Below are 144,179 nucleotides of genomic sequence, written 5' to 3'. Positions count from 1 at the left end.
ATATAAATATGAGACTTATCAATACAAAGATAGTATTTAAAACCAGGGGCCTGGATAAGGTCACCAAAGAAGTAAGTACAGGCAGAAAACACAGAAAAACAGAGGACCAAGGGTATTTTTTCAGTAAGAGACTGACTCCAGTAGGAGGCACAGAAAGTATTTATGTGTATAATCTTCATTGTCCCCTTGGAACTTCTTCTTACAGGATGTATGAGAATGACTTTTTTTTTTCTTTTTGGGTCACACCCAGCGATGCTCAGGGGTTACTCCTGGCTCTGCACTCAGGAATTACTCCTGACGGTGCTTGGCAGACCATATGGGATGCCAGGGATTGAACCCGGGTCAGTCGTATGCAAGGTAAATACCCTACCTGATGTACTATCACTCCGGCCCCAAGAATAACTATTTTTAAATTGATTATTCAAGCTTCTAAATGTATTATTAAGAAACTATTTAAATAATTAAAATATTTTAAAAGATTTTTTTTGTGGGTGGGATCACACCCAGTAATGCTCAGCGATTATTCCTGGCTCTGCACTCAGGAATTACTCCTGGCAGTGCTCAGGGGCCCAAATGGGATACTGGGATCGTACCCAGCAGCCACATGCAAGGCAAATGCCCTACCCATTGTACTATTGCTCCAGCCCCAATATTTTAAGTTTTAAGAAACTAAAAGAAATTTTTACTTTTATTGTCAATCAAACTTGAGAGATCTGGGCTGGAGTATAGTACAATAGTTAGGGTGCTTGCTTGCAAGCAACTGACCCAGGTTGGAACCCTGGCATCCCAGATGGTCCCCAGCACCACCAAAAGCATTCCCAAATGCGTATCCAGGAGTAACACCTGAGCTCCGCTGGGTGTGGTGCCCCCTGCTCTGTTAAAAAAAAATTTAGAGATCATTTTTCAGAATCAAATTAAGAGGGACAAATAATAAAATGAAATACTAATATTTACCTGCAGGGATTAGTAGTAAAAACTGAAAATGGTACTCGTTGTCTGAACTCATTAGTGATGCTTTCAGCAAGTGGAGGCCTATAAAACAAATTATGTAATACAGTGTATACTTTAAATTGCACAAAATTTTGTTTACTGTTTCAGGGAGATCATTGAACGGGCTGAAATATGTATTACCTGAAGAGACATAGGTTTAATCCCCAAAACTACATGGTGCCCCAAGCATACAGTCAGAGGTAAATCCTGACCACACACCAAATAGGGTCTCAAAACCAAAACAACCCCCAAATTTTGTATAGTATTGCAAATATTTGAAAAACTTGCCTTTATGATCATCTAATCTTTGATAAGGGGGCAAGAAAAGTGAAGTGGAGCAAGGAAAGTCTCTTTAACAAATTGTGTTGGCAAAACTGGATGGCTACATGCAAAAAAGTAGGCTCAGATCTCTGCCTAACACCATGTACAAAAGTAAGATCAAAATGGATTAAAGACCTCAACATCAGACCGGAATCCATAAGGTACATTGAAAACAAAGTTGGCAAAACCCTCCATGACATTGAAGCTAATGGTATCTTCAAAGATGTCACACCACTGACCAAGCAAGTAAAAAAAGAGATAGACAAACGGGACTATCTTAAACTAAGAAGCTTCTGCACCTCCAAAGAAACAGTGACCAAAATACAAAGACAGTCTACAGAATGGGAAAGGATATTGGCTGAATACACATCTGACAAGGGGTTGATAAAAGGATATACAAAGTACTGTTTGAACTCCACATGAAGAAAACATCCAACCCCATCAAGAAATGGGGCGACAAAATGAACAGAGACTTTCGTAAAGAAGAAATCCGAATGGCTAAAAGGCACATCTACGTCATTAATCATCAGGGAAATGCAGATCAAAACAACAACGAGATATCATTTCACACCACAGAGACTGGCCCACATCCAAAAGAACAAAAGCAACTGGTGCTGGCGTGGATGTGGTGAGAAAGGGACCCTCCTTCACTGCTGGTGGGAATGCCGACTGGTTCAGCCCTTTTGGAAGTATGGTCGATTCTTAAAAAATTAGAAATTGAGTAGTATAGCTCCCATTTGACCCAGCTATACCACTCCTGGGAATATATCCCAGAGAGGCAAAAAAAGTATAGTCAAAGTGACATCTGCACTTGTTTGTTCATTGCAGCACGGTTTACAGTAGCCAGAATCTGGAAAAAACATGAGAGCCCGAGAACAGATGACTGGTTAAAGAAACTTTGGTACATCTACACAATGGAGTACTATGTAGCTGTTAGAAAAGATGAAGTCATGAAATTTACATACAAGTGGTACTACATGGAAAGTATCATATAAAGCGAAATGACTCAAAAAGAGAGGGATAGACATAAAAAGATTGCATTCATCTGGGGAACATAAAGTAACAAAATAGGAGATTAACACCCAAAAGTGGCAGAGATTAGTACCAGGAGGTTTGCTCCACGGCTTGGAGGCCAGCCATACATAGTAGGGGAAAAGGGAGCTCAGATAGAGAAGGGAGCACCAAACAAAGGGTGTTGAGAGGATCCTCCCAGGATAGGAGAAGCATGCTGAAAGTAGACTATAGACTGAACATGATTGCCACTCAATGCCTCTTTTGCAAAACACAACACCCGAAAGGAGAAAGAGAACAAAAGGGAATGCCCTGCCACAGAGGCAGGGTGGGATGGGGGGATGGGTGGGAGGGATACTGGGACCCGTGGTGGTGGAAAATGGGCACTGGTGGAGGGATGGGTATTTGATCATTGTATAATTGAAACCCAAGCAAAAAAGTTTGTAAGTCTACAACTGTACCTCATGGTGTTTCACTAATAAAAATTGAAATAAATAAATAAATAAAAGAAAAACTTGCCTTGGTAGTATAGAACCAAATCCAGGATCCTCTGGGCCAGGAACAAACACGAAACGACTACTGTAGCAAAATTCAACATAATTCATTAAAAAAAATTAACAACATTCCTAGTAGTATAAAAAAAATCAATTGCTTTAAATTAAAACATGCAATTTAAAATTTTTTTCTCATTATATTTCATTAGATGAACTACTCCCATTCTCCACACACTGTTCAAGAGATCTGTTTGTGATAATGGAAATATTTTCTCTCTGCACTAATTATATTTGAACTGTAGCTAGCATAAGTGATGTACTATATCTTAAACATTATTTAAATTTATATATTTAAGTGTAAAAGGACATATGTGGCCAGAGACTATCATTAAGTGAAGCTTTAGACCCTCTGAAAAATGTCAGTAAGAAATTAAAAAACAGTCCGAGTGTATGCTTTGCAAGTGAAGGCCTGTGTTTGGCACCACTTGGTCTCTGAATACAACCAGGAGCTCCCCCTGCGCTGATACAGACCCTGAACACTGCTAGGTGCCATGCCAAAAGATCTTCACCCAAAGTATATACATATATGTGATTGACATTATTACTTTTCCTTTATGGGGGGCAAGGGGAGTGGGAATAGAGAGAAATGGGGTGGTTTGAGCCACACCTGGCAGTGCTCCGGGCTTCCTCCTGTCTTTTGCACTCAGGGGTCATCCCTGGCAGGCTTGGGGAACCATATGTGTTTTAGGGATCAAACCTGGATAACTCACATGCAAGGCAAACACCCCTACCGCTTATCACTCGGGCCACTCCTTTTACAGTTTGTTATGACTTTAGTACAGTGTAATGAACACCAGCAGAAGGTCAAGCTAATTCTATCTCCTGGGTATATTAGTTTCCTCAACCTTTAAATTTAATAATTACTGACAAAGGATTCACTTTTTAGTTGTTTTTAAAAAAATAAGCCCGTTTAAATAAAAAACAGAGAAGTAAAAATCATTACCTTTGATGAATATTTGGATGTTCACATATTATATCTGCCAAAGCTTTTAGGGAATCTAAAATTTTAAACAAATATTTAATTTGTATATACTGCACATAAAATTGTATTACATTTGATTAGCTCTAACCCTACTTTGACAAAAAAAATATTTAGCATTAAAGCACTGTCCTCCCGTTGTTCGAGCGGGTCCAGTAACATGTCCACTGTGAGACTTGTTACTGTGTTTCGCATATCGAATATCTCATAGGTAGCTTGCCAGGCTTTGCCATATGGACGAGATACTCTCGATAGCTTGCCAGGCTCTCTGGGAGGGGGGAGGAATCGAACTGGGTCCGGCAGGTTGGCCGCGTGCAAGCCAAACCCCCTACCCACAGTGCTATTGCTCCAGCCTCCCCCCCACCAAAAGAAAAAAATTACAGGCAATTTTTTTTAACATTTTACTTTCAGTAAATATAGAACACTTGTTAAACAGTCCCTTAATACCTTTCAAAGCTTGAACTTGGTTTTTCCCATATGGAGCAGATGAAAAATTACCACATAGTATAAAACAGGTTGGAGGTGCTGGTGAATAACCTAAAACATGAAAGAATAAATATAAATTCTCTAGTATAGAGACCAGGTTTAAAACAACATAAACTTGCCTTTCTGCCATTATAATAACATTCATTTATTTTCAGTACTACACACCAGGTAGTACTGAAGGCTCAGGGATTACTCTGGAGGTGCCTGGACAACCATATGTAGGGCAAGGAATCAAACTTGAGTCAGCTGCATGCAAGACAAATGCCTTTACCCACTATACTATCTCTCTGGCCCTAATAAAAATATTTAAATAACTTGCTCAGGGGCTGGAGCGATAGCACAGCAGGTAGGATATTTGCCTTGCACATGGCAGACCCAGGTTCAATTCCCAACATCCCATATAGTCCCCTGAGCACCGCCAGGAGTAATCCCTGTGCATCGCCAGGTGTGACCCAAAAAGCAAAAAAAAAAAAAAAAAAACCTTGCTCGTCAAATAATAGTAATCATAGTTCTCACTATTGAGTACTTACAAAGTGCTTATGTCCTACAGTGAATTAATCCTCACAAAATGCCTATATGCTGAATATACCCTGCCCAGGGTTATTGGCTGTTAAAACGCAGTTCTCTCAGACTTGAAGCTCTTCCTTTTTTCTTTTTTGGAGGGGGGGTTTGTTTTCTGTTTTGGGGTCAAACCTTGCAGTGCTCATGGCTTACTCTTGTCTCTAAACTCAGGAATCACTCCTGGTGGGATTGAGGAATCGAACCTGGTTGGCTTTGAGCAACACAAATGTCCTATGTCCTATTCGATGTACTATTGCTATACAGCCCCAGACTCCAAGCTCTTAATCTCTTATTCTCTCTTAATGTACTTAAGACTAATTACTATTCATTATAAACATATATACACAGTTATTTTTCAAATGTGAAAATTAAGTCTTTTAAGATGAACTTACAAGCTACCTTACTTCTGAGTCATAGTAATATCATTACCAGGTATGGATTCCAGTTCTCACAACCTGGGAAGCATGTGCTATACCACTGAATCACATCCCAGGTCCCTAGATCAACTTAAAACACATAAAATGATTGTGTGTGTGTGTGTGTGTGTACTATTCCTCCAGCCCCAAAATAACTGTTGTAAGACATGATCCCATATACGAGTTTTAAAAGAAAATAAACAATGATACTTACCAGCAAACATGGTGTTAAGTTTTTCCAATACTTCTACTTGGTCCAACCAAACATCAGATACAAAAACAAACATGGCATCTTTATTCTCATCTTCTAATTGTTTGAGTTTTGTAGAACTTTTCACAGATGTATTAGAAGGCCCTCCAAAAAAATTAATATTTCCATAGTATGCCCTAGGTAATTAAGTATTATACATTATTATCTTCTATGTTGTCTTCAAGATTGGAGATAATTTTAAAAATAATTTTACAAATCTAGATAATTTATAATAATACCATTTTCTCATGTAAATAATACCACAAAAGTATAGTCTTTGTAATGCCTACAAAGTAAACACATTTGGGACTAGAAATCCACTGTGCCACTAAGCATAAAGCCTGGGCTTGATTTCTAGCACTGGGGGAAAAAGTTAAATGTTCTAAAATAAGAAAGGAAGCAAAACAAAAGCAGAAAATATTTAAATGGTAGGTTATATCTGTGTCTTTAAAAACTGAGTGAAACATACAAAAAGGTCCTATGTAACTGAAATTAGGAAAAATAGGTATGCAATTCAACAACACCTAGTAAAAGACTCCAAAATAGTCAATGGCCTGACTAAGCAATTCCACAACTAAAAATCTATTCTAGGTTTGGGAAGATAACTCCAAGACTGAAGAACATGCTTTGTGTAGGAGTCACAAGTTCAAGTCATTTTATAAATATACACACACATACCGAATTTTTAAGAAATCATTTTTTAAGGAATTAATAATGTCTGTGAAAACTAACCTATATCCCAGAATGGAAAAGTGGAGAAACTTAAAGTTTCTCAAGAGAGAAGAAATCAAGGTAAAAATCAAGGTAATTATGAGTTGGAGTTAATTCTTTTTTTATTATTTTTTTTTTTTGGTCACACACACCTGGTAATGCTCAGTAGATACTCATGGCTTTGCACTCAGGAATTACTCTTGGCAGTGTTTGGGGGACCATATGGAATGCCAAGGATTGAATCCAGGTTAGCCGCATGCAAGGCAAACGCCATCACTACTGTAAAATTGCTCAGGCCCCTAAAGTTTATTCTTGTTATTCACTGTAGTTCTGTTACTGCAAATACTGCATTAGGAATACTGAACCTTTTATCCTAAATAAAAAAAATATATATATATATAATACATATATGCAAGCATCAGAAAGACATGATCTTAAATCCTTTAAAAAAAATTCCAAGAGTTTATTTTATTTTATAAAAGAGAAAATGAGGGGGCTGGAGCAATAGCACAGTGGGTAGGGCGTTTGCCTTGCACGCGGCCAACCCAGGTTCAATTCCCAGCATCCCATATGGTCCCCTGAGCACCATCAGGAGTAATTCCTCAGTGCAGAGCCAGGAGTAACCCTTGTGCATCGCTGGGGTTTTTTTACAAAAAAAAAAAAAAGAGAGAGAGAGAGAAAATGAGGTTCATAATCAGAAGTGTTTAGTGTATTACCTTTGTCTGCCCCATTAACATGAGTAAGAGTTGGAATTCAAACCCTGTTCAAAACTCCGAGAGTTGGGCCAAAGAAATGATAGAGGGGTTAGGGCATTTGCCTAGTATGCGGCCAACCTTGGTTCAAATCCTTGAAATCACATATTGTTCCAGTGAGCACCACCAGCAGTGATTCCTGAGTGCAGAGCCAGGCGAATGCCCTGAACATGGCTGGGCATGGCGTCACTGCCCCCCCCACCCCCCACCCCTCACAACATCAAAACAGAGTAAAGGCCAGTGAAGCTGGAGTCAATCTGCCAGCTTTCGCATGCATATAAAGCCTAAATTTCTAGATCTCATTTTTCGCTTCTCTTTCCATTCTGACACAAAGCCTGATAATATTTCACAAGTATGATTACCTATATTACAAAGTTCCTAGAGTTCAATTTAAACATGTTTATACCTAGTAGTATTAGAGGGTTCAGTGGGTGGAAATCCAAATGCATTAACATGAAACACTTGATCTTCAAACCAACCTGAAACAAAAAAGGAACAAATCACTTTTATTTATCTTACTCTTCTGAAAAGATAAAACAATGAAACACAAACCTGTTATGACAGGCTATCATCTCATCCTGGTCCACTAACTACAGAGGGAACCAGTCTGACTGAGCTACAATGTAACTTCAGATTTAGAGATGTCTCAGTTCTACTTAAGAAGTTTTCACTAAATAAAAATAGATCCAGAAATGAAACTTTTTTTTCCTTGGCTTTTGGATCATAACTGGCAATGCTCAGGGGTTACTCCTGGCTCTGCACACTCAGGAATTACTCCTGGCAGTGATCAGTGATCCATAATATTTCGTTAGGCTCCTAAAGAAAACCCAGGCCAATGAGCAATCAGGTTTTTTTTTTTTTGTTTTGGGTTTTCAGGTCACACTTGGTAGTGCGTGGACCTATTCCAGACTCAATTCAGTTTGGTTCTTGAGGGTCATTCCCCACAGTGCTCCAGGGGGCCCTGCCAGGTCAGGGATGGAACCTGGAACTCCCATATGCAAAGGCTGTGTTGTGTGTCAGTCTTTTGAGCAATCTCTTCCTTCAGTTATTTTATTATGAAAACTATGCATAATCAGTGTTCTCCCAAATTACATTACGATACTATTCTTAAAATTTAAAAATGATTTTGGTGTAGAATGACTTAGACAAGAAAAAAATGAAAGACTTACCTTCTGCTAAGACAAAACAGGACTCTGTGTATAAACCACTATGAAACTGGTACACAACAGTCAAAAAAAATCTATTTCAATAATTGAGGTAGTGATGAAGTCAACATACATTTTGAGGCCAACAGGACTGTTAAACAATATATTCAGAAACTTCACATGTGAAACTGCATGGGCCGTGACTTTTGTAATAAAAGTTTTAAGTTCAAAATGTCTCCAGGTCTGATTCTAAAAGCCTGCTAATACTGTCAAAACAGATCATTATCAAAATAGAATAAATTTCCTCAGGGATCTAAATGGATTCTCCCAACTAAAGGGAAATGAAAAATGTTTCTTTTATTTTTTTTTTTGTTTGTTTTTCAGCCCACCTGGCAATGGCTCAGGAATCACTCCCAATGTGCTCAGACCACCAAGTGGTACCATGGATAAAACCAGGGTCTACTGCAAGCAAAGCATGCGCTCAGTCCCATCTCTCTGGCCTTGTGGCTTTTACATCATGTCTCTAAATTCAACACTACCACCACAAATATAGAAGTTATACTGGAAAAAACAATAAGCAGACTTGAGAATGATCTGTATTCAGTTACCCCAGTTTATGTAACATAGATCAAAAAAAAAAAGAAGGAAAGAAAGCAAAGGATATAGCTTTACTGAGATCTACTTGCACTGTTCCTGTTGGATCTTCTAGAAAATATTTGCCCTGAAAAAAATATATATGTCCATATCAATCCATGTACTACTACAACAAAATTAAACATTGAACATTTTGGCAACAGAATATAGTACAGACTTCAGTGAATTTAAAAAAATATATGTAGTTTCTAGGCCAACTTTCCCTTTACTAGTTTGGTGAACTCCAATCAATCACTTAATTGAGATTCAGACTCTCTGTCAGTGTTTGGGAATGACCATTAAAGATCAAGTAATGCAAATACTTGCTGGCTTCCAAAGGAGCACCTCTCCACGTAGCTTCACCAAAGAGTCAACAGCACCTCAAAAGAACAAGGGCATGGTCTGCTGCTATGCTTGTTCAGAAACCCAATACTGTCAATTCAACCAGAAACCACAACCTAATTTTATATTATATAAACTAGTCCTACATACACCTTCTTGATATCCCAAGAAACCAAAAACAGATGAAAAAGTAACTTGTGCCTAAGGTACTCAATGAATATATTCAAAGAATAGTCAACAATAGTCTCTGGTAAAGGCCCTCCCGTTGATCGTCGATTTGCTCGAGCGGGCCCAGTAACGTCTCCATTGGAGACTTTGTTGTTACTGTGTCTGGCATATCGAATACTCTCGGTAGCTTGCCGGGCTCTCCGAGAGGGGCGGAGGAATCGAACTCGGGTCGGCCATGTTGGCCGCTTGTAAGGCGAACGCCCTACCCGCTGTGCTATCGCTCCAGACTATAAAATCCAGCTCCCGGACGAGACCAGTGCAGTCTCCTGCCCCTGCGCCTGGCTGTTCCTCCCCGGGGTCCCTTGGAGGGAAGCGGGTTGAGCTTTCCTCCCCGCCCTGACCAGGGCTCCGGCAGCCGAAGACCTCCAGGACCAGCCACCATCATGCTGAGACCACTCTCCGCACACATGAAGGTACTGGCAGAGGGACAAAGCCACGCGGGTTCTGGGGCCAAGATCTCCAAGCCTACTCGGATTGGAGTCGAGCATCCTCCACCCAGATCCTCCAAATTCCAGTAGGCGGGGGTCACACCCACCACCTGGCCCCCTGGCGCCGTGTAATCCCATCAACGGCCAAGACTCAGAGACTATAAAATCCAGCTCCCGGACGAGACCAGTGCAGTCTCCTGCCCCTGTGCCTGGCTGTTCCTCCCCGGGGTCCCTTCCAGGGGAGCGGGTTGAGCTTTCCTCCCCACCCCGACCAGGGCTCCGGCAGCCGAAGACCTCCAGGACCAGCCACCACCATGCTGAGACCACTCTCCGCACACATGAAGGTACTGGCAGAGGGACAAAGCCACGCGGGTTCCAGGGCCGAGATCTCCAAGCCTACTCAGATTGGAGTTGAGCATCCTCCACCCAGATCCTCCAAATTCCAGTAGGCGGGGGTCACACCCACCACCTGGCCCCCTGGCACCGTGTAATCCCATCAACGGCCAAGACTCAGAGACTATAAAATTTAGCTCCCGGAACCACGCAGCCGCATTTGCGGCCGCGCGACATCTTATCAGGACATCTTTTTATGACATCTTATTATCTCATTCCTACTTTGGACAAACTTGCAGGCTATCGAATGTAGCCTGCCCACAGGGCAGAGTCTGGCAAACTCCCCGTGGCATACCAAATATGCCAAATAACAGTAACATTGATGGGTCTCATTCTCCTAAAGAGCCTTGAATATAATCTCTGGGCTAGGATGAAAGAGACATTACTAGGGCCTGCTCGAGGCAATCGACGAATAACAGGATGATGAATGAATGAATGAATGAATGAGTCAACAATACATGAAGTGAAGAATATATTCTGTACTCTCTACAAGTGTTATAAGTAATCAATACTTTAGCATTCCGAAGACTGAAAATAAAAGTTTGATACTATCAAGTTTATTATTTATTTATTTTTGGCTTGGGGTGTCACACCTCGCAGTGCACAGGCTTACTCCTGGCCATACATAGCACCAGGGATTGAACAAGAGTCAACTACATGCAAGGCAAGCCCTTTAACCTCTGTGCTACCTCCCCAACCTTAATGGTATTATATTTTACTTACCTCCCTCAACTGAGTTATCATTCCAAGAACTATCACATCTCCAATTTTGGTTGTACTGCCCAATAAAGTTTCTATTGTTTTAAGCTAAAATAAAGCAAAATAAACTATTAGAGATAGGAAATTTTCTTTTAAGAAACTAATAAGTAAATGTTGCATTTGCACATAGAGTAGAAAATCAAATAAAATTCAGAATTATATATATATATATATATTTTTTTTTTTTTTTTGCTTTTTGGGTCACACCCGGCAATGCACAGGGATTACTCCTGGCTCTGTGCTCAGGAATTACCCCTGGCAGTGCTCAGGGGACCATATGGGATGCTGGGAATTGAACCCGGGTTGGCCGCGTGCAAGGCAAACGCCCTACCTGCTGTGCTATTGCTCCAGCCCCCTCAGAATTATATTCTTATTGTACAAAAAGCTGTATGATGGCTTGGAAGAATTATACCCTAAAGAAACACCACATCAACTCTGGCCTTTGCCAATGACTGAAGTTTCGTATCACATTCTGAATCATGATAAGTACATTTGTTTTCAAATTTGTGGGACCCAAGACACATGGTATGGTCGTGATGTATATTATATGCCTATCACGTATGGGAATATACAGCTCAGTTACTTAGTTAGAAATCAGTGATTCAATTTCAGTTAAAGTTCAATAAATTAGATTTAAGCAATAAATATTAAACCTCCACCCTATAAATAATTAGGGTAATGCTCTAACCTGGAATTTGCTTCCACTTTCATCAGGATGAGACCCGATCACTGGAGGAGTAAATAATTCATGTCTGTGTGTCCTCTATAAAGAAATTAATATTCACATGAAATATTAATGCACATTTAAAACTAAGCATACCAAACAAAAACAAAACAAGAAAACCCAACAATTAAGCAGTACCGTGATCAAGGGCTGTCTTTAAAGTAATGTTACAAAACTGAGGTGAACAATGTCTACTAAAATGCTAACTAAAAAAATGTTTAAATCCCTTACAGTTAGTAGATAATACAAGGGTTGGAGATAATAAAGAGGTTAATGCTCTTGTCACATGCAGCCCTAAAAATAATAATTAATTTTTTAAAAAAGAAAACACCAATTAAGCACAATCCCTGGCTTATCAAAAGTAGATGACAAACGTTAACTACTATTTTTATTATTATCATTATTGTAAACGGATATGTTTCTTTTTTTATTTCTGTATCTCCTTACATGGTTTCAAGCTGAGATCAGTAATAGTCTAACAAATGACAAACTTTGAACTACAAAATTTCAACCTTTAATTATCCTTAAGTCTTATCTAAAGCTAAGACCATGCCCTTCCCCAATTACCTGGTGTAAAATGGTATAACGTTCACGAAACAGCTCTGCTTTATCTCTTGCTGTTCCAAATAAACTTGGTGGAGGTTGGTTGGTCAGTAATAGACTAGAAAAAAAGAAACATTCATTTATGACTATCATAATCAACAAGATAGACCAAAAATGAAACATGAGATGATATACCCTCTAAAAATGACATTCATGTTTAAAATTATTTAAAATTAGCTTAAAATCAATAATTGTACACTTACGGAAGAAATTTTTTTCTTTCTGAATTGTACACAAAGCGTGGAATATCAAATGCTCCTATGATATTGAAAATATGTTCTCTGAAAAACATCCCACAAAAAACACAGACACAATTTACTAAAACATCATTTCAGGTGAACGTGACATTTGCAATATAATAATGTTTTATTATATATACATATATATTTTTCACCAATCATATATAAAATCTCTTATAATGCCAAAATATAGGGATAATAATTTTAGCTTTCCTCAAAAGATAAATGCATTACCAATACTCTCAAGCAAACAACAATAACAACAAAAAAAAATCAAGTTGAAAGACAAGTTGGGTGCTTGCCTTGCAAGTGGCAGACTTGGGTTCAATATCTGGCATTGCCTAAGGTCCTCTGAGCACTGGCAGAAGTGATCTCTGAGCATAGAGCAAGATGTGAGCATCATGAGGTATGGTCCAAAAATCAAACAAAACAAGAAAGTTGTCTAACATCTAGGAACTAGAGAGGCAGTTCAACAGCCAGAGCACATGTTTTGCATGGAGAAAGCCCAGGATTTCCAGCACCACCTTGTCCCCTGAACACTGTGAGGAGTGATCTCTGAGCATCGAGGCAGGAATAGTATCTTAGAACTTCCAGGTATAGTCCACAAAGCAAAAAGAATATCATGTTAAAAAAGAACATTTATGTATAAAATACACATCACATCTTAGGGACCAGAGCAATAATATAGTGGATAGGATCTAGCCTTGAATACAGTCAACCTGGGTTTGATCCATATGATCCATACGATCCTCAGAGCCTACCAGGAGTAATCCCTGAGTGCAGGACCAGGAGTAAGTCCTGAGCACTGAAAATGTGCCCCCCTTACACACACACACATACACACACACACACACACACGCGCGCGCGCACACACACAAGTTTTAAAAAAACTCTTCTTCTATATGTACAAATATATATTATGTACCTTTATTTTATCAGTTACAATATTATTAAAGAATAAGATTCATTTCAAACATTGTTTTTTTGGTTTATTTCTTGGTTGTGGGCAACACTTAGTAGTGCTCAGGGCTTACCCCCTGCTCTGTACTCTGGGATCATTCTAGCAGGACTCAGAGAATTGTAGGTGGTACTGAGGATCAAACATGGGATGGCTGTTTGCAAAGCAGCTGCCTTAGCAGCTATATTATCTCTCCCTTTGAAAGAATTTTTAAAATGTTTACAGCATCACAGTTGTGTAAGGCCATGAATTAAATCCCTGGCACAGCAACAAAATAAAAATTAAAAATTAAACCAGTATTACATAACTGTTTCAACCTTTAAAAAGTAAATAAACCACCTTCCCTTTGATCCCTGGCACCTATTATAATAATATATTATAATGGGGTTGGAGCAATAGCACAGTGGGTAGGGCATTTGCCTTGCACGCAGCCAACATGGCCGACCCAAGTTCGATTCCTCCGCCCCTCTTGGAGAGCCGACAAGCTACCGAGAGTATCTCGCCCTCATGGCAAAGCCTGACAAGCTACCCGTGACGTATTTGATATGCCAAAAACAGTAAAAGTCAATTTGCTGTGAGATGTTACTGGTGCCCACTCAAGCAAATCGATGAACAACGGGAGGACAGTGTTGTTATAATCATTATACATATATGTACATTATAATAAAATAAGTACTCAGGACTAGGGATGTAGCTTAAAGGTAGCTCAGAAGAATACATATCTTACATATGTGAGGCCCTGACTTCCATCCCCAGTATCACATACACAAAAATTAAATATTAAAAAATAAAGCATTAAAACCACAACACCCAATAAGAGAGAACAAAAGGGAATGCCCTGCCACAGAGGCAGGGTGGGATGGGGGTAAGGGGGGTGGGAGGGATACTGGGATCCGTGGTGGTGGGAAATGGGCACTGGTGGAGGGATGGGTATTTGATCATTGTATAATTGAAACCCAAGCACAAAAATGTGTAAGTCTGCAACTGTACCTCATGATGTCTCACTATTAAAAATTTTTTAATAAAAAAAATAAAATAAAAAATAAATTAAAAAAAAAAAGCATTAAATAGCACCTCTAAAGAGTAGCTAAAGGATACCAGGGAAGAGCTTCTCTTATCTACATACATTGTTTCATCTACAGACTGGCTGCATTCCTGGACTGCTGCTTCCACTACAGATCTTTCAATCATGTTTGATGACACTAAAAAGAAAATTTCAAAATCATATTTTTAAAAGATACATAAAAATCAATTTCCACAAATTGTTTTACAAACACTCCTGTGACCTCCTGGATTTAATGAGCTACATCAGTATAACTTCTTATCACAATTGCTGCTTCAGTAGGCACGGTAATAATAATAGCTAGCCCTGGGGCCAGATGTAAAGTTCATGCCTTGCATGCTTGAGACCTGGATTTCATCCCTGGCATCCACAAAGGAAATAAAAAATAGCTACCGCTTATGCTTCTAGTAAGTGTGTACTATACTCTGTGTGTTACTGTAGGTCATGCTGAGGGTGAAAGGTTAAGTATTGATAAGACATTAAGTATTTAACAAAAATATCCCTGAACAAAGTCTGAAAGAGGAAAGGATGGACTAAAGAGACAGTATAGGGAGTAGGATGCTTGCCTTGCATAGCAGCATACTAGACTCAAGCCCTGGCACCCCATCAGTTACCCTTATCCCTGCTAGGAGTGATCTCCGAATGCAGAGCCAGGAGTAAGCCCTGAGGACCACTGGGTATGGTTTTCCACCCCCACCCACTCACCCACCCACCGCACGGCACACCAAAAATGAAAGAGAGAGTCACCTAGCTTAGTTCTATTTTGTTACCCAAAACATCTGGGAACCCTAATTCAAATAAAACATTGTAACAAGCATGCATAAAAATGAGTGATCATAAAGGAATAAGAGGAATTTATCAAGAGAAGTATAAAAGAAGGGCTGGAGCAATAGCATAGCCGGTAGGGTGTTTGCCTTGCATGCATCTGACCCGGGTTTGATTCCCCCAAGCACTGCCAGGAGTAAATCCTGAGTGAATGAGCCAGGAATAACCCCTGTGCAACACCGGGTATGACCCAAAAAGCAAAAAAGAAAAAAGAGAAGTATAAAAGAGTTTCTGGGAATTGGAGATTACCCCTTGGGAAAAGGTACTGCCACAGGTATATATCCTAACACAGGGACATTCTGATACTGAATCCTCAACTTCTGCTTCAGTCCATGCATATAATGGAAGATGTAGAACTTCTAACAACTTAAGAGCAATCAAAACATATTACTTACAGGGCTGCTTTTCAACTGCATCAATGATCTTATCCAGTGCATCCTCAAGCTCCACTTCACTGATAGACTGGAGAGCTTCTATAAGGTACTTAGTAGCTTCACTGACAAGAGAGGGAATAGAAAGAGGATATCATTAGCAATTAAGTATATAAGTTTTATACAAAACACCATCAAATACTCTCATCAATCTTGCCTTGAAATTAAGATAGTCATTCCTTCCTTACAAATAGTACTTATCTTTCTTGTGCTTACTAAACAGTTTCCTCCTTTTATGTCATCAATTTAAGATTTCTTTTCTATTCTTTTTTTTTTTCCTTTGGTCCATCCGGCAGGTCTTGCCTCTCTGACGGTCGCTGCAGCAGGGATTGCAGCCAGGGATGCAGAATTGATGGGGACTTGAGCACCTGAGCTTCCAGCAGCATCCCCTACCATAGCTGCAACCTTCCTGACCCTTCCTCAGCCTGCCGAGTTGGAACCTGGGCCATGCCGAGACGGAAGTCTTAACCTAAATCTCCTTAAAGCCTCAAAGCACATCCTTGTTCTCAGAAGACCAGTCAGTCCTTATGCAGTCACCACTCCATTCTGAAATTGCTAAGATCCCACATATATACTTTGATCTTACATATGAAAAATGCCCAATATTATTACTTGACATTTGAAACAGAGTTCTGTCTGCCTCAATGTCCTGATCAAAATACTCAAATATATATTAACTTAATAATGCTAAGAATGAACAATCTGCTTATGTAGTTAGTTACATGCTAATCTGTATTTGGAGCATGTAACATGCTTAATATCAATATGGTTGTTAATAGTCATCATACTAACTGTTCTATGGTGTGAACTATTTGCTTATTATTTCATATATGGGTATCACATCTCTCCAGTTTATTGTAGATGATGATCCTTGGGAACTGGAACTGTGACAATCTTAAGCATACTGATGATGGTCCATAAACAAATGTTAAGTGAGTCCCTAACATTGCACACTCTTTGGGTAGATCTTGGCACAGTACTTAGGACAGACCAAAGTCTGTGAAGCTATAGAGGATCTAGTCTCTGCAAATCTCATTAGGTCCATCATCATTTCCTTCCACCTTCTACCTGAAGTATGGGCTGGACCATATGACTTTTTTCTACCAATAGAAACTACCAAGAGTGATGAAACATTTTATTTAATCATGTCTTTTTTCTTTTCAGTTTTTCCAGTCATAACTCCCAGTAGTGCTCAGGTATCCAAACGGGGCCTCCCACATGAAAAGTATACTCAGACTATTGAACTACCCCTCCAGCACCACTTTATCATTATTTAAAAAAAATAAAATTTGGGGGCAGAGAGGTGTAGGTGCTTATCCTACAGGCAGCTGACTCCAGTTCAATCCCTGATACTGCATATGGTCCCCTTAGCACCAGGAGGAGTGATCCTTGAGCTCAGAGTCAGGAGCAACCCCAGTACCCTGGGTGTGGCCCAAATACAAAACAATTAAAAAGGCATCAAGCAAAACATCTACTAGAAGTCTTCTATTAGACTCCTGATAGCTTCATCCCACAGAGTAAGAAACTCAGGATCACCAGCAAAGATTAAAGCCTTCAATTTAACAGTTTTCAGACAACTGAATCCTGCCAACCTAGCAATGGCTCTAGAGCAAATCCCATCCAGTGAACATGAGATGACCTCATTTTGACTGTGGCTGAGGAATCAGCTAAGTCTAACGGAATTCTGACCCAAAGAAAATGTGAGATAATAAGAATGTGCTGTTAAACCTCTACCTTTTGGGGGCTGGAGAGATAATACAGCACACGAGGTATCTGTTTTGCATATTACCTATCTGGTTGATTGATTCCCATCACCCCACATGGACCCCGAGCTCTCCAGGAGTGATCTCTGAATCCAGAACCGTGAGTCACCTCTAAGCACCGCAGGTGTAGCTCAAACCCACTCCAACCAAGTATACACACATACACACACACACACACACACACGCATATATATATATATACATATATAAACAAAAGCATACATCTTTTTTAAAAAAGATTTTATGCTAAAAATCTTGGAAATATTCACACTGTAGAACCAAGGAAATTGGATATGGGCCAAAAGTGCTAAAGAAAATCTTAAAACCTGGAAGAAAAAGCCGCAGATCTAGGAACAAGCTTCAAATTTATCCATTTGTTTAACTCCCTAGAAACTCTTCCGTGACCCAAGATTGCAAAGGCTGGCGGTCCAAAATTTCTCCAATGTATTCAATTGACAACTCCTGACAAGCACCCGGCCTGGTGTGAACGCTCAGGAACTGCATCCAGTAGCGCGGTTTCTTAGGTTTCACACTTTGCACAGGCTGAGACTTCTGGGACAGGGCAGTGTCAAGTCGCAGAGATCAGGAACGGTCGCGGATGTCCACTTCTCACCTGCAGGCGCGCCTTGTCCTGCCCAGTGGGAAGCAACGCGCCGGCCCAGCGCATCATAGGCTCGAGACCCAGACAGACTGACTTGGCCTCCGGTAACTTTCTTAAGGTCGGTGAGCTAAGATCTAACCCCCTCGCGGCGCTTCCGGCGGCTTGGCCGGCCGTCTGGTCCTGACTCAAACCTCCTGCCCTGCAAGCTGCCCAAACAGACTCACCCCCGGAGCAGAAAGCCGCGCAACTTGAAGGCGGAGAGGGCCCGGCTCCGCAGCCGGTCTGTCGCCATGTTCACGTTTTGGCGCCACGGCAGCTGCCCCGCCCCTTCCTGGGATGATCACGCCCCTCCAGGCCACGCCCCACCAGGGCCACGCCCCACCAGGGCCACGCCCCACCAGGGCCACGCCCCACCAGGGCCACACCCCGAGCCGCCCAGCCGCCGCTGTCCCGGATTCTCTAGTATACCGTGCTCCCGGTGCCACCATACAGGTTGGTCCTTTTCAGGGGCTGGCGGTGGCCGTGATCTTTGCAGGCTGATGGAGGAGGTGATCCAATACATTTCCAAGGCCTGACCATCGAAGACATTGCTATTTCTCTCTAATTCGTTCTTTGGTACCTAACTCTTGTTGACTCCAACTGCCCTGGAGCAGCTCCATGGAGAGATCTGTGTGTGGAAAAATCAAGGGCCACAGCCAACAATCTGTTTGCCTTCCGTTATGCCAGCCTGTGTGTGAGCAGTTTCGGAAGCTGTTTCTTCCAGCCTTAGTGAAGTCTTCAGAATGTTGCAGCGTGACCAGACTGTTGACTTTGCACACTCAAGAGAGACTGAACCACCCCACGAGGCTATTCCTAAATTTCAGAACTACAGAAATTGAGATAATGAATGTCGTGTATTTGCTCCACAGAAACTGTGTGAGATAATGTCATGTATTTGCTCCTGATGTCATTCAGGCATCCTGAAAGAGTCTGAATTTTTAATTATATCCTCTAGGAGAGCCTGGCAAGCGACCGAGAGTATCCCGCCCGCAAGGCAGAGCCTGGCAAGCTACCCGTGGTGTATACGATATGCCAAACACAGTAACAATGAGTCTCACAATGGAGACGTTACTGGGCCCGCTCGAGCAAATCGATGAGCAACGGGAGGACAGTGACAGTGACAGTGACAATTATATTCAATAATAACTAAATTATTGTTTAGATGCCATAGTGACAATAATGTGATATATATGGATATCTCTCAGTTTTAGGAAATGAATGGTGACATGGATACTAAAGTGTGCTAATTTTTAGGATGCGCAACTTTCAAAATTCAAAGTAAAAAATACACACACAAATATTAAGTTGTGATAGCAGTATTAAGAATTATTAAATTCAAGTAGAGGATACTTAGGTATTACATGAACTGTTTTTTTTTAACTTTGACTTTTATATTAAAAGGTAAAGGCCCTCCCGTTGATCATCGATTTGCTCGAGCGGGCCCAGTAACGTCTCCACTGGAGACTTTGTTGTTACTGTGTCTGGCATATCGAATACGTCATGGGGAGCTTGCCAGGCTCTGCCATGCAGGCGAGATACTCTCGGTAGCTTGCCAGGCTCTCCGAGAGGGGCGGAGGAATCGAACTCGGGTCGGCCATGTTGGCTGCGTGCAAGGCAAACGCCTTGCCGCTGTGCTATCGCTCCAGTCCCGACTTTTATATTAAGAAGTCAATTATAAAAAAAAAAAGAAAGATAAAGAAACCAGTGAGGGGGCTGGAGCCATAGCACAGCGGGTAGGGCGTTTGCCTTGCACGCAGCCAACATGGCCGACATAGGTTCGATTCCCAGCATCCCATATGGTTCACCCAAGCCCCGCCAGGAGCAATTCCTGAGTGCTTGAGCCAAGAGTAAACCCTGAGCATCGCTGGGTGTGACCCCCCCAAAAAAAAAAAAAGAAAGAAAGAAACCAGTTATAGTGGCTAGAGAGCTGGCTCAAGAGATTGCAGCCCATGTTTTGCATGCCTGAGGCCTGATTACACCTAGTGCCCTCACCCAAGCCCCAGCACTAGACCAGGAGTAGTCCCTGACTAAAATGGGATGTGGCCCAAAAGAATAAAATTCTGAGATAAAATGATACCTTGCACTCTCTCACATTTTGGGTGATTCCTATTCCCACAAAGTCTTCCTGTACGTGACTACCTCATGAAGTCTTTTTGTTTTGTCTGGGGGGACTACTCCCAGTCTAGTGCTAGATGGTCCCTACCAGTAGTGCTTTGAGATCAAACCTGGGGTTCCAGTATACAAGCATGTGCTTCTGCCCTTTGTGCTATCTCCCTGGCTCTAACTCCTTCAGTCTTAATTATCCTATGAACAATTATCTGAGCATGACTCCAAAATTCTTCTAGCCCCTATCTCTCTCAGCCCTCAAATCCAAGTGAGAGAGCTCCAAGGCCGGAGCACAAAACTCAGGTTTGATCCCCAGCACTTCAGGGCCTCCTGTCTGCTAGCAGCAACATCCAAAAGTACAAAACAAAAATCATGCCAAAGGTAAGTCCTGAGTTCACTGGGAGTGGCTCAAAAAGAAAAAAGAAAAATTGGCCAGGGATCAAAGGCAAGGCCTCACATATGCAATGCATGTACTCTACCCCATCTCAGCAAAAAAATATATATTTTTATTGGGGCATAATTTACATTGCAAATATCTGAAAAATGCAGTTTAATAAGCTTAATGTATAATTCATGTAACCACTACCCAACTGTACAGAGGACATTTCCATTTCCCAAGAACATTCTCTATACCCCTTTCCATAAATTCCATACCCCCAACCGATCTTGTTTCTGTTTTTAAGCATGATATATTAGTTTTATATATATTTTGAGCTTCATATAAATAACTTTGCTAGAATTCTTTTTCTCAGGGGTGAGCACACACCTGCTATTTGGCTCTGTGCTTAGAGTCTGTAAGGGGTATTAGGTATTGAACTGGGGTTACCTGCATTCAAGGAAAACACCTTTACTAGCACTCAGACCATAGTTTTGTATTTATGCAAATGAAATAAATTTTCAGGGAGTCTTTTTTTGGTGGGGGAGGGGAGAACCTGAATAGTTCTCAGGGGCTATTCTGTGCTTAGGGTTTATATGAGGTAGCAGGGATTGAACAGGGGCTGACTATATGCATGTCAAGTACTTTACCCCCTATATTATCTCCAACCCCCATACTATCTACTAAGCCCCAAGCAGGGGACTTATATGTATGGGTTTGTCGGGTTTCTCTACCATAACCCCCCCACACACACACCTCAGTTTTATGAGGAATAACTGACAAGTGAAATGTTGTGATTGAGGTTTACAGTGTAATTTGGAAATGGATGAGGCCAAACCCAGGGGTGTTTGGGCGCTACTCTTGGTAAAGTGCTTGGAAGACCTTGTGGTGCTTGGGTCAAACCTAGGATTTCCACAAGAAAAGCACAAGCTCCAAACCTTTGAGTTATGTCCTTGGCCCTCTGCTAGCAGTCTTAGGATTTTTCAGGAAGGCACACTGAGGAGGCTGGGAGTCACGTGGGAGTGTGCTATTAAGCTATTAGAAATGACAATGGCTTTGGTTTTTTGTTCAGTGTTAGGGATTAAGCCTGAGGTCTCCTGCATACCAGGCATGATCTGTAACACTTAGACACATTTCCTTAGTTGTATGTGTGAGGTGATGTTGGGGTGGAGGGAAATAAAATCATGTATGCTAAGCATGAATTTGTTGGGTTTGAGGGTTTATTTGGTTTTTTTTTTTAATTGGATGGATTTTTTGTTTGTTGGGTTGGTTGGTTTCTTCTTGGAGTTATAACTGGCAGTGCACAGGTCTTACTCCTGACACTGTGCTTAGGGATCACTGGTGGTACCCAGGGTACCATATGAGGTACCAGGGATCAAATTGGGGTCATTGCATGCGCCTTAACAACTATACTATCTCTCCAGCTCTAAGTCTGCAGGTTTTGCAGTCCAAGTGAGAGGCCTAGTCAAAGCTATGGTTCACGATCTAGTGAAGAGGTAGAGAAGACCTCTCTTCCTTCTTTCATTTTCTCACACTTTTCCTCTCACCCTTTACCCCAAGTTTGCTAGTCTCAATTTTGTAATCCAAGGTGAAGGGGGTATCATCTTTCCATACCTGTCCCCCACTTTTTCTTTAAATCTGCACCACACAGATAAGTGAGAGCATTCAGTATTTGTTCTAGCTCTGATTTACTTCACTTAATATGATGACCTGACCCCCAAGTTCCATCCAAGGATCAGAATTGGCAGGTGTGGGTGTTTGGTGATTCCAAAGTGGCTGGACTTGAAAAACCAAACACTCACTCACAAAGTCCTAGAGGCAGGATTTATTTCACGTCAGGACCCAGGTGGAGTTCATGCTCTTTCGGTCTGGCCCAGGAAAAAGGTGAGAGCTCAGTTTTATAGAATATTTGATCCGGGGAATGAGGAATTTGCAGACAGCAAAGCCAGAGAGTACAGAAACAGAAATTCTTATGCATACTTTCTTTGCAGACCAATAACGCCTTGTGGACACTCTGTGCCCATTCTATGGTCACAATGAAGAGCACCATCCCCTACTAGCAGTTTGTTTCTAGCATCCATTCATTTCTCCTGCTCAACTGTTCATGGAGGCAGGGTGAGCAGGGACCTAGTGCCCCTAACAGGGGGCCATACAAAGTGCCAGGAATTGAACCAGGTTGGTGGCGTGCAAGAAAGTGCCCTACCTGTTGTACTATCCAGTTCTACAAATAACTTAATTTTAAAATTATTATTATCATTATTATTATTATTATTATTATTATTAGGTTTTGGGCCTAGTAATATTCAGGGCTAATTCTTGGATCTGCACTCAGGGCTTACTGACTCCTGGCAGCGCTGGGGGAACCATATGGGATGTCAACGTTAGAATCTGGGTTGGCTGCATGCAAGGGAAGCATCCTTCCTGCTCCATCCCCCTGACAATCTCTTTAAAGGTTAACTCTTTAAAACCCAACTCTAAAGCACTGACAGAATTAGCTTCCTGCTGACCCAAGTTTTACTTCAGTGCAGCATTTTGTTCTAAGACCTAGTCCAAGTCTCTACAGGAGTTCCTTAGAAAATAATCTCAGCGAGGGATAGACATAGAAAGATTGCATTCATCTGGGGGATATAAAATAACAAAATAGGAGATTAATACCCAAGAATAGCCGAGATCAGTACCAGGAGGATTACTCCATAGCTTAGAGGCCAGCAGGGCATTCTAGGGGAAAGGGCAGCTCAGATAGAGAAGGGAGCACCAAATAAAGGGTGTTTGGAGGATCCTCCCAGGATCGGAGATGCATGCTGAAAGTAGACTATGGACCGAACATGATTGCCACTCAATGCCTCTTTTGCAGATCACAACACCCAAAGGGAGAGAGAGAACAAAAGGAAATGCCCTGTCACAGAGGCAGGGTGGGATGGGGGGATGGTGTGGGAGGGATACTGGGATTAGTGGTGGTGGAAAATGGGCACTGGTGGAGGGATGGGTATTTGATCATTGTTTAATCGAAACCCAAGCACAAAAATTTGTAAATCTACAACTGTACCTCATGGTGTTTCACTAATAAAATATAAGCTACCGAGAGTATTCGATATGCCAAACACAATAACAACAAAGTCTCCAATGGAGACATTACTGGGCCCGCTCGAGCAAATCGACGATCAACGGGAGGGCCTTTACCTTTTTTACCTTTATATATATGAAAAAGAAAATAATCTCAGCAGGTGGGCTATATGGTCCTTGTTAAAAATACTCAGAACTTTAGTGTGGTGTAAAAGTACTTGAAGAATGGGATGACTGTATCCAATAGAACTTGATTCAATAGTGAAATGTGATTTAGCACTCTTTACAAATCCTTTGCATGGGGCCGGATAGATAGTACATCAGGAAAGGCGCTTACTTTGAACATGACCCACCAGTATTTCTTTCCCCAGCATGCCATGAGAATCCCAGAACACCATTAGGAGTGATTCCTGAGTGCAGAGCTAGGAATAAAACTTGAGCATTGCCAGGCATAGCCCAAATCAAACAAACAAAAAATTTAAATAACTAAAAAATGCCCTGCAACAGGAGGCAGACTAGGTATTAACGCCTGACTGTGACTTGTTTTAGGGGGGGAATACATATGTCCTATAAATATCTGATATATCTGATACATGCGATATATATCACATATTCATATACATATACATATATATCACATATTCACACCATTCTACGAATAGTTTTCTGTGCCGGGGGTCGATTGGAAAAGGCAAACCCTCTATTAGCATCAATTTATTAACATACTGATGACCGATGTCTATCACAGCAGCAGCAGAAGCAGCAGCGGCGGCGGCACGAGGCGGCCGTCCAATCAGAAACAGCCTAAGATCGCACCGACCAATCAGTGCCACCCTAAGCGGAGCAACGGGCCACCCGGGGGAGCGGGCAGTAGGAGCCATCCAGCAGCGTCCGAGGAACCTCCGTGGCCATCTTTCGAGCACGTCGAACCCGGAGCAGCTCGGGGCTCGCCTCGGCGCTCCTGGGCACCGCGGGTCCGGGCCGCCGCCAGCCGCCCGCCGCCGCGGCCCTGCTTCCGCCTCCCCAACAATCTCGACCCTCGCCGCGTTCCGTTCGTGCGCGGAGGAGCGGGGCGGGAGGAGAGGCTGCGCCCTGGGCCGGGGCTGAGACGCGTCGCGAGCGGCCCGGCCCAGCGGCTGCGCGATGGCGGACGCGCAGCTCTTCTGCGTGGCCGAGGAGCGCAGCGGCCACTGCGCGGTGGTGGACGAAAACTTCCTCTACGTGTGGGGGGGCTACGTGGTAAGGGGAAGAGGCGGGACGGGGCGGCCTGGCGGCGGGAGCCCGCCGGCCCGGGGCCAAGAGCGGACGCCGGGCGCCCGCCTCTCCCCGGCGCCGAGGAGGGGGCCGGTCCGCGGCCGAGGCTCCCGGCGCTCCCGGGCCGGACGCCGCCCCACTCACGCTTCCTCGGTGGTAGCCTTCCAAGGCGGCTTCGCGGGCGCTTCCCGGGGACTCTCCAGCTCCCTGCCCGCCCCCCAAGCCGCTGCCTCCTAAGCCCAGAATCAGTTACTGCGTGATTCATTGGCTTGACCTGTTTGCGCAGACTGAAAGGCACCCCGAGGACGCCGTGTGGTTTTTATATACATATATGTATATGTATATATATATATATATATATTATTTCCCTTATTCTTGTGGCGTAATTCGACATATCGAAATCCCCGAAGCCTTTAAATATGACCTAGCATTTTTTTTTCCGTTAGGCTTCCTTTCTAGTGGGTAATGAGCAAAGCCCCCCTCCCCCGTCTCAAATATAGCGTGTGTGTTGAAAAATTCTTATCACAATGAACGTTTGAATGTACGTACTTGGTTTTTCTGTGATCATGGGATTATCGAATCATGGATTCTCCAGCTGGACAAATCGTTCAGAAATATATGCCTACGCCCTTAGTGTACAGATGATTAAAGACAAAAAAAAAAAAAAAAAAAGACAAAACCCGGTCTGGAAGTTCTAGTGAAAGTAGAACGACGTCTCTGTTTCTATATTATTATATGTGATGTAACCTGATTGAGTCACTCTCTGAAATAAAGTACGTACTGTCTATGCTAAGTGATTGTCACATGCAGGTTGGCTCTCGATGTTTCGATTGTGTCTTTAGTGCAGAATGAGGATGGAAAAAATGAAAACTAACCTTTGAGTGCCTACTATACCTGGCAAGTGCTAGGAAGCGTTTTATCCCTAATCTTATTAAGTCTTAAGGATACGTTGTACGTAATATCCTTATTTTTAAAATGAGATGGATGAGTCATTGAATAGAAACAACTTAAGTCACTATTTGACTTCAGGGCATCAGATTCCAATCTTAAGTATATTGAATTTTTCAAAGTTTTTTTTTTTCCCTAACAGACTAGGTTACTATGATTTCTTGTAATATTTGCACCATTTGTTCTTATAGTCTATTTTGGTGGTTGCGCAGAAGAAATATTTTGACCATTTTTGAACAGCCACTTGGAAGTATAGATGAACTTACAAAGTTCATCTGCTACATTGATTTTTGATATTGTAAAAGTAATTTTTTGTTTAAAACTAGTGTTCTTCAATAGTTAACATCTGGTGACTATAGTTTTTTTGAATCCATAAATTTAATGTCTGAATTTTTGTTTGGTTTTTGGTCAGACTCAGTGGTACTCAGAGCTTATGCCTGACTTGGGCTGGAGTATCACTTCTGGTAGGGGTTAGGGTATTAGATAATGTGCTGGGGATCAATCGCCAGCCTCTGCTTGCAAGAGAAGCACCTTAACCCCTATACTATTTCTCCAGCCCCCAATTCTGAATTTTTTCATCTAAGTTTAATTGTGAAAAGGTGTGATTGGTAAGATGGGAAGTCTTCAGGTGGTTGTCATTAAGTAGAAATATTTTTCCCCTACTACTTTTACCTCCACGAATGGAGTGTTTCTAAGAACCATTTTAGAAGGGACCACACAGATTTCCATCACGTCTACTACTTTTTGATTTCCAAGGATTATTGTTGCTGGAAGTCAGGCCACAGAAATAAGGGAGGACTCAGTGAATTTCATCTCTCCTTTCCGAACTTCTCGGAACACAGAAATTAGGGAGGACTTGGATGGGAGACATAGTTCAATGAGTATAAGGCACTTGGCTTCCACATGGCCAACTCAAGTCCTGGCACTGCGTATGGTCCCATGAGCACTGCCAGGAGTGATTCATGAATACAAAGGCAGAAGTAAGCCCTGAGCACCACTGTGTGTGGCCAAAAAAAAAAAAAAAAAGAAAAGAAATAAGGGAGAACCCAAGTAAATTCTTGCTTGGCATTTACTTTACCAATACCTCCAAGTGGCCAGTAAGGTCACACCTCACACCAGTCTGATTCATCTGCTTGGTCTGGGAATTAAACTCTGCCAACTAAGTCTCAGGAATAGCAGCACCTAGGCTGGAATGAAATTGAGCTCTTTGGTTCTCAAGAGACATGAGTCACCTTGAATGCACGGTTCTTATTTACTCATAGGAAAAAATTTAAGAACAAGATAGCATGTGGATAAGAGCAAAAAAGTTATCTTAAAGATAATACATATCTGAAGCATGGGTGTGGGTATTCTGGGAGTTATTTCTACTTGATCTTTGAGCTAGTTTTTTTTTTTTTTTGAGTTTTTTGTTTGTTTGTTTGTTTTGGGTTACACCTGGTAATGCTCAAGGGTTACTCCAGACTCTGCACTTAGGAATCACTCCTGGTGGTGCTTGGGTAATCATGGGCTGCTGGGGATCAAACAAGGATTGACCATATGCAAGGGAAGTGCTCTACCCACTCTACTAGCACTCTGACCTTTGTGGCAAGGGTTTTTAAGGAGTGAACTAAAGGGGAGACTCCATAAGGGTTTAGGTATAGCTTGTATGATTTTAGGTGATGCTAAAGTTGTACCATATATAAGGACTAAATGTTCATACATCTTGTGTATCATCGGCATCTGTGCAGCTAGTGAGTGTGTGAATTAATATGTATTATGTGCTTGATGAGGGGAAAACTGAAAATAGGGTCAGAGTTTTGTTCTCCAAGCATACTTCAGTAATTGGTTGAAACTGGCTTTTTTCTCTCTTCAGTTACTTGAGATGATCCTTTTATCCACCTGATAACAGTTCTCCATTCTGCTTTTCTTACCTCATTATCAGTAGTTAAAATATGTGTTAGGTATCTAGGTGGAAGAGAGACGAAGACTTAAAAGAAGAAATGCCATAGAGAGAAAAATAATTATTTTAGTAAATTTTTTGTTCAGATTTTTCTGAATAGAAGATAGCTAAATGATCATGGGATCTGGGAGTGATGCAATAGTAAGTCATTAAGAATATGGTCACTTAATTCTAAATTATATCTTTTAAATGCAATTTTCCTTCTCATTAACACAGAGTCTACAATGAACATTTTAAGTTGATAAACATATTTAATCCTAGAACTTTAATGGCTCATAATATTTGTTTAAATTGTTCATTGCTCTATTGTCACACATATTCTAAAGGACATTATCAGAGTATAGCTTTGCCTCTGAAGGTAAGAGTAGCCATGCTGATTAAAGTAAAAGGTAAGTTTTATGTGATGCCAAATATTTTTTTGTTTTTAGTTCTCCCATGTTCTTTCCAAATTACTAAGTCATGCAAGGCTCAGTGCTGCTTCTAGGAATATGTAAACATTGTGAGTGGTATCATGGCTTTGTTGAGAAAAAGTGGTATGTCAAGCATATTTGTGGATGATAAGCTTTCCTCTATGACTTAATCATACCAGTAGTTTTAATTACATAACAACTGATATTAAGACATTTTGCATTTCAGAACATACATACATAAATTATATTAAATGCATATTTCTATTATGGATATGAAATTACAGGAAAGAAGCTTTGAAATTTTTAATTTTTTTTCAAAGAAAAAGTGGGAGGCAAATGGTGCAACTTTTATCGAAACAATGAAGCTAGTCAAAGTAGATAGAGTGTTAACTAGAATTCATCTGCCTCACCGGCATGGGGGGGGGAGTTTATTGGGGTTCTTCGTGGTGAAAAATAAGTATTGGTAAAGGGAAATGTGATTAATATTTGCATGACCGAGACCTAAACCTGAAAGCTTTGTAACTTTTCCCACAGCGATTCAATAAATAAATTTAAAAAAAAAGAAGTAATCCCTGTGAATCACTGGGTGTGACCCAAATAGCCAAAAATAAATAAATAAATAAATAAATATGAGAACTTCCAAAAAAAAAAGTGGGAGGCTTGAAGAGTGAGGCATTAAAACATATCACAATATTATAATAATCCAGTCATTACTCATGTATTGAGATAGTATGATGAATTGGAAAAGAAATTACATAAACTGCCAAACTTGCAGAATTACTTTGTAGAATTTCAATCCTAGAAAAAATGATTCCTTATCCAAATATGTTCCTGGAAGAAGGGAAAGTGATATTGGTGTTATAAGATTAAAGAGTTATATGTAGGAAAATTAAACTATACCAGAAAAAAATTGTGACTTATGTAAAATCTTAAGTTGGGGAAAGAAAATTTGTCCAAAGAATAGGTGATAGGCAAATCAAACTTAAGAAAACACCATAAACTGAGAAGGCAAAATGACAAACCAGGAAAGGTATTTGCAAAGTAAGTGACAGGAAAATTTGCCATTGTAAAGTGAGCAGTGAATATGCACAAGCAGTGTACAAAAGAAATACAAATACAGTATGAATCAACAAAACCCAATTGAAAACAGCAATGAAGTCTTCTCCATTTTGCAGAGATTAAGATGATGCTGGGCAATTGAATTTTACATAGATTAGCAAAGGGAGTACAAATTTGTATAACTTTATTTTAAGAGAAATTAGCAATATGTATTAAAAACCTTTAGTGTGTATACTCTATAAAACATTATATATTCCTAGAAAATCAAATAGGTCATTTTTGTCATGTGGGTGCCTAGAATTTAACTCACCTTCCTTTGTATTATTTATTCCCCATGGAATGAGTCTTATTTGGGTAATAATTTAGTTGTTGGACTACTTCATTCCTACACTGGTATAATGTGACTTTTATAAAGATAGGATTTGTATTTTCCTACTGTATCTCATGCCTAGAACTGTACATAACTCAGTAAAGCTACCCAATTAAGAAAGAATCTGAAAAAACCCGGTGTTCACTTTTACAGTCTCTTTTGCTAGGTTGTAGGTAGCTGGCTTGACCTCAGAATTCTCTGCTAGAAGTAGAAGCAACAGTTAAGATGTAAAATCAGGCTTGATGGAGGGTACGTGTTAAGATCAAGGTCCTCCATAAAATGTGATGCCATAATTGCAGTATGATGCCCATCAGTGACTTCAGCAGTTTATTAATGAGATCTTTTTTTGGTGTAGTTTTAGACCTTGCTTCTCCTTTGGCTGAATTTTCTTTTCTGTGATGGTTCTGTGAACTAAATATTTCTTCTTTCTTGGGCAGGGGGTGGAGAGTGTGTGTGTGAAGGGGCTACACCTGTGCTGCATGATCCTTACTCCTGGCTCTGCACTCAGGGGTCACTCCTTGGAGTGCGTGGTGTACCATATATTGTTGCTGGGGATTGAACCCAGATTGATAGCATGCAAAGCAAGTGCCTTATCCCACTGTATTGCTCTGGCCTTGCTTAATAATTCTTAAGTTTTAATTCATTGGTAATTTGAAATATACTAATAAATGTGTAAAGTAAGTATAAATTAAAGGCAAACATTTGTTCAATTTGCAGTAATTAAGAAAGATTATTAGATGCTTTCTGTTTATCCTTTATTAAATTACTCCTCCAATCCCATTTTTTTGTTTGTTTTTGTGCCATATCTAGCTGTGCTCAAGGCTTTTCTCCTGACTCTGCACTTAAGGGTACTCATAGTGGGGTGGTGGGACCATACGAAGTGTTGGAGATTGAACCCCAGTCAGATGCATGCAAGGCAAGTGCCTTCCATGCTGTATTATCCAGTCCCTCCAACTCCTATCTTTATAGGATATTGCTATATTGATTTCTTGTTGATTTTTTTTATTATATGTTTGCATCTCTAAACAGTATTTATTTTTGGAATATCAATTTTTCTTTTCTTTTTGGGTCACACCTGGGAATGCACAGGGGTTACTTCTGGCTTTGCACTCAGGAATTACTCCTGGCAGTGCTCAGGGGGCCATATGGGATGCTGGGAATTGAACACGGGTTGGCCACATTGCAAAGCAAACACCCTACCTGCTGTATTAGTGCTTCAGTCCCATGATTTGTTTTCTTTCATGACAATTCTTTAGTTCACATGTTGTTAAGATTCATACATTGCTTGGATTTTGGTGATATGTAATTTAGGCTGTATCAATTTATGCTTGCTATCCTAGCCAGGTTGTTCAGTGCCATGTGGCTGAATTTAATTTTATGAAAATCACTCTGGATTTATCCATCAAATCAAAAGTAACCCTTAAGCACTGGTTTGGCACCAAAACAAACAAAAAATTTCAGTTACAGTTATTGGGTGAGGTGTTTTATATGTGTTCATTTCATCAACTTTGCTAATTACACGGTTCAAATTGCCTGTATCTTTATTGCTTTATTTCCTGTTCCATCAATTAGTGTCATGGATATTAGGAATTCCTACTGTGGGTATAGTAGCTTTTCTGTATGATCCAGTAAGACTTTTTTTTCCATGTATATCTGTATTTTTATGCTTACCTTTTTCAGGCTTTTATGAATTTATAATTTTATCTTTCTAGTTAATTGTACATTTTATGGCTTTGTAATTATCCTCCTTGTAGAAATATTTACCTTAAAATCTATTTCATTAACATTAAAACATCTATGTAGCTTGGAATAGTATGACAGGGTATTGGTAAATATCAGAATAGATGCAAATGTCAAAAGATAAAAACTTCTTTTGATGCTTATTTTGAAAGGAGGACTATTGAAGGGGTCATCAGACTTAAAACTCTTCGAAAGATTTTATCTATGGGAAGAAGGAAATTAGTAGCTTTTGAATATTGTTAAGTATTAAAATAGAAATTAACTAATCAGTTAATATATAACTAGAAATCATATAGTTTCTATAAAGTCAAAGCAAAGAGAAGAATTAAAAAAAACAAAAGAAATGGAAAAAACAAAAAATTTAATTGTTTTATAAAATCCTAAGCCTTTGTTATTTCAGATATTCCTTGTTTTCAGTCTATTAGTTCCTAATGTAGTCTTGTTTTGTTTTCTCAGGGCAGAGGGACAGGGCATGAGTTGATGCAGGAAATCAAATCCAGAGCCTCATACATGCCAGACCAATATTCTACCCCTACTCCCAGCCCCCTGATCTTAATTCTGATTAGACTTAGTTTTCCCACTTTATGTGTTTAAAATTCTTTTTAAAAATATAGCCCATATTTTGGTTTATATTTCTGTATACATTTATTTACTAGTCCTCTCTTTGTAGGGTGACTTTTTTTTCCTTTTTTGGGTCATACCCAGCGATGCTCAGGGGTTACTACTGGCTTTGCATTCAGGAATCACTCCTGGCAGTGCTCAGGGGACCATATGGGATGCTGGGAATTGATCCCGGGTCAGCCGCGTGCAAGGCAAACGCCCTAACCACTGTGCTATCGCTCTAGCCCCATGTAGGGTGATTTTAACAAGAAGTTTTAAGTGTAATAATTGGGATTGAAAAACTAGATTAGTCTGGGTTATTGGAAGGTGAGAGGTAAGATACTGGATATAGCCCTGTAGTGAGTTGGAAAGGTTTGTTAGAAGTATGAGAGTAGTAGGACTTAAAAAGGTTTTTTGTGGGTTTTTTTTTTTTTTGGTAAATTTATTGGGGTGGGGGTTGAAACACCTTAGAATGCTTAGGGCTTATTCTTGGATCTGTGCTCAGGAATCATTCCTGGCAATGGTCAGGGTACCACATATGGTTCAGGGAATGAAACTGGGGAGTCATCTGTATGCAAAGCAAGCATCTTTATCCCACATACTGTCTCTCTTGTCTCAAGAGGAAGTGCTTTTAAAGATGAGTAATATCAGGGCATATTTGAGTACCGATAGGAATGATCCAGTCAAGAAGGAAAACGATATAGAAAATAAGGCATCATTTAGAAGAAAAATATGTAAAAGAATAGGAATTAGTCTCTTCAGTTCTTTAGTTCACTGTGCTTCTGCATTATTGTTTTAAAAAGTAGTGAAAAGAGCTTTTTAAAAAATCAGAGTAGGAGACTAATAGCCAAAGGCAGTGGAAACAAAGCCAGAACTGGTCCATGGTTAGAAGCTTGCCACAAGTGGTGGATGGGGAGGACAGTTAGTACAAAGAAGAGACCACTATGACAATGATAGTTGGAAATGATCTCTCTGGACAAGAAGTGAGTGCTGAAAGGAGGTAAAGGGATTTACATGATAATTTTTCAGTACCTATATTGCAAACCATAATGCCAAAAAACAGGGGAGGTGGCTAGAGGGAAACGGGGGACATTGGTGGTAGAATATGTACACTAGTAAAGGTATGAGGGTTGGAACATTGTACAATTGAAACTTCATCATGAACAACTTTTTATAACTATCTCATGGTGATTCAATAAAATCTGGGGGGAAAAATCAGATGATGGATACTGGAGAAATATTACAGAAGTTAAGGCATTATCTTGCTTGCAGCCAATTTTGTTTTGATCCCTGGCATTGCATGTGGTCTTCTGACTGAGTACCTTCTAAAGTGACCCCTAAGCACAGAGCCATGAGTAAGCCCTGAGCACTGCTGGGAGCGACTCAGGCAGAGCCTGGAGTAGTCCCACAGCAGTACCAGCTATATCCCCAACACTTTCACAAAGAAAAACAGGTGCCACTGCATTTTTAGAATTGTCGAATTGCCTACATCCTATATTGGGGTGTGTAATTTCTTTATTTTGCTTCTTTTTAGTCCATGACCTCTTTTCCCTGTAGCAGTTTGCATTCTCTTGAATAGTTTTTTTCCCTTTTTAAATGAAATGTCTACTTCACTCAAACACATACACACTAAAATGAAGTAAGCATGGAGTTGATTTAACCAGTATTAATCACACATTCACTCATATCAACAGACATCCCTTTTTCCTATGTATAAAGCATTGTCCCAGACTCTGGGAACAAGACAAACATGATTCATGTACTCCTTAAGCATATACTTTAGTGGGTGGTAGTTGGTGTGATAAAGAATGAATACTTCAAGGCCATGTGTAGAATTATGTGAGACCACTTAATAGAGACATAATCTTTTTTTCAGCTGTTGTTATTGTTGCTGTTTCTGGCCATACCAGGCAGTGATCAGGGGACCATGTGGCACTGGGGATTGAACCTGCATCTCCTGCATGCAAAGCATATGCTCAGTCCTGGAACCTTTTAATTTTTTTTGCAAGGGGGAGGGGGAGAGCACATCCATTTGTGCTTAGAGCTCTATGCTTAGGGATCATTCCTGGAGGTATATGGAGGAACATATGCTATACCAGGGATTGAATAGATCTGGTGTATGCAAGGCAAGCTCCTTGTCCACTATACTATGTCTCTGGCCATCTCTTAATTTTATTCTAATAAACTAAAAAGCGATAACATTTAAACTGATTATTAAAGAATGAGCAAATAGACAAATTCTGGGGAAATGTTCCAAGAGAAGATCACAGATGAAGCCCCTAATACAAGGAAATTGCACAGATTTAGGAACTCAAGATGAAGTTAGAAAAGGTATCAAGTACTATGTAGCACAAAATTATAGTAGACTATCCTAAGAATAGTAGGGAACCATTGAAGGGTTTTAAATAGAAAAGCCACAGAATCTGTTTTTATAATATTCCTATAGTAAAGGTGCCCACATGAGGCTAATGGAGTCGGAGATGCATTAAGCCTTAAGATCATGTAACTGACTCATCTAACAATTATTCTTTATTTGGTCATCTAAAGTGGCTTCCTCAGACATGATTGATGTTTTCTTGGAATTAGTAGAACGATTTTCTTCCTTTGTATGTGATTACAGGGAAGGGGGAGAAAGAGCTAATAGTTCACTTTTTTATTTAATTTATTTATTTGTTTATTTATTTTTGCTTTTTGGGTCACACCTGGCGATACTCAGGGGTTACTCCTGGCTCTGCACTCAGGAATTACTCCTAGCGGTGTTCAGGGGACCATATGGGATGCTGGGAATCGAACCTGGGTTGGCCGCGTGCAAGGCAAATGCCCTACTCGCTGTGCTATCACTCTAGCCCCTCACTTATTATTTTAACAGCAATAAGAAAATTGCCTAAACTTCCATAACATTTTATTAATTTATGTATCAGATAGCCTTAGAAAAAAATTTTTTTGCTCATAGCAGTAGACCCCAGAAATAAGGTGGTATAATACACATATATCATACCAGGCATTGAGCTCAGTAGCTCATGCTTGCTCTGGGTACTTTCTCGGTCACTTAGCCATCTTTCAGGACTTTGTTTTGCCAGGATCCTTACCAGCAGGGCTGTCAGGATGATGTCATCACTTGCAGGTACTACTGGAGTTGAACTCTTTTCATTGCTTTGAAGTCTTTTTTTTTTTCCTCTTTATGGCAATCAAAAACTACACGACTCTTCTTAGTTTATGCAATGTCACTAAGGTTTGAACTCATTACCTTGATCTTTCTGGCCCCTTAAAAATTTCTAAATTGTTTTTAATGCTATTTTTAGAGACCAAACAGATGGTACAGGAATTAAGGCACATACCTTGCACGCAGTTGACCTTGGTTTGATTCCTATGGTCCCCCAAGTACTGATAAGAGTAACCTCTGAGCAGTACCAGGCAGTACCCTCAAACCATTCATAAACCAAACTATTTAAAATTATCGTTGCATATTGGACCATACCTGGTTGTGCACAGGATTAACTCTTGGCTCTCCACTCAGGGATCACTCTTGATTGGCACAGGGGGCCATACCAGGTCCTGAGACGTCTAAACCCAGTTCCACTGTGTGCAAAATAAATTCCCTACCCAATGTACTATTGCTTCAGCCCTAAAATTATTTGATAGACTCAAGAAATTTTGACAGGTTTATGCAAGGATTTATTTTAACTCCTAACTTTTGTTTTTATTGTGGAAGTCACACCCAGGAGCCACACAGAGCTGGGATAGAAGAACTTCTTGGGAGAGCATGCCCTATTACTGAGCCACATCCCTGGTTCAGTGGTTGATATGCATGTATATAAGTATGCATGTGTGGTGCCAGAAATTGAACCTAGGGCCACACATGCAAGGCGACTATTATACCACTTGGCCACATCCCTGACCTGCTCCAATCCTGTAGCCCCTAAGGTTTTTTTAACTTCATAATCTACATTCTCATTTTGACTAGTTAAACTTTTTTGGATACTCAGATTCTACATTTTATAAATACCATGCCATATACATAGTAGGCACTCAGAAAAGATGTTAGCTGAATCAAGGTGATAAACCAATCTGGCACTGTTCCTTATACCTTAAAATTTTTCTTTTCTTTATTCCTTCCCTTTATCCTGTTTTGCCTTTTCTGGTTTTGTTTTGTTTTTTAATCTAATGATGTTACTTTTTTCCTTTAGCTTTGTAGTTTTAGTCATCTGCCTCATAGGTAGTTATTTGACTAGTTTCCCTTACCTATTACATAGAATCCCCTTTTCAGTTTCACTTGTCGTGAGTCCTTTTCTTGACATTCATATACTTCTATTTTGTATTCTAAATCTTTTTTCTCACTTTCTCTTAGAAAATGCCTTTATGTTAAATTTTTTATCCTGTTAATCTTTTTAATAGTATTTTTATTGCAGTTCCTCCATCCTGAGAAAATATTTAACTGTTACTATATAATTGATAAACATAATTTTATGTATTCTATGTTTTTAGTCTATTGAAGACAATGAAGTATATTTGCCTAATGATGAAATTTGGACCTATGATATTGATAGTGGGTTGTGGTAAGTAATTTTAAATTGGAAAATGTCCAATATTAATATTATAATTTTTTTCATAAACTAAAGGGTATTTAGGATGAAACATAGAACATACTGCGACATTGTCTCCCCTTTATTTTTAGTGCTTTATTTTATTTTACTGTCTTTCCCTCTATCCTTTCTCCACCTTTTGTACTTTATCATGCCTTTCAAGACTAAAGCTATCTCTGAAGACTGTTTATTCTACTAAGTGTTCCTGATACTGGTGACAGTAGAAGAATTTCTGTCATTCCCCAACCCCCGGACCCCTCACCCAGTAGGTTGAAAATTCTTTACCATGAACCTTAGAGTTTTTGCTGTATTGGCTTCCATTACATGTTAATTGTAATTGTAACAGTGTTTATTGAAAAACTACTCATGGAAGTCAAAGGGAGTTTTATTTTGACTTTCTTAAAGTTATGGAATTCCATGTTATTCTTGCTGCAGGACAATGCACCTAATGGAAGGAGAGCTCCCTACCTCCATGTCAGGAAGTTGTGGTGCTTGCATTAATGGAAAGTTGTACGTTTTTGGCGGATATGATGACAAAGGATACAGCAATGGAGTAATATTTTCTTTCAATTCAGGAGTGAAGCAAAATGTAGTTTTACTGTATTGTTTCATATCACAAGTTTGAAAGTATTTTTAAAAGAAGATATTTGTTGAAATTATTTATTTTATGATTCTTAATGGATAAAATATAGAGTGAAAATGCAGTGGTTTTGCTCTTCTGTGTCTCTCTGCTCCAGATTTAAGTATATAATTTGTTGTTATAAATAGGTCAAGAGAATAATGGGGAATTATCTATTTCAGGGTGTTCTAGATATTATTTTTGCTTCTAAAGAAGTCTCATTTTATCAAGTATAAATTTTTACCTTTTAAAGTGAAAAAGTAATAGTAGTAATTTTGTATTTCAAATCCTCTCGATGTAAATTTAATTTTCAAGTAGCCTCTCTCCTAAGTGTCTTCTCCTCTTTTAAAAGCTTTATTTTGTTAATTTGCGAAGAAGAGATGGAAACTACATTTGGGAAAAAGTCTCCAAAGTTGAAGGACAGCCACCCACACCACGTGATAAACTTTCCTGCTGGGTATACAATGACAGGTAGTTCGGCAAAATCTTATTAACTGCATTTCAATTTGGAACCCTGAGAAAGAATCATACCATAGAAAAACATAGTGGAAGCAACTGTTTGGTTTTCTAAGCTGTATTTATTTTTTTTTGCCACAGCCAGTTGTGCTCAGGACTTACCCCTGGCTCTGCACTCAGCGATGTGTGTGTGTGTGTGTGTGTGTGTGTGTGTGTGTGTGTGTGTGTGTGTTCCTTTTTCTCCTTCCTGACATAAATGTGAGTTTATTCTTTATATTGTTCTGTATCCCTGCTGTTTTTTTCTTTTAGGTAACATTATATCATGGATGATCAGAGAGCTAAGACAGCAGGTAGGGTGCTTGCCTTGCATGAGGCCAACCCTGCTTCAGTCTCTGGCACTGCAGTGGTCCCCCAAGCATTTCCAGGAATGATGGAGTGATCCCTAAGTAGAGTTAGGAGTAATCCCTAAGTTCCACTGGGTGTGACACAAAAAAGAGCAAAAAAACTTTTTAATATATACCTATGTATATGCATATACATAGGTATATATAAATAATCTTTAAAATTTTTTTAAAAAATGAACAGTCTTCATGAGTTATCTAGGTGTTTGTGTATACATACACCTTCATTTGTATATGTGTGTATATAATGAAGATTTTTCAGTTAAATCTCAAAATATCTAGTTAGAAAGCATATATATATATATATGTGTATGTGTATATATATACACATATATATATATACACACACATGCTTTGGTTTTTGAGCCACACCTGACTGTGCTCAGGGATTATTACCTTGAGCTGTGAGCTCAGGGATCACTGCTGGCAGGGTTTCCAGGGTTTGAGGGACCATTATGGGTGCTGGGGATCAAATTTGGTTGGATTCATGCAAGGCAAGTGCCTTACCAGCTGTACTGTCTTTCCAACTCCAAAGCCTATTTTTTTAAACAGCTGCATAGTATTCTCCTTTGTTGGTATACAGTAGTCTAACTTTTTCCCATGTATGAAACAATGAAACAGTACTTAGATTTTAATGGCTGTGTATGTGTATATGTGTGTGGTATACACACACACACGCACACATATATAGTGAAAAATTTATTTTTTGCTTTTTGGGTCACACCCAGCAATGCACAGAGGTTACTCCTGGCTTTGTACTCAGGAATCCTAGCAGTGCTCAGGGGACCATATGGGATGCTGGGAATCGAACCCGGGTTGGCCGCAGTAAGGCAAATGTCCTACCCACTGTACTATCACTCCAGCCCAGCAAATCTTTCAATTGGATAAAATTTCAGAATTTGATTGCTCGGCTAAATTAATGTACTTATAATTTTGATAAATACCTAGTTTTCTAGGACTGCTTAACAAGATATCATAAAACTAAGTGGCTTAAACAACAGAAATGTTGGTTAAGAGTTTTGGATTCTAAGATCAAGGTGTCAGACGTTGGTTCCTTTTCTTTCTTCTTGGTTTTTTTTGGGGGGGTAGGTTGTTTGTTTGCTTTGTTTTGGGGCCATTCCCAGGGACTATCAGGGGTTACTCCTGTCAGTCCTTGGGGGACCATATGGGATACCAGGGATTATACCCGGGTTGGCCGTGTTCAAGGTAAGTGCCCTACCTACTGTACTATCTCTGGCCCCTAAAATAAAAGTGCTTTGTATTTTGTTTGTTGTAGATTGAAACAATTTTCATATGTTTCAATTTTTACTAACATTTATTAGAATGATTTAACATTATTTTCTAAACATGATATGGGGCTGGAGTGATAGTACAGCCAGTAGAGTACTTGACTTGTATGCAGCCAACACAGGTTTGATGTCTGGCACCACATATAGTCCCCCAAGTCCCTTAGGAGTGATTCCTGAGCACAGAGCCAGGAAGAATCCCTGGTTCTGAATATATATATACATATATGAATATATATACATATATCACTTATATATACATAAAATATGTATACATATGTGTGCATATGTATACATAAGTGATATATGAATACATATATACATATATCACTTGTATCACTTGCCATCCCATTGTTCATAGATTTGCTCGAGTGGGTACCAGTAACATCTTCATTCGTCCCAGCCCTGAGTTTTAGCAGCTTCTCCTTACGCGTCCTTCCCAGCGCTGCCACATTGAGGGCCCTTTCAGGGTTCAGGGGAATGAGACCCGTTATTGTTACTGTTTTTGGCATATCGAATACGTCACGGGTAGCTTGCCAGGCTCTGCCATGTGGACTCTGCAATATATATATATAGGCTGGAGCGATAGCACAGCAGGTAGGGCGTTCGCCTTACAAGCGGCCAACATGGCCGACCCGAGTTCGATTCCTCCGCCCCTCTCGGAGAGCCCGGCAAGCTACCGAGAGTATTCGATATGCCAGACACAGTAACAACAAAAGTCTCCAATGGAGACGTTACTGGGCCTGCTCGAGCAAATCAACGATCAACGGGAGGGCCTTTACCTTACCTTATATATATATGTATACTCACATATATAAACATATTTTTTACGTATGTATATATTTGTGGGTCTTTTCCCTCTGGCTTTTATCTGTTCTTTATTTTTATTCTTCGTTGATTAGATTAAAATTTATCCACATGTATTTTCCTTTGTATTTGCCCTACTTGAAGTGTGACTGAGCTTCTTGGTTTGGTGGATTGATACCTTTCATGAAGTTCAGTTAATTCTTAGTAATTATTAAAATTTTCTTCTATATACTTACAGGCATGCCTTGCTTAACAATTGGGATACGTGTTAGGTGATTTTTATGTTCAAATGTCATGAAGTATAGTTATACAAACCAGATGGTATGCTCCTTGACCATATGGTATGGCATATTGATTGAGTTTTGTTTATACCATACTATTGGATAGTGGTCCTTTGTTGACGAGAATATTATTAATCAAAATTTGGTTGTCCGTTCTCCTACTGGAACTCCTGTAATATGCATCTGATACTGTTTCACAAAGATTGGGTTTCCCTTTACTTCCTTCCTACTCTTTTCTTCTCTTTGTTTCAACTTGATTTGGGCAGATGTTGAGCCACACATAGTGGTGCTCAGGGCTAACTCCTATTTTTGTGCTCAGGGATCACTTTTTAAAAAAAAATTTTATTAGTGAATCACCATGGGGTACAGTTTCAGACTTATAAATGTTCGTGCTTATATTTCAGTCTCAAGGGATCACTTTTTAGTGGGGCTCTGGAATCATAAGGAATGCCAGGAATCCAACTTAGGTCATCTGTGTGCAAGGCAAACTCTACGTACTGTCCTATGGCTCTGGCCCTTGATTATTTTAATTGACCTATCCTTATATCTCTGATCTTTTCCATTACTTCGTTGTATCCTGTTAAGCCTAATGAATCCTTATTTCTGCTGTATTGTTTTTTATTTCTAGTGTTTACATTTAGTTCCTTTTCATGGCTCCATCTCTCTACTGATATTTTTCATTTCTTCCTGCATGTTTAAAGGTCATTTTAGATATTCAAATATCTTGCCATCCCTTTCCTCCCTTGATCTGGTTCACTTTTATTTATGTTGGTCTGTTTTTTTATTTTGGGGCCACACACAGTGATGATGCTTAGGGATTACCCTGGCTTTATGATCAGGGATTACTCCTGACAGGCTTGGGGGATCATTTTGGGTACTGTGGATTTGACCAAGGTTGGCTGTGTAAAAGGCAAGTGCTCTACCTGCTATACTATCACTTTGGTCCTGGGTCATATTATTTTTTTTCACATATCTTGTAGATTTTTCATCATTAGAAAAAAGTTTAGTGAATATTGGAACAAATCATATTTATCCCCAGAAAGATCTAGTCCCTTTCTTTTCCAGACTGCTAGAATGATTTGATTTGAGACAGTATATCTGCAGTTGATCTAAAACTTTATTACAGCTTTAGTTTGTTTCAGTTTTGCTACTAGCTTCAGATGTGTTTTGATTTTTTTTTTGGGTGCTACCTCTGACTCAGTTTAGGTACCCAGAAACACCTGGTCTTCTAAGAGCATGAGCAGAGGTGCATGCACATGTATAGGTTTTTAGAGTGAGGAAAATGAACTCTTTCAACTTTCCATAAAAAAGTTGAACTTTGAAAAGTGTGTCGTTTTTGTCTTTCAGCATAATATATTTTGGTGGCTATGGGTGTAGGAGACACAATGAACTTCAAGACTGTTTTGATGTTCATGATGCATCTTGGGTAAGACAGTAATCACTGCTTTAATATTTTTCGCTCTTTTTATTTATCACTAATTTAGTGTCTGCATAATGTATTAGAAATAATGATCCTAACTTTTCTCAATTTTATTTTGTTATAATTTACACCGGAAAAATGTGTTTTCTCTCTTTTGCTTTTGGATTTTGCTAGTGGAGGTTCCCCTCGAGATATTAGTCTTCATGATTACTGGAAAAATTGTTTCTTATACCTCATTAATCTGTTAGACAGTTTGTAAAGGCTCAAGGAAAAGCTGGACAAATTTTGACTATTTGCCTCCCTTTAGGTATGTTTGTCAGAACTACAGACTGGCCTCAGTATAAGTTAGCAAACTGGCAATGACGTTACTTTTCCTACTTACGCTTTTTGTTTTTTTGTCACACCTGGATGTCCTTAGGGCTTGCTCCTAGCTCTGCATCTTGTCCTCAGCATATGGGGTACCTGGGATGGAACCCAGGTTGACCAAATGCAAGGCAGCAAATGCCCTAATTGCACTACTTTCACTCTGCCCTCCTGTAGCACTGTAGCACTGTCCTCCCATTGTTCATCGATTTGCTCGAGCGGGCCCAGTAACATCTCCATTGTGAAACTTCTTGTTACTGTGTTTGGCATGTTGGATACGACATGGGTAGCTTGCCAGGCTTTGCCATGCGTGCGAGATACTCTCAGTAGCTTGCTGGGCTCTCTGAGAGGGGCGGAAAAATCGAAGTCAGGTTGGCCAAGTTGGCCGTGTGCAAGGCAGATGCCCAACCACTGTGCTCTCACTTCAGCCCCTGCCCTCCTACTTACTCTTTTTCTTTTTGGGTCACACCCGGCAATGCACAGGCGTTACTCCTGGCTCTGAACTCAGGAATTACTCCTGGCATAATTACTCAGGGGACCATATGGAATGCTGGGAATCGAACCTGGGTCGGGCGCGTGCAAGGCAAATGCCCTACCTGCTGTGCTATCGCTCCAGCCCCATGCCCTCCTATTTATTCTTATTGGTTAGAGAATAGGCTATTATTAATGAAAGACTTCATGACTTATAAAAGTAAAATATATTTTTGGGTTTACCCATTGACTTTTGTTCACAGCCAGCTGTGCTGAAGGGTTACATGCTGTACTATTGCTCCTGGCCAGAAATATTTTAATATATAGTACTGTAGCACTGTCCTCCCATCGTTCATCAATTTGCTCAAGCAGGCACCAGTAACGTCTCCATGTGAGACTTGTTGTTACTGTTTTTGGCATATCGAATATGCCATGGGTAGCTTGCCAGGCTTTGTCGTGCGGGCAGGATGCTCTCGGTAGCTTGCCGGGCTCTCTGAGAGGGGCGGAGAAATCGAACCCGGGTTGGCCGCATGCAAGGCAAATGCCTTGACTGCTGTGCTATTGCTCCAGCCCTTGTTCAAGTTAATATATAACTTGAAAAAATGTAACTTCACCACCGAGATGTATAAGAACTCTGCAGATTTACTATCTGTGTAAACTCACACAAAAGGAGGCACGGCACACAGCGGCGGTGGCTCTATCTCTCCCGCTGGCCGCGTTCAGTCTCACCCTTCTCCTGCCCCAGGGAGATCGATGGCAATGGTCAGGCGGAGGAAGAAATGAGGACCAGGCTGGTAGGTATTAGTCGCATTTTATTCCATTCCTCTCTCCATCTACACCAGTCTCTCTTGTCTGTCTCTGCTTCTGTCTCTGCTCCCGTCTCTCTCTCTCCATGCTACTTTATTCTCCTTCTCCATCCCCCTTCATCCTCCTCTTCCTTCTGATCCTCTCTGAACATCCAGCCCACTCCTACAGTCTCGTTAAATCCTCTCTTCAGGAGGAATTGGGGGAACAATTACACATAGGTGCGGTCACAATCAATAGGGGTAGAACTCTTAGCCTCAGGGAAGGCCGCTCCTAGGACAGATCCTTTCTCAGCAGGAGGACCCACCCTAGAGCAGAATCCCATGGGTGTGCCTCTCCTCTCCTTGTCCAACAAGCATATAAGCATATATAATATAAATCATTTTGTATGGATACAGTAAGAAATATCTTAAACTTATAGAATTGCTCTCCTAGGGCCATCTCGATCTCAGACCACGGTGCTCAGGCCAGATAGTCTTTCCCACCCCTAGCAGGATCCTAGTCTCGTTGTTACCTTTGGATCATGACAGAATTTGTCTATGATCAAACTCTTAATTTATAGTTAAGAATCGTGGCACTTTGACCTGGCCTATTTCGCTGCCAGGGTAGCTCACCGCTTGCCCTGGGTCCATTCAGTCCCTCGTCGGGACCTTGCTTTTGGGGTGTTAGGAACTAAGGGCAACTGAGGCTTAAGTCGAGAAAGCAGATGCCCGGGAGTGAATAATATTCAAAGCCAATCGAATCCTAAGTTGCAAAGCATAATGTTAATGGTCTTCCTGTATCTATACAAAAAGGATATTACTTTAAGGTAAACTGTTCATAAGGCATAAGGAGAGGAGAAAGGCAATATTTCACTCATATATATAAAATAATAAATAAAATAAAATAAAAAGAAGACCACCGTCTTCTTCGTGCAAAATTCTACCTCACGGAACGAGGAGAAAAGAATGCAAGGTTTAAGAAGACTCCCAGAACAACCACCAACTGGGAACTCTTTGGCTCTGTTGCGGCAACATGGGAAGATGCCGTCATTGACAACATTGATGAAGAATACGATCGAATGATTCAGCACCTCCATGATTGTGCAAGGAATGCCAAGAGAGAGATAACCACAAAAAACCGTCTTTCTTCGAACACTCTTGAACTTATTCGCCAACGTGGCTTGGCACGTGCCTCAGGCAACCACAAACAAACGTCCGAACTGGCAAAACAGTGCAGAGAAGCCATCAAGGATGACCTCAAAAACAGGAGAGCAGCAGTACTGGTAGATGCAGCAGAATCTGGGAAAAACATTCGTAATGCCCGCCTGTCCTTCACCAACTACAAAACCAAGATGACTGCCCTCCGACATCATGATGGATCTATAACATCTTCCAGAAGGGCAATGGAGAAGATTATTCATGACTTCTACTCAGATCTCTTTAATAACCACATCCACTTGCCCACATACCACATACCACATGATGGATATGTCGTTCCCAATGTTCTCCCTTCCGAAATCCAACATGCCATCTCGTCAGTAAAGAAACAAAGAGCACCTGGCCCAGACAAGATCAGACCTGAACACCTGAAGAACTTACCATCAGTACTCATCAATACATTGGCTCGACTCTTCACACGTTACCTGTCTGAATGCAAGGTTCCATCCCAATGGAAAACCAGCAAGACTGTACTACTATACAAGAAAGGAGACATCCACGACATTGGCAACTATCGCCCAATCTGCCTATTGTCTGTTATCTACAAACTATTCACTTGAGTCATCCTGAATAGGATTAGCAGAACACTAGATGAAGGACAACCATGTGAACAAGCTGGATTCTGAAAAGGATTCAGTACCATCGACCATATCCACACAATAACCAAGCTCATTGAGGTATCTCGGGAGTTCAAGATGCCACTCTGTCTAACGTTCATTGATTTAAAGAAGGCCTTTGATTCTGTTGAGACGGAAGCGGTCATGGAAGCCCTAGCCAATCAGGGCGTACAAACTCAATACATCAGGATCCTTCATGAGCTCTATTGCGGATTCACTACCAAGATCTCACCATTCTACAAAGAAGTTATTATCCATATCAAGAGAGGGGTTCGGCAGGGTGATACCATTTCACCAAAACTCTTCAGTGCCACCCTCGAGAACATCATGCGACGACTGGAATGGGAAAACATGGGAGTGAAGATAGATGGTCGGCAACTACAACACCTCCGCTTTGCTGATGACATCGTTCTAATAACACCAAACATCAACCAAGCGGCACAAATGCTGAACGACTTTGACCGTGAATGTGGAAAGGTCAGACTACAGCTGAATCTTACGAAGACAATGTTTATGAGAAACAGCCTTGTTCCTGATGCTCCATTCGCTCTCAATGGAACCACCATCTCCGAATGCAACAGTTATATATACCTAGGTCGAGAAATCAACATGATGAATGACCTGGCACCTGAGTTGCGCAGGAGGAAGAGAGCGGCTTGGAATGCCTTCAAGAGCATTGAAGAAATAACTAAAAGGACAAAGAACCTCCAGCTACGAGCACATCTCTTTGATTCCACCATTCTTCCTGCATTAACATATGCCTCAGAGACCTGGACCCTACGAAAACAGGATGAGAATACTATTCGGGTCTCTCAAAGAGGAATCGAAAAAACTATGCTTGGAATATCACGATTCACTCAAATGAGAGATAGAATCAGGAGTTCTGATCTTCGTCAACGCTCAAGAATCAGGGACGCTGTCTCATTTGCCAAGACATCAAAAATCAGATGGGCTGGACACGTAATGAGGTTTACAGACAACCGCTGGACTAGAGCCATTACTGATTGGATTCCACGAGATATCAAAAGATCACGTGGACGCCCACCTATAAGATGGTCAGACTTCTTCGTCAAGACCCTAAATGATCGGTTTGAGGCTCTACATGTTCCTAAAACGAACAGATACCATTGGGCTACGCTAGCACGCAACCGGGATGGATGGAGACGTTACTGGCACCCGCTCGAATAAATCGATGAATAACGGGGATTAAGTGATTAAGTGATATAAAATCATAGATTTCTGGGAAACTGATCTTACAAATTAACAGTCTGATTAAGCGGAAAGCTGATTAACTGGGTGGGAAGGAGAGCATAGGGAAGACTGTTTACAGATAAACACAATGGAAGTGGAAGTGCTTCAGGAGCACTGTGATGGGTGTAACCAGATTGATGGGTGTAACCAGATAAACCTAAACTCTTTGTACCCCAACACTATCTGCTAACATATTTCATTATATATTATTAGTATAAATGTATGTTGTATATTTCATGTTATATACCTTTGGATATGAATATATATATTTTTGTTTTTGTATTTTTTGTGCCATACCTGGCAGTGATTAGAGCTTAGTCCTTACTCTCTGCTTGGGGGTCACTGTTGGCAGTGCTCAGGGACCGTATGTGGTTCCAGGGATTGAACCTGGCTCAGCTATTTGCAAGGCAATTACTATATCTCTGGCCCTGGATGTGGTTATTTTTTAAAGTTCCCATGTATTCATATGTTTTTCTGACTTTTTAAAATGAAATATTATCTGGGTTGGGAAATAGTACAGCAGGTACTGGTCCCCCAATGATTCCTGAGCAGAGAGGCAGGAGTAAGCCCTGAGCAAAGAGCCAGGAGTAAGCTCTGAGCACAGCTGGGTGTGGCCCAAAACACCCTCTAAAATACTTTATTTAGTGCCAGGAATTGAACCCAGGGCTCCCCCATGCAAAGAGTACACTCCAACCCTTTTTGCCATCTCCCTGTCCTTAACATATACTTACAACATTGCTACTTGCACTACAATTAGAATACTGAATGTATACTAAAGTTTTTGATATACAAGTGGTTTAGTACAAGTACTAAACTAAGTAATAGAGCATTTTAGTAACCTTAACTATAACTGCTAAGTCTTTATCTTGCAAACATTTTGGTCTTTTAGAAAATAAGAAGGCAGGAGAGATAACCCAAGAGGTAATGTGCCTGTCTTGCATGCAGCTGACCCCAGTTTGATTCTGGGTACTGCATATGAAACCCTGATCCCTGCCACTCAGTGATCCCTGAACACAGAGACAGGAGTAAGCCCAGGGCACAGCTGGATGTGAGCTAATGGCCCACTTCCTCGAACAAAAGGAAGAAAATAAGAGAATGAGCACTAGTTTGATTAAAGAGAGCCTTGTTGTTTGGATTATTAGAAGTCATTGAAACTTAATAGAAAAAATAATCTAACCCCCATCCAATATTTTCTCTAATGGCAGTAGTTTAGAATTCTAACCATATGCTTCAGGAAATTATGTCTCAAAATAGAAATATCTGTCCTCTTCAATTTTTTTTAAATTGAATCACTGAAATAGACCCTTACAAAGCTGTTCCCAATTAGGTTTCAGTCATACAGTATTCCAACATCCATTCCCCCACCAGTGTACATTTACCAGCACTAGTGTTCCAAGTTTCCCTCCGATCATCCCCTATCCCAACTCCTCTTCAATTTTATTTTTTTTTCATTTTTTATAATTTTATTTATTGAATCACTGAGAGCAGTTACAAAGCTTTCGGGTCTAAGTCTCGGTCATACAATGAAACACAAGTACCTTCACCAGTGCCCAATCTCCACCCCCAACAACCCCAGTATACCCCCATCCCACACCCTCCCCCTACCTGTGGGGCAGATGATTTCCGCATTACTCTCTCTCTACTTTAATCACGTTCAATATTTTGACACCAGACCCACCATTATTATTTGAGATTTTACCCCAACACTCAGATCTGCTGAAAAGGCAAAAGTAGACAATTTGTTTTCTATTCCTGGTTATGAATAACATATGATGTCACGTGGCTGCAGTAATGGCTGCGCGATTTTAAAATTCTGAAATTTTAACATTTAAATCTGGAGGGATTTCTGCCCAAACCTGCTGGGTTCCGAGATTTGCTCCTGAGTCTCTTGGATCATGGCCGTTAAGCAGCTTGATCAGGAGCCAGAAAGGCCATTCGTGGGCGATTACTTGGAGTCTCGTTGGTGCGGGGGGAGGACAGGACTGGCTCTACCCCCATTTCATGAGGCCCTGCGTGTCTCGTCACTGCAGGCCTAAACCTGACTGTCCAGTGGCCTATGGAGGATGGCGGCCACCAGGCCGCCAGGGGAACAGACCAAGGCACAAAACCTATTCCCACCTGGGGTGGCCCAACACTGCTAACCTACTGCAGGGACCGGATGCATTTCTGCCAAAAGCCGCTGGGTTTTGAGATTTGTTTCTGAGTCTCTGGGATCATGGCCATTAAGCAGTTCAATCAGGAACCAGAGAGGCCATGCCTCCAATTATATAGCTGAGCCGGAGGTGGTTTGTGGGTGTATTTCCTACATACCTAACTTTTGGCTGTTTACTTTCTTGGTAAACTTTGCCCCAAGCTTTTGAGGTCTGGCCAAAGGCACAGCAGCAATTTGGGGGTATCTGGAAGTCTGAAGACGCCATCATGCTGCTGATGCACTTGCCTCACAGGTACAGATTGACCTATTGGCGGCACCATACCCCCTTCCTCTTCAATTTTAACAGAGAAAATTCTCTGAGAACATTGGAGTCAGTAACTAAAGTTTTACTTTACATTTTATCACATTATTGAGCCACTCTCTGCATTTAGTTTTATGCCTATAGTATAGTATAGTATAGTATAATATAGTATAGTATAGTATAGTATACTATATGCCTATAGTATATGCTATATGCCTATATATATAGTATATGCTATATGCCTATAGTATCGTATCGTATCGTATAGTATAGTATAATATAGTATAGTATAGTATAGTATAGTAACATAGTAACACTGGAGCGATAGCACAGTGGTAGGGCGTTTGCCTTGCACGCAGCCAACATGGCCGACCCGAGTTCGATTCCTCTGCCCCTCTCGGAGAGTCCGGCAAGGTACCGAGAGTATTGGATATGCCAGACACAGTAACAACAAAGTCTCCAATGGAGACGTTACTGGGCCTGCTCGAGCAAATCGATGATCAACGGGAGGGACTTTATAGTAACATTTAGTTCTATCTTTAAATTTTTTTAAATTCAATTTTTATTTTGTTTTGTTTTGCGCCACCTGGGTAGTGCTCAGGGCTTAACTCCTAGCTCTGTACTCAGGAATCACTACTGGCAATGCTTGGAGTACCATGTGGGATGTTAGGGATTGAACCCTACTTGCTATACTATTTTTCTGGCCTCAGCTCTGTTTTTTTTAAAAAGTACCTATTATGTAATGACACTGTGGAAATCTGAAAATTATAAATGTCTTAAATATTTCTGTTTTAGGAAGAGCAGATATTCTGGGGATGGCATAATGATGTTCATGTATTTGACACAAAGTCACAGACTTGGTTTCAACCAGAAATTAAAGTAAGTATTTTAAAAAGTTGCCTTTCATTTGTATATTGATTGATACTTTAACAATGTTTTTAGGGAACAGAAAGAGAAGAGTACAATAGACCTGAGAGCATGTAAAGAAGGCTTTGTGTGTGGGATTCAGTTCTGGGCACAGGACGGTTCAGTTCCAGGCACTGCTGGGAGCACAGGATTAGCCAGATTAGCACTAAGTACCACTGACTGTGTCACAAAAACAAATACAAGTAATAGTTTTTGGGGGGAGGGCATGGCAGGAAGGAAACTGGGGACATTGGTGGTGGGAAATGTACACTGGTGAAGGGAAAGGTGTTAGAACATTATAAGACTGAAACCCAATCATGAACAATCTTGTAGCTGTTTATCTCACTGTCATTCAATTTAAACAAAAATAATAGGCAAAAATTATATATGTTAGTTTAAGCAATAGTGAATTTACATATAACTAGAAAGTATCTTTTGGAATTTCTTGTGCAGTGTAAGCAAGAGCTATACTTATAAGGTTCTCAGAAGCTCAGAAACTGGAGCAAGTTATTCAACACATCATGGTACTTTGCAGCTATTTCTTGGCTTCTCTCTGCTTTTCTTTGTGTACTATTTCTGTCTTTGGAAGAATAGTTTGCTCATTTAAGAAGAGTATGACTCTGGATACTCAAACAACTTATACTGTTATTGCATAGGCTCTCAGTGACTTTAACTTTAACTGTTTTTTGAAAAAAGGGCTGAGCATAGTCTTTATATTATTCAGATTATATCTGTCCCTATTGCCAAAACAAAGAGTGACCAAGTCACAGTCTCAAGCCTATCTCTCTGGGACTAAGGCTTTATCACTGATAAATTCACCAGAACTCTGTAGATTGGAATTATTACCAGACAAAACCAAAATGGAAATGCATAAAATTTGATGCATTTTAATTTATTTTGATTTAGGGCCACATCCAGCTGTGCTCAGGACTTATTCCTGGCACTGCACTCAGAGTGTTTGTGGAGGAGAATTTTGACAATGTTTAAACATTAATTTTTTTATTGAAACACCATGATTTACAAAGTTATTCATTGTTGAATTTTAGGTATACAATTTGTTAACTCTATCCCATTATCGTTGCTCATTTCCACCAATGTCTAATTTTCTCTCCAATCCCCAGCCTGCCTCCTTGATAGGCACATTATTAAGTTTGTTAAAGATTAGTATTTATTTGTTATTTAATTTTGGATGCCTTACCTGCTGTACTATCTCTTCAGCCCCAGAAACCACTTTTTTTTTCCTTTTGGGTCACACCCGGCAATGTACAGGGGTTTCTCCTGGCTCTGTGCTCAGGAATCACCCCTGGCGGTGCTCAGGGGACCATATGGGATGCTAGGAATCAAACCCAGGTTGGCCGCGTGCAAGGCAAACACCCTACCTGCTGTGCTATTGCTCCAGCCCCAGAATCTCTCTCTCTCTTTTTTTTTTTTGATCATACCCGGCTCAGGAAATACTCCTGGCAGTGAGAAACCACTTTTAAAAGGTGAATAAATTTAATTCTAGAGAGTAGTATAGTACTTGTGTATAATTATTACTATGTTAAATGATATTTTGCATATGGTTTTAATTAACTTACACTGGTAATAGTAACTAATCAGTGAGGGATTCCTTATTCTGAGCACAAAATATTACTTCCTTTCACATGTTTTCAATTTTTGCTTTCTATTTACTGATCTTTGCTTGCAGGGTGGAATTCCACCACAGCCACGGGCAGCACATACTTGTGCAGTGCTTGGAAATAAAGGCTATGTCTTTGGAGGACGTGTTTTGGTTAGTGTTTTTAATGGAAATTGTCTTTTTATATGCTATGCTTCTGATAAAATTTGCTCCTGATATTTTGAAATTATTCAATATACAAATAATCTAAATTAAAATGTCATTCAGCAAATTGGTTACTTATACTTTACTCCCAAATAGATTATTTATGAGTAATCATTGATAATTATACAGGATAATGAAAAGCCTTCATTTTAGTATTCTCAAAAAAGTTTGATTTGTCTTCTAATGCAATTACTTTAAGTTTATTTCTTTCTGCTTTGAGATATTAATGTGGTGTCTCTGTTAATCTCATTAATGTGTTGTGTTGTTTCCTAGTATATAAACTTCTGGTGTTATAAATAATCTATTTTCAATCTGAATTTAGTTTTAGCCCATGAAAAGTATAAAACACTAACTTGATACACTTTTATTTTAGCAAACTAGAATGAATGATTTGCATTATCTAAATTTAGATACCTGGACTTGGTCTGGAAGGTAAGTTTAAAATTTAAGTGTTTTAATCTATAGACATTTCTTCATGGGTGTATGTTTCTGTGTGTGTGTGTGTGTGTGTGTGTATGTGTGTGTGTGTCTGTTTGGCATAATCTAAATTTGGGTGTCTAAAACATAACTTGCATTTTCCCCCTCTAGGCCATTTATATAAAACATTATGTATTAATTTAAATATATAATTGTTTTTAATCAAACAATATAAAACAAGAATGCTAACAGTTGGAAATTGATTACGGGAGGTACTGATTTTATAACTATATTAGGTTCTTCTCAGTAGATGAAGGAACAGTATAATAGGGCAATCATATGACATTTTATTATGGCTCATTGTCTATAAAATAAATTTACCTAGCTATCAGTTCAGCTCTTTATATAAAGAGGTAGAATTAGAATCCGAGGGGCCAGAGCGGTTGCATAGCTGGCAAGATGCTTGCTTGCCTTGCAGTTGGCAGACCTGCATTCCATCCTGAGCACTGTCAGGTATGAAACAAAAACAAAAAAAGGATTAGAGTCCTAAAGTATAAAACTATCAAAAGAAAATATAGTTGGTTATCTTTAATTTGCCCCTCTCTCCCTCTCCCTCTCTTCCTCTCTTTCTCTCTTTCTCTTACTGTTTCTCCCCTCCCCCTTCCCTCCCCCCCTTCCTTCTTTCCTCTTTGTTTTTGGACCACACCTTCTAGCTCTGTACTCAGGGATCACTCTTGGCAGGGTTTTGGGGGACCATATGGGTTGCCAGAGATTGAACCAGGCTGTCTGCATACAAGGCAAAAGCCCTTGGACTTCCTGCATGCAAAGCATATGTACTAGACCTTTTTGTTTGTTTTTTTTTGGACACACCCGGTGATGGCAAGGCTCATAAGTTACTCCTGGCTCTGCACTCAGGAATTACCTCTGAACCTTCTGGCATGCCAGGGATCCAACCTGAGTCAGCTGCATGCAAGGCCTTACCCACTGTACTATATCGCTCCAGCCCCTGCTCTGGACTTATGAGTCATCTCCCACCTCAAGTTTGTTTATTTAAAAAGTAGAAAAGAAAAGTTTGCTGGAAAGTAGGAGAGAGAGGAAAAGTAACTCCCCATGTGGGGAGGAACTTAGTATAGGACTAAGTTGATAAACTTTTTAAAAGATGATATAAATCTAGATTAAAAAATGAAGACTGATTTGTAACATTGCTTAATAATGAAATATTTGGGGGCGTTATAGATAGTACATTGGGTAGGACGTTTGTCTTGTATGTGGCAAACCTGGGTACAATTTCCAGCATCCCCTGAGTACTTCCTGGAATAATTCCAGAATGCAGAGCCAGGAGTAACTCCTGAGCATCACCAGGTGTGGCCTCTGCAAAGAAACAAAAAATTAAAATTTGTTTTTGGGGCCATATCCAACTGTGCTCAGGGCTCTTAGTTTTCATTCTATGTTCTATAGCCAGGTTGGATAGAAATTAAGAGGGAAAATTCTTTTAAATTTATCTAAGAATTTTAAGAATGTTTTAAAAATATTCCTATAGGTAAGATTAGGAATCAACATTTTTTTTTCTTTTTATTAGTGAAACACCATGAAGTACAGTTGTAGATTTACAATTTTTTGTGCTTGGGTTTCGATTATACAATGATCAAATACCCATCCCTCCATCAGTGCCCACTTTCCACCACCATGGATAATATCCCCCCCACCCCACCCCCATCCCACCCTGCCTCTGTGGCAGGGCATTCCCTTTTGTTCTCTCTCTCCTTTTGGGCGTTGTGGTCTGCAAAAGAGGCATTGAATGGCAAACATGTTCAGTCCATAGTCTACTTTCAACATGCATCTCCCCTCCTGGGAGGATCCTCCAAACACCCTTTATTTGGTGCTCCCTTCTCTATCTGAGCTGCCCTTTCCCCTAGAATGCCCGGCTGGCCTCTAAGCTATGGAGTAATCCTCCTGGTGCTGATCTCAGCTATTCTTGGGTATTAATCTCATATTTTGTTATTTTATATCCCCCAGACGAATGCAATCTTTCTATGTCTATCCCTCTCTTTCTGACTCATTTTGCTTAGCATGATACTTTCCATGTTGTACCACTTGTATGTAAATTTCATGACTTCATCTTTTCTAACAGCTACATAGTACTCCATTGTGTAGATGTACCAAAGTTTCTTTAACCAGTCATCTGTTCTTGGGCATTCAGGTTTCTTCCAGTTTCTGGCTATTGTAAAGAGTGCTGCAATAAACAAACAAGTGCAGATGTCACTTTGACTATACATTTTTGCCTCTCTGGGATATATTCCCAGGAGTGCTATTGCTGGGTCAAATGGGAGCTCAATTTCTAATTTTTTGAGAATCGTCCATACTGTTTTCCAGAAGGGCTGAACCAGTCGGCATTCCCACAAACAGCGAAGGAGTGTCCCTTTCTTGCCACATCCGCGCCAGCATTGGTTGCTTTTGTTCTTTTGAATGTGGGCCAGTCTCTGAGGTGTGAGATGGTATCTCATTGTGGTTTTGATCTGCATCTCCCTGATGGTTAATGATGTAGAGCATTTTCTCATGTGCTTTTTTGCCATTCAGATTTCTTCTTTGAGAAAGTTTCTGTTCATTTCATTGCCCCATTTTTGGATGGGGTTGGATGTTTTCTTCTTGCAGAGTTTAACCAGTACTTTGTATATCCTTGATATCAACCCCTTGTCAGATGTGTATTCGGCAAATATCCTTTCCCATTCTGTAGACTGTCTTTGTATTTTGGTCACTGTTTCTTTTGAGGTGCAGAAGCTTCTTAGTTTAAGATAGTTCCATTTATCTATCTCTGTTTTCACTTGCTCGGCCAGTGGCGTGACATCTTTGAAGATACCATTAGCTTCAATGTCATGGAGGGTTTTGCCGACTTTGTCTTCAATGTACCTTATGGTTTCTGGTCTGATGTTGAGGTCTTTAATCCATTTTGATCTTACTTTTGTACACGGTGTTAGGCAGAGTTCTGAGCCCATTTTTTTGCATGTAGCCGTCCAGTGATGCCAGCACAATTTGTTAAAGAGGCTTTCCTTACTCCACTTCACATTTTTTGCACCTTTATCAAAGATTAAATGATCATATGATTGAGGGGAGATGTCAGTGTATTCAACCCTGTTCCATTGGTCTGCAGTTCTGCCTTTGAGGAATCAACATTTTTAAAGTAATGAGGAATTTTTTCCCCTTCAGGTCAGAGCCTTTAAAAAAAAATGAATACATTGCCTAAGTTTTTATATTTTGTTCTTGTCACAGGATTTCTATCAAAGGAGAAAACCCTAGACATCGGTCATGGCATACTCTAACAGCAATAGCTGATGATAAGCTTTTCCTATTTGGTGGACTAAGTGCAGATAATATTCCTTTAAGTAAGTCAACTAAAATTTAGTCTGCATAATTTTGTTCACTGCGTTTGATGCCTAACATCTCTTTCTTCATTTGTTTTATGAAATCTGGGTTACATTAATCTCCATCTATATACTCACCTGAGGTATAATTTTATATAGGATCTGGAAACTATTTTTTTTTCAACAAAAACTTAGGACATTGTCTGTGTATCTGCCAGTCTACTGACCAGCAAATTTTATAATCTAGTTGGAAAAGCATTAGTTCCCAGGAGGAGATGTTAATTGCATATTGTTATCTCTCTTGGCTTCTTGGTTCTAGTTGGATTTGGATCCAACCAGAACCTAACATGTATTCAATTCAGTTGGGTTTGTTTTTTTTTTAGCATGTTAGCCTCACAGATTTAATGTTTTTGATTTCTATTTACTATTGTTGGACATTGATTTATGGAAAACTAAGTGTCCAATCACTTTCTTTCATATTCAGATTAAGATGTCATCATATGATGGTTGGCAATGTGGCTTAATGACAAGGCACATGCTTTGAAATACATGTCTCTTGGGCTCAGTCCCGGCCACATCATGCCCCCCACCAGAAGCCCTCAAATATTGTTTATATGGATATTATATGATACCAATAATTTGTTTTGGGGTTTTATTAATTGTGAAATGGCATTACGGTTTTGTAGAAGTACTCTTTTTTTTTTTTTTGGTTTTTTGGTCACACCCAGTGATGCACAGGGGTTACTCCTGGCTCATGCACTCAGGAATTACTCCTGGCGGTGCTCAGGGACCGTATGGGATGCTGGGAATCGAACCCGGGTTGGCCGCATGCAAGGCAAACGCCCTTCCTGCTGCACTATCACTCTAGCCCCAGTACTTATATTTTGAGGAGTGCTTGCTATAATCTCTGGGGAGGAAATAAGATCTAGCATTTTAACTCAGCAACAAAAATAACAAAGACAAATGGAGCTCGTGGTAAATTTTTGGTAGTTGTTGAATCTAATACATGTGAGGATTTATTCTTATGTTCACCCGAATTTTGTATATGTTTAAAAATTTTTATGAGGGGGCTGGAGCAATAGCACAGCGGGTAGGACGTTTGCCTTGCACGCAGCCAACATGGCCGACACAGGTTCGATTCCCAGCATCCCATATGGTCCCCCGAGCACTGCCAGGAACAATTCCTGAGTGCATGAGCCAGGAGTAACCCATAAGCATCGCCGGGTGTGACCCAAAAAGCAAAAAAAAAAAAAAATTTTATAAAACACATTCATACGGTAGTCTTTTTTTTTTTTCCCTTTATTTTATTTTATTTTTTTTAAAGTTGTAGATTTACAATTTTTTGTGCTTTGGTTTCAATATACGGTAGTCTTATAAATGTAGAATCATTACTTTGGGGAATAAATTTTAATTTTATCCTAATCTTAATTTCTGAAATGTTCTGACGTTGACAGGTGATGGTTGGATTCATAATATTAAAACAAATGGCTGGAAACAGCTTACTTACTTACCAAAAACAAGACCCAGGTAAGTCTAGAAGCTGACACATAGTTCAGTAGTTAAGAATTTTTAAGTATTGAATATATATTATATAGTGTTTAATACTAAAACCATAAATCATCAGAAAGAATATTTTTCAAATAAACATGATGTAAATGAAATAAATATAATTTTAATTATATCTGATAGAAATATCTTTTCAGTTTCTACTCATTTTTTATATATGAAAATGTCTTTTATGTAAATTCAAGATCTTGCCAACTAAATCTGAAAAGACTTAGAATTAAAAGTATCATAATAAAAAGTATCATAATATTGCTGTATTTAATAAGTAGATAAGAATGAGATATTAGCAACTTTTTGAGTGAGCTTTAGAGCATTTTATTGAGGAAAATTGCTTTCATGTTTTTCAAGTATATGCCAGATTATTATTTTATTATTGTATAAATACCAATGTGAAAAAAATATTAATGTGAATTTAAAAAAACAGTAAATAAAAACAATGTGCTTATATTGTACTACAAAGAAAGTCATATTGGTACTATAATTCTTAGTTTGGTAATTTCATTGAGTAGTATAATAAAGATATGTTAATAGGAAAGTAAAATTTGACACATTATAATTTAACATTGTTATAGTTAGCAATAGACTTTATTCTTCATGTAATGTATTTCAGAACTTTTAAATCATAAATATGCTGTGTGAAGTCAATTTAATGATGTATGTATTTTAGCAATTCAATAAATGATAAGTAACTTATAAAAACACTCAATGTGTAAATATCTCAGTGCATATATGTTAATATGCACAATTCATCTAGAATTTATTATAAGTTTATGATTCTTACATTTTTATTTATGAAGTTTATTGTATTTCAGCAATTTTAGATTTTTTAGAAATTTGATACTTTAAAGAATTTTATATTAATATATTGGAATCAGAGTTCTAGTTCTTGCTCAGCTTTTTATTTCACTTTGAGAAATTCACCTAAAGAAACTGAGCATCTTCTACTTGTCTGAGGCCTTGGGTTTGATCCCTGGCATACAAAAGAAAAAAAACTGCATCATTTTCTTTTATCTGTGAAATGAAAGAGTTGAATAGATAAGATTTTTTTCTCTTCTAGTTATTTGATTGTTGGAATGCATTAATTGTAGGCCAGAGTGATAGTAAGAATGTTTAATTTTTTAATATTCCTATTTCATATTTCAATCCTTAATAAGTAATTAGAGCAACAAAACTATTATCAATAATATATTAGTTAGATCTGAGCTATGTAAAGAGATTTCTTTGAATTCAGCTGATGTGTCATGTAAATATATGCTTTATTAGAATATTTAGGTGATAAGTTTAGAGCAGCTGTGAGAGGACATAAACTCTCAGTCTGTAGAAAAAACATCAGGTTGCAAGCTAGATGTCACCAAAATCAAGGCAGGAAAGGCTTTCCAGTGTTCCTCGATGATGAAGTCCAGGCCAGAGTTTCCCTAAGGCAGATAAGACAAGGCAGATCTATCTTCAGGTATGAGGTGAGGAGAAGAACAGGTGGGATACAGTTTAGTGTAAGGAGAACATATGTGTGTATATATATAATGTATATATATTAATTTTTGAAAGTGAGAATATAATTAACATTCGAATAATTTTGTGCAGACTTTTCCAAGTTTTAATTTTTAAGTGTAAGCTGCCCAGTTCTCCTCTTGTGCTTCTACAGCAAGGATTCTCAACCTTGGCATTTTTGACATTTTTGGAACAAATTATTTTTTGTTGTTTGGGGCAATCCTGTGCATTGTTGGCTGCTCAACAGCACCTTTGCCCTTCTCCCTATAGATGCCAGGAGAACTCTTCCCCCAACTCTGTCATACCACTGCCCTGGACAGTCAAACATATTGTTTCATTTTGTAAAACAGCCCCTTGGTAGCAACAGATCTTCTGGTTGAGAACCATTGTACATTGTACACTCTATTTTTCAAGTCTCAGTATTAAAAAAAACTACTTGCCATCTATATATGTATATAATGTGTATGTCTTATACATGGTAGAGGTGGCTTCCAAGGACCCTTTCTAATATGTCTGTAAAAGACAGTAATGTTGCCATATAGAGCCTTACTGGATTTCATAAATTTTGCTAAAATTACATACAACTTTCCCTATCAGAATTTAAATGTTCCTTTCCACATATGAAGAGTATTTGTTATAATTTATAGTTCTTTTACCTGAGTATTTCTCTGGGTGTCCTGATGCCTCCACTGCGCCCCCAACATACCCCAAGGGGACCACAGAAAAAAATCATGTAAATGAGGCCCATGGCATAAGACTAGCAAACCATGGTTTGACATGGCAAGACAAGGGGGCCACAGGAAGTAACAAGGTTGGAAGGGAGCCAAGGTCAGAAGAGGTTGAGAAAGGCTGTTTTACCCAATCCCTCTTCCAATCCTCACCCCCATCCCAATCCCATAATATAATCTGAATTTTTCTGAAGATGTACAGAGTTTTCTATTGTGACATGTAAGTTGGAGAATTGGGCAGTTTTTTCTAAACAAAATCACTCAGTTACACTGAGTGCCAAGTGTGTTTATCCTTTCATGTGTGTGAGTGAGGAAGGTATTTTGTTTAATAGATTGTGCATAATCCCACTATTTTCACGAAGTAAAAAGTTAAGTTTAAAGGTTTAATGTGCTAAAAGTAAGGTATGGGGCTGAGACATTTCTTGGGGTCAAGCACATGCTTTGCACTTTTGGCCCTCTGAGTTTTACCCTTGAAGCTCCCCCTGTCCCCTGCTCAAAGTGTTGTCAGAATTTTAAAACTAAATTAATAAAAATAAGTTAAATAGTAATAAAACAAGTGATAATATATTGTTATATGGGAAATATGGGAAGTATGTTGCTTTAGTAATCTAGCCTAAAAAAACAAGTTAACACGGGCTGGAAAGAGAATACAGGGGTTAAGGTGCTTGTCTTATACACAACTCCTGTGTTTCATCCCCAGAACAACATATAATACCCTAGCACCACCGTGAGTGATCCCTGAGCACAGAACTAGGAGTAAATCTGTAGCACCACAGGGTGTGGACCAAAAACAAAAAAAATAAAAGTAATAAAAATGCACTGATAGAAAGCAGTGGTTTTTAAAATATGTTATTTGTTCTCTAAAATTGAGAAATATATGTGCACATTTTTCCTGAGTTAGAACATCTCAAAGTATTGAACTTTATAAAGTCACAAAATTATTCTTGGTAAAAAATATGGAAGTAGAATGTCAGCTAGCTGACTTTTTCCAAAAGAATATTAAATGTTATTACTTTATGAAATTGTTTAATCACTGAATATCTGATGTTAATATTTAATGTCTACTTTTATTAATCAAAAGTTTTTGAATACTGGATACAGAGCACCTTAATTGGTCTTTTTCAGGGGTAGCTTAAACTTAAATTATCCAAGTTCCATTGGTATGCTGGTAAATGGTTAACTGCTCTCCAGGAAATCAAAACAAAACAAAATCCTACTTTGCAGAATTGACTGATTTCTACCATGGTCAGTTTCAGGCTTCTAATGCAATATTGTTGTATTTGGATAGAGATGCACATAATTGGTTTCAGGCAGCCAGTAAGCTCTTCCAGCACACCATAGTGGGAATTTTTCACCTGAAGAACCATAGAGTATTTGTGAGGAGCTAGAAAACACACATATCAAACACTTAAGAAACATAGAGGGTTTTTTTCCCAATATAAATTTAGAATCTAAAATGAGCTGTTAAATGTTGAAAGTTCCTGCACAGAAAGGGTAAGAGTCAGTTTGGATGGGTATTCAGGTCACTTCCTAAAGATTTTGAGTCTTTTGCTCTTAAACTTCAGAGAGAACAATCTATCATTCTTAGCCTACAAAACAGTGTGGGAAAAACAATAACAACCAAGAGGTGAATAGAAGTGTTTCCCCTTGGAATATTTGACTAAAATGGAGAGTTCATTTGAATAGAGGCAAAAACTCCAATTCTAGGGAAAAATAGTTATTGGTCATAAATATTATAAGCATAAATGTCATGTTCAAAAAATAATAAGGTACTTCCTGATCAGGAGATGTCTATGGTTAAAAACAATATTAGGAGCAGTGTAATTTGTCAGATATATATATATATATATATATATATATATATATATATCTGGGAAGAATTAGAGACAGAAAAATCTGTTACAAGTCATCTCCTTAATAACAGTGGTATAAGGGCCAGAACAATAGCACAGGTAGGCCTCTTGCCTTGTACATAGTCAACCCAGGTTCTATCTTCAGCATCCCATATCCTCTGAGGTCCTCCAAGAGTAATCCTCAAGTGCAGAGCCAGGAGTAAGCCCTGAACACAGCCGGGGAAAAAAAAAAAAACAGAAAAAAATAGGAGTGGGCTAGCTTAATTAAACTCTAGAATTGAGTCCTTTAGTATTTCTAGAGGAATCTTTAAAAATAAAACTTTCGAGGACAGGGGTTAGGCACTTGCCTTACATATGGCATCCCATATCGTCTCCTGAGTACTGCCAGGAGTAATTCTGAGTGCAGAGCAAGAAGTGACCTCTGAGCACAGCTGGGGGTGGCCCAAAAACAAACAAAAATTTAAGTTTGATCATACCTCTTTTATAATAAAATTTATATTGTGCAATTGAAAAATTGGTTTATATGTGATACACAGTTTTTTCCTTGAGAGTATTTCATCTTATTTATAATTTTCAACCATAGGTTATGGCACACAGCCTGTTTGGGAAAAGAAAATGAAATAATGGTGTTTGGTGGGAGCAAAGATGATTTACTTTCCTTGGATACAGTAAGAAAATTTCATATCTAAATATTACCTCTGAATAATTGTATTCAAATTAAATCATTCAAATAAGTTTAGTATTATTTATTCACCCACTGCAAAATATAATAAGGCAGAAATGTTACTTATGGTGAGATTAATTTTTTGAATGAATGACTATTGTGAATCATTTCCTGATATTTTGGATTTAAAAATCTGAATATTCTAGCGACCAGTTCCAGTTTGTGAGTGTGCATGTAGTAGAGTTGGGTGGAGGTAAAGGGATGTTCACCACAACAGTAATGAAATTTCCTCCACCAAACTGAGATCCTACAATTTAGCTCAATTCTCACTCTGCCACCTGTCAGATTCACAGGTTGGCAGGTTTGTTCTACCAAATCAAAGCCCCTTCTTCCTCAGGTGGTGGTTAAGTTCAGGCTGTCAGCTGTGCTTCTGACCGAGTAGCAGTCTGTTGGAAATACCAGTGACTCCCTCTGTGCGGTTAGAGTAGCTCACAGAATGCAGAGAAACAATTTACTTACTAGATGACAAGTTTATTGTAAAAGGTTTTCTTCATAGGCCAAGGAACAAATTTTGCATGCTGGAGCCCAATGGTTAAGTCCTAGAACCACTTGGTTTCCTGAGCACTTACCGGGAGCCACCTTTAAGCACCTATCTAGGAATAATTGTCTCTGAGCTTCTTTGGGTGTGGCCCCAATTCCCTTCCCCCCTCCCAAATAAGTTTTTTTTAATTTTTTTTTAAATGAGCAGTAGTACAATGGGTAGATTGTTTGTCTTGCATGCAGCCGACTTGGGTTCGATCCCCAGCATCCCATATAGTTCCCCCAAGCACTGCCAGGAGTAATTCTAAGTGCAGAGCCAGGAGTAATCCCTAACATCTCTGGATGTAGCTCAGAAAGCCACAAATAAATAAAAATAAATAAAGATTTTTAACTCAGTAACAGCCGGAGGAAGATGTGCATTGGGCTAGAGTATTGGGCAGATCTGGAATAGTCATGCTCTCTCTATGTGCACTGATTCCCCCCAGATCTGTGAATAGGTACCAGCCCCCAGCTATTCTGATGCTCATCTGGTTATTTTTGGAGCTTTCATTATATAACCATAGGCCACTGGTGATTGAGCTCCATCTTCTGCCCATCTCCCCTTCTGAGTTGGGAGTTTCAGCCACGGGGTTGAGTCTCTTCGGCAGGCAGCCTCCATCCTTTTGTGACATAGGGACTTTCCAAAAGTGACCTCCAGTGGAGCAAGTGTAACAGGGAAGGCACTGGCCATCCCAGGATTGATTCTGAGCATAGCATATATGATCCCCAAGCCCTGCTAGGAGTGATCCCTGAGTACCAACCCAGGAAGAACCTCAGAGCATAGCTAGGTGCGGCCCCCTCCAAAAAATGTTATTTCTGAAAGTGAATAAATTTATAAAATATTTATAAAATAGAAGGCACTTACTTCTGTCTCACTGCTTAGGAAATTCCAACAGTTTTCGAAACTTACTGGAAACAGATGAAGACCAAATATATATTTGTTATTAAAAATCACAATCATTTGGGGCTGGAGTGATAGCAGATCAGGTAGGGCGTTTGCCTTGCACGCGGCTGACCCAGGCCGACCCAGGTTCGATTCCCAGCATCCCATATGGTCCCCCGAGCACCGCTAGGAGTAATTCCTGAGTGTATGAACCAGGAGTAACTCCTGTGCTCGCCGGGTGTGACCCCAAAAAGCAAAAAAAAAAAAAAAAATCACAATCATTAAATTAAGAAGCACTTTTTAAAAATTTTTCTATTTTTATATTTTGGGGTCACACCCGGCAATGCACAGGGGTTACTACTGGCTCTGCACTCAGGAATCACTCCCAGCGGTGCTCAGGGGACCACATGGGATGCTGGGAATCAAACCTGGATCGGCCCTGTGCAAGACAAACACTCTCCCTGCTGTGCTATCACTCCAGCCCCAAGAAACACTTTTAAAGGGCAACTTCTTTTGTTTTCTTTGTGAATTTTCCTGTAGTTATCGATGTTACAATTTCATTGAATTAAAATATTTATAAGTAATTTTTGATATACTGAAATAGATTATATATGTATAAGAAGTATTTGGTGCATAAAAAGACTTTATAAAGGGCCCGGAGTGATAGTACAGTGGGTAGGGCACTTGCCTTGCACATATCTGACCTGGGTTCAATCCGTGGCACCCCATAAGGTGCCCTGAGCCCCACCAGGAGTGATACCTGAGAGCCAGGAATAAGCCTTGAGTACCTCTGGACCTGGCCTAAAAACAAAACAAAAAAATTTTAAAAATGAATAGCATTTACGATATAAAATATGCTTAGTAGTGTAAACTACTATGTAAACTACTAATTATCCTACTACTATTATACAGGTAATAGTAAACTACTAAGTATCAAAATAACTGATCTGGGTTTGATCCGTGACATCACCAGGAATGATCCTTGAGCATCTAGCCTGAAAGGAAGCCCTGAGCACTTACTGAATGTGGCCCAAACCACCTTTCCCCGCCCTAATAAAATGTTACCAATGAGATAATTTTAGAGGCCAGAGAGATTCTACAGGTATTAAGGTACTTGCCTTTTACACAACTCAACCAGCTTGATCCCACCACTATATATGATCCCCTAAGCATCACCAGGAGTGATCCCTGAGCACAGAGCTAAGAAGAAGCCCTGAGTAAAGCCTGATATGGCCCCCAAATCAATCTACACCAAACAAACAAACCAAAAATTTCTCATGAAATTTTCTACAATTACCATCATTAGTTTTAGCTTCTTTTTTTTATTTTTATTTTTTTATGTAGGAGTACTGCTTGAATTGGGCATGAACTCCACAGCACTAGCTTCTTTTTAAGAGAAATCTATTTTGTTTAAAGTGTGTTTCCTTTGTATTTTATGCATCTTTTGTCATTGCTTCACCCTGTTTTACATTTGAATTTGGGGGAAATTGGGCCACTGAGTGCATATGCTCAGATTTACTACTAACTTTGTGTTCAGGGATCATCACCATCAATTCTGATGGTACTTAGGAGAACCATATGTGGATTCAACTGGATAAAAGGCAAGTGCCTACACCCCTGAATTATTTCTTTGGCTCGTACATTTAAGTTTAAAGTGTTCTAGTTTTAAACTCTGATAAAACTAAGGTCAAAGGAAGAAGTGACAAACTTTGGAAGAATTTTGTTCTTTCACTCCGGAAAATTCAGTAGAGGGTGACCACAGGCAGAACAGATGTTGAGTGGCTGCTCTGGCTTACATAAGTTGCTTGTACATAGCAGGACCCAGCCACCAGAAGTCGCACAATGTGCTAGATTCCTAACTGGAGGGTGCCAGCTACATTGCTGCTTTTCAGACATAGTAGTCACCAGAGCAGTTTCTGAGGAGTAGGGTACCTACAAATGAAGTGGCGTTTCTACAGGGAAATTTGATGATGCTCAGGGGGCTTCAGTGCTGCACCCCATGATGCTTTGGGGACCATCTGGTACCAGATTTTGAATCAGGGCCAGTTGCATACAGTGTATATACCTTAAAAGTTATGCACTATCTTTTTGACCTCACTATTCTTATTTTGAATTCATTGCTCATGTAGAAAAGCATGTTTCTGGTTTATTATGAGTAATAGGCCTGTGTTTAGGTAAAATTTACTGAGTAATGGTAACACTTCTCCAAAGTTTGAGTAGATAGTAAATATAAACATTATATACATATGTATGTACTTATGCATGTGTATGAATAGAGGTTTATTTGCTTTAAATGGTTGTTTTAATGTTTATAAAATAAAGTCACTCAATTATTAGCGCATTATTTTTATCAAAAAACTTTGTGATTTCTCTTTTTGTTTTCTTTAGAGTCACTGTAATGATTTGTTGATATTTCAAACACAGCCTTATTCACTGCTCAGGTAAGGATATACTTTATTTTTATTTCTGTGCTATTATTAATGTATAATAATTCCCTCCTCCATTTTTGGGAATTATTTTAATATTTTCCAGGTAGTTTGTGACTTGAATTTAAGAAGATATTTACATCTTCTTAAGAGTATTTTCAAACTTGTAGTGGTGAACCATATAGCAGTATAATTAGAAAAGATAAAATATGCTGTGTCATTACATTTTTGTTTTGTTTGTAAAATTGCTTTTATTTTATATGAGAATGAAGCAGACTATTTCCTTGAATCTAAACTGATGTTTTTGTTTGGGGACCACACCTGGCTGTTCTCTGGGCTTATTCCTGGCTCTGCACTCAAGAATCACTTCTGGCAGGCTCAGGGTCCCATATGGGGTGGTGGCGACAAATATGGGTTGGTTGTGTTGCAAGGCAAGCATTCTACCTGCTGTACTATCACTCTAGTTCCTTAAACTGATTTTAACATGTTTTTAACTTTTTTGAATTTCGAATATATCTAATAGGCATATATACATACACTTAATTAATGGATTTTTTTCTTTTTTCAAAGAGACTTTTTAAATTATTTAAGAAATACAGGGCCCAGAGACCTAGGATAGCATATGAGGTACTTGTCTTGCACACATCTGATGGCTGGTTTCAATCCTTGGCATCCCATATGAGCACTTCTAGGAGTAATTCTTGAGTGCAAGAACCAGGAGTGATCCCTGAGCATTACCAGGTATGGCCCAAAAACTGAAAAAAAAGAAAAAAAGATATTTAGGGCTGGATAAATAGGACAGCAGGTAGGGTTTTTGTTTTGCATGTGGTCAACCTGGGTTTATCCCTGGCATCTCATATAGTCCCTGAGCACCTGGAATCATTTCCAGAGTGCAGAACCAATACTGGTAGGTATGGTCCCCGAGGCATACATATACATATACATATATGTGTGTACATATGTGTATATGTACGCACATATATATGTATATGTATGCATATATTGAGACACACACACACACACACACACACATACACACACACACACTGAGTCAGAGAGTTAACATGAAGGATAAATGCTTACCCTGCATATGACCAGCCCCAATTGGTGTGTGTGGTGGTGGTGCCATATCTGGCAGTGCTAAGGGTTTACTACGGGCTCTGTGCTCAGGAATCACTCCTGGCAGGGCTTAGGAACTGTATATGGTGCTGGAGATTGAACCTCAGTTGGTCACATGCAAGGGAAGCATCCCACTTGCTGTACTATCTGTATTGCTCTAAATATATATCTTGTTTCTCCAAACATTTCTGGATTTTAAAATCTTTCATCTCCAAACATTTTTTACTGGTTTTAAGATTTCATATCTTTTTTTGAAATTTACTGCCACTGGGCCCTCTACCTGACTGTCTACCTAAGAACCATTGTCTGTCATAAGAATTTTATTTAATACAGTCACAATATTTGTAACAGTATATTGTTGTTTATTTCTTCATTAAATTGTAATCTCCTTGAAGATTGAAATGGGGTTTTTCTCACTGTTGGGTTTTTACTCCCCAAACAATATGCTGACAGTGTGGTGTCAGTGAAGGAACATAATGACAAGGAGTACTCTTCCCCTGCTGTGGAAGCTCAGGAACTTTTTTAGGTTTTTATTTGGGGGGGGGGGGTAATAAGGGGAAGGAGTTGAGACGCTACATATTGCTGTGTTCAGGACTTGGTCCTAGCTCTGCAATCCAGGAGCTTGGGTGACCAGATATGCTCCGGTGGAATCTGGCCAGCTGAGTGCAAGGCAAACACTTTACCCCCTGCACTATCTCTCTGGCACAAAAACCATTTTCTGAAAAGAATTATCTTTTGGGTTGAAAGTTTTACCTGTTGAAATAGATGCTTTTATGCTAGTTCTAAATCAGTTTGTTTTGTATCAAAGTACAGACCGCAGCTCAGAATAGTAAGTTAAAAAGATATTTGGTAGGATATAGATATCCAATGGAATCAACGTGGGGAAAATGAGTTTCTGGGCGCCCAGAAGGAGAGTATGTTCATGGTGTCCTGGTGATTCTTTATTGCTGCACAGTTCCTCTCCTCACACCTAATCTCTCTTGCTCAGATTAAGTTTTGTGTCACCCAGGGCAGCCATTAAAGGTAGTGGTGGGGATAGTCACGTGTTATGAAAATTGATATCATCTGCTTCATCTCAGGGGGAGCAGATAGGCAGTTCTCAGAGCAGAGTAAAGAGTTATTGGACCAAACATGCTGGCCACTTAGTACCTTTATTGCAAACCATAACACCCAAAAGGAAAGAGAAGTAAGGAAATGTGCCTGCCACAGAGGCAAGGGAGGGGGGGAAGTGGCAGGAGGGATACTGGGAACATTGGTGGTGGAGAATAGGCACTGGTGGAGGGATGGGTACTCATCATTGTATGACTGAAACGTAAAAATGAAAATTTGTAAGTCTAACTGTATCTCACGGTGATTCAATTTAAAAAATTAAAAAAGTTATTGGATTGGAAGCAATAAGTGGAAAGGGTCACTGTCACTGTCATCCCATTGTTCATCGATTTACTCGAGTGGGCACCAGTAATATCTCCATTCATCCCAGCCCTGAGATTTTAGTAGCTTATCCTTATGTCTTTTCCCAACACTGCCGTACTGGAGGCTCTTTTAGGGTCAGGGGAATGAGACCTGCTATTGTTACTATGTTTGGCATATCGAATACGCCACGGGGAGCTTGCCAGGCTCTGCTGTGCGGGCGGGATACTCTCGCTATAATTTTAATAACTGGAGGTCGGGACTGGGGGGAAATCACTCAAAAGGAAGAGTGTATTCTTTATACACAGGAGCCCCAGGATCAGTACCCTAAACAGCATGGTGTTCTTAGCACTGCTGGGATCAGCCCCAAAGCAGTATATGTAGCTTCATTTCCCTTTACCCAATATAAACAAAGTAGCATTGTTAAAGAAATACTTCTTTACTTAATACTAATTCTGTCAAAGTCTGGTATTTCATATTTATAGCATACCTCAACTGATACTATTCATTTTCAAAATGTTAAAGAATCCAATATCAGATAAATAGGGATTCTGAGCAAAGAATCTATGATAAAGAAAACAGTATTCTTTAGCAAATGATTGACTAATCATTTATGGTACAAAATAGTCCGCTTTAAAACCCAACCAGGAGCCTAGGGCGTGGTTCAGCATAGAGTAATGTTTTGCTTTTATGGGCTCCTCACTTCCATCTCTAGCACTGCAGTAAAGAATAAGTAAATATATTTTTAATTAAGTCTGAATCTTTTTTTACTTAACTTATACATGGTGGGCTGGAGCGATAGCACAGCAGGTAGGGCATTTGCCTTGCACACGGCAACCCGGGTTTGTTTCCTCCGTCCCTCTCGGAGAGCCCGGCAAGCTACCGAGACTATCCCGCCCTCACAGCAGAGCCAGGCAAGCTACCCGTGGCATATTTGATATGCCAAAAATAGCAACAACAAGTCTCACAGTGGAGATATTACTGGTGCCTGCTCAAGCAAACGGATGAACAATGGGAGGACAGTGCAACAGTGCTATACATGGTAAGTTGTTTTTGTTTCCATTACATCCTGGTCAGTTACAGTCTTTGTGCTATAAAAATATACATGTATTGGGGCTGGGGGAGCAACATTCCTCCCTTCATGATCAGGTAAAGATCTGGTGGCCCCTGCATCCTGCTGTGTGACCTTGCTGGCAAACAGTGCCACCAGACCTGCCAGTCTGCGTCCCTGGACTGCAGGGAGTAGCTTCCTGGCACTCAAGCACTACTGGGGAGACTCCAGTACAAAAACAAAGAATTAAATATACACACATTATAATGCTCTGGGCTGGAGCAATAGCACAGCGGATAAGGCGTTTGCCTTGCACACGGCCAACATGGCCAATGTGGATTCAATTCCTCCGCCCCTCTCGGAGTGCCCGGCATCCAGCAAAGCTTGGCAAGTTCCCCGTGATGTATTCAATATGCCAAAAACAGTAACAACAAGTCTCACAATTTGTTGTGAGACGTTACTTGTGCCCGCTTGAGCAAATTGATGAACAAGGAGAGGACAGTGCTACAGTGCTGTAATGCTCTGGAGGAGCATGTATTCTCTCATGTGCAAAAAGAGCCATGGAGATAACCTCTCAGTATCTGTGTTGGACACCGCGGTGCCCAGAAAGTGGGGGTAGGGGAGAGAGAGAGTGGGGGCAGGGAGGGAAAAGAAGAGAAGAGAGAGGGAAGGAAGGAAGGAAGGAAGAAAGATGGGTGCCTGCCATAGAGGCAGGCTGGGGGGGGAGGTGGCGGGAAGGAAACTGGGGTCATTGGTGGTGGGAAATGGACACTGGTGGAGGGATGGGTGTTGGATCATTGTATGACTGAAACCTGATCATGAACAGCTTTGTAACTATGTATCTCACGGTGACTCAAGTTAAAAAATAAAAATTTAAAAGTACCATGGAAGTACCTAATACTGTACAAATGTCATGATTTTTATATTTAATACTTCTTATCTCTAGATATATTATTATTTCAGGATCAGAAACCAGTAATGCTGCTGTGTTTTGTTTCCAGGTTATGCCTTGACTGCATTGGTAGAAATGCTCTACTTTTAGAGACTCAGATATCTTTATTACCGCCTAAACTTCTGCAGCCAGTACTGAAAAAAATAACATTTTGGACGGCAACTAATCACCGAGAAGAACAGAAAGCCCAAAAAGAAAAAACTGGAAATAGATATCAGTGGACTAGTAGCTTTATAACAACTTGAAAATACAGTTGTTAAATAATATTAATAGTATTCAGTTATTTAACTATTAATTATATATAAAAATAATAAATATTAAGCTGTTAAAATGTTAATAAAGTAGATATTAACATAAGCCATTATATACCCAATATATATAATTTGTTTAAATATTTTAAACAAGCTGTATATATATGTGTGTGTGTGTGTGTGTGTGTATATATATATATATATATATATATATATATATATATATATTCCCCAAATTGGAGGTTTTAGTTAGAAGAAAAAACTTGAACAAAAATGCTGTGTTAAAGTAATTGTATGTCATGAGAGACATGAAAACAAGATGTTCATGATAGATTAATTTATATCTATGTTTGTAAATTAACTTCTTTATAAATTGCAGAAAAATATAATTTCTGTGAGTAAATATTAAGAGGTTTTAATTAGTTGTATATGCTTTTCTAGAAAGATTCTATGTATTTGAGGAGAATAAGAAATTATTACAAGTATTTAGAAATCTCCCAGGATTTGATAAATCTACAAAAACACCATCACTTTGAGAAACCTTTCAAGTCATTAAAACAATACCTAAAGCTCTCTTTAAATAACCAAGATATTTAACATCTTAAGAAACTAGTACAAGCTGGCCAAAAATTATAAAATAGCCAAACATAGTATGATATGAAACATTGAACTCCTATGTTTTTAGAACTCACCTAGTAATCTTAGATGTTATTTATTTTTGAGTCAGGAATGCCTTCTCTTGTCCTTTTCTTGTCTCTAGATTGTACGTTTATCCAGTTTTATAAAGACCATGATTAAAATTTAAAAAGGAGATTATTTAGCACATTGACTTTAAAATGCTGAGAGACATATCCGTACTAGCTTTTCAGATGTGTTACAATACATTTTGCTCTTGAAGAGTATTCTTCAAGGCTGGGGAGATGGCTCAAAGGTCTGGAGTGGATGTTTGGCACTACGTGATCCCCCAAAACAACTGTGAGCAATTCCCCACTCGTGGCACAGAGGCAGGAGTAGTTTGGTATGGCAAAAAAAAAAAAAAAAAAGAAAAGAAAAGACCAGAAATTTTAAAAAAAGAGTTCTATGATTTTTTTTAATACTGTTGTATAATGGTATGTAATCTTATTACCAAATAAGGATTGTAATCTAAGAATTTGCCTTTATAAATACCCTCTACTGAGCCCATACAGTGCTACAGAGTTGGTGGTCAAAACTCAGAATATTTGAAACCTTGATTTCCTATTTATGTTCAGTATTGAAGCCTGTACAACAATGGAACACTGTTTCTTTGGTATTTAACATTTTTCAAATGGTACTTTTACTCGAGCTAAGAAATTGTTCATATTATCACAGTCATATCCTTTTATTGAACTATTAGCAAAGAATTACTAAAAAGTTATGAATATAAAATTACTTCCCACAGTGCATAAATGCATGTTTTATCTAAAATTTTAAGTGTTAGAGAAAGCATATTTCTATATTAAGATATAGAATTGTGTAATTTATAAAGAAAAAGTGGTTTGTAGTATCATTGAATTTTGGAGATACATTTTATATAAATATCTATACTGTGGGCTGGAGCGATAGCACAGCGGTAGGGCGTTTGCCTTTCACACAGCCAACATGGCCAACCCGTGTTCGATTCCTCCGCCCCTCTCGGAGAGCCCGGCAAGCTACCGAGAGTATCTCGCCCGCACGGCAGGGCCTGGCAAGCTCCCCGTGACGTATTCGATATGCCAAACACAGTGACAAAGAAGTCTCACGATGGAGATGTTACTGGGCCCGCTCGAGCAAATCAATGAACAACGGGAGGACCGTGACCGTGATCTATACTGTATTTTGGATGTGTAAAGCTTATACTATCCTAATACTTTGTGTTTACATTTTATTTATTGTACAAAGCATATAAAAATGCTGTTTTCCTTGTTTTGTTAGTGTGACCCCATCATTAGAATCGGTGGTGCAAGTGATATTATTGTGTAAGTTTTTTCTTTTTTTTTTCTCACTATTTTTATGTCAAATAACAGATTTAGAAAGTCAAACTCCCAGGTACTTTATCTCTTAGAGAAAAAGACCAAAAAAAAAAAAAAAAAAGGAGTGACTAGAAAGATAGTACAGCTGGTAGAGCATTTGTCTTGTATGCAGCCAACTTGAGTTCATCCCCAGCACTGCACATATGGGTCCCTGAGCCCCACCAGGAGTGATCATCCCCTGAGAGCAGAGCCAGGAGTAAGCGTTGAACACTGCCCCCCCCCAAAAAAAAAACCACCAAAACCAACAACCAAGAAATCAGATGTAGTTAATTTATTACTGTGAACTTTAGTATCAGCTTTTTATATTTAAGAAAAGCATCAGGACCAGAGAGGGTGAGCTCAAGGGGCTGAATGCACATTTTGCAGCAGGATGTCTAGGTTCCAGGCTTCAATTGATAGTACCATGTGGACACCTGTGCACTTTAGGAGCAACTTCAGTGCTGCCCAGTATTCCCAAAAACCAAAAAAGGAAAAGAAAAAGAGGGACCAGAGAAAGAGTACAGCTGGTAAAGGCATGCACATAACCACTCGGATTCAGTCTCCTGCAGCCTATTGGGCCCCTGAGCCCTGCCAGGAACATTCCCTGAGCACAGAGCCATGAGTAAGCTTGAACACCAGTGGTTTTGCCCAAAAACTAAAAAGAAATAACATCAAAACCTATCAAAAAGTGATGAACAACAGAGAGAAAACAATTTAAAAATTGTGTTTGGACTAAGTAGCTTTTTTGTTTACTTATTTGTGTGTGTGTGTGTGTGTTGTGTGTGTGCAGCAGCTTTTTTACTTGTGTATGAAACTTAATCTCTTACAAAAGCATTTCTATTTTATATATTTTTTGGCTTGGGGGCCACATCCATGATGCTCAGGATTTATCCTGGCTCTGAGCTCAGGGGTCACTCCTGGCAGTGCTTGTGGGAACATATGGGGCTGTAGGATCAAATCTGGGTCAGCTGCGTGCAGGGCAAGTGACCTACCCACTGTATTATCACTCCTGCCCCCCGCATTTAAATAGTTTCCTTAGGGCTGAAGCAATAGTACAGTGGATCAGGCACTTGCCCTGCATGCGTCTGACCCAGGTTTGATCCCTGAGACCCTACCATATGTTCCCTCAAGCACTGCCAGGAGTGATCCCTGAGTGCAAGAGCCAGAAGTAACCCCTGAGCATGACCAGGTATGTTACCCTCAAATTCTTAAAATCATTCACTTAGAACAAAGTTTCCCAAACTTATTTAGCTTTCTGGTTCCCCTTGCCGAAAAAAACTAACTCCATGCCCCCACCCCAACCTTCCTTTTTCAGTGAACAATTAGGAACTTTAAATTTGGTTAGCTCCCGCAAAACAAAGTGATGGTGGTGGAGAGAGAGAGAGAGAGAGAACAGAGAGAGAGGGAGAGAGAGACAGACATCGAAGGCCTTGCACATGTGCTACACTGAGGTATTTGATCTAATACACGCAGCTGTTTCAGGAAGTTTTATGTCCTGGAACATGAAAGGACTCCATATGGGGGCTGGAGAGATAGCACAGTGGGTAGGGCGTTTGCCTTGCATGTGGCCGACCCGGGTTCGATTCCCAGCATCCCATATGGTCCCCTGAGCACCGCCAGGAGTAACTCCTGAGCACAGAGCCAGGAGGAACCCCTGTGCATTGCCGGGTGTGACCCAGAAAGGAAAAAAAAAAAGGACTCCATAATCATTCTGGTTTTTACCTTCAGTTTCCAGAACTATTCTTCAACCAGGACATCATGCTATTAAGAGATAATAGAAATTCTGGGAAATAGAAGGTCCAGTTATGAACTTCCAAAACTAAAGAGTATTCATCATTCACTGACCCCTACTGATGGTTTGCTATTAATTTTTGTGCTGTTGACCTCTACATTGTATAGGAACCACAGATAATGACAGTCTCTTTTTTTTTTCTTTTTGCTTCTTTGGGGGTCACACCCGGTGATGCACAGAGGTTACTCCTGGCCCTGCACTTAGGAATTATTCCTGGTGGTGCTCAGGGGCCTATATGGGATGCTGGGAATTGAACCTGGGTCTACCACGTGCAAAGGCAAACGCCCTACCTACCATGCTATCGCTCCAGCCCAGATAATGACAATCTTAGAACGCCATGTTCTAACCTTTCTGAACCCTAAGTTCTGTTTGGAAGATAGTATAGGAGAATGACATTTTTGTTTTTCACCTGGCACACAAATGGGTTCTTTAGTCTGTTTTGCAAAGAAAAATATTTTCTGACCATCTTTATGATATTTTGGAGAATATCCTAGTCAGGGAGAATTTTTTTTAATGGTCCTAGGGATCAAGCCTAGGGTTTCACATTTATTAAACTTGCACTGTACCACTGAGTTATATCCCCAGCTCAGGTGTCTTTTTGTTTTGGGTGGTAATTGTGGGAATACACATGATGGAGCTTGGGGGAACATGCTCTCTAAATCGAAACTAGAACTCCTGCTTGCAGAGCATGTGCTCCTGCCTTTACACTATCTCCCGAGATCCAGCCCCAGAATTATTTGAAATACGCTTTTAGATATAGTATGGTAAACAGCCAATGCAAATTAATGGATGCTATTCTAACTAGTGTCTTAGTACATTTTTTCTTAAAGTTTGCCCTCTTGATAATCTAAAAGTATTCTTTAGGGGACTAGAAAGAGATCTGGTCCATATTTTGTGCTTTCCCTCTCTAAACTGCCTTGAATATCTTTGTCTTGAATTCTTGATAGTTTTCCTGCTGAGGACTAGTATATATTTTTTGCATTTAGGTAATCAGGTATTCTTTTATTTATTTTATTTATTTATTTTTTTTTGCTTTTTGGGTCACACCCGGCGATGCTCAGGGGTTACTCCTGGCTCTGCACTCAGGAATGACTCCTGGCGGTGCCCGCGGGACCATATGGGATGCTGGGAATTGAACCTGGGTTGGCCGTGTGCAAGGGCAAACGCCCTACCCACTGTGCTATCACTCCAGCCCCGGTAATCAGGTATTCTATTTGTGTCTTAGACTTGTATTTCAGTCTCTTCTCCAGGTCTGGGAAATTTGCAGCTATTATTTCTTTGAAGGGCATTTGGTATCTTTCTGTCTTATTCTAACAGTGAACCCAGTTTCCTTGTTTTTGTCTTTTCTATTGGAGTCTTGTAGTTTTGTTTTGTTTTTCTTGAAATTTTTACATCTTATTTGTCTCTCCTTCTGAGATGGGAGTAGTCATTATACATGTAATATACGACAATGTCAGTTGCATATAATATGTATACTACTTGACCTAAATGGGAAAGGAATCAAAACACTTTGTCTCTTGGGAAAACATTCCTTGCAGAGACACCATAAAGCTTACCACACAATAGTCTGAGCCAGAGACATGGTCAAAGGGCTGGTATGCAAACTTTGAGTGTGGGGACTTTGCATTTGATCCCCAACATCACATTGGTCCCTAAGTATCACCAATATGTGCGCCTGCACCAAATCAAATCAGAGTGTAGGAAACTACAGCGTTATAACATCTTATGCAAGTATCGTTATATTATTATCTTATGCAAGTATCATTATATTAAGCAATATCACAAAGACATTATTGTACTTCATCCTTAAATGCATCATCATCAGTTACACTCCCATCTATCTTTGATAATCTCCCATGTCTGATGAGTTTTTTTCTCTCTCTTTTGTGGGGTGGGGAATGGAGCCACACCTATAACTGCTCCTGGTTTACTCCTGGATCTGTGCTCAGGGATCACTCCTGCAGGGCTCAAAGAACCATCTGAAATGCCAGGAATTTGAGCTTGGGACACCTACATGTAAGGTAAATGTCTCACTCTCTGTAAGAACTCTCTGGCAGTCTGATCAGGTTTTTCTTGCAAAGCCCAGTGCCAGCAGTGCTAATGATCTGTAAATGCTGAGGTTTTTTTTTTTACATTATCAATATCATACTTATGCCAAGACAATTTACATTTGCTATAACAACCTAGATAGTGACCAGATACGGTTAGAATCTAATAGTGCTTTTGGCGGCAAGCCACCACCCCCAAAGCTTCAGCCTTCTCTGAAATCCCATGTCCATCTCATTCCTTGCCTCATTTCATTTTCTCTAGAAATGGTGCTATTCTCTTAAGCATGCCTACATGCTGACTTTGTCTGGTCTCACGTTAATAAACTGCTTTAGAAACAATGCATCTCTCTAGGTCATGTCTGCATTTTGATTCTTAATAAACTGCTTTCTGTGCTTTGTTTTTCTGACTCACTCTATACCCAAGTCCAGAACCTAATTATCTCTGACCAGGGTTTCCCCAGAACACTGCCTGAATCATCTGTACTGTCTTTGAACTCATTAATTTATTTTTCCAGGTGTCCTGCCTTCGTAGCTTACTTTAGCATGCTCATTCTTATTTGTTGTTTCATCATGCACTGTATCCAGTCCTCAGATAAGAGGACTTGAACAGCATCATTTGTCACATGTTGTTTATCCTAGATTTTCTGGTAATTGGGTGCATCTACAGACATCAGTCTGTTTTTAACTGACTTGATCCAGAGGGGAAAACCAACTTCTCTTTTTAAACTGAAGGTTATTCTGCAACCTAGAGCAAGATGCCTCTGAAAACACGCTCCTGCTCTCCTGTAGAAATGGAAATAGAGGTGCAAGCACCCTTGATATTATCTAGAGAAATACTTTTGGATCATAAATCTGGCCAAAGACCTATTTTTAAATGTGCACTGCAAAGAGGTGGAAAATACACATTTTAATAAAATAAAGAGAGATATGTAGGGCCGCAAGCCACTGTACGTGCATGGGTGGCGGATGAATGCCGCCTTGTCTGCAGCGATGTATTCGCAGATGTTGCACTGGTAGGGGAGATGCCCAGGTGGGAGCCCACGTGGGCGCGCAGCACCCCCGAGAAGGAGAACACCTGGTTGCAGAAGCGGCGGGGGTAGAGCACCTTGCACACGGGCAGCGCTTTCTTGCCCTGCACGGTGATGATGACCTTCAGCTCGGCCTCCGTGACCTCCTGCTTGATCTCGGCCTCCACTCCCAGAGACAGCAGGGCCTCCAGGAGGTCTTCCTGCTCCAGCTGGGCCTGCAAGTCTGCCGGGGTGGGCAGCTCTGAGGGGGAAGGGGGCAGGCAGGAAGAGGGGTGCGGCGGATGTCCCTGACTTGAACTGCAGCAGGTGGGCCTGCGAGGCGGCCTCCATGGCACCCTGGAGCAGCTTGAGGGGCGGCAGGGGCAGACTGGGGCTGGTGCAGCCAGGGGACATCTGCTGGGCCCTGACCAGCGGGGACAACGTGGAGGCAGCCACCACCACCCAAGGCGTGACCAGGGGCTTTGGCTTCAATGGGGGCATGTGCTTGAAGATGGTCTGCAGCGGAGCAGCCGGCGCCTTGGACACATAACCATGCTGAGACCACTCTCCACATGCATGAAGGTACCAGCAGAGGAACAAAGGCATGCAAGTCCTGGGGCTGAGTTCTCCAAGCCTGCTTGGATCGGGGCTGAGCATCCTCCACCCAGATCCTCCATCTTCCAGTAGGCGGGGGTCACACCCACCAACTGCCCCTCGGTGCCATGTAATCCCATCAAAGGCCAAGACCCAGAGACTATAAAACCCAGCTCCTGGAAGTGCGTGGCCACATTTGCGGCCCTGCGACATCTTATTATCTCATTCTTGCTTTGGACAGCCTGGCAGGCTACCAAATGTAACCTGCCCACACGGCAGAGTCTGGCAAACTCCCCGTGGCGTACCCAATATGCCAAATACCAGTAACAATGATGGGTCTCATTCTCCTAACCGTGAAAGAGCCCTGAATGTGGCACATTTTAGAATCTCAGGGCTAGGATGAAGGAGACATTACTGACGCCTGCTCGAGGCAATCAACGAACAGGATGATTGTGATCGTGATCATGAAAAAGAGAAAAGTTTACCTTCACTTTTTTTTCCACCAGGGATAATTAAGCTTACTATTTTAAATTTGTATTTGACTCTACTGTGCTACTTGCTCTTGGCTATAGTGGTAAATATAACAGATGAAATTCTTGTTTCCTTGAAATTTCTTTTTTGCCAAGGAATAATTATGTGACGGTTTTTATTAAGTACTATGAAGCCTAGAAGTCTGAATGATATTAGATGGGGAAATTACAAGTGGCCTGAGGATCTGGAAAGTTTCCCTGAGGAAGTTCTATTGATTTGAGAAAAAAAGGACTTCCCAGAAGAGGTAACAAGTATGGAGGCCCTGGTACTGAAAACACTAGATGTGGCTCTAGATCTGAGAGAATGCTGAAATATAACTGGAGCAAGCTATAATAGACAATGAAGAATTGAAGCAGAAAAAGGCCAGCTGAGGTCTGGTCACATAGGGTGTTGAATACCACTATGATCATTTTGGATTCAGTCGTAAGAACAGTGAGAGCAAACTCAAAGGCTTAAAGTACAGTGACAGTCAGATTTAAATTGTTCAAAATTTGGTTAAGCCTAAGTTTTTACTGAGAAGAAAAGCATTACACCAAGAGGTGACACATTCCAGAAATCTCTATGAGCTCAGAGAGAGACCTGAGACCCCAACCACAACGACAGATACCCAGTGATTTGTTTGATCCCTGCTGAAGGCTAAAGTTAATCCTCACGGGTAACTGAGTAAACACACAGGCAGTTGCTATGGAAAAAGTTTCAGGCCACAGCATTTTTATTAAAATGTTAGTGACTTATGGAAGTGGGAAGGAGGAGGTGGCATCCTCAGAAGGGAGTCTACAGCTTCCCTCTCTTCTTACCTAGATGGCCTGAGATAGTGCCTGGGCAATTTGGACTGATGAAAGTTGTTGATGAGCACCTGCTTGGCACAGACCTTCCTTCTCACCAGCCCCAAGAAGGGATGGTCAAACCACATCTGGGTTCCACTTACTCTGCAGGTGTGGGAAATGATCCCTGCCCCCTGATTTCTCAAGGACATGTGGAGCCTGGGGGAGTGAGGAATTGCAGGAAAGGAAATTTGTCAGCCCTAACTTCTCTCTTGAAAGCTAAATTCTAATTTTCCCAGGAACATCACTTTTCCTCGCAGAAAAGAATTTCAGGAAAGGGATGAATAATGAGGTAAGATATGCTTATTTGGGAACCAAGGGGAGAGAAAGAGAGTTCCATGCTAAAGCGAGTGCAGCCTTCTCTAGGGTGCAGAGCACCAAGTACACATCTACATCTTAGGTGGACCTGCAAAGAATCTCCAAGATGAAGAATGCGCACCACAAAGTCCACATCTCTGAGACACGGGCCACTTCTCCAGAGTGGGGCAATGTGCATTTGGGCCGCTATCAAGTTTATATAGTCTTCCCAAGTCTTTCTAGGATGTTTGCCAAGGGGGAGAGTAAGAACTATTGATGGTCTTATCTGATAAGTCTTTGTTTTGGGGCCACACGGGCCAATCGTGACTCTGTGCTTGGGGGACCATGTGCGGTGCTAGGGATCGAACTGGTTCAACTGCAAGTAATGAAGGCACCTTACCCACTTGAATTATTTCTCCCGCCCTTTTTTGGCATAGTCTTCGTTCCAGGATGGAGCTGCTCCCCCGCGGGGTGGAGGAGAGTCCAGACATCTCTGTACCTGGAATTTTGCATCTTAAAAGTTTTTCCAGGTTCCTCAGATGGGGCTTGTCTGGTCGCGTGTTTTTCTCCCAATAGGGCTTACCAGCACCAGTGTCTACACGCCCCCCCCCCCACACCTGTAACAAGACTATTTTTTCCTGCATATTGATCCCATGTTGCATGTGAAGACAGCAAAACCTTCTCATCCCAGTACCAAGGTCAGATCAGCATTTATTCCAGTGCAACCCTACTTTAAGATGAGCAGATTTAGACGATAGTGATTCTCCGTTTTCTCCCGACTTAATTGAAATGTATATGTAAGACGTGAGAGAAAGTGTCTCCGTGAGATGAGTAGACAATTTTCTCCCTCAGGCCGGGGGCGGTGACCGCTGCCAAACTCGCTTGTCCTGGTACAACTGTCAAGCTGGGTGCAGGATGCAATAACCAAGCTCGCGGGTCAAAGAGCCCAGAGGCCAGGAGCGCCGCTGAGCTCCGTCGGGAGGCGCCAGCTCCCCGCGTCTGTCCGCCGCGTCATCTGCACCGGGGGCAAGCAGACGCTGCTGGACCCCCTGCTCCGCGGTAGAACCCAAGCTTCCGCTCCTGGCTTGGAGCTCCGGAGTACACTCTTCTAGCCCAAAGTTTCCGGGCAGAGCCCCTTTTTGCAGAACCGAGCTGAAAGCCCAGTGCACTGCTGCTCCGACGCCGCTCCGAGACGCGCCCGGAACGGAGCTGCAACGTCGGCGGCGGGAGGACGCCGGGAGGCCGAGGGCGCTGAGCACTTCCGGGATCGGGGGGCGGGGCGGCGGCGGCGGGGCCCGGGCGCCGCGTAAACAAGGGCTGGCGGCCGCGAGCGGCTGCGGCTGGAGGCGGGGCCCTGGCTGGCAGTTGGCAGCGGACCCGTAGCCGCCGCCGCGCTCCTGGCGCTCGCCCGCCGCGGCCCGCGTTACTCGCGCTGCTCGGGGGGCGGCCTTCACGCCGTGCCCGCCGCGCGGTTTTCTCGCGCTCTCTCTTTGTCTCGGAGCGCTCGCGAGCGCGGGGCCGCGGGGCGAACCCGAGTGGCGCGTCAAGATGGCTGATGGCGACGAGGAGCAGCGGGCGGACGACTCACCGGGGCCGGCCGACGAGAGCTACGAGTCCCTGGAGCTCGCCTGCCCCGCCGAGCGCAGCGGCCACATCGCCGTCGGCGATGGGCGTCACATGTTCGTCTGGGGCGGCTACAAGGTCAGCGCGGGCCGCGCGCGTCGGGGAGTTGGGTCGATGTCTGTTAAGACACTGACGCTTTCTGAGGTGCGCGGGGCGGCGGCGCCAGGTGATGTGACGGTGGCTTTGTAGCGGGCCTTCTCCAGCCCGGGAGCCCTGGAGGTTGGCGGGGGGTGGGGGGTGGGGGTGGGGTTGACCTGGTCGCGGGGAGCCCTTGATTCAGTCTTCCCGCCTCCTTCGGGGTCTCCGGGCAGGTGGCGCAGACATTCTTCCCTTGGGCATCCGCCGTGTCCCTGAAGAAGCCCCTGCTGCCGGGCCAGGGACCCTTCTCCCCTTCGCGAGGCTGTTGGCCCAACGGCCGTGTGAGTTACGGGGCGGGAGAGCTAGTTGTCCCTGTGTATCGGGTCATCCTTTGCCCACCGTTTCTCCTCAACTCCCCTTTCGCGTTTACGGGAGTTCCAGTGACATTACAAATTCCAGGCTGGCCCCATGACACTGGCTGGGGTGAACCGAGGCTCCATTCCTACTTAAATTAGGAACGCGCCCCTCCCCCCCCCTACATCCCCTCCGTCTGCATCTGGTCATTCACGCCCGACCACCGTGCTTTCCACCTGCTCTGTGATGGCTGGGTCTGGAGATGAGAGAGAGCACTGCCACCAGCTGTCTTGAAAACCTTTGTTGGTGTAACCACAAAGTGATTTTTGTTGTTGTTGTTGTTGTTCCTTGAAACTTAAATCTGCAGTGTTTCAGCTTCCCATCAATAGGTGTTTGGAGATGGGTACTTGATGGGAAGAGGAGCAGGTATGTGGTGAACATTTTAGGATGTCCATAATCCTCTTTGAGAGAAGCCTCTGGGCAGTCACTGCCAAAGCCACTTTATAATTTTATCTGTAGAAACAAGTCAGCAGCATTCAGGGAGTGCAGTTGGCGTAGGAGTGGGAAGTGAGGGTTATCAGGGTGCTGGTGATGAGTTTGGAGGGACCTGCCGCCTTAGGTCTGGCCAGTGCGGAGGGCACTCAATGGGCTCTTCATCTTTTGACTGTAACCGTGAGCCCTAGGGGTGATTGTTTTGAAAGCTGTAAACCTTAGCTAAGGTTTACAGTTCATTTTCACACAGTCCGTTTTCCTCTCTCATTAGCCTGCTTGTCACATTTCCAGCTTTGCCTTTTGTTAAGTGCTGCAGCAGAGAGAGAACTGTTAACAGGGTCAGCTGTCCTATTTCCCTGTGCATAATACTCAGGCTACTGACTCAACACCATTCACAGAGAACTGCTGTTGATGCTATGTTGACACTGAGGATGTGGAAGATCAAAGGCTGGACACAGCTGGTGAGGTTGCAAGTTCAGTGAAAGGTGGCTGGAATCTTGATTCCACCACTACTTTGCTAAGTAACCTTGAGCAAATTATTTCTCTGAAATTCCTACTTTGGCGACCCAGAGAGAGCACAGAGCCGGTAAGGCTCCTTTGTTTGTGCCACTGACTGACCCAGCTTTGATCTCAAGCACCCAGTTTGGTCCCCTGAACCCCTTGCCAGGAGTGATTCCTGAGCACAGAGCCAGGAGTAAGGTCTGAGCACAGCCAGTTATCCACCCTTCCCCCAATCCTGTTTTCTTGGAATATCAACTACAATTACTTTTCAGGATTGCTATGAGGATGAAGCAATCCATGGATAGCACTCTAGTTCTGGCCTATTGGTAAATTCAGTCTATTTATTAGGAATTATTATCTGAAAGGAAATGGTGCTCAGCAAGGAATTTAAACATTTGCATAATTAATTAATACTGGCATCTTTGCAGTTTTGTGCTCTCTGCTTCTTGGGAGCAGACCAAGGGGTGAAAGGAAGATTAGCTAGAAAATGATGCAAGCTGCATTAGTGTGGGTCAGGCATTTTCTGGATAGACTTCCAGATAGATTCTTTAGCCTGCCATCCATGGCACAGGACACATCCTGCAGCCCTACAGCTAGAATTTGGCATCTGATCTATTAGAGATTTTTTTAGACATCTCTCTACTTCCTGTGCAATTCTAACTGCTGTGTGAAAAGTTTAAAATAGGAACTGGAGGGACAGAACAGCAGGTAGGGTGCTTGCAGGTTTGATCCTTTCCCCTGCACTTGAAGGTTAGCATTAAGACCATTGTTAAAACCCAAACATCACCAGGAATAATTCCTGAATGCAGCGCCAGTAGTAACCCCTGATCATCAACAGGTATGACTTCAAAACCAACAACAAAAAAGAGAATTTAAAAATAAGGGCTGGAGGGGGCTGGAGTAATAGCACAATGGGTAGGGCTTCTGCCTTGCACGCGGCCGACCCTGGTTCGATTCCCAGCATCCCATATGGTCCCCTGAGCACCGCCAGGGATAATTCCTGAGTGCAGAGCCAGGAGTAACCCCTGTGCATCCCAGGTGTGACCCAAAAAGCAAAAAAAAAAATAATAATAAGGGCTGGAGAGAGTATAGCCACTAGGTGCTTGCTTTATAAATGACTGATCGATGTTAAGTCCTGCAACTCCCATGTGGTCCCTTGAACCTGCCAGGAGTGACCACTGAGCGCAGATGTCCTGTGTACAGCCAGGTATGACTCAAAAACCAAAGATAAAACCCAATAAACAACAAAAATTTGAAAATGAGTGATACTAAGTGCTTCTTACTATGTGGGATGGGAGGGAAGATTGTGCACTTTGATAGCATTGTTAAAACCTTTTTAACTTTCCATAACTAAAGAAAAATCAGTAAAATCTCTTTAGTATATTAATTTTTTTTTTAGAGTAATCAAGTCAGAGGATTATATGATTTTTATCTGCCTAGAGAAGAACTATGGATCTACAACATGGAGACTGGAAGATGGTAAGTGGACAGTATAAGGAGGCACTAAAAATTTCAAATACTGTTACAGAAAAAACTGTAAAAACCATTTTAATGGACAGAAAGGATGCTAAGCTCTGTATATGTTTTTTTAAAAACAGTGTTCCCCTAGTTTAGCTTAGCTGACAAATTTAGATACTTTAGACCCCCCAAGAAATTGTTCAATAATTACTAGCTCCTTATATGACTTGTGAAGAAATTTATCCTCGGGGTTCTTTAATTAAAATATTATGATTATACTACAAGCAAAGAAGCTTCAAATTCTGGAATGGAAATGTGATCAAAGTTTTGTTATAAATTCATCAAGATGTAGATCTAATATTTGAACAAAATAAGAATTTTTATATTGTATTTGCTACAAATATAGGTGTAGTATTCTATTTTAATGAACTCTAAAATTTCGGGCTGGAGAGATGGTATGGCAGGTTGGGTGGTTGCTTTGCACATGGCTGACGTGGGTTCAATCCCAGGACCACATATGGTCACCTCAACCCCTCCAGGAGTGATCCCTGAGCATACAGCTAGAAGGAAACCCTGAGCACAGGTGGGTGTGGCCCCAAAATCAAAAATTAAAACGAAAAATAAAATTTCTTTTCAGATATCTTTAAAATAATATTGCTAAAAGAAAAGAACTGGGGGCCAGAAAGGTACAGTGGGTAAAGCGTAAAGCAGCTGGGTTACTCATAAGTGGGGATTTATAGTTTTTCCCATGATTTGTTTTGTGAAAATTTTGTTCTTGACATACTTTAGTAAAAGTAAAGTAAAGTAAAGGCCCTCCCGTTGATCATCGATTTGCTCGAGTGGGCCCAGTAACATCTCCATTGGAGACTTTGTTGTTACTGTGTTTGGCATATCGAATACTCTCGGTAGCTTGCTGGGCTCTCCGAGAGGGGCAGAGGAATCGAACTCGGGTCGGCCATGTTGGCTGCGTGCAAGGCAAACGCCCTACCGCTGTGCTATCGCTCCAGCCCTGACATACTTTAGGGAGTTGTGTGGTGCTAAGAAGCACATCTGAGGTTATAGCCTGTATAGTGTGTGCTTCAGCCTTTGGAGCTATCTCCCCAGCTTTAAATATAGATTATCTTATGCACATAGAAAAACTATTAATCTGAGCAATTTGCGAATCTTTTTATTGGAGTAGAAACTTACAGTATTCTTTTAATAGGAGAATTAACCTTTTTTTAGAAACTGAGCCCCATCAGAAATGTTCTTAGGATCCAGAGAGATAGTATAGTGGGTAAGGCTCTTGCTTTGCAAACAGTTCACTCGATTTTGATCCCTGGAACCCTATATGATCCCCCAAGCTCACCAGGAGTGGGGTAGCCTCTTCCAATGATCATTTTAATTACTTTTAAATTTTAACCATCATACACATATCAAGGAAAGGTGTCTTTAAAAACAAAAGCAAACCCTGAAATGTATATTTGGAACTACAGGGCAACTGAAAAAATGACACCTCAGGTACCCTGCTTTAAGTGGAAACTCTCCAGTTCTCTCCCCTCGGAGGATCTGTGTACAGTGTATGTATGGTGAATTTTTATGAAAGCCCTTTGGGTATGCACGAGGAACCACTGTGTACAGAAAGTGGCTTAGTGCTTCTGTATGACAGGTTTCTGGGGGAGATTTCTGAAAGGCCTATACCACCACCAAAAAGGATTTTTAAATCTTTAAAATCGTTTTTAAAACATAATCTTCAATATGAAAACTTGAAATTAGTATAAGGTGGCAAACAGAAGAGCTAAGTATGCTATTAATATTTTGAGTCTTGGATTTCTTAAGCTTTTAGATTAAAAATGAGTTAAAACTTGCGAAGCACTCAGGAGTGCCTGACCTACAGTAAGCACTACCTCAGATAATTTATATAAAGTGTTAATCAGATTTCTTTGAATGACTAAAAACTGAGTAGAAAAACACCTATTAATTTATCAGGACTGGGATGCTAAAGTGTTCTTTTGTAGCTCCTGGTTCACAGAAAAAAATAAACAAAACCGAAGGACCTCTTACAGCAATATAAATAAAGATTAAAATGATGCTTCTAGAGTAAATGATATTTAGGCTTCTAAAACTACTTGTATGTAGAAACAGTTGGCATTATGGGTGATAAAAGGGAAGAGCTTATGTTTTGAATCAAATTCAGAGCTAGAGGAAACTCTTAATCTACACATTCCATTTCTCCCCCTTTATTAAAGTGGAGATAGATTTAAAACTTGTATTTCTAACTTTTGGGAAACTTTTATACTGTTTTTACTTCTTAGGAAAAAAGTTAACACCGAAGGTGATGTCCCTCCTTCCATGTCAGGAAGCTGTGCGGTATGCGTAGACAGGGTGCTGTACTTGTTTGGGGGACACCATTCAAGAGGCAATACGAATAAGGTCAGTGTTTGTAGGGATCGTAGTTCAGGGCAATTTCATTCTTTCCTAGGCAACTTGCTATGAGTAAGTTAGTCATATATCTTCCTATCCCCACTTAAAAGTGTTTTATTATGGTGTGAATGTGCATATATATTTTTTGATTATTTTGTTTGGGAACAGCACTTGCAGTGTCGGGCTGGTAAGAAACAGATAAGTAAAAGTAGTCGTGGTGCATATGATACAGGTAGAATGATGCCATGCCCCCAGCTCTAGTTCATTTTCTAGAAGGGATACATCTAGGAAAGCAGTTTCATTACTATGTGATAGATACTACAGAGTAATATGACAGTTCAGTAAATATTATGAATCAAAGAGTCTTTGGCATTGTGTTTGGTAGGATTAGAAGAATAGAAAGTCTTCACCCAAGAAATGTTGAATAATAAAATTGGAAGCTGCAAAATCTGCAGTAAGATGCAGAGGTGTAAGTACATATGCCTTATTCCAGGAAATGCCATTGGTTTGGTGTAAATGGGAACATATTGCTGGTATAGTTTCAAATTGCACTTGTAGGAACTCTTAAAGATTTGAGGTGCCTTGGGAGTATAAGGGAATAGAATGATGTTGGGCAGGCTCCAGACTCCTGCCTCCATATAAAAAATTGCAGTCCTGCTATCTATAGCTTTTGCTTATTTTCATGTTTGCATTTTGTTTTTTGAAGGAGTTCTTTGCACAAAAGATTGAGGCCTGCTTGTAGGGGGAGAAAAACTAACAAACTTGCTTACATTGTGTAGTTAAGTTATGGGGCTGTTAAGATAGTATAGTGGATAAGGTGCTTGGTCCCTAGTACCACCACATGTGGATTTCTGAGCTCTGTCACAAGTGACCCCTGAGCAAAGAGTCAGGCATAAGCCCTGAGCATTGTCAAGTGTAGCCCAGAAACCAAAAATATTTTTCAAAAGGAACCATTAAAAAAAAAAAACCAAACCCTCCAAAGTAGTTAAGCTCTTAACGAATGGTAAACAAAATACTAGAGGCTAGGGTTCAGTTGCTCACAAGGATGCTGCTTAAGTTGGATATTTTGGTTTGTTTTTTGGGTCACACTGAGTGATGCTCAGGGTTTACTCGACTCTGCACTCAGGAGTTGCTCCTGATGGTGTTCCAAGGAACATATGGGATGCCAGGGATTGAACCCGGGTCGGCTGCATGCAAGGCAAGCACCCAACCCTCCCCACTGTACTGTCTCTCTGGCCTCACGTTTTTAATTCTGAATAATATACCAGAATTATTCAAGTACTGAGATGTGAACCCTTTGAAAGACATACCATACTTAATTTTTAAAAATTCATTCTTAACTCCTAGAGTTAAATATGCACTTAAAATGTGTTTATTAAATTGATGCTGAAATTTCTAAGAACATGAGGTTCTATCCAAAGCACTGACTGAATGTACTTCATCTTGCTTTTATCTAAACAGTGTGGCTAGGGCCAGGGAGATAGCTCAAAGGAGTGCTTTGCATGTGTGAGGCCTCTGTTCAATCCAGCATGGTCCTCTTAGCACTGCTTGATGTGGATCAGAACAAAACAAAGCGACTATGGAAAAATGTAGCTGAACTAAATAAAAGGGAGATTGCTCAGTGACTTCAGAAAGTACATTCTTGTAAAAATTGCTTATCTAGACTCAGCTGCGATCATTTGTACACTGGCAGCTACAGTCAAAAACTACTAAGATGACATTCTTAAAGATAGAATTAATTACTAAGGTTGGATTTGACAGAATCAAATCTAATTGAAACCATTGCTTCTGACAGTTCTACATGTTGGATACAAGGTCTACAGACAGAGTACTACAGTGGGAAAGAATTGATTGCCAAGGAATTCCTCCATCATCAAAGGATAAACTTGGTGTCTGGGTATATAACAACAAGTGAGTTAAGTGAGTTAGCAACAATGAAAATTTGAATTTTTATGTGAAAAGCGGTCTGCCATTCAAGTATCTTTGCTAAGAACATAGAACAAATTTCTTAGAATGTGAATTAATGTGAAAATAGGACCTAAATTTGTTAGCCTAAATTTGAAATACTTCATTGTTTAAGTATTTTTATATAATCAAGTTTGTCTTTAAGGGAATACTTAATTTGTGGAGGTTTGACTTTTGAAGGTTTTTTTTTTTGTTTGTTTTTCTGATCATATAGGCTAATATTTTTTGGTGGATATGGATATTTGCCTGAAGATAAAGTATTGGGAACTTTTGAGTTTGATGAAACATCCTTTTGGGTAAGTAAAGTTTCCTATTTTCATATAGTAAGCTGTGCTCAGTAATTTTGTTCATTTTTGCCTTGCTAATCATACCATATCACTTTATAAACATTTTAACTGATTCTTTTTATAGAATTCAAGTCATCCAAGAGGATGGAATGATCATGTACATATTTTAGACACTGAAACATTTATCTGGAGCCAGCCTATAACCACTGTGAGTTGCTGAAGAAAATAAAGCCTTAAGGAAGGGAACTTAGGAGGAGGGTATACATTGGGCAGTTCATTCTTGTTTTCTGGAGAGATTAAGAGCCATAGTTTTCATTCTGCAAAGTGTAGAACACAGAAGCTTAATGGATATAGACTAATCGGGTACTATGAAATAACAGATTTGGGGGGTCTGGTTACACCCAGCAATATCAGGATAACTCCAGGTTCTGATCTCAGGAACTACTCCAGGTGGTGCTTGGGGGACCGTATGAGATGCTGGGGTTTTAATCCAGGTTGGCTGCATGCTCCTACCCACTGTGTTATCTTTCTGGCCCAATCAAATATTTTAAGTGCTATTGATTATAATTAAGTAACAGCACTAAATCGAAATTAAAGTTACTCAAATAATAGATCTGTTTTCCCTCTGACAGGTAACAGCTGTCATACAAGGTGCTTTTATTTTAAAAGATAAAAATAAAACAGATAAGTTATACTAACTTATTCAATAATACACTTCAAAAATAAAAAAATTAAATTCCCAGTTTGGGATGATTGGTAGACTTTAGTACTGCTGTTAATTGAAAGTCTTATGTACGTCGGCTTAAAAACTCAAGTGTTCAACATATTTTTAGCTCATGTCAGAGCGGATATTTTTCCCTCTATAAAAAGTTCATATTTATTATTTCTTTTTTTATGACTTGTTAATAGGGTAGAGCACCTTCACCTCGTGCTGCTCATGCCTGTGCCACTGTCGGAAACAAAGGTTTTGTCTTTGGAGGCAGATATAGAGTAAGTTTATAGACAGTTTGAACTGCTTGCTTTTGAATTACTCAAAAATGATAACTGCTTAATTATCCTTTTTTAGGATGCTAGGATGAATGATCTTCACTGTCTTAATCTGGATACATGGGAGTGGAATGAATTGTAGGTATCACTTTAGACAATTTCAGAAAAGTTCTAGGAAAATAATTAAAGAATTTTTCTTACTCTGTATCATTAGTGTATCATTACTTGCTTGAATTTGCTACAACTATAAACAAATGAACATGATCATGGGAGTGATTTTCAGTTTCCTTAATTGTGTGCCAGACATTGTGCTCAGTGTTGAAGAGGCCTAATGTTTACTCATATGCAAAGAATATAGTTCATGGGCAAGGGAGATTGCAAGGGTCTGTAGTACATGTCATTTTTGCCTTTGGGAGGCCATCACGTGGTCCCACATAACCCCCAACCAAAATAATTCATTATAAAACAATTGTTAATACCAAGAAGTCTTTTAAAATTTAAAATCTTAATTTCATACAAAATTTTAAAAGCTTCAGTATGACTATGCATTAAAAACAGTGGCTGCTTTAAGTATAGATTTTTATAACTTAAGCTATTATTTTCAGAATTCCACAAGGCATATGCCCAGTTGGTCGATCTTGGCACTCCCTAACACCAGTTTCTTCAGATCATCTCTTTCTTTTTGGAGGATTTACCACTGATAAACAGCCACTAAGTAAGTCCTTTATATAAGAAATCCTTATATATCATTTTTATTTAATACATAGGCAGCTGGGGAAAAGTTAATCTATTTAAGTTATATTAGCAGGCTTCATAGGACTGGCTAGATGATTTGCTATTGACACTCTAAGGTATTTGTTTTCATGCAGCCATTCAGGGAAGTGTCAAAATGACCTGAACTCTTAAAAGCTACACTCTAGGTTCAGTTGGTCTAACATCTATAAGGACATACTTGTTTACAGAGGAAGAAAAAAATCGGTTCAATCTGATTTATTACCTTCCTGACAAAGTTGTGCACTATGTTTTAGCAGAATACATACTTACTTTTCTTTACTTCAATCAGGTGATGCCTGGACATACTGCATCAGTAAAAATGAATGGATACAATTTAATCATCCTTATACTGAAAAGCCAAGGTAGGAATGCTTCAAAAGGTAATTCTTAAACTGAATTTTAGTAAGACCCATTGCTATACACAGGATTAATCATAAATGACATTTGGCTGTATAAATCATGAAAAAACGAGAGACTATTTCAACATCTTAATGTTTATGCAAGGAAAAAAGAAGTTTCCATTTACAGTGTTGCTGTAAAACAAAGATTAAGAGATCAAATCATCCAAAAATGCCTATTAAACACTGATAGTTATTCTTTGTTAATCTCAAAAAGAATTATTACAAAGATTGCTAAAGGAATTATGTCAACATGTAAAATTTTCCCTAAGCCTCTAAACCTAAGTAGAGTCATGCTACTTAGAATTTATTTGTACAGGATTAATCCTATAGAATTGTCAATCAGGCTTTCAGATACTTTCAGTGCAGGTAGACTCATCATCCCTCAGATACAGTGTGTAAGGCCAGCCTGTACATGCCTATGTGCTTGCCTCCCCCTCCCCGCAATAAGATTTTGTTTTGGAGCCTCACTCTACAATGGTAAGGATTTACTCCTGGCTCTGCACTCAGGAATCACTTCTGGTGGTGCTCAGAAAACCACATGGGATGCTGGAGATTGAACTTGGGTCGGCTGCAAGCAAGGCAAGCACCCTCCCCATTGTACTATCTCTCCAGGACACCAAAAAGATTTTTATTACCAGCAAAGAGAAAGATTGATTTATTAAACCCCTCATTGGCAGAGAAAGAAAATAACATAAATTAGACACTGATTTTTTCAGTTTTTGTTATTTTTTCTTATGTTTTGGTTTAAATTAAAGATCTCTATAGTTTTTGTTTTGGGGTCACACCTGATGTGCTCAGGGGTTACTCATGGTGAGGCTTAGAGGACCATATGGGAGGTTGGGGATCTAACCAATGTCAAATGCATCCAAGCAGGCACCGCACCTGCTGTACTATTTGGCCGCAAACTCTCTATTCTTTTGAAAAATTTTTTTGGGCGGACCACATCTGGTGATGCTTAGGAATTACTCCTGGCTCTGCACTTAGGGATCACTTCTGGTGGGCTTGGAGGGAACCATATGGGGTTCTGGGGATTGATCCTATCCTAGGTCTGCTGTGTGCAAGGCAAGCACCCTGTATGCTGTACTATCATTTTGGCCCCAAGATCTCTAGTCTAAATTTACACTACTAGTTGATGAAATAATTTGGTGTTTTGGTGTTTAAAATACAGGTTATGGCATACAGCTTGTGCAAGTGATGAAGGAGAAGTAATTGTCTTTGGTGGGTGTGCCAATAACCTTCTTGTCCATCATAGAGCTGTAAGTATATAATCCTATATTACAAGTCACTGTAATAGTGCTAAGACCTATTTGTGTGAAGTAATTGTTTTGGTTTGGTTGGTTATTGGGGCGATGGTGGGGGTAACCCCTAGTTCTGTACTCTGGATTAGTCCTGGTGGTGCTTCGGGGATCATATAGGATGCTGAGGATCATACGAGATGCCAGGGATCCAACCTGGGTCAGCCGCATGCAAGGCTAATGCCCTACCTCCTAAACTCTTTTCCAGCTCTCATTCCTTAATGTATTCTTTATACCTGTTTCTTTTAGGCACACAGTAATGAAGTACTTATATTTTCAGTTCAACCAAAATCTCTTGTAAGGTAAGTTAATCGCTTACTTGGTACTAAGGAGTTTAATGTTACTGCTCTTAGAATAACACTAATGAGCCCTTATTGATTTAAATTCACTTTTTGTAACTTAACTATTATGAAGTACTTCTAAACAGTGAAGTTTATTTTTCTCTTATTCACTTTCAGGCTAAGTTTAGAAGCAGTCATTTGCTTTAAGGAAATATTAGCCAACTCCTGGAACTGCCTTCCAAAACACTTACTTCACAGTATTAATCAGAGATTTGGCAGTAACAACACTTCTGGATCTTAAGGTTTCATAGCAATGCCTCTGATGACCTTGCATGGACAGCAATTCTGTAAACAGAGTGGCATAATTTGTATAATTATATACGTTGTTGTAGTTTGCAGTTTAATGTGCATGTGAATGACCTAGAGAAATTATTTTTGTGTCTAAAGTTTACAATAAATGTATTTAACACAATAACTGTCCTCTGTTCAAGTGAAGGAAAAAGAAAAGAACCTGGGATGTTTACTCCAAGTAATGGTTATATTTCCTTTTTAGATTTTTTTTTAATGGCAGTATAATTAGGTAATCTGGTGTTGACAACATAATAAAGTAATTTCAAAAGGAAAAATGTTCACAATACATCTACGGTAAATAATTTTACCAACAACTGTTGAGTACTTTATGCTTTGCTGTATGGGCTGAGCAAGTGGCTATGTTCACTATAAGCAGCGTGCCTGATTAAGGTAAAGTTTTGTAGCTCAAAAGAAAAGCTGGGACAGAGTAGGGAGTCTTTAATGATTAGGCTTACAAGTATGCTTTTTTGTCTTTGATATAAGATTACCAATAATGCATTAGCACTGTTGGTAACTAGAAGTGGTAAATAAAATGGCATAGAACTGAAGAGATAAGAATGGGTGGGAATTCATTAAAATATGGTGCACTTTATTTTTTAAACAGGTTTATAGGTAAAGGCAGAAGGAAATTACTTGAATACATAGGATTTGTATTTTGGTTTGGTGAGAATACCAGGAAACAACCCAGGGCCTCACTGCTCAGGTAGGGTCTATGCCTGGCAGTAGGGAAAGAACTGGGGTCAGCCGCATACAAGACAAATGCTTCATAACCCCTAAACGATCTCTCCCTGGCCCTTAGTACACAAATGTTTCAATCACCCAAACTCCCATAATACCAAAAATAATAATTTAAAAACTTGGTACTGGCCTGTAATAGATATTAGACATTTATATACAGCAGACCACCAAATCATACCTAAGCAATTGAGCCACATCACTATTCAATTTCTTTACAACATGAAATGAGTACAACAAGAAGGAGTATAGTAGTAACTACAGTATTTAAGTGTCCATAAGTATTTTAGGACTACCATAGACAATGTTTCCTCTGTATAAAACTGGAAAAAACAGTAAGTCCTTTTGGTGGATGTATAGCAAGGCAATGTTTAGTTCATCTCTTAAGTGTGGAAGTCTTGTTACCAGGGAGTTTGCATCTCAACTTCCAAAAGGCTATAAAATTGGCTCTTCTTAAATACTTTAGGATTTCATTTCAGCTATTTTCTTTTTACATTCAGAAGATTGGGCGCAGATACTTTTACTTTGCCAGGAATGTTTCTTGATAAATCTGTGTCCTAAAAAAAGAAAATTGCTAATGTGGTCAATCATGTTTCTTTATAAAAGAACTGTACTATATATCTGTTGTTAAAAGGTATTTCAAAAAACTTCATCTGATATAACTTAGACTGCTTCTATTAATACAGTATTAAAAAATACAATAGCTAATGTTTTATTTGGGGGAGAGCAGAGCCTCTAAGCAGTCCATCTGTGCTTCTTGGTGAGCCCAGAAGTGGATTAGTGTAAAGGATGTAGTGTTATCTGGGGCCACCAGAGTGGTTCTGGGAACTGAATTTGCATCAGACACAGCCCTTGTATGTGCCCTAACATTGTACCAGCCAGCTCTAACATTCAAAATGCCCCACCAATATCCAAAGTTCAAGAGAAATATTTTACCTTTACACTGCGAAATAAATCTTTTTCTCTTGCTGTTGCTTCTTTGAAATGCATGAAACTATTCAAGGCTGTTTTTGCAGCTGCAAATGAAAAAGAGAAGACTCTAATTCTGTTCAACCATGAATTATTTAAAATTGTATTATTTTAAAAATTGAATTTAAATACCTTTCCCCTTTTTCTGGACACCAGGAGTAAGTTTCACTTTGTATCTTTAAAAAATAATTGCATATGTTTTACTAAATGGATATTACAAAACACTTCCTTAAGTTGTTTTTGGTAAACTTATTTACTTACTTATAGTTTGTCATAGTGGTATAAGGAGCACAAATTGGAATAGCAAACAGTAGTACATCTTCAGGATGAGGCTGCCCTGTCAAAGAGTCAAACAGATTTTCCTGCAAAGGAAAAACAAAAATAATTAATTATAAAAGTGACTGACTTTACCAATTCAAAAAATGGAAAACTCTAAAAACACTGTCAGGGGCTGGAGAGATAGCACAGCAGGTAGGGCATTTGCCTTGCACGTGGCCGACCCAGGTTTGATTCCCAGCATCCCATATGGTCCCCTGAGCACTGCCAGGAATAACTCCTGAGTGCAGAGCCAGGAGTAACCCCTGTGCATTGCCAGGTGTGACCCAAAAAGCTAAAAAATAAAAAATAAATAAAAAATAAAAACACTGTCAAATGTCAGCCTATCTTTTATCCTTTTATGAGATAAGCAGAACTTTTAAGTGCGGTATTTAAATATGATTTATACTATTTATGCCTATCATAGAAATGAGAATAAATTAAAAATGGCACATTTGAGAGAAAAAACCCTAAAATATTAAGTTATAGAAGAAACTAGATTAAAATGATACACAGGTGCTGCCTGCATTCATAACCTGTGAGGTGTACTTTTTCTGACTTGCTCACATTTCTCCAAGACTTACTTAACACATATACATACACAGGATGTACAAATAAATCCACTACGTAAAAATGAAATTGAAAATGAAATTGATATTTTGGCTAAAGCCGTGTTTTTGACATGGATTTTGCCCCTTACAGTATATTAGTTTGCTCAACCGAGGACGAGGGAGAAGGGCCATTAGGTATCGAGTGGATAGAGACTTAGGATGGACCTACTCTCCACAATAAAGAAACCGCCCCAAATGTCTTCGTGAACAGCATTATCTTAGGGCTTCTTAGAGCTTCCACTTGGGACAGTGCCTATATTTATTTTAATGACATGAGTGTATTTAGATTTAGGACAAAATGGACAGTGCAGTTTTTTATATGCCATGAATTTTTCTATGTGCATTTTAGACTTCAAAAACATTATTATTGATAGAATTACAGTTAGACTTCTCCCGATTTTTGTAAGACATAAAGATTGCGGTTAATGGGCTACAGCTGAAATTTGCAGTGTTTCTTTTTATTTTTTTTTTAAGACTTTAGCAATGTTTTTAAAATTATGGTAATGTTATGATTCAAATCCAGAATGTGACTCCAAATCTTACAGTCTTTTAAGTTTTCATTAGAAGTTTCAATGCTATTGTAGGAAATCTAACATACCTCATTTCCCTGTTGATCCAGCTCTTGCTCTTCCTGCTCCAAATATAAAAATAAAAAACATGAGCTTTAATTTAAATGTAAAATGTAAGGACAAATACCGATAGAACAAGATTGCCACATTAACTCAAAGAACCCAAGGTCATGTTACATAAGTGTCTCAAAAAGTGAATTAGTGTGTAGTGTTTCAGAAAAATAATCAAAGAAAAAAGCTAAGGAAATGTTATAAAGATAATTTAAGATCAATCACAAATCATCCTGTTATTCATCGATTGCCTTGAGCAGGCCCCAGTAATGTTTCCTTCATCCTAGCCCTGAGATTATATTCAAGGCTCTTTAGGAGAATGAGACCCATCATTGTTACTGGTATTTGGCATATTGGGTATGCCACAGGGAGTTTGCCAGACTCTGCCATGTGGGCAGGCTACATTCGGTAGCCTGCCAGTTTGTCCAAAGTAGGAATGAGATAATAAGATGTTGTAATAAGATGCGGCCGCGCAGTTTCAGGAGCTGGTTTTTATAGTCTCTGATGGCCAAAAAAAAAAAAAAAAAACCCAAACAAACGCACAAATCCAAAATCAACTCTGGTGAACAGAACTTTTGTTAAAAAATTGTTTTTCAGGGCTGAATATATAATACACAGGGTAAGGTGGTTGCCTTACATGGATCTACTGGGGTAGATCCATAACATCCCAGATGGTCCTCTGATCACTGCCAGAAGTAGCTCCAAAACAAAGTAATTTTCTTGGGTTGGGTTGTAATACATCCTTTGCACACGAGAGAGATCCTTTTTGGTCCCCAGTACCAACTGGAGAGTACCCATCTCCTGAACACTGCTGGCCAGCCAAGGCTCTTACCTATTCTCCTCCCCTAATAATTCCAGCAAAACATTTTCTTGAGTAGTTTTAGGTAAGATTTTCATATATTAAGGGCTAATTTTATTTAATTTTAAAAAAATTATCTAGGGGTGAGAGAAATGTACCTGTGTTGTAGAACATAACACCCAGTTCTGGGGGCTTGGGGGGGATAGAAGAAAAGGGAATGTGAAGAGGTGAAGAGGGAGAAAGTGAGTGTCGCAGGCTGCTGGCCGGTGGCAGGGCTGGCAGGAGAGAAACTGAGGACACTGGTAGTGGGAAATGTGCACTGGTGAAGGGATGAGTATTGGAACACTATGACTGAAACCCAATCATGAACAACTTTGTAATTGAAAAAAAAATTTTTTTTCCGTTACAAAAGAAAACAAGAAAAAGACAAAACTGAACAACAGGGCTGGAGTGATAGCACAGCAGGTAGGGTGTTTGCCTTGCAAATGGCTTTCTTGGGTTTGATCATGAGGTAGCACCCTAATATGGTCCCTGAGTACAGAGCTAGGAGTAACTCCTAAATACTGTTGGACATGAACCCAAACAAAAACAAAGTGTTAACCAGGAAGAAGTGAACAGTAATCTTATTTAGAATTTGGGGGGGTTGTGGAGTATCTGACAAATAGTGCTCAGTCAGTATGCCTGGGGTTCACGGTGAGCCAGGCATGAGGTTCAGTACAAAGGCCTGGCGATGCAATACTCTCCAAACTCTACAGGGGCTATAAACAGCAGTTCTCTGGGAGCTGTGTGGTACCGGTGATTGAACTGCATGCATCCTAACTCCTATATCATCTCCATGGCCCATTCAGCACATTACAAGACAAAACAAAAACAACAAAAATAGCTTTCTACTCATATTATGAAAATACCAATTTTTATATTAATCACTAGCACAGAATACAATAAAGCTTTTATATAAAACTTGTTTTTTAAAAGCTTGTGATAAGCTTTTTATCAGCTACCAATACTACCATTTTTATTTCCATATATTACAATTTCAGTATTGCAATTTCAGTATTTAGGTTTGTATTGTAACAGTCCTTTCCATTAAGAATATGATTATTACTCATTCTGATTCTAGCACTGTATGTCTCATGTCTGAGAACCTAATGAGATTCACGATCACGACCATCCTGTTGTTCGTCGATTGCCTCGAGCAGGCCCCAGTAACGTCTCCTTCGTCCTAGCCCTGAGATTTTTTTTTTAAAGTGCCATATTCAAGGCTCTTTCAGGGTTAGGAGAATGAGACCCATCATTGTTACTGGTATTTGGCATATTGGGTATACCACGGGGAGTTTGCCAGACTCTGCCATGTGGGCAGGTTACATTCGGTAGCCTGCCAGGCTGTAATGAGATTACACACTTTAATAAAGAAGAAAATGGTTTTTGGGACTGGAGTGATAGAGGTAAAAAGGTAAAGGTAAAGGCCCTTCCGTTGATCGTCGATTTGCTCGAGCGGGCCCAGTAACGTCTCCATTGGAGACTTTGTTGTTACTGTGTCTGGCGTTTGCCTTGCATGCGGCTGACTGAGTGTGATCTCTGGCATCTCATATGGTCCCCTGAACACTGCTAGGAGTAATTCCTGAGTTCACTGCCAGGAGTGAACCCAGGCATAGCCAGGTGTGGCCCAAAAACAAAACAAAGAAGCAAAAGGTTACATATGATAGCCTTACCTTATCATCATGTGGGTCATCCACAGACAAGTCTTGTACCTCATGAGTCACAACCTCAAGGAATGGAGTTTCTCTCTTTATGTAATCTGAAACCTTTGTTCCACCTCTAGGTTTTGGTGGTTGCTTCTTCACAGGTTCATCTTTTGTTTTCCCTTTCTTTCCCTTCTTCCCTTTTTCTTCTTTGTTGGAACCTGCAGACTGGAGTTACAGAGAAAATTAGTGTTGATAGCACTTTCAGTACTGCCAGTATTTTAACAACAGTAGCAGCCAGAGAGATGGTTCAGCAGGTAGGATACTTGCCTTGTGGACAGCTGACCCGGGTTCAGTCCTTGGCACCGCCTATGGCCCCTGAACCCTGCCAGGAGTGATCTCTGAGTACAGCTGGTGGGTGTGGCCCAAAACCAAAAATAAAACCAGTAATGTAGCACATTGGGTCAGGAGATAGTACAAGGGTTAAGACACTTGCCTTGCACATGGCCACCCCTGGTTTGATTCCCAACATGCTGGGCCTCCTGAGAATTGCTGGGTGTAACTGTGGAGGTCCATAGGAACCAAGCATCACTACATTCTTGGGCTGTCACAATGATCTTCCAGCCCAGTTGACTGAGTACTGTTGAAAGTGGCCCCACTGGTCACTGCTTGGGAGTCCTCACCGAAAGAGGGGTCTCTAAATGTCTGGACTGTGATAAGCAATGGTCTGGATATGCCTCTAAAAGCAAATTTTAGGTATTACTTACCCCAAGCAATTTCATGATAAGTTCTCGGTCTTCTTCATCTTGGTCCTTATATTTCTCCTTCATTTTTTTCATTTTACTCTACAAAATTAAGATTTTCATTGATTAACTCAGCAATAAAATATCAACAAATGTTTGTAAAGAAAAGATACTTTAATTCTGCCAAAATCATATCATAAGCATCATTGCATTGTAGCACTGTCCTCCCGTTGTTCATCAGTTTACTCGAGTGGGCACCAGATTATTTTAAAGGAATATATAACTGATTTTTATATTTCATAAACACTATCTTTTCAATTAATTTTCAGAGTAAGGAACATAAGATTTTTTTTGCCTGCATCTTGTTTTAAACTTTAAGAGGAGTCTCACAGCTAACAGCTGACCTTTTAAAGTTTTACTACCTTTTGTCCTCGCTTCACTGGCTGTAAGGCTGGAACATTTTTGCTTATGTTCTGCTGAGTTTCAACATGTAGAGTGTTTTCTTTCTCTTTGTCTTTTCCTTCTATCACTTCTAAGTCCACAGAATCATTTGGAAGCTTTTTCTTCTTCATTTCCCTAAACAGAAATGAAACATTTAATTCCTAGAACTTCAAACTTTCACTGCCATAAAAAATTACTTGGGGAAAGTAATTTTTAGGGTTAAAACATGGCTTCTGGGGCCACAGTGATGGTACAGAGGGTATGGCATTTGCCTTGCATGCAGCAGACACAGGTTTTATCCCTGACTTCCCATATGGTCCTCTGAGCACTGCCAGGAACAATTCCTGGGTGCAGAGCCAGGAATTGCTCTGCGAGCCCTGAGCTTTGCAAAATGTGACCCCAAAACAGAACAACAATGAAAAGCAAATAAAATTCATGGCTTCTGTTTAACTCAAAAATCAAACTGCAGGGCTGGAGTGATAGCATAGCGGGTAGGGTATTTGCCTTGCACGCGGCCGACCCAGGTTCGATCCCCAGCATTCCATATGATCCCCTGAGCACCGCCAGGAGTGATTCCTGAGTGCAGAGCCAGGAGTAACCCCTGTGTGCATCGCCAGGTGTGACCCAAAAAGCAAAAAAAAAAAAAAAAAAAAATCAAACTGCAGTATACAAAGAAATACAACTCACTGGGACAGCTGAGACACATCCAGTTCCCAAATACCTTGATGATCAGATACTGGGATTTGTAGTTTTTATATGAGAATGGTATTAGAAAACCTTACTCAATTAAAATTTTTGTTGAGAGGCAAGAGATACTACCGGGGGTAGGTGCTTGCCATGCATGCAGCCAACCTGGATTTGATTCCCAGCACTTAGCCAGGAGTGATTCCTGAGCAGAGCCAAGTGTGGCCCCCCAAAACATAAATAAAAACATAAAATAAAGTGTTGATGAGATAAATACCAGGAGGATTGCCTCATGGCTTGGAAGCTGGCCTCACATGCTTCAGGGAAAAAGGCAGCTTAGATAGAGAGGGTGTTAGGAAGGCCCGCTAACGACGGGAGATGAGCGTGCTGAAAGTAGATCATAGACCGAACATGATAGCCACTTAATACCTCTACTGCAAACCACAACACCCAAAAGGAGAAGAGAGCAAAAGGGGATGCCCTGCCACAGAGGCGAGGGGAGGTAGGGAGGAGGGAAATGAGGTGGGGTGGTGGGAGGAATACTGGGATCACTGGTGGTGGAGAATGGGCACTCAATCATTGTATGACTGAAATGCAAGCATAGAAGTTTGTAAGTCGGTAATTCTTCCCCATGGTGATTCATTAATAAAAAAGTATTAAAAAATAAAACGTTTGTTCAGTGGCTGAATAAATGTATGAAATTTAAAAATATCAAAGAGGGAGGGGGAATACTATTACTGTGATATTTTTCATGTATAATTTCTATACCGAATGCCAATATTCTGGTCCAGTCCTCATCACTTCTACCATACTCTGTCCTATTTTTCTCCCATAACCTGTTCTATGTAAACTTTGTTTTTTGTCTTTGCTACACACCTAGCGGTGCTCAGGGGATATGTGGGATGCTAGGGATTTGAATCTGGGTTGGCTGCATGCAAACACTCCACCCACTAAACTATCACTCCAGCTCCTCATTCACATTCATACTCAAAAATCTTCCAAAGTCATCCTCACATTATTTGTAGCCAAAGTCCAAAATACTTAGTTTGCTATTCTAAGTTTTATACTTTTGGTCAAAATTCACTTTTCCAGTCTTATTATCTGTCAGCCCACAAATATGAATTTTCTGCTTCATTCACCCCATCTATTTATCCTTTCCACAAAGCACTTAAGCATGTTATTATCGAAATCCCTGTTCCTCTTTGTTCATGTTATTTCTCCTTGGAATCTCTTACATAAGTAGTAATTTATTTTCAAGGTGTATTACTGGTGATATTTTCCAAAATACCTGGAACTTGTAGCAATTTCTTACTCCTGAGTTACTTTGGAACTTTAAAATACTATTTGCAGACTTTGGGCTATTTCCTATATCAAGGACTCAAAAACTAGTAGCCGCACAATGCCAAGTACTCAGAGTTCTCTGTAATTTAATAATTATATCTCTCAAATGAGATTAGCCGCTGCAGCCCAAGGCCTCTTTCCGGTACTTCACTAATCTTGGTCTTTGTCTACAGAACAACAACTACAGTAGTTGTTCTCCACTGCAACCTTACTTTCTCTTTGTCCAAGACCTGCTATTTAGAAAGAAAAAAAAATGACAACCATGTTTTCTCTACATAATGTTCCTAGTAACTTCAAGAATTCCTGCTTATACCTGTCACATCTCCCCATACTTTTATATACTGAGGCAGGCAGGGTACTGATTATGTACCAAGCACTGCTAGTTGAAAAATCCCTAGAACCAGCATAGTTATTTGTACATATTCATGTATTAACTTTATTTGTACATTAAAGTTCTTTCTCACGTCACTAGACCTAGTTCACTGTAGCAGATTAGGGCCCTAAAATTGATGAAATTATTAGCACTGAATATTAAAAATGTTTTAAAGAAGACTTACTCTAAACAAGAATATTAAAAACGTTTTAAACAATAGCCTTTGATTAGGGGGTTCTTTAAAACAGCCCAGCACTCTGTAATAACTGAATTATCAATAACCAAAAAAATGCATGCTTTTCAATTAACACAAGTATATTTACCTTCTTTCCTTGGCTGACAAATGTCTCCGGCTCTGTAATTTACTGTCACTCTATAAAATTGAAACAAGACAAATAATATCACTATTAATTTTTCAATCGTGGGGCTGGAGCAATAGCATAGCGGGTAGGGCGTTCGCCTTGCACGCGGCTGACCCGGGTTCAATTTCTTCATCCCTCTCAGAGAGCCCGGCAAGATACTGAGAGTATCCCACCTGCATGGCAGAGTCTGGCAAGCTCCCCGTGGTGTATTCGATATGCCAAAAAAATAGTAACAAGTCTCACAATGGAGACGTTACTGGTGCCCGCTCAAGCAAATCAATGAACAACGGGAGGAGAGTGCTACAGTGCTATTTTTCAAAAAGTAAAATTAAAAAGAAAATTACCCTCTCACCAAGGACTTGATGTTTATTACTAAACTTTAAAAGCAGCTTACCATATTAGAAGATTCTTCTTTTGAAGCAAATTTCTGGAGGGACCTATTAAGACAAAGTAGTTGATGAGCTTGCAAAAAGTTCAATTACTGGAGCCAGAGTGATAATACAGTGGATAAGGTGTTTGCCTTGCACACAGCCAGACCTGGGTTCAATCCCTGGCATCCCATATGGTCCCTTAAGTAACTCCTGAGTGTAGAGCCAGGAGGAACCCCTGAGCAGCGCTGGGTGTAACCCCCAAAATAGCAAAAAAAAAAAAAAAAGTTCAATTACAAAGTCTCAAAACATTCTCATGCCATCATTATTGGATACTCTATAGATTTTCAGTTTGGTAAAATTAGAAAACAATTCACATCTCCCCATACTTTTATATACTGAGGCAGGCAGGGTACTGATTATGTACCAAGCACTGCTAGTTGCAAAATCCCATGAAAAGGGTATCTTTCCATTTTAACCAAGACAAACAATGAATTTTTTTTTAGCAGGGGTGTTTGGGCCACATCTGGAAATGCTCAGGGGTAACTCTTGGCTCTGAATTCAGTATTACTCCTGGTATTTGGGGGACCATAAGTATCAACCTGGTATCAAAACCAGGTTGGCCAAGTGCAAGGCAAGCACCTTACTCACTGTTCTGGCTCTCTGGCCCTCCTAAGTCATTTTATTTCTTTTTTTTTTTCTTTTTGGGTCACACCTGGCGATGCGCGGGGGTTACTCCTGGCTCTGCACTCAGGAGTTACTCCTGGCGGTGCTCAAGGGACCATATGGGATGCTGGGAACTGAACCTAGGTTGGCTGCGTGCAAGGCAAACGCCCTACCTGCTGTGCTATCTCTCCAGCCCCACCCTAAGTCATTTTAAACTCTCCAGTGATTATACTTTTTAAACTATCACTTTACTTACCAGGTGATCAGTAAGATATTAAAGATAAAGGAGCAATGACGTATGATAGTTGGAAATGATCACTCTGAATGCTCAAAGTAGGTAAAGGGATAGATGATAACCTCAGTACCTATATTACAAACCATAATGTCCAGAAGGAGAGTGAGAGGAAGGGGGAGGGGGAAGGAGAGTGAGGGGGGAGGGAGCAAGAGAGCTAGAGAGAGCAAGAGAGCAAGCAAGTGAGAGAGAGAGAGAGAAAGAGAAGGGGGGGAAGTATCTGCCATAAATGAAGGCGGGGCTGAGGGTAGTGGGGAAGGGTACTGGGAGGTAAAGGGGAGACACTGGTGTTGGGAAATGAACACTGGTGAAGGGATGGGCGCCAGGTGTGACTCAAAAAGAAAAGAAAAAAGTAGCTAGAGAGATAGTACAGCATTTAGGGCATTTGCTTTGCATGTGGCTGACCTGGCTTCCATCTCTGGTACTCGATATGGTCCCCTAAGCCCCACCAGGAGTAATCTCTGAACACTGCACGGTATAGCCCAAAACCAAAACAAAATAAGGCAGACACCTAGTCCTTCCTCTCTGTAGTGTTAGAGAAAAAACCTGCAGCCCAGAATATTAAAAGAAACCACCTCATCTTGAGAGAGCAGTACATGCTTTTCATGTGGAGGAGGCCCAGGTGCATAGTATCCCCAAGCACCAAGTAGCTCAAGTACCAACAGGTATAGCCCAAATGCTTAATATATAAATAATTACAATTTAAATTTTAAAACTCCTTACTTTTCCCTTTTTAATGAATTTCCCATATAAAGCATTTATAATCATTTACTTGTTTGTACAATGACATAGTTTACCACTTTAAAAATATTTGTTGTATTTTCCTATCCTGAATCCTGGGAAGTTACCCTTTAATTGAATAGTGAAGATAGTAAGACCATAGGATAATGAAGCATAAAAGTTCTGATGTCAATCCAGGTTTTATCTCTGTAAGGACTTATTCCTAGTTTATGACAAATTTCCTTTGTTGTGTGCAGTGCTGGGGCTCGAACCCAGGAAGGGCTTCATGCGTGAATGGCAGGTCACCCACTGCTGAGCCGCACTCCTGCCCTTAGACTTACGGGTTTTTTAATTACCTTTGGGACTGAAGGTGAGACAAGTCAATCGTAGTATCGGGATAATTTACGATCTCTTCTTCTTCATCCTTTGTTTCACCAATAGTTTCCTGATCTTTTACCACCTCATCAGATTCCCCTTCATCTTCAGAGCTTTCTTCCTGAATCAATTCTTCATTTAGCTCATCTCCACCACTCTGAACAGTATTATTCTCTTGGTCAACCTGAGTTGCAAGTACTTCTACAGAAGTGTCATGCAGTTCCTCTTTCTCTTCTTCACTGCTACTGTCACCTCCATCTATAGAAATGACAGAAAAGAAAGTCAGAAAGAACCCACCACAACAAAACTAGATGATTCCCTTGAAAAACCTCATAAAAAATATTCTATTTCCCTAAAAGATTATCCAAAAAATTCCTGATTATCCCCCAAGAGTCTCACTTGGGCAAAAAAACCCAGATAATCTATATCATGAATTAGTTGGAATAAATGAACTCAAAGAAATCTCCAAGCTTAATTTCTGGGACATTTTTTGGCACAGTCAATAAATCTGATTGCTAGAAATGACTGTTACACCCATTTCTACAGTAAAAACTGCAACTTGTCTTTGTTAGGTATTTGCAAAAAGGGGAATATCTGAAGTAGCCCTATAAAATATTCTACCTTTTACTATGTGCACCTCCGTCCCTGGGTGGGCTGGAGGGATAGCACAGCGGGTAGGGCGTTCGCCTTACAAGCGGCCAACATGGCCGACCCGAGTTTGATTCCTCCGCCCCTCTCCGAGAGCCCGGCAAGCTACCGAGAGTATTCGATATGCCAGACACAGTAACAACAAAGTCTCCAACGGAGACGTTACTGGGCCCGCTCGAGCAAATCGACGATCAACGGGAGGGCCTTTACCTTTTTTTACCTTTACCTTTTACTATAAGTTGTAGATGAGAATGAAAACATCATAATGTATTTTCAGTATTAGACATTAAACAGCAAGTGGCACACAGTTTTGCAAAAGGAGCACTGTCTAGTAAAAACAATACAGTCTAGCTGCCTCACTTGGAAATGAAATGTTACTACCCATCTGACTAGGATATTAGTGGGAATTTGGTAAAATCTAATGTAAACAAATGACTATATTGTGTTACTATGCCATAACAAGTGTAAATGAAACAATATAATATTAACTCTAGGAGAAAGAATGAAAATAATTTTAAGTGTGCCTACCTCTCCCAGTTTAGGTCGGTAAATTTATTCCAATAAAGTTACTCTCTACTAAAAGCCAATATATTATTAAATTAAGCTCAATTCTCTTATGAAAAATTTTACTTGTCATAAGCTCAATTCTGAATCCCTTCTGATTTTTGAACCCAATAAGTAAATGCTCATTCCTATATACCTGAGTCTATTTTTGATACATTAATAAACTATGCATTAAATACTGAGGGGGGTTGTTTTATTGTGGGCTCCCCTCAGTGGTGCTGGGGTTACTGTTGTAGCTCTGTGCTTGGAGAATCAATCCTGGCAGTGCTGGGAGAGCCAAGCTATGCCAAATCTTACCCAAGCTTTCTGCCTATAAAGCATGTGCTCAATCCCATTGAGCTATCTCTCTGGCCCCAAATACCAAGGGTTTACTCTGCAAACAAACATACAGTCCAACATGTAATATAAATTCAATTACTTTATAACTCCACTATAGAAAGTATATTTGGGGCTGGAGCTATAGTACAGCAGGTAGGGTGTTTGCCTTGCACACAGCCAACCCAGATTTGATTCCTAGCATCCCATATGGTCCCCTGAGCACCCCCAGCAGTAATTCCTGAGTGCAGAGCCAGGAGTAACTCCTGAGCACTGCCAGGTGTAACCCAAAAAGAAAAAAAAAATAAAATAAAATAAAACAAAACTTTATCAACGGGAGGGCCTTTAACATAAGCAAAAATAAAATTCATCGAAATGAATACTTAGTATTCATTTCAATTTAAAAAAAAAAGATTTTAGAAGCATATGCTGCCCGAGCCCATGTGTTGCCTGCATCTCCCCTCTTCTTTTTTTTTTTGCTTTTTTGGGTCTTACCCGGTGATGCTCAGGAGTTACCCCAGGCTTCGCACTCAGGAATCACTCCTGGCGGTGCTCAGGAGACCATATGGGATGCTGGGAATCAAACCCGGGTGGGCTGCGTGCAAGGCAAATGCCCTACCCGCTGTGCTATTGCTCCAGCCCCTGCATTTCCCCTCTTGAGATGTATACTCTCATTCTTTCATACTTAAATACTGGGATGTATACTGGGGCTCTCTTTCCTCTTTGAAGAAACCCCAGTTCTCTCTCAAGTGCGTTTTTCTCTCTCTCTCTCTACCCCCCTTACTCAAAATTTCTAAATAAAATTGTTATACTTAAAATATATTATATGTGTGTGTATATTCTAGAAGAAAAACTAGACAACAGTAACATTACAAGCTACTTTATTACCTAGTTGTTCCATTTCTTCTGATATGAGTTCACTCGTGCAACTTGCTAGTGTCTCCGTGTCTTCATCCTGTAATCTGACTTTTCGTTCACCCCGATGCCTCCAAACACAGGATTCATCTACCTGTAGAAGAAAAATTTTCATTGGTGGAAGAAAGACATCAATAGATAAGATCAATAAAAATTAGAAAACAAAGTGACAAAGATGCTAAAGAGTACCTTAAAAAGGAAGCTGAATCCCATCATCAGATACGAAGGAGGAAGGAAATTCTTTTTTCCTACAAAAAGATAACACACACAAATGTTTTAAAAATCCATTTTTCAATTTTATGCTTATCTTTTCTCTGTCCTGAAGGACATTTCCTATTTATAGAATTTGGTCATTAAGAAAGAAATATATCTGATTGCTAGTTCCTATCTTTTGGGTTAGTCAGACCCTGATTAATTTGTTTTTAGGAAAAAAGTTTACAATTTCTTTTTTTGGGGGAGCACATGATGAAGGTACCCCAACCTGCTCAAGAGCCTAAGGACTACTATTAGATGTACTCTGGTGAGCCACGTAGTTATGGGGATTGAATTTAGGGCCTCATGCGTGCAAGGCATGAGTTCCAGTGCTTTGAGCTATATTCATATATATTCCTAGACCTTCCCTTAAAACATTTTTTTTTAAATAGGCAACTCTAATCCTTGACTTTACAGTATAGGCCTAAAAGTTCAGTGCTTGGGTCTGGCCACTAAGATCATACCTGACATTGCTCATGGGAGTCATGTGGCAGAGATCAAACACATGCTGGGCATATGTTCTGCCACTTCAGCAATCTCCCAGACCCAAACCCACATGATATTTTCTTAATCTTATAATAGTAAACCATGTAAAATTATAAATCACCAATACAAATATATATAGGATATCACAAATACTAAATTGGCCACACCAAATCAAAAATTTTCTTCTTAATTGACTTCCTGATTGAAAACATAAAAATCTGGTCTGAAAATACTTAGTATATCAATCCCAAACACATCTCCATAGTCCTTCGCCAAATCATTACCTCTTATCATGAAGCTTCCTGTTGTCAAATATTCTCCAGTTGGTGCTGTTTTAGATACCTGAGAAATACAATAATACATTATACTCTGGCCTTAAGAATCTGTTTTTATTTCCAGTTGAGAAAGTCATAGTCAGGAAAATGGAAATATGTTCTGAGACTTAGCAACAATTATCAACAAAACTATCGATTGGGCTGGAGAGATAGCATTGCAAGTAAGGCACTTGCAAACATCGGACCTGGGTTCAATCAACAGCACCCCATATGATCCCCAGAGCCTGCTAGGAGTGATACCTGAGTATAGAACCAGGAGTAAGCTCTGATCACCATAAGGTGTGGCCCCAAAATAAAAATCAAAGTGAAAAATATCTTTTCAAAAAGAAATGCCTTTGGCACTAACAAAGACATGATAAAGGATGTACCCATAAATAATTTTCAGTTACCATAGAGCAAGAACTGCCTACGTATTTTTTCCACGTATAAAACATAAAAGAAAAATTAAGGATGCCTCAGTAAGGTTATTGTAAAGGTCTATTTACCAAAATAAAACTATTAGGGCCAGAAGTAGTTCCGGGGTTAAGGTGTGCTTGCCTTGCATATGGACCATACCTGATTGATCCCCAATATCACATATGGTTCTCCTGAGCACAGAGCAAGGAGTAAGCTTTGAACACTTCCTGATGTGGCCCCCAAACAAAAATAAAGCTTTAATTTATTTAATAATTTATTATTTAATTATGTTAAGTAAATTCCTTTCATGAGATAACTTTTTGGAGTGAAAATACCTTTTAGGAACTAAATACAAAAGTAGATTTTTTTAATAGCATAATAAAACAATATGAAATGACGTGTTATTGAATGAAAGAGCAAAAATGATAGTAAGGACTGAAAAATACTGGGTATGCCTACTATATTAAAAGAATAGAGTTCAGGAAACACCAATAAAGATGAACAGAAGAAAAGCCCTGTTATGCCAGTGTTCCATTCATAACCAGAGCTGCACAAATCACTCTTCATCTAGTCTCTGCTTGAATCTTATCTTCCCCCCAGGTCTTTCCTAATACTTTATTCAAAATGATTTTCTGCTTAAAAAGAGAACTGGGGGTGGGTGGGGGAGGGGGGTGTAGTATAGTGGGTAGGGCACTTGCCTTGCATGAGAACAACCTGAGTTCAATCCCCACACCCCATATGGTCCCCAGAGCTTCCAAGAGTAAGTAAGCCCTGAGTGCAGAGCCAGGAGAGAAAGCCCTGAGCACTGCCAGGTGTGGCCCCAAACCAAACCAAGAACCAACAGGGTCGCCCAAACAGCTCAATGGCACAGCACAGTTCAGTCCCTGGCACATGTAAGTGTGATCCCAGCATCACTGCCATTTGTGATTTCTAAGTCCTGGAACAAAGTGCATGATCCCCAGCAAGTACAAGGATGTGGGCACGCAACCAAGCAAACGTGACCCCATCACAACAACAAAGGGAAGGGGAAATTAGATAATCAATTAAAAAGAATCTGGTGTCTTGACAGACATTATATTTATCTTTTTCTCCACCACCAAAACAGCTCTGTCAAGGTAGCTACTCTGTTCACTTCTATACCTCAGTATTTGGTGCACAGTAGCTCTTAACTAAGAGGAAAAATACACATGGCTTATTACCTGATGATGGTACACCCACCAAGCACTAGTAATAACCCGCGCATCCCAAGCAGCGCTGTAGCAAAGTGCCATCGTGCCAGCTTCAGTTAAGGTCCGAGGGGGAATCGGTTCTCCTGGAACAATACAATACTTGAAGGACAACTTTCTATAAAGCAAGATACAAAAATCACAGGCAGCACGATAGGGTCTTAGAGCTTAAAGTATCACAGTTTTATTTTGGTATTATTAAGTCAGTATTTTAATTTATTTTGGTTTTGGACGACACCTAGTGATGCTCAGGAATTATTCTTGGCTCTGTGCTCAGGACCAACAGGGATGCCGGGGATCAAACCTGGACTGGTGGTGTACAAGTCAAACGCCCTACCCATTGCACCATCTCTCTGGCCCCAAAGTGACTTTTTATTATATTTACATGGCAGGCTTTTGTTTATGGTTTTTGAACCATATCCAGGAGGAGCTCAGGGCTTAATGTGGGTACTACACTCAGGCATCATTTCTGGCGATGCCCATAGGAGCATATGGGGTGCTGACAATTCAAACCACGTTCAGCTTGTGTGCAAGGCAAACACCTTACCTCTTGAACTACCTCTCTAACTCTTGCATGGCAGGTTTTTAGAAGGTCTCAGTGTATTTAAAAACAAAACAAAATACAAAACAAAACAAATATCCTCTCTCACATAAATAATTCTAACTTTATTCCAGAAAAGACAATTTAGAAAAATCTATTTAATGTTTGAGGCTGGAGCCAGAGCAGATAAAGCACTTGCCTTGCATGTGGCCAACCCTGGTTCCATCACCAGCATCCCAGATAGTCCCCCAAGCCCCAGCAGCAGTGATCCCTGAACCTAGTGGGATGTTTTGAAATCAGAAATACGAGTCCCACAGTTTTGTTACTCATTCTCAAAAATGATGTGGGTAATCAAGGTTCTTGAATTTTCATATACTTAGGATCAACCTGTCCATTTCTGCAAAATAAATAAACAAAAAGCAGCTGAAATTTTAGAGGAACCGTATCAAATCTCTTGGTTAATGCAGAGAGCACTCCCATCAGAACAATAGATGGAAGCTTTCCTTTCATTAAAATTAAAAAATTAAAAAATATATACCTTTTTACAATGTTTTTTTAGTTTGGTTATTTTCTTTTAATACGATAAATCTGTCAGCTGGGTATAGCCTCAAGACAAAAACAAAAACCAAAATACAAAATACCCTATAGATTTGCATTATTAATTTCCGTTTATCTGTAATTTATTTTTAGGAGCTATTCCCGCTGATACTCAGAGACAAGGACCACTTCCTGCAGTGGCAGAAAGTCATAAGGTGCTGGAGATTGAGCTCACAGTCTGGCATGTACTTTATCATTTGAACCACATCCTCAGCTCATATTAATTTCCTTTTGCTAATGTTCATTGTTAATGTACAGAAAACTAGTGGGGTCCGAGTGATGTACAGGGGGTAGGGTGGTTGTCTTGTTGTCTTGCATGCAGCCAGCACCTGCATGCAGAGCCAGGAGTAAGCCCTGAGCACTGCTAGGTGTGGCCCCAAAACAGTAACTAAATATATATATATATATACATATATATATATATATATATAGGGGCTGGAGTGATAGCACAGCGGGTAGGGCGTTTGCCTTACACACGGCCTGCCCCGGGTTCGATTACCAGCATCCCATATGGTCCCCTGAGCACGGCCAGGAGTAATTCCTGAGTGCATGAGCCAGGAGTAGCCCCTGTGCATCGCTGGGTGTGACCCAAAAAGAAAAAAAAAGTATATATATATATGTACACACACAACTAGCTTTCATATACTGATCTTGTATCCTGGATATTGCTTAACTTGTTTATTAACTGTTACGTTTTGGTTAAATCCCTTAGAATACAATGTGCTGTATTCTACTTCAGTTTGCAACATAACAAAGATTATGTTATAATGCAAAAAAGAGATAAACAGTACTTTTATTTCTGTTTCTGGGCCATATCAGAAGTGCTCAGGGGTGACTCCAGCAGTGCTTGGGGACCACAGCAAGTGCCAGGGATTGAGCCAAGGTCAGCTACGTTCAAGGTAAGCACCTTATCTCCAGCTCTGAGACAATTTTCTTTTTTTAGCAATATATACATTTTTAATTTCTTCTTAGTGCTCAATGTCCACACGCTCCATACAAAATTATACAGAATCGGCAAGAACAAACATGTTTTCTTGTTTGTAATCTTAGATGGACAGCTCTTGGGCTTTTATCACTATATATGATTGTTAGTTTTGGGTTTTTCATAGATGTTCTTTACTAAATAAAAGTTCCATTCTACCTATTTGTTGAATGTTTCTGTTACAAATGGGTGTTAACTGTCTTTGTTAATTAATTTTTCTGTTAATTTTTGCCAAAGACATTTTTTTCTTTCTTTTTTTTTGTGAAGTAAAATAATGTTATTGAGGGGTGGATACTCTTTCTAAAATATGGGATGATTCAAGAACAGAGAAAGAGAAGAGAAAAATCAAAACAAAGGCACACCTTCACAGATTAATTTTCTTATATTAAACTGACCTTGCATTCCTGGGATAAATCATATTTAGTCACACACTTGTCACACTGTCCTCCCGTTCATCAATTTTGCTCGAGTGGGCCCAGTAACGTCTCCATTTTGAGACTTGTTGTTACTGTGTTTGGCATATCGAATACATCACGGGTGGCTTGCCAGGCTTTGCCGTGCGGGCGAGATACTCTCAGTAGCTTCCCAGGCTCTCCAAGAGGGGCTGGCTGCACGCAAGGCAAACGCCCTACCGCTGTGCTATCACTCCAGCCCGGATACTTAGTCATGGTGTCTAATAAATATAATATGTTGCTGAATTAGAAATCCTATCTTTTCTATTTTTTAAAAGACTATGTAAAAGGCTGGTGTTTTATTTTCTTTTAAAAAAATTAGTAGAGAGGTCAGAGTGAGAGTACAGTGGCTATGGTGCTTGCCCTGCACACGCCAGCCTGGGTTCAGTCCCCAGTACCCCATACAGTCCCCCAAGCCTCCCAGGAGTGATTCCAGAGAGCAGAGAGCAGAGCCAGGATTAAACTCTAACACATTTGGAGTAAACCCTGAGCACTGTTCGCTGTGTGTGGTCTCAAAACAAAAACAAACAAATTAGGGGCCTGGAGATTGTACAGCAGGTAGAACTATTCGTTTGCTGACCAGAGTTCAATCACTAGCATGCCATGTGGAACCCCAAGCCTCCAAGAGAGATCCCTGAGCATAGAGCCAGGAGTAAGCCATGAGCACTGCCAGGAGTGGCCCACAAAAGCAAACCAACAATAAGACAAAAACAAATTAGTAGAGGGCTAGATGGTATAGGGATTACGGCACTGGCCTTTCAAGTGGTTGGCACCAGTTAATACCCACAACTGTGTGTGTGTGTATGTATGTGTCCCCCTTCATCTCCACCCCACCCCCCCACCCCGTTCAGCCAGAAGGGATTCCCTGAGCAAAGAGCCAGGAGAAAAGTCCCCAGAAACCAAAATTCAACAGTGGAGCCGCTTGAGCCTAAGATTTTGTGATATGGGAAAGAGGGTGGGTACTTGGCTACACCTGTTGATGCTCTTGGTTTATTCCTGGTGGCGGTGTCAGCATTTGCTAGGGCCAGCTGTGTGCAAGGCAAGTGCCTTCACCCCTGTAATATCGTTCTCTACCCCCATTTCTTTATGATAAAAAAAGCCCACAAAAATAACAAAACCAAAAGAGAAATCTATTTTTGTCTCTTATTAAAGGCATGTTGTATTTTTTTATTTTATCAATTCAGTGCTGGTAGTTTATATCTTTTAAGGAATTTGCCCATTACATTTAAGTTATCCAATTTATTCATGTATTGTTGTACATAGTACCTTGTTGACTGCAGCACTATTTACCTTTAACCAAGATATGTAAACAAATTAAGTACCCAACAACAGATTGATGGATAAAGGAAATATAGAATATGTATGTATAGGTTTTATGCATATATATACATATATATATATATAAAACAAAATGAAATACTACACTCAGTAGTAAAACAAATAAAACCTGCTTTTGGAATAACTGGAGGGGGTCATGTTAAGTGAAGTCAGTAAGAAGGAAAAACACAAATACCAAATCATCTCATTCCTATGTGGGATATAGAGAATCAAAGCAGCGGGACAGTCATGTGGGTTGTAGTGAAGGGACTTCGGGACTTTGGTTGTGGAACAGTTAACATATGTTATCTTGAAGAAGTATGGAATTATATCCCTAAAACATATACAATCATATTATTTTAAACATAAAAGAGGGGATGGAACGATAGCACAGCGGGTAGGGCGTTTGCCTTGCACACAGCCAACCCAGGTTCGATTCCCAGCATTCCATATGGTCCCCCAAGTACCACCAGGAGTAATTCCTGAGTGCAGAGCCAGGTGTGACCCAAAAAGCAAAAAAATTGAAAAAAAAAAAAAAAGAGCTGAATATTGAAGTCTTGTTGAATTGACTATTTCTCCCCTACATTCTATCAGATTCTGTTTCATGTATTCAAAGATTTTTTTAATCCTTGTTTATCAATTTTATACTTTATTGATGAATTTATCAATAGTCATTAAAGGATCTTTTCATCTAGTAACTTTTATAGTCATACTAGAAATATTTTAAAAACTTGAAAGTAATTACAATTCTGAGTAATGGAAAAATTATTACCTGTTGGATTCTTAATTACACAGCTAGTAGCTCCATGAAGATCAGCATGTACATAAATGTCCCCTTAAAGAGAATAAGTAATACTTTAAGTTCTATTTCTAAATTTTAATAAAATGATTACAAGCTTTAGTACTGAAAATTACACAGTAGCTCCATGAAAATTAGGTTTGAAAATAGGCTTGAAGAAATTTTAGCTACTATAACTTTGGAGGATTAAAAGCTACTCTGTCAACATAATAGAAAATTGACAGTGCAATAATGCAGATTAGTTCCATATTATTACTTTTAATACTGACTTAAAATGAGGCTTAAGTGTCAATATGCTTATTTATGAACTCTAAACCAACAGGTATCAAACTCTCTCTACCAATTTAATCTATCAAAGGAATATTAGGTAAAAATCTACATATCTACATATAATTTGAAAACAAATTCATTTTCTTGAAAAAATTCTGTAGAATTTTAATCTTGCCTACCTGGTGTCAAGTATCTTTTCACAATCATTTCATTCTGTTGCTGATCTCGTCCACCTATAATTAGATAGTTCTCTGAGCTAATGAACCACAGAAATTTTTCAAACCTAACAAATTAAAAGAAAAAAAGTTAACATTTCTTTACCTTTCTAACTGAATGTGCAATGTTTCAACAAACAGGACAAAATGAGAAGATGTCCTACATGCGAAATTTAAGACAATTTCATGGTTTATTGTTTTTTTCAAGGGATCAAGTTCATGTAAAGCAAGTTGCCCTAGGATAATTTTGTTTGTTTTTGGATCACACTCATTGGTGCTCAGAGGTCCAAATGTGGTGCTGAGAACCAAACTGGGGCCAGCCCATGCAAATGCCTTAAAGCCTACACTATCTCTGGCACCCCGGAACTCCAGGATGATTTTTTTTTTTTTTTGCTTTTCGGGTCACACCTGGCGATGCACAGGGGTTACTCCTGGCTCTGCACTCAGGAGTTACTCCTGGCAGTGCTCAGGGGACCATATGGGATGCTGGGAATCGAACCCGGGTCGGCTGCGTGCAAGGCAAACATCCTACCCGCTGTACTATCTCTCCAGCCCCAGAATGATTTTATAATCTTTTTTGGGGGTGTGGAGGTGAGGGGTGAAGAGGGGGTAGAATTAAATGTAGGTCAGCTGCAAGCAAGACAAGTACCCTGCCCTCAGAACCATCTCTCTGGCTCCACTTTAGGACAACCTTAAAAATGTTTTAGAAGTATTTTAATTCAGCGGTGCTTGGGGGCTTCTACCAGCCTGAATGGAGGTCCTCTTGGTGGTGCTAGGGGACCATGAGGTTCCAGGGATCAATCCCAAGCCACCTACATACAAAGCAGCTCTCCGAGCTCAAAAACATATTCTCTGAGCTTTGTTAACCTCAGGAAACTTAAAGTAATGGAATACAAAGAGCAAATGCATAAAATGTCACATGGTTTAGCTTTCTTTCACAGGGGCACTACTTAGGCCTTGGGAACTGTTAGAAAAGTTGTTCTGTAATTAGGGGAAAAGAGAAATAACTTTCTTCTCTTATTATTTTATGATTTAATTTATAATTTACAAAACTTCTGGCTAATGATGATAGATTAAGCATCCTTCATATTTTCTTTTCTGGTTGGGAGAAGGTTTGACCATACCTGGCTGTGCCCAGGTGCTACTCTTGGCTCTCTGCATGGGGGTTATTCCTGGTAGTGCTGATGAGACATGTGATATGTGATGAACTAGGCCATTCACATGCAAAGCAAGCACCTTAAATTCTCTTTCCAGTCTCTCCATACATTTTTTTTTTACTATTTCCGAATCCGTTTTTTGATTAATCCATCTAGACAATTTTAAATCTTTTTTTGTACAGAGATTTCTGTTTTCTTTTAGTTTTAATTACCATTAGAGCTTGATGTGTTCCTTTCTACATACAAAAGCTAAAATAGAAACCTACTTTCTTTTTGGTTTTGGTTTTGTTTTGGGGCCACAGATACACTCCTGGCAATCCTGGAGGACCAGATGTGGTGCCAAGGATAAAGTCCAGGTTGGTGGCATGCAAAGAAAGCACCCTACCACTATAATATTGCTCTGGTCCCTATAATAGGCTTTGTATAGTGCTTGTTTTACGTGGATAATTTTGAGTAAAAGCAAAACCCATAGTGGTACAGGAGATAGCTCAAAGGCTGGAGTGTGTGTCTGGCATGAGCAGAGGCTCTGGCCCCAACCCTGGTTACAGGTTCTGCATACCACCTCTCGGCACTGTCAGGGTGGCCCTGGTATTGAACTATCAGGCCAAATATCTTCTGGAGGATCCCCAGGTCCTCTGAGCATTGTCTGGGTCAACATCCTCTCCCCAAACACTATTCTGAGAAGGTAGAAGACTTACCAATACACTTTTCTTGCTTTCTGAATAGAAGTAACTGTTTGGACCTCTTTTAAGGTTTGCTTTGTTTTCTTTTCTGCTGACTTGAATGCCTATTTAAAAATAATAATAATAACAATAATAATAATAATAATGTTGAGAATTAAATGAAGTAACACCAATAGGACAGTAACATTTTACAAATGTCACAAAACAGCACTATCTACACACATACACACAACATATGTACATGCAAAGTAATGAAAAATATTCTACTTTCAGGGACCCAAGATAGTGCAGTGGTTAAGGCACTTGCCTTGCCTTGAATGCAGCTGACTTGGTTTTTTGTTTGTTTGTTTGTTTTTTGTTTTGGTCATACCCTGCGATGCACAGGAGTTACTCCTGGCTCTGCACTCAGGTACTACTCCTGGCGGTGCGTGGGGGGAGGGGGGAGAGGTGTAAATTATATGGGATGCTGGGAATCGAGCCCGGGTCAGCCGTGTACAAGGCAAACACCCTACCCACTGTTCTATCACTCCAGCCCCTAACCCAAGTTTAATACCTGGCTCCACATCTGGTCCCCTGAGCCCCACTAGGAACAATCCTCAGGTACAGAGCCAGGAATAAGTCCTGAACACAGCTGAGTGTGGCACCAAACCAAATCAAAACAAGAATACTTAGCTTCAATATTAAGATCAATTAAGTAAAAAATATACTGTATAGAAATATTTGATCAAGACTTAAAAATTTAAAAGAATATCATTCATTTACCAGATAATGCATGTCTGCCATGAAATTGCAGACAAATATAAAATTTACAACTTTTCAAATAAACATGGTAAATGCTTCTAAGGACATTATGAAAGTATAACATGAGCACCTAATGTATACATTATAAAGATCTCTGAGGAAATGTTAATTACGCTGAAGAGTGAAGGATTAATGGCAAACAGGAAAAAGCAGTATAAGCAGAAAGACAAAACAAACTTGACTACCAAGGTTTTGATCACAAGGTAAAATGTCACAAAACAAGGTGAGAGAGAGGGGACAGGGGAGAGAGAGAGACAGAGAGAGCGAGAGAGAGCGAGAGAGAGAGAGAGAGGGAGGGAGAGAGAGATAGGGGGGATGGGGGAGAGAGAGGGAGAGAGAGCGAGAGAGAAAAGGAAAAAGAGAGGGATAGAGAGAGAAAAAGTGAGGGAGGGGGGAGATAGAGATCAGATCATATGGGTTATTCATTTAACAAATATTTTATAAAACAGCATTCCAGGAAATATTCTAGGGACTGAAATAAAGCAATAAACAACAAATCCTATTTTTCATTCAACTTATAGACCTGAAGAGGTAAGAGAGAAATATATGTTGAGAAGAGTGTTTTTAAGGAAGACACACAAATCAGAATAGAGTTACGGAGGGCTAATATTTTCTGAAAGAGTGATCTGTAAAGATTCAGCAGACATGTAAACTAAGTGAGGACAAGACCAAAGAAATTTCAAGGAAAGAGAATTCTTGGTCCTCCCCGTCCCAACGAGACTCCAAGTAATCGCGCACGAACGGCCTTTCTGGCTCCTGATCAAGCTGCTTAATGGCCATGATCCTAGAGACTCAGAAACAAATCTTGAAACCCAGCAGCTTTTGGAAGAAATGCGTCTGGTCCCTGCAGTGGGTTACCAGTGCTGGGCCAACCCAGGTGGGAATAGGTTTCGTGCCTTGGCCTGTTCCCCCTGGCAGCCCAGTGGTCACCATCCTCCAGAGGCCACTAGACAGTCTGGGCCCGCAGTGATGAGACACGTGGGACCTCACGGGATGGGAGTGGAGTTGGCCCTTTCCTCCCCACCCCAACGAGACCCCACGTTGCTGCCCACGAAGAGCCTCTATGGCTCCTGATCAAGCTGCTTAACAGCCATGATCCTAAAGACTCAGAAACAAAACTCGAAACCCAGCAGCTTTTGGCAAAAATGCGTCCGGACCCCATAGTAGGTTACTGTCACCAAGCAACCCCAGGGGGGAAAGGGTGTTGTCCCTCCACCTGCTCCCCCAGGCGGCTTGGTGGCCGCCATCTGCCAGAGGCCATTAGACAGTCAGGTTTGGGCCCACAGTGATGAGACACACGGGGCCTCACGGGATGGGGGTGGAGCCGGTCCTTTCCTCCCCACCCCAACGAGACCCCAAGTCATTACCCATGAACGTCCTCTCTGGCTCCTAATCAAGCTGCTTAACGGCCATGATCCAAGAGACTCAGAAACAAATCTCGAAATCTAGCGGCTTTTGGCAGAAATGCGTCCACACCCCACAGGAGGGTAGGTCACTGTCCCTGAGCCACCCCTGGGGGGAAAGGGTGTTGTCCCTCCTCCTTTCCCCTAGGCGGCTCGGTGGCCACCATCCTCCAGAGGCCAGGCAGGTTTGGGCCCTCACTGACGAGACATGCAGGGCCTCACGGAATGGTGGTAGAGCCGGCCTTTTCCTACCCGTCCCAACGAGACTCCAAGTAATCGCGCACGAACGGCCTTTCTGGCTCCTGATCAAGCTGCTTAATGGCCATGATCCCAGAGACTCAGCAACAAATCTCGGAACCCAGCAGGTTTTGGCAGAAATCCCTCCAGATTTAAGTTAACAATATTTTAACAAATATTGGAATTTCAAAACCGCGCAGCCACTACTGCAGCCATGCGACATCATGTTATTCTTAACCAGCAATAGAAAACAAATTGTCTACTGTTGCCTTTTCAGCAGATCTGAGTGTTGGGGTAAAATCTCAAATAATAATGGTGGGTCTGGTATCAAAATATTGAATGTGATCAAAGTAGGAGAGAGTAATGTGGAAATCATCTGCCCCACAGATAGGGGGGAGGATGTGGAATGGGGATATACTGGGGTTGTTGGGGGTGGAGAATGGGAACTGGTGAAGGTACGGGTGTTTCATTGTATGACTGAGACTTAGACCTAAAAGCTTTGTAACTGCTCTCATGGTGATTCAATAAATAAAATTATAAAGAATGAAAAAAAAAGTAAGGTGGAGTTCATGCTCAATTCAATCAGCTAATCAGTGGCCGAATAAATAGCAGTACTCCTACATTAAAAAAAAAAGCATTCTTGGTACAAAGAGCACTGTAACACTGTCCTCCCGTTCGTTGTTCGTCGATTTGCTTGAGTGGGCACCAGTAACGTTTCCATTGTGAAACTTGTTACTGTTTTTGGCATATGGAATATACCACAGGGAGCTTGCCAGGCTCTGCCCTGCAGGCAGGATACTCTCAGTAGATTGCCGGGCTCTCCGAGAGGGACGGAGCAATCGATCCTGGGTCAGCCACGTGCAAGGTAAATGCCCTACCCGCTGTGCTACAAAGAGCAGCAAGTAAAAAGACCCAGAGAAAGGCAGCATGGGTTACTATTATAAGAATAGTTGAGATGACAGAGTAGCTGAAGGTATAATAAGAGCCGAACAAGTAATAAAATCAGAGCAGGTAGAATCCTGTATGGTAAAGGAAGGACTTTGTCTTGAGTAACATGGAAAACAAAATATACATTTTTTAAGAGAGAAATCACTTCCAATTCTGACTAAAAGCAATCACTACGGCTGCTGTGAATAATACTCTGCTACTTCAGTACATGAGAATGGGGACTCAGAGAATCCCAGTAAGAAATACTGATTTAGTCACGTGAACACAGATGAGGAGAACCTGGAGAGCTGAGAAGTGGCGTTTCTGATTATGCTCAAAAAGAAGAACCAAAAGGATTTGCTGACAGTTTGGATATAGTTTAAGAGAAGAGTCGAAAATGACTCCAACATTCCTCACCTAAGCAAAGAGGAAAACAAAGATGCTATTTACTGAAATGAGGACGATGGGAAGAGCAGGTCTGGGAAAGAAAACAAGTACTAGACATAAACACATTTAAAACAATAAGAATTTTTGAATTAGAAAATCTTATTTGAAATAAATAAAATCTTGTTTATCTTCTCTGAAATGAAAAAATCTTGGTTTTTCTGGGACACCCTCTGCGGTGCACAGGGAGTAATCCTGGCTCTGTGCCTGCGCTGCTCCCGAGGCCTCCTGCATGCAACACGAGCCCAGGTGATACGCAACATGAGCTCTCTCTGCTACCCCAAGAAAATCTAATTCAAAAAATAATTAAGGCCACTGAAGCCGAGAAAAACACACTGTAAACCTATTAAGTACCTTCTCAGCAGCTTCAACAGTCTTTTGTGTTTTCTTAGCAGCATATCTCTTGTGATCATAATACCTAGAAAAACATATTTATCATCAATTTTAAGTAAAACCTTTGTTCTTCACTTATCTGTTAATATTTTGTTCTGTTTTGTGTGGGAAACCTTGTCAGTGGTGCAAATGGACACCGTGGCCTGTACCTGGTGGTGCCTGAGATGTCATTAGAGGTCAGTAAGTGAATCCTGTGCATGCTGGGCATGAGCCTTAGTCCTTTGGGCTAGGGCCAAGGCCCATTATTTCTAATCTTAAGATTCTCATATTGAAATTTGTGCATTACAGAACTATTATGTGTATGTCAAGTATGAAAAAGCTGTATAATATACAAAGTAAGATTTTTTAAGGAGCATGTTCATCCAAAACTAAACACAGGCAAAATAATCTTTTTGTATCTGTAATAACACAGTTAATATATCCATAGACCACACCTTACATAAAATTTATTCTCAAATCTGGAGGATAGAAATCAGTAAGTTATGGGGTCAGAGAGATTGTATGGTGGGTAGGGTGTATCTCTGGCATCCTGTATGGTCCCCCAAACACCACCAGGTTTAATTCCTCATCACAGAGCCAGGAGTGGGTGTGGCCAAAAAACAAAATTTGTGCTCAAATTTAAGACTTACTTTTTGGCATTGGCATATGCTGACAAGCTGAGATCAACATCAATAAGTAATGGCCTATTTTTCTGAGGCTTCTGTAGCTGTTTATTCTTTTGCTTTTTCTTTTTTCCTTTCGGTGGCTCAGTTTCATTTTTCTCATCACTGATGTCAACATCAACATCGTCATCTTCCTCCTCTGATAATAAGTACGGATTTCTATTAAAAATATTCAATAGTATTTCACTAATGTCAACGACATCACTTTATTATCATCTTTTCCTTCATTGATACTACAAATAAATGTATGAAATCTGAATAGTTGCATTATTTTAGCAAATTCATTTCTGTATCTTCAAAGCTAAATTTCCAAACATAATTTTTTTTTACTGAATACTGTAAACAAATAGCAAAATAAAGGACTGCTTTACCAAGAATTAAACTTACCTTAGCAGCATTGTAACATGATTTGTTTGCAGTTTTAACTCTTTGATTGCATTTGCAACGGGGTCTCCTTGGGCTTGGGCATCTTTCACAATGATCCCAATTTCTGTCCAATCTATCTGGTTGGCTAATGCACTTCGAACTACCTGGATGGCTCTGTCCACTATCTCCAGGTTCATTTCTATAAGCTCGCCTTTAAGTTTGTCTATTTCCTAAAGAAATAATCCGAAAACATTTCCATAATGTCAGTTAATGCTGCCATTAAAAATTAACATTATTTTTAAAAAGTGTCTAAAAAAAGCCAAGTATAAACAAAATACCTGTGCCTGCTGAAGAGCTTCTAATCTGTTTTCATGATCCTTTCGGACATTATCTAATTTCTTCAGTGCTTGTTTTTCCTTTTGTTGACAAAACAGATTTGTTAAAACCAATTTTCCTCCTCTTGTGCCTTCTCTTGCTCACTGAAACTCACCTACCCACTCCCATTTCTATGTCCTCAAATACTGTTATCTACTAACAGTTCACACTTCCTCAGATCTATCCTAACTCAAAATGTTTCATGCTCCCTGCCCCCCAACTTCCCACTCCCTAAACAGGAAGGTATTTTGATTACAGGCTACACTGTAATGTGGCCCCATAATGCCCGTATATTATGTAAACAAGCAGGATTCAAATTCAAGACATTTTCCCTAAATCATGAAAATTAAGTGTGGGAAAATGTATTCTTTTCAGAGAACAATAATTACCAAAATAGATTCTTTTGATTTTACTGATGCTTTTCATTTTTCTCAGTATTATTTTTAGTATTTTACAAATGACTCTTTTCCCTTAAGTTACCAACTTCAAAAGCTCCCGGCAGTTATTTTACTTCTGTTGAGCAGTTTATCATATATAATCTATTTATCATGTTACTAAATTGAGACAAATTTTCCAACACTAGTAATAGCACCTGCAATTAGTGAAAATTTATAAACTAAATATGTCACTGTCACTGTCACTGTCCTCCTGTCGTTCATCGATTTGCTCAAGCGGGTTCAGTAATGTCTCCATTGTGAGACTTGTTACTATGTTTGACATATTGAATACGTCATGGGTAGCTTGCCAGGCTTTGCTGTGAGGGCAAGATACTCTTGGTAGCTTGCCGGGCTCTCCGAGAGGGGCAGAGGAATTGAACCCAGGTCGGCCACGTGCAAGGCAAATGCCCTACCGCTGTGCTATCATAGTGACATTAAAAAGTATTGTAGGGGCTGGAGCGATAGTACAACGGATAGGGCATTTGCCTTGCATGCAGTCAACCCGGGTTCGAGTCCTAGCATCCCATATGGTCCCCCGAGCACTGTGAGGAGTAATTCTTGAGTGCAGAGTCAGGAATAACCCCTGAGTATCACTGGATATGACCCAAATAGGGAAAAAAAAGTATTATAAAAATCACAATTATTAGAATAACACAGGATAACTACAATAAAACTCCAGCATTTTCTGAAGCACATTAAAACATGGGGATCAGGAGCTGAAGTGATAGTACAGTGGATAGGACACTTGCCCTGCATTCAGCCAACCCGGGTTTGATGCTCAGTATCCCATAAGGTTCCCTGAGCACTGACACTAACAGAAGCAATTCCTCAGTGCAGAGACAGGAATAACCCCTGAGCATGACTGGATATTGCCCCCAAATAAAAACAAAAATACGAGGTTCATCTAGTCCTTTGAATGCAAAACTGAGGTTACTAAGGGTGGGATAAATGGTTATATTTATGGTTATTTGAGAGATGGGGGGAGGAAGTGTTGGAAGAAGTGGACCAGAAGTGACACAATTGTACTGTTTGGAGGGCCTTGGGCACTTTGTGGTGGTGAAGGTCTAGTAAATTTGTTCACCAAAATCATAAATGTTAATATGATTTTAACCATGTTCCCTAAGCTATAAAAAAATCAATGTAGGGGCTGGAGCGATAGCACAGCACGTAGGGTGTTTGCCTTGTACGCAGCCGATCTGGGTTCGATTCCCAGCATCCCGTAAGGTCCCCTGAGCACCGCCAAGGGTAATTCCTGAATGCAGAGCCAGAAGTAGTCCCTGTGCATCGCCAGGTGTGACCCAAATAGCAAAAAAAAAAAAAAAAAAAAAAAAAAAAAATCAATGTAAAACAAAAACAAGACAGGTTTCTGTGTTACTGATGAACATCTGGGTATTAACTGAAGTGCTGACATAATGTGGCAGTTAGGGCCATTCAATCCTCCTGGCTTTTAAATTGAGTCATTTATATTCGTATCACATTTGAAATATGTTATGTTAAAAACTCTCATGGTTAATGTTTTAAAATTAAGGGGGAAGGTGCAGGGATTCAAATAATTTCAAAATTTAGACTTGGCTAATATCTACTTTATTTCTGGTTTTGGGACCACAGCCAGGGGTGCTCGGTGACTACTCTGGGCTCGACACTTGGGGGTCACTTTCAGCAGTGTTCTGTACCATGCATTAATAAGTACCAAACTGGGGTCTCCCACCTGCAAAGCAAGTGTTCTCTAATCCTTTGAACTATTTCCCAGTCTAAAGATCTAATTTTCAAGTACAGTCTTGAATAGGCTGACCTCTCTCATAATCAGAACTGAAAGTAATCCCTAACCATGGGCAGGTGTGCCCCAAAACCCTCCCCACATCCGCTGCCAAAAAAAGTATGAGTCCAGAAAGATAGCTCAATAGGCTTGGTAATACTTTGCATGTAGGGTTTGATAATTCCCAGACAAGTGGCAGGAACAACCCCTGAGCAGTGACAATAAACATGAAACCCTAACAATGTCCAATGATAAATATAGCCTGTTTGTACAAAAAGTTCCCCTTCCTTTGGCATATGTCATTATCTCAGGATAATGGGATCGAAGAGATAGTACAGCATGTAGGGCACTTGCCTTACACACGGCCGACCTGGGTTCAATGCCCAGCACCACATATAGTCCCAAACATCACCAGGAGTGATTCCCTGAGCACAGATACAGGAGTCAGCTCTCAGCACCACCAAGTGTGGCCCCTAAACAAAATCTCAGACTAGTATTCCCATAACAACAAAGTTTGAGAGATTGTGCATTGTTAAAACAAAGCAAGTAAGCCACATTTTTTCTCAATATTGTTCCAACGTATTTTCCATTTTAATATTATTTTGCTTTAAGAATGACACTGGGTTGAGCTCAGAGCTTACGCTTGGTTCTGTGCTCAGGAATCATTCCTGGAAGTGCCTAAGGGACCATATGCAACACCAGTATCAAATCCAGGTCAGCCACTTGCAAGGCATATACCCTAACTTTTATAGTATCTCTCCAGACCCATCCAATGTATTTTCCATTTCAGAGAACATCTAATATACTGAACAAACAAGGGTATATATATATTTTTTGTTTGTTTCTGGGCTACAACTCATGTTGCTCAAGGCTTTCTCCTAACTCTGCACTCATCAATCACTCCTGGCAAGGCTTACAGGACCATACAGGGTGCCAAAAATTGAACATGAGTCAGCTGCATCCAAGGGAACATTTTACCCACTGTACTATCTCTAGATCCTCAATAAGAGTATAAATTTCAATAGAAAGCTCTCCTGGTCCTTATCAATAAACCAAGAGATTAGGGCATTCCCAGATCACTGATGAAAGGCTGCCTAGTAAAAAAAACAAGTACACCATCCACCCAGCAAACCACACTAAGGCTAATTGGTTTATATGTTTAATATTTAATAGGTTTAATGTGTGTTTTTCATAATACCATACCTGTTGTAAAGCTTTTAAATCTATTTTCTGACCTTCTATTTTGGAATAAAATTCATCCACGGCCTTAAAAAAAATTAAAAAGACAATAACTAGGAAAAATTAATTATAGTTTCTATTTTAACTTACACAGAATCTTAAAATTCGTATTTTTTCAAAGTATCATCAAAGAACTTGTTTATTATATAGTTCAATAGTCAAATTAATGAGGCTGGAGTGATAGTACAGCAGGCAAGGCACTTGCTTTGCACACAGCCAACCCACTTCAATCCATGGCATCCTATATGGTGCCCCTCCAAACCCCACCTCAGCGCAGAGACAGGAATTAAGCCCTGAGCACTGCTGGGTGTGATTCCCCCTCCACCACCACCACCAGAAAAATCAAATTAAATTAAAATCCTTGGGCTTTCATCTGGAAATAAAGTGGCAGCAAGCATTTCCAACAGTCTTTATGGACTGCAATGATCTTTAAGGCAAGATTCAGAGTGCTTGTGAAGCCAAGAAAATCTTCCATTTTGCAATCAAAACAAGTTGATAATAATTTAACAATTCATATCACACTAACTGGTCAAAAAATGGAACTTGAAAACACACCTTGTCAAATGATTCAAATTCTATGTATGGACATTGAGAATGTTGAGAAAACAAGAAAGGGTGAAATTCCTCATACCTGTAAAACATATTTATTATATTACATTCAATAACACCAATAAACCCATCCAAAGCAAATCAATCCATGTCTCCATGCTTACGTGAGTATGTCTTCGGTTGGTTTATCTACTTCCAGGCTTGGTTTTACTTCTCTTTTCTGAATAATATAACCCTATAAAAATCCAATATTATAACTCACTTCTATCCATGTCACTCCTCAAAATTGTTTTGTAGACTCAAATATTATTAGAAAATACTGGTTCATTCATATGGACAACAGAAGCAAAAAGAAAAAAATGAAAACTAATGATTTGATAAATTATACATATATATACACAAATATAATGTACATACTGCATTTTTCTTTTTACCCTAATTTTTCAGACATTCTACAATTCTGAAACATCTAATGAACTTTATTTTCAGCAAAACAATTTTTAGGTTCACTTTAATTCATTAAAAAGAAAGTTAGCTCTATCACTCCTTTATATCACTGGTATACTCAGACCCCTTGACCCCTGTCCCTTGTTGCTTCCTGTCTATCTCTTCTTTCCTACTAGATTTCTTTTCTTCCCTGCTCTTCTTCTCCCTATACTCTGGGACCATGGGTGATTAAGGCATGCCCACTCTCAAATCCTGCATTCCCTCATCTGTTTATTCTACATTGATAGTGTAAAGGAGCAGTAGAGCTAAATATCCAAACCAGAGTCAACACAACACTAAAAAGAGATCCAAACTTAAAAATGTGCCTGTCATGGGGGCTGGAGCAATAGCGGGTAGGGCGTTTGCCTTGCACACGGCCAACCCGGGTTCGATTCCCAGCATCCCATATGGTCCCTCAAGCACCACCAGGAGTGATTTCTGAGTGCAGAGCCAGGAGCAACCCCTGAGCATCGGCTGGGTGTGACCCAAAAAGAAAAAAAAAATGTGCCTGACAGCGGGTAGGGCATTTGTCTTGCACACAGCCAACCCGGGTTCAATTCCCAGCATCCCATATGGTTCTCCGAGCACCACCAGGAGTAATTCCTGAGTGCATGAGCCAGGAGTAATCCCTGTGCATCACCAGGTGTGACCCCCAAAAAGCAAAGAAAAAAAAAAGTGCCTGTCAACGTGGCAGGCTGGGGATGGGGGGTGGGAGTGGATGGCTGGGAGGGAACCTGGAACCTGGGAATCCTCCTGGAGGAAATACACTGGTGATGGGATCTCTGTTGGAACATGGTATGCCTAAAATCCAGCTATGAATAACTTTGTAAATCATAGTGCTCTGATTAAAAAAAAAAAAATAAAAGCATGTAAAATTGGACTGAATTAAATTATAAATGATCTACTAAACTATTTTTTATAATAGCTCAGCGGGTAGGGCTTTTGCTTTGCACGCAGCAGACCTGGGTTCGATTCCTCCGTCCCTCTCAGAGAGCCGGGCAAGCTACTGAGAGTTTCCTGCCCACACGGCAGAGCCTGGCAGAGCCTGGCAAGTTCCCTGTGGCGTATTCAATATGCCAAAAGCAGTAACAACAAGTCTCACAATGGAGATGTTACTGGTGCCTGCTCAAGCAAGTCAATTTTCAGTAGGGAAGAACAATCATAAAGTCAATTCCATGCATGTTTAACATATTTTTTAAAAGTGTTGGCAAATTAAAATTACTTCTTTCAGAATAGATTGGTGTTGGAAGGGACAAGATGCTTTGTTTTGTTTTTTTTTTTTGCACACACCTGGTATCCTGGCAGTACTTGGGGGACCATGTGGGATATCAGGAATCAAACTGCATGCAAAGAAAGTGCCCTTTCTCCTGTATTATTGCTCCAGCCACAGGAGGAACAAAATGGACTAGACGTGACCTAAGACAGCAGTGATGGTGGTGGTGCAGCAATTTTGAATACACAAAGCATGATTCTACTATTGTAAATCATGTTACCTCAGTAATAATAAAATAATATTTATAAAAACATGCTTCTTGGGATGGGAGAGATAGTACAGCAGATAGGATGCTTGCCCCCCCCCCCCAAAATAATGTGTTTCTAGGGGCCTGACATGGCTGAGAGGGTTGGTGTTGTGACTTGGAGGAGGCCAGGATTTGACCTTAGGCACCAGATGGTTCCCAAGCACCAAGAGAAGTGACCCTCAAGCGATATTAGGAGTAACCTATGAGCGCCACTGGGTGTGGCCCCCAAAACAAAAAGATAAATTAAAAGGCTTTAGATTTAAAATCAACTTAGGAGGAAATATTTTCAAGTTTTTAAATCTCCCTACAGTGCCAATATTATCTTAACCTAGCACTTTCTATAAAAGGTAAGGAACAAAAATTTAAAGAAGCAATTTTTTAAAAAAGAAAAACTGGGCTGGAGCAATAGCACAGCAGGTAGGGCATTTGCCTTGCAGGAGGCCGACCAGATTCGATTCCCAGCATCCCATATGGTCCCCCGAGCACGGCCAGGAGTAATTCCTGAGTGCATGAACCAGGAGTAACTCCTGTGCATCGCTAGGTGTGACCCAAAAAGAAAAAAAAAAAAGAAAGAAAAACTATAAATGTACCTTACGGTGATTTACCGATAAAAAAAAATTAAAAAAAAAAAAGGAAAAACTACCCCAGAATAAGTAGTTAAAGATGTTCATTTTCCAAATCACAACAAATTTACATAAATTGATCCTTTAATAAACCCTTAAATTCTGAAAAGCAAATAAAGCCAGAGTATACAACAAGAACATATGGTATTACCTTTCCACTGAAGTTGGATGTCGTTTTCATATAGTCTTCTGCTTTCTGCAGACAAACAAGTACTTTCTCAATATCTAAAAGGGGGGAAAAATGGAGTCAATCAAACGTCAGTGAACTGATACTAACTATAAAGGAAAGAGGCGTGCTTATAAAATAAGTGTTCAAGAAAATCAGGGCCAGAGAGATGGCTTAATGGGCTGGTACCCATGCTTTGCATGCAGAATGCCAGGGTTTGATTCCCAGTGGTCCCTGTGCACCAAGCCAAGAGTAGCCCCTGAGCACTGATGGAGGTGGCTCCAAAACCAAATAAAAATTCTTTCGGGGTCCAAAAGATAGTATACGGAGCAGGCTACTTGACATGACTGACCTAGGCTCGATTTCCAACACCCTATGGTTCCCCGAGGTCTGCCAAAAGTGATCTCAGAACACAGAGCCAGGAGTATGCCCTGAGTACAGCCAGGTGTAGCCCAAAATTTAAAAAAATAAGAAAATAAAAATATATATATTCACATGAAAAGAAGCATGTTTTTGGAGAACCTACTGTTCCAACAGCTTTTATTAAATACATCTTATGGCATTTTGTTCAAATAACAAATTCCCGTATATATCTGGACTTGCTTCTGAATTCTATTTTGTTCTGTTGTTTTCGGGCTGTGCCCAGTGGTACTCAGATTACTCCTGGCTCTGTGCTCTGGGATCATGCCTGGAAGTGCTTAAGGGACCACATTGCAGTGCCAGGGATCAAAGTAGGATTAGTCATTACAAAACCTTAACCTCTGTGCTATCTCTCCATCCCCAAGAAAGAAGGAATTTTTTTTTTTAATGGAGAAAAGCGGTTTGTTTTGTTTTTCAGTTTCTGAGCCACAGATGGCAGTTCTGAGGGCTACTCTCAGCTCTGTGGTTGGGGGTCCACTCCCTGGTATTGTTGATATTGATACCTGAGCATCCCACATGCTTCAGCCCTTGGTGCAATCTCCTGACTGATTTCTTTTTTTTTTCTTTTTGTATCACATTCAGTGATGCTCAGGGGTTACTCCTGGCTCTGCACTCAGGAATTACTCCTGGTGGTGCTTGAGTAACCATACGGGATGCCAGGGATTGAATCGAGGTCAGCCGTGTGCAAAGCAAACGCCCCACCGGCTGTGCTATCACTCTGGCCCCTATTCTTTATTTCTTTATTATTTATTCTGGTATTCATTCTCCCAAAGTGTACTTTTTAATTACTGGAGCTTCATAATAAATAACATTTTCTATCACTTCTATTATTTTCCAGTTTTTTCTGAACATTTTCACATGCTTCTATTTCAAACGAGTTTCATTTTAGTTAAAGACGCTTGAGGTAGCAAAATTAACAATACCATCTACTGGTACGCTGATCAGGATTGTACTAATTAGCACATAATACATAAATATTTGCAGATAATTCTAAAACCTCTCCAGCATAGAAATATTCTCTAAATAATAAGAAACTTTAGATAAAGGGGCCACAGAGATTGCTTGCCTTGCATGTGGCCTATCAGGTTCAATCATATGTACCAAATATACATAACATATGTACCAAATCAGGTTCCCCAAACCCTACCAGGAGTTAACTCCTAAGCAGAGTCAGGAGGAAGTCCTGAGCATAGCCAGGTGTGGCCCCCAAACTTTATATATTATCCAAAAATGCAAAAATCAAGAATTTTTAATTAAAAATTTTAAATTTATAATATATTGCAATCACTTGTCAAAGACCAAATCTTCCAATTTCCTCATATGTTTCATTATCCTAACTAGGCAATTAAGTTAGGTTACCTTTAAGAGCTACAAAAGCCTAATTCATCAAATGCATACTACAATATCCACAGAATTAAAAAACATGACTCTTGCTATTTCCTCCAGGTTCTGAATCAAACAATGAATATAACGCTTTAAGTTATATATTAGTATCTCAATTTTAGTACTTAACTCAGAAATTCAGAGGTAAGACAGTTATTTTTAATGTGAACAACAGTAAGGCAAATTAAGAGATTAAACAGTACATAACTAGGGATACAGTGTCACATTAGAGTTGGAAGTCAGAAATATGGAAAGAAATCTCTGGGCCTACATGTTTTTAAATTTACTACTTAATAAACTGAAAAGTATTACTAAATACTTTTAGTAATTTTAGTAACTTTTAGTAATACAAAACTAAAAGTATTTACCAGAAATAATATTTTTTTCTTTCTTTGGGGCCACACCCAACTTGTACTCAAGTCTTACTCCTGGCTCTGCATTCAGGGACTACTTCTGGAGACGTGTGGGGGACTGTATGTGGTGCCACTAATCAAACTGGAAATGGCCATATACAAGACAGATGCCTTAATCCTGTGCTATCTCTCTGACCCTCTTTTCTTATTTTCAAAGTTATACTTTCAATATAGGGAAAGAAAATACTGAAAAGGTGTGACATATTTTAGAAGATGTTTAACTAGTAAAGGGGCCTGGGATGTAGCTTAACTATTAAAGGGGCCTGGGATGTAGCTCAGTGGTAAAGCATTTGCCTAGCATGTGGGGGATCCCGGATTCAATTCCCAAGACTCCAAAATAGTAATCATCACAATACTGACAATAACAATACTACAAATGGAGGGATATATATCATCAAAAATTTTGTTGTTGTTTCATGCCACACCTGGCAAGTTCAGGGCTTACTCCTAGCTGTGTGCTCAGGGATCACTCCTGTACGGATGGAGGGACCCTTGTGGTGCCAGGAATCAAACTTGGAGTTGCATGTAAAAAAAGCACCTTCCTTCAGTCCTATTTCTCCAGCCCCTAATATCAATGTTTCTGAAGTTCCAGCACATTTAGATGCTTCTCTAAAATCAATCTAAGAATGATTAGAAGTTTTGTTCTCATTTTTTTAAAGAGAGAAATTGTGGGACCAGGGAGATGACTCAAAGGCTGAAGTGCAAGCTTTGCATGCAGAAACTGCAGGTTCAATTCCCCCACGAATTTGTGAAGAGGTCTGAAAATAAAAAGAGAAATAAGATGGACGTCCTTGAACCTTGCAGGCATACCTTTACTTTCAAATTTTTCATCCACTTTGACGTTGCCAGAGAATCCATTTTCTATTAGACAGTGTTCAATGAGAGCTGCTCCATAAGCTATAAAAGCAGAGGATATTGTTTTTAGTATTTTCCTATACAATTCATATTGAAATTATTAGAAATGACAATTCAAGAATTTACAGAAACCTCAGCATGTAATACAATTGCAGAGGTCAGCAAAATTTATAGTTAATGAAATCTCACTACATAAAAAGGATTATGAGGCTGGGGATGTGGCTCAATAGCAAAGCACATGCCTCAATGCATGAGACTTAGGCCCAAACCCTGGGACTGCAAAAATAAATAGAAGGGAACAGAATAGAACAGAACAGAATGAATAAAAATGAAAACAAAGGAACATAACAGAATGGATTATAAACCAGGAATGAAAGAATAGCTGAGCATTCAAAGGTTAGTAAATGCAGCAGACTATCATTTTTGTTTGTCTTGCTTTTTGGGCCACACCCAGCCGTGTTCAGGGCTTACTCCTGGCTCTGCTTGGGGGTCACTCCTGATGGTGCAAAAACTACTTTTTTCTCCAGTCCCAGTACATCTTATTTTAATAGCATAAAGAAATAAGAAGAAAACCTTAGCTTACACTGTAAGAGCTATACTAGCAGCTGTAAAATCCTAAAGGCAACTTAATTTTTGTGTTTTAGCCCATACAGTGCAGTGATACTCAGGGAACTATGCAGTGCTGGGGATCAAACCCAGGCTTCATGTATGCAAAGCCTGTTCTCTGGTTCTCTAAGCCAATTCACCCAGCACTTCATCTATAGCAATGCCAGTAAGACTGACCTTAAGAGTCTTACATCTGCTAAGGTGTATTCCCTTATGTCTACTATATCACCTTTCTTGTAGAACATCTATGGTGCATTCCCTTATGTCTACTATATCACCTTTCTTGTAGAACTTCATGTCTGTGGTCAAACAGAGGCTTGGGCCTCTCTTTCTCCTTGTTGGTCATTTTGGGGATCTATTGGAGATGGCAGTTCTGATCAAAGGGTGTGTTTCATATTTCTGAAAATCACCATATTTTACAAACATATTTCATTGTTCTATTTAATAATACTCACGAAGTAATGGGTTAAGAACTCTCTTCAGTGGTTCACCCTTCGGTGCATTGGTTATTACTTCAGTCAATCTGTGAAACATAACAGACATTCCTCTCACATGCTTAAATTTAATAAATCCTATAGCACTATTCATACTCATAATCCTTACACAGGCAGCCTGATCTTCATAATACTCTGAAATATAAGATTAATTAATTCACTTTTTAGATGAAAAAATGGACCACAAAGTAATCCAAGAGACAGAGATGGTTCAGATGACTAGAGAGCACACTTTGTATGCAGGAGTCCCAAGTTTGGTCCTGGTACCAGTTGGTCTCCTAAGCATTTCTGAAAATGCTGCTCTTCTCACCAATTAAAGAATTAGAAGTAACTTATCCAAAATAAGTAGGTTCCTGAACATCAGACTGGACTTAAAACCAGATTTTCAAAAGAAAAATTAATGATTTTTTAACTAAGCCCTATTGCTTATCATTGATGTGTTAATGTGTAACACCAAAAAGATATACTAAACCAGAAATGGGAGAAGGGAAGATGGCAGAAATCTGTTTTATCAATCCTTCCAGGAGCGATTCTTGATCACAGAGCTAGGTGTGAGCAGTTGGGTATGGCCCTATCCAAAAAAAAAAAAACTTCCAACTAGAAGAGAATAACTTTACATAGCACTCATAGCACTTTATCCTGTACTACACTTTTCCTAGTCAAACCAGAATTTCAGTCTTCTTTTGCACCATGCCCAACATCTGTCTTGTCACAGAATAACTAATAAGTCCCCTCACTCAACTAAGAAATCATAACACCAACCCAAAGTAACACCAACCCTAAGGTTAAAAACACACACCTACTACTCCCAAATATGGTATAATTACCTATGTGCACATTTATGTAGTTCAGGCAGTTCACATTTAATTATCTTATCCAAGTAAATTAAAATGTCTTATGTGAGAATTCCTTTATATTTTAACTGATGACCTATCTCAGTACATTATGAAATGAGTTTATAACAAGACATGTTACCTTTCCAAAGAAAATGAAGGTTCAGCAGCTCTAGCATGATCAACTGGATAGCGTTCACGAACGGCAAATTTAACATCATCTGACTCATCAGTTCGAAATCTCAAGATATTTAAAATTAGGTATTCATAATCTGTGAGAACAATGTTCCCCTGGAATGTAATAAAGTAAAATGTAATGCTTTTCCCTAATTATTCAAACCACTGACAAATCAAGGTGACAACAATGATGTTATAAAAAACAGAAGTCATGGAATCAGAGCAATAGTACGGATTGAACTCAGATCAACCACATGCGAGGCAATTCAGATGACTAGTATGCTTCCTAGGATGTGGTTGATCTGAGTTCAATCCCTGGTACCCCATATGGTTCCCTGAATCCGCCAGGAGTTTCCTGAGTAGAGGGCCACAAATCAGCCCTGAGCATTGAAGAATGTGGCTTCACCCTAAAAAAACATTTGTTATGTCTGAACAATTTTCTTTACATTTATCCAACACAGACTTTTTTGTTTTTGGCTTTTTTGCGTCATAATCGAAGATACTAAGGGGTTACTCCTGGCTCTACACTCAGGAATTATTCCTGGCGGTGCTCAGGGGACCATATGAGATGCTGGGTATCGAACCTGGGTTGGCTGCATACAAGGCAAATGCCCTATCTGTTGTACTATTCTCCAACCCCCCAAACAGACTCTTAAATGAGATTTACGGAGGGCTAGAGCGACACCTGCTGTAAGGGTAAGGCACTTCCCTTATACACGGTTGACCATGGTTTGATCCCTGACACCACATATGTACCTTGAGCAAAGCCAGGAGTGATCCCTGAGTACAAAGCATGAAGTAAGCTCTAAGTATCACTGAGTGTTGCAAAAAAAAAAAAGAGCCCAAACAAACAAAAACAATAAATCTAAAAAAAATTCCAAGATTGAAATATAATGAAGACACAGAGCCAAACTAAAAATTGCTGGGGGCTAGAACAATAGTACAGCGGGTAGGGCATTTGCCTTGCATGTGGCCGACCTGGGTTCGATTCTCAGCCTCCCATATGGTCCACCGAGCACTGCCAGGAGTGATTCCTGAGTGCAAAGCCTGGAGCAACCCCTGTGTATCGAAGGTGTGACCCAAAAAGGCAAGAAAAAAAAAAGCCTGACAGTTCTACAGAAGTCAGTAATAGAGATGACTGACCTGGATTTGTTCCCCAGCACCCCATATAGTTCCGAGCCCTCAATGAGTGATCCCTAAGCACAGAGGCATGAGTAAGCCCAAAGTAAAGCAAATTGTGGGCCCCAATCCCCCCAAAAAGTCAGTACAAAAGAAGTCTAAAGTCTTGATGGCCACCATTGGTACTTAGTGTTTTGTTTCCTTTTGCTGTTGTAATTTTGTTTCTTTTTGAGCACTGGCCTCCACTGAGCAGTGCTCAAGGACAATGGGCTGCCAGGACAATGCGCCTTATAAATGTAGAACACTGACCTTAGTATTTTATTTGTGTGAGGTAGATCTACAAACACTGACTTAATAAGAAAAAGATAAAGAATTGGGGGGAAGTATTTTTGCTTGTATGTTAAATGGTAATTACCCCAAGTATGTAATTTTCATAAAGTACTCAGGAGGAAAAATGGGTAAAATCACTGACTGGAGATCATAAAAATTGAAATGATTATGTATAGGGCCAGACAAGTTAGTACAGGAGTAAGGTGCTAGTCTTCCTTCCCACCAACCTCAGTTCAAATCCCTGAATTCACATACAGTGGGACTGTCAGGGGTCACTCCTAAGTACAAAATAGTTCCTGAGTACCCGAGACAAAAAAGAAAAACAGAAAAGATAGGTAATCCAGAAACCAAGCATAGAGCTATTACAGTTTCACCTTTAACTTGTCTCTTAGTAACAATTAAGTGGCAAGATCAATAAAGTTTTTACCATCACTATTTATTAAAAAACTCTTTCCCCTATTGTATATTGTATAAAGACAGTTGTATATTCTTAACCTTGCCATAAATTAAACAATAAGGTCTGGGTTAATTTCTAGGCTCACTGTACTGATCTCTGTGTGTTGGAGTTAGGCCACTCTAACAGCATGTTTTGTTGACAACTACAGCTTTATAATAAAGTTTGAAATCAGGGAGTTTCTAGTTCTGTTGTTTTCCAAATCATGTTGACTATTCAGGGTCTTTTGTGATTTCACATAAACTTTAGAGGTTTTTGTTATATTTCTCTGAAGAAAGCCACTGTAATTTTAACAATGAATCTGGCAATTGCTTTGGGATATATGGACAATTTAACAATATTCATTCTTCCCACACTCACTTGATGATGGAGGTAGAGAACTCCAGAAACCATACAGTGCCAGGTATCAAACTAGGTCTCTTACATGCAAAGGTATCTTCCTGGTCCTCTCATTTGCTATTTTCCATCTATGATAAACTTCGAGGTGTAAATTCCTTAATAAAGGGTTATGTCTACATAGTTCAAAAATCAAATCATGGAGCTAGAGAGATAGCTCAAAAAGGTGGAGCTGGGTACAGCCTCAGCCCTGCTGGGTGTGACCAAAGCCAAACAAACATTATAGAGAAAGAAGAGGAGGAACAAAGAAAAGGAAAAAGAAAGGTATCTTATTTTGTTTTTCAGTAATTCATGAATTAGACATGTATTCATGCTTTTAAAAGTCAATCATTTATTTTTTATGATCTCCAATCAATGATTTTACCCATTTTTCCTCCTGAGTACTTTATGAAAATTACATACTTGGGTAATTACCATTTAACATACAAGCAAAAATACTTCCCCCCCCCCCATTCTTTATCTTCAAACACAGTTCACAGTGTTTTCTACTTTAAGCAAGTGTTTTCTGAAGGATCATACTGAGGGCATGGGGGCGGTCCCTAGGGTCATTCTGGGTGATGCAGCACTGGCAAGGAGATGTGCTCAGGGGGCCACCAGGGCTGCTGAGAACTGTGTGAAGAGAGAGACCATGCTCTGCTAAGACTACGCACAAGGGACATGCACTCTCCCATTGGAGTTATCTCCTGGGCTCAAGCAGTTAGCAGTTTTAAATTTAAGTAATCATCCATATCTGTACTTGTTTTTTCTATTATGCACGTAAGTCCCTTTCATTTCAAATTCATTCATCTTAGTCTATGGTTTCTCTTAGTTCTTGTGTTTCATTTCTTAAAGTTATATTTTTGGTGCATATGGAATTCATGGTACTTTAAGTAGCTCACAAAACATTCCCCAGATAGAATTTGGTAATCATTGGGGGAGAAGTAAAAGGCAAGAAACAGATTCAAGGCCCCTGAGTGAAGGCACAGTGGGGAGGGCGTTTGCCTTACACACAGCCGACCTGGGTTTGATCCCCGACATCCCATATGGTCCCCCAAGCACCACAAGAGTGATTCCTGAGTACAGAGCCAGGAATGACCCCTGAGCATTGCTGGGTATGGCAAAAAAAAAAAAAAAAAAAAAAAAAGATTTAATTTTAAAAAATTATAAATTTAAACATTTTAAAAAGATAAGAAACAAAAATGGTATGCCTCTTAACAAACTGCTGACAGTATGAAAACATGGCAATATCCGAGTCTCAACTATTAACCATATCTACTTGACAGTTTTCTCACTACTATAGTAGTCCTGAAATGTAAAGCACCATACAATTTCTTAATTTTTCAATCTTCATCTACTACAGTCCTGTTATTTTAAATGGCTATGCCTTGCCTAAATTCTGACCTCCAGATAAAATGAGAGCACATCTTAGAAAATTACAGTTTACTTGCATAGCAGGTATTATCCAAGTGTATCGATACTTCTGAAACAGGAAAAATGTCTCAGCCATGTTTTAAGTTCCAATACATGAACAAAAATAATAATAAAAGATAAATTCGTCATGCCACTCTAAATTTTAACTTACCCTATCATAGAGCTCAATAATTAAGTGATAAGCAGCTTCATCACTCCCAAACTGAAAATCTACAATTCTATCCACACCAAGCTGCTTTGCGCTGACTAACCTCCGACTCTTCAAATGTTTTCGGCACTAGCAAGAAACAGAAGAAAACAGCATTAATACTGTAAAAGTAAATCCAAATCACATGCTATAAATTTATATTTCTTATATTACAATAAGGAATACTTAACAAGTAATATTTAAACAGTACAGTCATAAAAGCTTGCAGATAATGAGAAAAAATGTATTTTATAAATTAACTGTTAACTCTAAAATTAAATACCAATGATCTGTGAATAATATGAGGATTGGGGCTGGAGTGATAATTGGGACCAAAGTGCTTGCTTTGCACATAGACAACCACAATTTAATCCCTGGCACCTGATATGGGTACCTAAGCCCTGCCAGGATGATCCCTGAGTGCAGGGCCAGGGAGTTAAGTTTTACTGGGTCTCCTCCCACCACGCACCAAATAAAAAAACGCAGTGGTTGGGGTGTTTAATCCCACTGCAGGCAAAAATTCTACTAAAAAACCATGAATAATTTTTAATTGGTCTTCCTTACACTGCAATTCCCTAGATTCAACCAACTCATACCAGAGGGTGGCTGAAACCAAGGAACTACGAAGAAGAATATAAAACAAACACATGTATAAATGTGCATCTCAAACACATGCTGATCAAGAATCAATTGTATTATATACTTCTTAGTGCAAAATGAGAGATATATTCAAAATTTACTTTGTTGCTTATGTGACTGATAAATCTCTCATCCGCAATGACTGCACTCAAAGCTAAAATCTTTTTTTAAAGTCTTTTTCAACTTTAATCTTAAGTAACCCAAATTTCCTTCTGTGTACTTCAAATTAGTTCTACTAACCTTCCCACTTTATTTTTAATTTTTTTTTTGCCACACCCAGCTGTGCTCAGGGCTTTCTCCTGGTGCTGTGCTCAGGGACTACTCACTAGCAGGCTTAGGAAACTATACAGGATGCTGAGGATCAAACCCAGGCCAGCTGCATGCAAGGCAAGTACCCTGCCCGCTGTACTATCACTCTGGCCCTAACCTTTAAATTTAAATATAAGCTCTAAAACACAAACTTACTGGTTTTCTTGAATTAGTCCCCAAACTTACATCTAAATTAGTCCCACAAACTTTATCAATATATGCAAGGCAAGTACCCTATACCTGCACTATCCTCCCGGGCTCCTTACCCACATAAAGATAATAAAGTTCAAGAGATTAAGTAATTTCTGGTTTATAAAACTACATAGAAGAAAAAAACATTAATGTTATGGTTTCTTTTGGTCACACAAATTTTCAGTCTACCTGTTAAATGGAAAAGCTAACAGATAGGGACAGAGAGAGTGTATCAGGCAGGGAGCTTGCCTTGCACAGGCTGGCTCAGGTTTCACTGCCAGGAATTCAGATTTAACAGTAAAATCAAAGCAAAAAGAAGAAGCGACAGAGGGGTAAGGAACCTTGCCTTTCCAATGACCAAAGTTCTATTCCTGGCACCACATATGGTACTCTGAGCTCTACTAGGAGTGGTCCCTGAGCACAGAGACAGGAGTAAGCCCATTGGTTTCTGGGTGCGGTCCAAAAACCAATGGGAGTTGAAAAAAAAAAATACATTAAGTCAGAATGGTGAGTGGGTACAGAAAAATTTGGACCATGATGAGGATCTGAAGGGTAATAAAGATAAATTAATATTCATCTACTTTATTTATCCCAGCAATATAAATTATACCTTTATTTCATCTCTATTCATGACGATGAAGGAGAACCAAACCGCTTAACAGTTATTAGTGACAAATCTGAGGGTCTCAAAATTCAGCTTACCTTCATAGCAAAACTAGATGGCATCATATTCTTGGGCCACTCGAATTCGGTTGTGTGAATTCGTATGCCAGATTCAAGTAAAAGTGTAGCTTTAAAGTCTGGTCTGTAGAAGGAAAAAAAAAAAAGCCAAAAATCTCTTTAAGGTATATGGCATTACTACCTCCGTGAGAAATAATGTCTAAAAACAGATGTTAAAAAAGAAAAACAAGCCCATAAAGGTACTCTTACTTTTGAAGACGAATAAGGTAAGTCTTATTATCCACATCATAAACATTGTTTACTCTCATTCCCAGCAAGCTGTAAAAGAGAAACGAACCACAGAACAAATCATACCACTTGAAACATAGTTACTCTCCGCAATTCGATAGGTAGGTAAAAGTTGGGCCTGGGGTAAAAGGGGGTGGGGGGGGCGGTTGTGTTGAGTGTAAGGATCAGGAGTTAAGCCAGGATCAGAGCTTGAAGGTCATCACACCAGCAGCCGAAGATTCAAGGAGCGAAGAGAGTCGTTTTGGAAACACAGCCATACCTGACCCGCTGTTTGAAAACAGGGAAGGGGGCGGGTAGGAAAACGAGGCGCTGAGAACTATGACAAAGCTCAGGGCGCTGAAGAACAGAAACCGGACAATAAACTCGATCTCAGGCCCGATCTGTTGGATCCAGTCTCAACAGTGAGGCGCTCGATCTGGTCTCCGGGGATGCCGCGGGGGGCTGTCCGAGAAACCCGGCCTCGCATCTCAGGGAACCTCGCGAGCAAAGAACCACCCCGGGGGCGCCGCATCCCCCGGGCAGCGAAGCTTTTTCCTAAACGTTTGCTGCGGACTGACCCGGCGAGACCAGCGGCAGGGGTGGGGGAAGGGCACAGAGGGGGACCGCGGCCGCTGGGGTCACCTCGGACCCCGAGCCGACCGAAAAGCTGCCAGGCGTCCAACCCCCACCCCCACCTCCATAGACCCAGCCTAAGTCCACGGCAGCCCAGCATGGGGGAGACGAAAAAGAAAACAGCCGGCAGGCCTGATCGCCACCTTGGCACCAGACTCCTGTCACGGTCACTTTCCGTACGAGACCGCCCCCTGTCCCTTTACCTGTCATTCAGCTCCGCGAGTACCGCGCGGAGATCGATGGTGCTGAAGCGGGTCTTCATGGCGAGGCAGGAGGGTCGCGACCGCAGTTTCCTCCCTAGCCGGCCGGGCTCCTCGCCGCCACGCCTCTGCGCAGGCGCGACTAGAGAAACTACGGCTGCACAAAAGAGCCAGTATTCCTCTAAGCGAAGGTCTTGCGTCACTTTTCTGAAGAATTTGGTAATCTAGTATCTTGATTTCATTGCACCACCCTTTAGAAGAGTCTAAATAGATCCAAACTATTTCCTTGGAAACTTACTTCAGGAAAGTTTATAAAATATTACGATTACCTCGAGTCCTTGTCGGGTGGGGGGGGTAGGGGGTGGGAGGGGGGTGCTCAAGTCTATCTCCTTGGTGATTCCCTGCTGCTTCTAAAATATTTAGGAGGAGAGTTTTGGGAAGATTTCACAGTCGGTAAGGACTCTGGATAAGAAAGCAAAGACCAGATTTTGGCTATTATGAACAGTGCTGATGAACCTATAATATAATGAATATATAGGTACAGATGTCATTTCTACTGTGCTTTTTTGCAGCCTCTGGATATATTCCCAGAAGTGGTATTGCGGGGTAATATGGAAGCTCAATTTCTAGTTTTTGAAGGACAGTCCATATTGTTTTCCAGAAAGGCTGGACTAGTGGGCATTGCCACAAACAGTGAAAGAATGTCCCTTTTCCCCCACGTCCATGCCACCACTAGTTGCTTTTGTTCTTTTGAATATGTGTCAGTCTCTGTGGTGTGAGATGATATCTCATTGTTGTTTTAATTTGTATCTCCCTGATGACTAGTGATGTGGAGCATTTTTTCATCTGCCTTTTGGCCATTTGTGTTTCATTTTTGAGGAAACTTTGTTCATTTCTTCTCTCCATTTTTTGATGGGGTTGGAGGTTTTATTTATTTATTTATTTATTTTTTAATGTAGGAGTATTGCTATTTATTCAGCCATTGATTAGGCTGATTGAATTGGGCATGAACTCCACCTTACTTTTTCTTTTTTCCTTTTTTATAATTTTATTTATTGAATCACTGTGAGAGCAGTTACAAAGCTTTGGTGTTTAAGTCTCAGTCATACAATGAAACACCTGTACCTTCACCAGTGCCCATTTTCCACCACGAAAAACCCCAGTATAACCCCCATCCCACACCCTTCCTCTACCTGTGGGGCAGATGATTTCCACATTACTCTCTCTCTACTTTTATTACATTCAATATTTTGACATCAAACCCACCATTATTATTTGGGATTTTACCACAACACTCAGATCTGCCGAAAAGGTAACAGCAGACAATTTGTTTTCTATTGCTAATTATGAATAACATGTGATGTTGCGCTGCTGCAGTAGTAGCCGCTGCCTACATTTTATTCTATATACGTTATGAATTCATGTCTGATATTGAGGTTTCTAATCCATTTTGATCTGACCTTTGTGCCTGGCATTAGACAGAGGTCAGAGTTCATTTTTTTCCAGGTAGCTATCCAATTTTCTCAGCCCCACTTGTTGAAGAGGCCTTCCTTGTTTCACTTCACATTTCTTGCTCCTTTGTCAGAGATTAAGTGGTCACATATTGGGGGTCTGTGACAGAATATTGAACTCTGTTCCATTGGTCTGCAGGTCTGTTTCTAGCCCAGTACCATGCTATTTTAATTACTACTGCTTTTTGTAGTACAGTTTGAAGGTGGGGAGGGTGATGCCACCCACCTTCTGGAAACAACCCAAGTGCCCTAGAACAGATGACTGGTTAAAGAAACTTTGGTACATCTACACAATGGAATACTATGCAGCTGTTAAGAGATGAAGTCATCAAATTTGCTTACAAATGGATAGACATGGAGAGTATCATGCTAAGTGAAATGAGTCAGAAAGAGAGGGACAGACACAGAAAGACTGCACTCATTTGTGGAGAACAAAACAACATAACATGAGGCTGACACCTAGGATAGTAGATACATGGAACAGGAAGATTGCCTCATGAGCAAAGGGGAAAAGTCAGCTGGAATAGAGAAGGGATCACTAAGAAAATGATGACTGGAGGAACCGGTCGGGATGGGAGATGTGTGCTGAAAGTAGATAATGGACCAAACATTTTAATCTCTCAGTTTGCATTGTAAACCATAATGCCCAAAAGTAGAGACTATGGGGAATATTGTCTGCCATGGAGGCAAGGAGAGGGTGGTAAAGGCGGGTTATACCCGGGATATTTGTGGGGGGAATGTGCATTGGTGGAGGGATAGGTGTTTGATTATTGTGTCACTATAACCCAAACATGAAAGCTTGTAACTATCTCATGATGATACAATAAAATTTGGTTACAAGGACAAACCAGATTTTAAAATGTAGCAAAGCAGAGTAATTTTATTTGCTCCACATTACCCCCAGTGATAGAAGTAAACCTAGCCCCTAAAAGGTGTGTTTTGTGGGCTCTGCTCTTCCGAGGAGCAGCTTTATGCTTATTCTGAGATTCTCATTGACCAAGGTTTTCATAATGTACCGGGTCGAGGTGGGCACCATAAACCCTTGGAAACCTGAGAACTCACACATTTTGCAAATCAGTAGAGAGAAAAATGGGAAGTGTGAGAAGGTAAAAACAGCAGGTTTCAAATGCTAT

At 40.2% G+C, this 144,179-nt stretch overlaps 4 protein-coding genes across 5 annotated transcripts in view; 2 read left to right on the top strand and 2 right to left on the bottom strand.

Annotated features, from left to right (window-relative positions):
• POLE2 (DNA polymerase epsilon 2, accessory subunit) overlaps window positions 1-18,458 on the bottom strand; it is a 23,296-nt gene extending 4,838 nt beyond the window's left edge. The window contains exons 1-15 of one of the 2 annotated variants that reach the window (XM_056134154.1): window positions 18,391-18,458; window positions 15,767-15,867; window positions 14,610-14,685; window positions 12,490-12,567; window positions 12,251-12,344; window positions 11,648-11,722; window positions 10,924-11,007; window positions 8,841-8,897; window positions 8,201-8,249; window positions 7,438-7,510; window positions 5,533-5,705; window positions 4,303-4,392; window positions 3,820-3,874; window positions 2,842-2,901; window positions 955-1,032 (exon numbers count right to left, since the gene is read on the bottom strand). In XM_056134154.1, coding sequence (XP_055990129.1) covers window positions 955-1,032; window positions 2,842-2,901; window positions 3,820-3,874; window positions 4,303-4,392; window positions 5,533-5,705; window positions 7,438-7,510; window positions 8,201-8,249; window positions 8,841-8,897; window positions 10,924-11,007; window positions 11,648-11,722; window positions 12,251-12,344; window positions 12,490-12,567; window positions 14,610-14,685; window positions 15,767-15,867; window positions 18,391-18,458 — 1,211 coding nt within the window. The remainder of the gene's footprint in view (window positions 1-954; window positions 1,033-2,841; window positions 2,902-3,819; window positions 3,875-4,302; window positions 4,393-5,532; window positions 5,706-7,437; window positions 7,511-8,200; window positions 8,250-8,840; window positions 8,898-10,923; window positions 11,008-11,647; window positions 11,723-12,250; window positions 12,345-12,489; window positions 12,568-14,609; window positions 14,686-15,766; window positions 15,868-18,390) is intronic. The other variant, XM_056134155.1, reaches the window with a different exon arrangement.
• Window positions 18,459-24,615: 6,157 nt separating this feature from the next.
• Window positions 24,616-70,665, top strand: KLHDC1 (kelch domain containing 1). The gene is made up of 13 exons (XM_056133571.1): window positions 24,616-24,989; window positions 36,556-36,626; window positions 37,089-37,206; window positions 37,625-37,743; window positions 41,851-41,929; window positions 49,877-49,960; window positions 51,675-51,758; window positions 52,183-52,241; window positions 55,494-55,606; window positions 57,040-57,112; window positions 61,804-61,888; window positions 65,735-65,787; window positions 70,354-70,665. The coding sequence occupies exons 1-13, from the start codon at window positions 24,894-24,896 to the stop codon at window positions 70,547-70,549; spliced, it is 1,230 nt and encodes a 409-aa protein (XP_055989546.1). The 5' UTR covers window positions 24,616-24,893; the 3' UTR covers window positions 70,550-70,665.
• Window positions 70,666-80,930: 10,265 nt separating this feature from the next.
• KLHDC2 (kelch domain containing 2) lies at window positions 80,931-93,027 on the top strand. Its single transcript, XM_056133283.1, has 13 exons — window positions 80,931-81,358; window positions 84,105-84,184; window positions 86,458-86,575; window positions 88,362-88,477; window positions 88,746-88,827; window positions 88,943-89,026; window positions 89,728-89,808; window positions 89,885-89,943; window positions 90,411-90,520; window positions 90,869-90,941; window positions 92,149-92,236; window positions 92,525-92,577; window positions 92,734-93,027. The coding sequence occupies exons 1-13, from the start codon at window positions 81,206-81,208 to the stop codon at window positions 92,855-92,857; spliced, it is 1,221 nt and encodes a 406-aa protein (XP_055989258.1). The 5' UTR covers window positions 80,931-81,205; the 3' UTR covers window positions 92,858-93,027.
• NEMF (nuclear export mediator factor) lies at window positions 92,515-141,662 on the bottom strand. The gene is made up of 33 exons (XM_056133281.1): window positions 141,539-141,662; window positions 140,685-140,753; window positions 140,457-140,559; window positions 138,579-138,704; window positions 134,684-134,832; window positions 133,670-133,737; window positions 132,564-132,650; window positions 129,523-129,596; window positions 126,907-126,977; window positions 126,749-126,824; window positions 126,158-126,220; window positions 122,725-122,802; window positions 122,408-122,616; window positions 121,988-122,179; window positions 121,320-121,383; window positions 117,169-117,257; window positions 115,278-115,381; window positions 114,802-114,864; window positions 110,114-110,226; window positions 108,468-108,525; window positions 107,635-107,693; window positions 107,419-107,539; window positions 104,985-105,261; window positions 102,977-103,019; window positions 102,544-102,593; window positions 99,804-99,957; window positions 99,406-99,483; window positions 98,669-98,866; window positions 96,136-96,168; window positions 94,873-94,973; window positions 94,744-94,787; window positions 94,579-94,658; window positions 92,515-94,199 (listed from the first exon to the last, which is right to left on the bottom strand). Exons 1-33 carry the CDS (start codon window positions 141,595-141,597, stop codon window positions 94,122-94,124), a joined length of 3,231 nt encoding a protein of 1,076 aa, XP_055989256.1. The 5' UTR covers window positions 141,598-141,662; the 3' UTR covers window positions 92,515-94,121.
• Window positions 141,663-144,179: the final 2,517 nt, after the last annotated feature.

Source organism: Sorex fumeus, unplaced genomic scaffold (assembly GCF_029834395.1).
Source record: "Sorex fumeus unplaced genomic scaffold, SorFum_2.1 ptg000098l, whole genome shotgun sequence".
In the NCBI taxonomy this organism is placed as follows: domain Eukaryota; kingdom Metazoa; phylum Chordata; class Mammalia; order Eulipotyphla; family Soricidae; genus Sorex; species Sorex fumeus.
The sequence above is the reverse complement of the archived record's forward strand: the minus strand, read 5'-3'. Positions and strand labels throughout refer to the sequence as shown.

Excerpts from the sequence above, each read along its gene's own strand:
- KLHDC1 (XM_056133571.1), top strand. The coding sequence starts at position 24,894 with ATGGCGGACGCGCAGCTCTTCTGCGTGGCCGAGGAGCGCAGCGGCCAC. Across the intron at positions 37,207-37,624 it reads ACAAAGGATACAGCAATGGA|CTTTATTTTGTTAATTTGCG; the intron begins GTAATATTTTCT and ends CTCTTTTAAAAG. Across the intron at positions 65,788-70,353 it reads CAGCCTTATTCACTGCTCAG|GTTATGCCTTGACTGCATTG; the intron begins GTAAGGATATAC and ends TTTTGTTTCCAG.
- KLHDC2 (XM_056133283.1), top strand. The coding sequence starts at position 81,206 with ATGGCTGATGGCGACGAGGAGCAGCGGGCGGACGACTCACCGGGGCCG. Across the intron at positions 81,359-84,104 it reads TCGTCTGGGGCGGCTACAAG|AGTAATCAAGTCAGAGGATT; the intron begins GTCAGCGCGGGC and ends TTTTTTTTTTAG. Across the intron at positions 92,578-92,733 it reads CAACCAAAATCTCTTGTAAG|GCTAAGTTTAGAAGCAGTCA; the intron begins GTAAGTTAATCG and ends ATTCACTTTCAG.
- NEMF (XM_056133281.1), bottom strand. The coding sequence starts at position 141,597 with ATGAAGACCCGCTTCAGCACCATCGATCTCCGCGCGGTACTCGCGGAG. Across the intron at positions 132,651-133,669 it reads AGTTCTTAACCCATTACTTC|CTTATGGAGCAGCTCTCATT; the intron begins GTGAGTATTATT and ends CTGCTTTTATAG. Across the intron at positions 126,825-126,906 it reads CCAACCGAAGACATACTCAC|GTATGAGGAATTTCACCCTT; the intron begins GTAAGCATGGAG and ends TATGTTTTACAG.